The sequence below is a fragment of the Sorghum bicolor genome, chromosome 3 (assembly GCF_000003195.3).
Source record: "Sorghum bicolor cultivar BTx623 chromosome 3, Sorghum_bicolor_NCBIv3, whole genome shotgun sequence".
NCBI lineage: Eukaryota > Viridiplantae > Streptophyta > Magnoliopsida > Poales > Poaceae > Sorghum > Sorghum bicolor.
In genome coordinates, this window is record NC_012872.2 from 55,425,757 (window position 1) to 55,567,963 (window position 142,207).

At 42.9% G+C, this 142,207-nt stretch overlaps 12 protein-coding genes and 1 long non-coding RNA gene across 30 annotated transcripts; 6 read left to right on the plus strand and 7 right to left on the minus strand.

The window, feature by feature from the left end:
- LOC8084820 (GDSL esterase/lipase At1g28600) lies at positions 11,161-17,042 on the plus strand. Its single transcript, XM_002455902.2, has 5 exons — positions 11,161-11,581; positions 12,594-12,803; positions 14,008-14,156; positions 14,237-14,513; positions 16,238-17,042. The coding sequence occupies exons 1-5, from the start codon at positions 11,209-11,211 to the stop codon at positions 16,540-16,542; spliced, it is 1,314 nt and encodes a 437-aa protein (XP_002455947.1). The 5' UTR covers positions 11,161-11,208; the 3' UTR covers positions 16,543-17,042.
- On the plus strand, positions 24,174-26,148 carry LOC8084821. 2 transcript variants are annotated; one of them, XM_021455047.1, is made up of 3 exons: positions 24,174-25,111; positions 25,196-25,695; positions 25,783-26,148. In XM_021455047.1, the coding sequence occupies exons 1-3, from the start codon at positions 24,227-24,229 to the stop codon at positions 25,985-25,987; spliced, it is 1,590 nt and encodes a 529-aa protein (XP_021310722.1). In that variant the 5' UTR covers positions 24,174-24,226; the 3' UTR covers positions 25,988-26,148. The 2 variants fall into 2 exon arrangements, with proteins under 2 accessions (XP_021310722.1, XP_002455948.1); XM_002455903.2 differs by having other exon boundaries at positions 24,174-26,148.
- On the plus strand, positions 27,805-30,401 carry LOC8084822. The gene is made up of 3 exons (XM_002455904.2): positions 27,805-28,206; positions 28,309-28,420; positions 30,119-30,401. Exons 1-3 carry the CDS (start codon positions 27,873-27,875, stop codon positions 30,246-30,248), a joined length of 576 nt encoding a protein of 191 aa, XP_002455949.1. The 5' UTR covers positions 27,805-27,872; the 3' UTR covers positions 30,249-30,401.
- LOC8084823 (uncharacterized protein YNL011C) lies at positions 32,894-39,597 on the minus strand. Its single transcript, XM_002458106.2, has 13 exons — positions 39,278-39,597; positions 38,442-38,558; positions 38,216-38,348; positions 38,004-38,100; positions 37,815-37,858; positions 37,259-37,415; positions 36,719-36,790; positions 35,833-35,916; positions 35,287-35,388; positions 34,633-34,680; positions 34,209-34,334; positions 33,960-34,052; positions 32,894-33,220 (listed from the first exon to the last, which is right to left on the minus strand). The coding sequence occupies exons 1-13, from the start codon at positions 39,525-39,527 to the stop codon at positions 33,068-33,070; spliced, it is 1,476 nt and encodes a 491-aa protein (XP_002458151.1). The 5' UTR covers positions 39,528-39,597; the 3' UTR covers positions 32,894-33,067.
- Positions 40,540-44,686, plus strand: LOC8054377 (protein trichome birefringence-like 28). Its single transcript, XM_002455905.2, has 5 exons — positions 40,540-41,432; positions 41,554-41,734; positions 43,755-43,936; positions 44,014-44,169; positions 44,250-44,686. The coding sequence occupies exons 1-5, from the start codon at positions 40,837-40,839 to the stop codon at positions 44,584-44,586; spliced, it is 1,452 nt and encodes a 483-aa protein (XP_002455950.1). The 5' UTR covers positions 40,540-40,836; the 3' UTR covers positions 44,587-44,686.
- LOC8084824 (UBP1-associated protein 2C) lies at positions 45,984-49,585 on the minus strand. 2 transcript variants are annotated; one of them, XM_002458107.2, is made up of 2 exons: positions 48,130-49,585; positions 45,984-46,338 (listed from the first exon to the last, which is right to left on the minus strand). In XM_002458107.2, exon 1 carries the CDS (start codon positions 49,466-49,468, stop codon positions 48,131-48,133), a length of 1,338 nt encoding a protein of 445 aa, XP_002458152.1. In that variant the 5' UTR covers positions 49,469-49,585; the 3' UTR covers positions 45,984-46,338; position 48,130. The 2 variants fall into 2 exon arrangements, with proteins under 2 accessions (XP_002458152.1, XP_021311365.1); XM_021455690.1 differs by having other exon boundaries at positions 45,984-46,354.
- LOC8054378 (uncharacterized protein At1g03900) lies at positions 53,986-57,592 on the plus strand. Its single transcript, XM_002455906.2, has 8 exons — positions 53,986-54,298; positions 54,486-54,517; positions 54,810-54,910; positions 54,996-55,068; positions 55,216-55,247; positions 55,880-55,970; positions 56,340-56,451; positions 57,069-57,592. The coding sequence occupies exons 1-8, from the start codon at positions 54,206-54,208 to the stop codon at positions 57,399-57,401; spliced, it is 867 nt and encodes a 288-aa protein (XP_002455951.1). The 5' UTR covers positions 53,986-54,205; the 3' UTR covers positions 57,402-57,592.
- On the minus strand, positions 58,378-64,481 carry LOC8084825 (ubiquitin-like modifier-activating enzyme atg7). The gene is made up of 20 exons (XM_021456620.1): positions 64,227-64,481; positions 63,628-63,824; positions 63,360-63,551; positions 63,213-63,267; positions 63,007-63,101; positions 62,683-62,872; positions 62,492-62,609; positions 62,264-62,405; positions 62,007-62,156; positions 61,740-61,928; positions 61,350-61,532; positions 61,185-61,276; positions 60,875-61,022; positions 60,575-60,796; positions 60,338-60,487; positions 60,053-60,241; positions 59,796-59,978; positions 59,593-59,708; positions 59,315-59,462; positions 58,378-58,631 (listed from the first exon to the last, which is right to left on the minus strand). The coding sequence occupies exons 1-20, from the start codon at positions 64,369-64,371 to the stop codon at positions 58,464-58,466; spliced, it is 3,072 nt and encodes a 1,023-aa protein (XP_021312295.1). The 5' UTR covers positions 64,372-64,481; the 3' UTR covers positions 58,378-58,463.
- LOC8054379 (acyl transferase 5) lies at positions 67,796-70,218 on the minus strand. Of its 3 annotated transcripts, none has more exons than XM_021456502.1 (3): positions 69,739-70,070; positions 69,017-69,658; positions 67,796-68,885 (listed from the first exon to the last, which is right to left on the minus strand). In XM_021456502.1, exons 2-3 carry the CDS (start codon positions 69,458-69,460, stop codon positions 68,043-68,045), a joined length of 1,287 nt encoding a protein of 428 aa, XP_021312177.1. In that variant the 5' UTR covers positions 69,461-69,658; positions 69,739-70,070; the 3' UTR covers positions 67,796-68,042. The 3 variants fall into 3 exon arrangements, with proteins under 3 accessions (XP_021312177.1, XP_021312175.1, XP_021312176.1); XM_021456501.1 differs by adding an exon at positions 70,107-70,218 and having other exon boundaries at positions 67,819-68,885; positions 69,017-69,885; XM_021456500.1 differs by having other exon boundaries at positions 69,017-70,070.
- Positions 70,263-73,210, minus strand: LOC8054380 (acyl transferase 9). Its single transcript, XM_002458110.2, has 2 exons — positions 72,648-73,210; positions 70,263-71,295 (listed from the first exon to the last, which is right to left on the minus strand). The coding sequence occupies exons 1-2, from the start codon at positions 73,083-73,085 to the stop codon at positions 70,453-70,455; spliced, it is 1,281 nt and encodes a 426-aa protein (XP_002458155.1). The 5' UTR covers positions 73,086-73,210; the 3' UTR covers positions 70,263-70,452.
- Positions 95,919-98,259, minus strand: LOC8054381 (ABC transporter G family member 10). The gene has a single exon (XM_002458111.2). It carries the CDS (start codon positions 98,056-98,058, stop codon positions 96,220-96,222), a length of 1,839 nt encoding a protein of 612 aa, XP_002458156.1. The 5' UTR covers positions 98,059-98,259; the 3' UTR covers positions 95,919-96,219.
- On the minus strand, positions 106,328-111,728 carry LOC110433633. Of its 13 annotated transcripts, none has more exons than XR_002451087.1 (6): positions 111,277-111,728; positions 110,876-110,952; positions 110,358-110,430; positions 110,074-110,122; positions 108,150-109,871; positions 106,328-107,482 (listed from the first exon to the last, which is right to left on the minus strand). It is a non-coding gene; the product is annotated as an uncharacterized LOC110433633 (long non-coding RNA). The 13 variants fall into 13 exon arrangements; XR_002451086.1 differs by having other exon boundaries at positions 110,358-110,436; XR_002451085.1 differs by lacking the exon at positions 110,358-110,430.
- Positions 112,983-121,560, plus strand: LOC8054382 (SCY1-like protein 2). Of its 2 annotated transcripts, XR_002451226.1 has the most exons (15): positions 112,983-113,636; positions 114,772-114,876; positions 115,053-115,163; positions 115,938-116,120; positions 116,300-116,426; positions 116,591-116,652; positions 116,879-116,965; positions 117,370-117,456; positions 117,778-117,891; positions 118,061-118,189; positions 118,362-118,424; positions 118,899-119,060; positions 119,177-119,295; positions 119,366-120,471; positions 121,166-121,560. XR_002451226.1 is itself a non-coding variant. In XM_002455907.2 (14 exons), exons 1-14 carry the CDS (start codon positions 113,145-113,147, stop codon positions 120,402-120,404), a joined length of 2,880 nt encoding a protein of 959 aa, XP_002455952.1. In that variant the 5' UTR covers positions 112,983-113,144; the 3' UTR covers positions 120,405-121,006. The 2 variants fall into 2 exon arrangements, 1 of the variants encoding a protein (XP_002455952.1); XM_002455907.2 differs by lacking the exon at positions 121,166-121,560 and having other exon boundaries at positions 119,366-121,006.

Consider the following 142,207-nt stretch of genomic DNA (forward strand, 5'->3'; position numbering starts at 1 on the left):
TCTACACAAAATTCAAGACATGAAGTCATATGATTGGCTAAGAATGGAGAGAGAATGAATGTGATTGGATATACATCCATTGGATCATAGTTTCTATATATATAGTGTCTATAAAATTTAATAAGTATAGAAACTATATATAGTTTCTAGCATTGGGAGTGCGTTAAGGACCTGTCATGTTGACGGAAAATGAAAGATGCTGGGCTGTACAACTAACACCGACAGTAACCTTATGTCTTCTTTTCAGACTTACTCTTAGAATTTGTACAGACGAAGTATTCGTCATCGTGCAAGAATAGCTTGAAGGATGATGTCTAGTGTCCACAGAGAATTAATAGAGCCATTCCGTCTGCAAGATGTACAGATATGTAATTAGATGCCCGATGAATATCATGTCTTAAACGTGCCTGCTTGCATGCTAATAGTATATTTTACATGAAGAGCCCCTGAGAGCATATGAACCCATGAATCGACGATACAGACCATGACATGACCTCACACGGCTATGATATGATATTCTCTTTTGTGGTATATGTGATGAAATCAGTAACATGATAAGTAGATTTTGGTGGGCTCAGCAGGATAAGGAAAATAAAATGCATTGGTTATCTTGGGAATTACTATGTTGCAGGAAGGAAAAAGGTGGTTTGGGTTATAGGGACCTGCACCTTTTCAATTTAGCTATGCTCGCAAGACAAGGGTGGCGCCTTCTTCTAAATCCTGATTCTCTATGTGCTCGGGTTCTGAGATCTAAATATTTTTCAGATGGTGATCTCTTGTCAGTAGTGGAGAAGCCGGGAATTTCTTATGCATGGAGAAGCATTGTTCGGGGGGTACAAGCACTAAAAGATGGACTTATTTGGAGGGTTGGTGATGGCACTCAAATCAATATTTGGACAGATCCTTGGATCCCACAGGGTGTTACTAGAAGACCTTGTACGCCTAGGGGACAAACAATTTTAAATAAGGTCTCTGAACTAATTGATCCAATTTCTGGTGAATGGGACAGAAATCTGGTAACTGATATTTTCTGGGAAGCAGATGTAAAAAAACATTCTTTCTATACCGCTGAAAAATGGAATGGATGATACTTTGGCCTGGCATTATGATCCTAAGGGAGACTTCTCAGTCAAATCTGCATATCATGTTCTTACAGATATGAAAGAAGTATCAAAAAGAAGGCAAATTGGAGAAGCTAGTGCTAGCTTGATTTCTCCCTGTAACAACAATTGGCACAAGATCTGGAAGCTTCATTGTCCACCGAAGGTGAAACTTTTTTTCTGGAGGTTTACACATAATAGCTTGCCCCTTCGCATGAATATTTTTCGTCGGAGAATGGATATTGATACACGTTGTCCTGTCTGTTGGAGGCTAAATGAGGATGGTGGACATTGTTTTCTTAGATGCAAATTTGTCAAGAAATGTTGGAGAGCTTTAAACTTAGAGGAGCTTCGTCTAACTTTGATTGATCTTAACTCTGCAAAACAGGTTGCCACCAAAATTCTTTCTCTCGAGGAGGATAAAACATTGTTAGTGATTGGTTTTCTTTGGCTTTGGTGGGATGCTCGTAATAAGGCGAATGCTGGGGATAAAATCATATCTACTGAGGAGATGGTTCACAAGGTGCTTTCTATGAAATATGTTGATACTCTTCATACACAGGACAGACCAATTAAGAGGAAAAGTGGGATTTCTTGTTGGGTTCCCCCTACAACTGATGTTCTAAAGATTAATTTTGATGGAGCCTTTTTAAAGGCTGAGAAGAAAGGTGCTTGGGGTTTTATTGTGAGGGATCACACAGGTGCTTCAGTGGTGGCTGGAGCAGGTAGAATCAATGTGGTACATGATGCATTGAGTGCTGAGTCCGAGGCTTGTCTTGCTGCCTTGTATGTAGCAATAGATCATGGTTTGTCCCAGATCATCTTGGAGACTGATTCGACAACTCTTGTTGATGCTCTACAATCCCGCTCTTATGATTTTTCAGCTTGTGGCGTGTTGTTTAGAGAAGCAAAGTTTCTGATGTCTATGAATTTTATTCGAGCTGATGTTGTTCATGTGCCACGCTCTAGCAATAGGTGTGCACATGAGCTTGCTCGAATTGGGTTGAATTGGGACCCGGATTGGTCGCATGTTTGGATTGATCCCCTCCCAGAGTTTGTACAAGAACTGGTGTCTCATGATGTAAATGTTTCTCTCCAGATATAATAAAGTGCAGACTTTTCAAAAAAAAACAGCATGACGTTAGAACCCTTCCTCTCTCATTTTCTCTGGGCTGTGGTTCATAAAGGGACACTACTTTCGTTTGTTTGTGATAATTATTGTTCAACCATAGACTAACTAGGCTTAAAAGATTCGTCTCATAAATTTCGACTAAACTGTGCAATTAATTTTTATTTTTGTATATATTTAATATTCCATACATACGTATAAAGATATGGAGAATCTTAAAATTTTTTAGGTTTTTAGGGCCCAAATATTGCAGTTGACCTGCATGCCGGTCAGTGACGTGACGTCCAAAAATTATGGATCAGATTGTTCATCGTAACCACCTTTTTTGCAATTTGCTTTGTTTAGTTCGCAAAAATTTTCGCTTTTGCTACTGCAGTACTTTCGTTTTTATTTGACAAATATTGTCCAAACAAGAAGTATCTATGCTCAAAAGATTCATCTCACAAATTACAGATAAATTGTACAATTAGTTTTTATTTTTATTTATATTTAATGTTTCATGCATGCGACCAAAGATTCGATATGACGGAGAATTTTGAAAATTTTTGCGAAAGGCCTCAACTTGGCCTATTTTGCGAGCGCGAATACGATCTCAGGAAATCAAAATCTGTTGGTCAACTGTTCTTGGCATCTGCCAAGTGTGTATGCCTCGAGATCAAATATCTTTCCACCCTCACGTATCATGTGTTCCCCGTGATGATTCAAATTCAAAATTGCAACCAGAAAGATGCCATCCAAATATCCAATGTGCGTCTGAAATATAGTATGTGGTTTGCAATTGCAGAAAGCTCTTGTTTTCTTCTTCATTAAGGTCTACTTGCCATGTGAGCCCAATAAGCTAAAGCATGAAGTGTACCGGTGATCATTTTCCTTGTACACCATTTCTGGAACATTGGTTCGTACATGGTGATGTTGTCTTTAAAAAAATAAATAATAATAACAATAAAAAAACTAGGGACCAGGAGGCTAGTACCACGTACTCAGATATATGTTTCGGGAAGTGCTACAAAATTATGAAACGATAATAGGGCCTTGTTCAGTGGCCGAAACGAAAAGTTTTCGGTGTAGCATTTTCGTTTGTTTCTAGTAAATATTGTCCAATTATGGACTAACTAGACTCAAGATTCATTTCACGATTTACAAGCAAATTGTGTATTAGTTTTTGTTTTTTTACTATATTCAATGCTTCATGCATGTACCGTAAGATTCGATGTGACGGAAAATCTTGAAAAGTTTTTGGTTTTGGGGTGAACTAAACAACGCCGAAACCTGATAAATGAACAAGGAAACCTTACGTATATAATGAAACGAGCGAGAAAAGTTTTTGGTTTTGGAGTGAACTAAACAACGCCGAAACCTGATAAATGAACAAGGAAACCTTACGTATATAATGAAACGGAGCGAGGATGTACATATTATATTACATATATAAATTCGTTATGCACGAATTCAAATATATGTGCCTAGGTCTGGTGCATTTGGTTCCATAAATATTCACTAGAGTGTTTGGTTGGATGGATAAGTTGAACCTAAGATATCCACAATAAAGAATATTCTAGGTAGATGTTGAGATCGTGCCCTCAAAAATCTGACGGATGAGCTTATCCATGCTTTCTATTCTTTATCATTAGCAAATAAATTAAGAATTATTAGTATGTTATATTATTAATTAGTAATTATGATGAAAAGATAACTTTTGATGAGTGTTAATATGTTGATTAGCGCATGTTTTGTGTGACAACTTGAGTAGTATAGTGTTAAATAACATATTTTATTTTTAATCAGTGATTATAATGACAAGATTAGTGTCGGTGCATATTTTTTAGTGTATAATTAGTTATTATTATTTTTAAATAATAGATATAATAAGTTAAGTATTCTCATTGCATCCAACCAAACAGAAAAAATAGCTCACCCCATCCATCTAACCAAACAGACAACATGGATATCTATATCCCGAAATCTCTTGATGGCCATATCCCATCCAGCCTTGTCCTCAAACCAAATGCCTAGGTGAAGAACAAAAGATGAGAAAAATATTGCTTCCCAGCAAGTACTCCCAAACAGTATATTTTGTTTTCAGGATGGGGAAAAACTCCTAAAAAATGATGAGGTCGTTACTCACTCTTCAAGTTGGCATTACTGAGAAGAAATAAGAAAAAAGAAAGTGACGTCTCCTGCTGCTGTCCAAACCTAGAGAGTACTGTAGAGAGGGACACACCAATAATTGCAAGAATAAAATCAGCCCGCCCAAACCCAAGATGCATGCCGTGTGTGTGGATTGTGATGTCTGAGTCGTATCTTGAATTAAATCCAAGCCATAGCTGCCGCTCCTTCGATGCCGATGCCGATGCCGATGTCGTCGGGTCCGGTGATCCACCGGCGGCACTTTTTGAGAGCCGGGAAAGGGAAAGGGAACAACAGGACAGGGAACGGTCCAAGGCTTGAGACACGAGAGATCGGGTGGGCGATCGGAGGCTGCTGCAAGTTACAGTGACAACTCACAAGTGAAGTGATGATGCGTCATGCGTGATGGTTCACGATGGTAGTCCCTGTCAGCTTCATCGGGACGGAGACGGACGGACATATCATCAGGCTCAGATACGGTGTGTAGGATTAGGATTACTCAACTTTACAACATTGACGCCTCGTAACACAGCATGATTAAACTAATAATTACATTATATTAAGGTTCTTTTCCAGCCAAAAAATTGTGTGTGCATACTTGCTACTTAATAAAATATTGTGTGTGTGCATACTATCTCTGCTAAACGACGACTGAAGAAGCCCTGAGCACTTCACTTGTAGCGCTCATATATGGATTTTCAAAAGCAATCGTTTTTAATTATTAATAATTTTTTTTGCCGTCGTACGTCCCCTTTTGGATTTGACCGGAGGAGGAATCGTCGTTGGGTTGGGTGGCGGGGACACCGGCCGGCCGGAATCCCACTCCGGGGGGCCCACCGGGCACCGGCATTTGGAGCATCATCTATTCCTCTGGTGGTTGCCTTGCTCTGCTCCTGCCGCGCGTGGTCAACTCCGCGCTATGGACGGACGGACGGCTATCCTTCCGTCTGTGGGCGGCCAGCGACGGTGGGAGTCGCTGTTAAGCAGTGCGTGGCACTAAAGATGCGGATGCACGCACGCACGCGGCGCACAGCAGCTAAGTTCCCGGAACATAGGGTACGTAGTATGGGAACGTGGTACGCGGTACGACATTCTCATAAACTATAGAACGTAGGGGGTATATAGCTTCGTCTCGTTCCTTTAAGTTGCGGAACGCGTTCCACTTTCTAAAGGACCGTGTTTGGGACGTAGTGGTTGGCTCAGGTAGTTTTACATGTTGTTTTGAACCAAATGAGTTCGATTTCTAACGTGATATAGTTTACTATTATATTTTTGTTTCATTTAGGGCTGTCCAACTCCAACCTTTTGGCTCATTGCATGTGTAGGCGAATGAGTCAATCACCATCTAGATTTTTCGCCGACCGCTCATGGATGGGCACGGCGCAGTATGCACACACCACGAAGTTCTATAGTCGTTTGGGACTGACGTTCCTATGATTGCTCCTATATATGATTCGTGTTCCACCGCATTTGGAAACGATGTTTCATGATGTTCCCGTTCCACGTTTCGGGACGAAGTTCCCGGAACGGGGAACGTACCCATGTTCCCGTACCCCGGCTATGTTCCCGTACCCCGCCTGCTAAGGTCCGCTTCACCAATGCAATGAGCCATCGGCTGATGGTGGCTCGCACCAGTCGTCACGTCGACGGCGAACGGCATGCACAGCATGGGACGTTTCCTGTAGTGTAGTGTAGGTGTGCCGGGGCTGACCCCAAGCGCATGGTAGCTTCGTGCCGGGGCCTACTACTCTTTCTTCCGGCTGTGCACGGTCCACATGCTGACGACTCCCGGGACCTCACACGCGACCGACCGGTCGTGTGCTCCTGATGGGCGGCGCGGCGGTCCACGGGCTTCCATTCCATCGCTAGCTCCAGCTACCAGAACTGCCCACCTGTGCCGATGAAATCTGCCGGCCGGGCTAGGGGCTACTAATCAAAACGAGGACGTACAGTACGTTCTATCCTAATTTTCTAGGACTATCCCTCACAAGATGAGAATCTCGGTGATATGGCCGGCCACCAAGATTTGGCTTCCGCGTGCCTTTCCCCGATCGATCGTTCGCCCCCATTCCTCACATCCCACCACGCCACGCACGCAGTCGCGCAAGGAAAGGAAAGAAAAGAAAAGCTCCAGGAATGGTATATCCTACTCCCCGGCCGGTATCATTCATTCACGGCTGGCCCTGCCTATCACACGACTCGGCTGTGTATCCTGTGATCCGATTCCGACGGCGACGGTGGTCCTAGTCGTGGACCGAGCTCCAGCCACGACCCGTCTGTGAGTTGTCCTTGTCCCATCGCGCGGCGCGCCGGCCGGTGCTTGGGATCGGCGACGGTCCGTCCAGTCCAGCGCCATGTCAACCCACTGCTACCACCACGAGCTTCTCGTGTCCGCAGCAGCAGCAGCAACCGTACCGAGCGAGTTGCGCACCGCGCGGCGCAAGTCCAAGCGTACCTGCCACAAGCTCCTGTCCGTGCCACGAAAAGACAGAGAGAATTCCCTCATCATCTCCTGGCTGTCCGGCCAAATGGCGTCGCCGCCCGTCGGGTCGAGCCACCACCAGAAAAGGATTCTTTTCCGTGTATGTGGCGTGCGGCCGCTCTCGTTTTTCCTCCCTCAGCCGCAGTGCATGCGTCTCTGCAGCACAAGTCCTGGATTCACCTGCTACGGCTAGATCCGGGCCGCGGTTGTAAACTTCTGACCAAGGAATTTGACTCAGCCGTACGCAACAACCATATAGGACTCCAGTCTCCAGAGTCCAGACCATCTTTTTTTTTTACTACTGTACTTCCTAGTCCCTACTATATATACAAGTACGGAGTACTACCGAATTTAAAGCAATGAAACAGAATTCGGGGTTACAGGGAAGAAACCATATTCGACGAAAGCAGTGAGCAATTAAATATTATCTTCTAAAGTCCACTGAAAAATACAATAAAAGGTGACGAAAGCTTAAAAAAGAGAGCAAATGCCTAATTTGGAAACTCCAGTCCCTTTGGGATTTAGGGTTTCCATCCCTGGATTTTGGTCCCTTTGTTTCTAAAGGAGCCTGAAGAGAGATTCATTTTTACCCTTTATTATAGGAAAAATACATTAGGTTTATCAAAACTTACTTCCCATGGTTCCATTACTTCCTTTATATGCATCAATTGATGTCCAGTTTATTTTACACCGAATTTTAAAATGTATCACGCTTTGACATGGAAGTAATATTTAATACTGAGTTTGACCTTATTTAGTTGAGAATTGAGTTTAATCTTACTCAGTTAAGTTTGAGTCCTGTATGTTCAGCATTCAGCGTCACATGCAAGAATTTAGCAATAGAGCACATAAACATCATTGTCGTGTTTTGTCAAATTTTAAGCTCACTACTTAACATATTTTTAACACACTAGGTGTCACACGCTCGAGCCGACACTTGGGCCGACGAAGGTTAGGTCTTTCATGAGCCACTAGGATCTCGAGAGAATAGGACCCATAATAAGTCTGGCGCAAGAGACCCCCTATGTGTCCTCCTCGTCTCGGAGACGCCAAATCTAGAATAGGCGCCGGAGGAGAGGGCTAGCAGCAGTGCGATGCAATCACCACTCGGTATCATCTTGCCCTTGAACAACGCGGGCATAGGATGAAATCATTTCACTGGATTTTTAAGTCTATGATTTATATAGTTGTAGATTTAGAGTGACTTTGGCATTTACAAACATTATGACAATCCTAAGTTGTTTCAGCAAGATGTAGCCATATGAATCCAGATCCCTAGTTCTAAGTGTATTTATCATTATAAGCATTTTAGAACATCTTCAAGAGACTCTCTATATCCTCTAAATGCTAGATATAGAGATTTTGGTAAAAAAAAACATTCCAACAACTTCTCTAAATAATTATCCAAATATAGGCATATTCTATTCTGAGTTTTTCGCTAGCTAAAAATAGAAGACAAGAATGACTCTCTAGAATATGCATGAGATAGAAAAACTATTGCAAAAATATGTAGAAAATGATTTTTATACAGATGACTCTCTAGATAATGATTTAGAGAGTATAATTAGGCTCTTAAAGATGCTCTCATACATATACTTTTTTTTTGCTGCCTACCATTAGGAGTGAAGGATACTCGGATAGCCATTTACTGCCATTCGGCCAGGTTTGAGCCTTTGAGGAGAGGTGAAGGGGGCCGAGCTCAATCACCATTCGACACAAAATTAGGACGACAACGATGTCCTTTTTTTTAAAAAAAAGACGACAACGATCCTGGGAATATCTATAACCCCGGGTTTTCCATATATTTAATTACAGAACTGTACATGACGTGAACGTGTGTGGTTTGCTGGTGATTGTATTGCATAATGCCAATTGTTATATGTGGCTATGCCAAAGTAAAGAGAGAGTTTCCGAGAGTTTCTAATCTTTTCGATCTAACTTTTTTTTTTGGCAAGAATGTCTATTTTTTTATCAAGAATAGAAACAACCTATCTTTAAGAGTTCCTAATCCCATCTCCCAAATCTGTTGGCACTTGAAAAAATCACCGAAAGCACGGATCTTTGCGCATATGCAAGACACGCGTATCGGTCTCCCAATCTAAGGTGCAACGACATGGCAAAAAATAAAGGGCAGAAAAGGGTTCTTGATACAAATATACAAGAAAGAAAGAATCTATAAAAGTGGTTAGGATAATTTAGAAATAGTATATGATTATTGATTAAAATTGTCTTCTATATTTCAGGAGTGAATTATTAGAAACGGTTAGAGACGATCTTATTATTTCTTCCAATAACTTTTAGTAAGTCGGAAAACTCTATGGTTTTGAGAAGAATTTGTTAAGAACTCTTGGAGATGCTCAAGAAAAAGATATACTCCCTTCGTCCTAAAAAAATACAATTATCACTTTTTAAGAAATTATATAATTAAAAGTTTCACCAAAGTTACAAACAATTAGTAACATATACAAAATAAGTACCATTATATTAATTATAAAATGTTTTATAGTAAACTTAGTTGGAGACATAAAATGTTAACAATATTTACTATAAACTTGTTCAAACATAAGCTAGTTTGACGTGTACAGATCCAATGATAGATGAAATGAGTACTTCTATCGTTCTAAAATAAATCAATTTGTTTAAGTTATCTCAAATCAAGTTTTATTGACTTATATTAAATCTTGGCACAGTATATCCACAAATTACACATAAAAAATCTGAAATAAAAAAACATAATAATCTATCCAAATTCTTCCATCGTCTTCTTCCCCAATGGCTTTCCAAGAACACAAGAGTCAAAGTGTAGTCTCATGCTGAATTCAATGACCAACCCTTAAACTTTGGACATACCGCAAGATCTAACATTTTAGAACCAGTCCAAAACGCATCTAAATCGTTAAAAGAATATCAATAGTTGCATCTAACTGAACATGGTTGGATATGATAAAATTAAAGAAGTCATCGTAGGAAACACGATCCCTGTCGGAAATCATTTGATTTCACCAGAATATTTATTTGACTAAAACTTAAGCAATTGTGAGAAAAAATGGATCCCCTCTCCTCCTTATCTCCGCCCGATGCATTGGAGGGAAAGAAGGATAGGGGCCTAGGTGCGGCGGTGGCGATGTGGCGCGAAAACGAGAGCCTCAGTGGCGAAGGCGACGGCTATGTGACCCTACGATGTTTAAGTTTTATAAATTTAACTAAATTTCTAGAAATAATATTAAAGTTTATGATACAATATTAATATGATTAGACACACCACAATTTCTTTTTTACAGAATACTTATTGGTACCATAGATGTTAGTAATTTTCTAATAGTGTAAAACTTTACAAATATTTTGACTTATTATAATTCTAAAAGTTGATTAAAGAGACAGATATGACAGCTCTGGTGGAGTGTGTGTCTGTAACGGCGGCAAGTTGCAGCCACGGTCCACGAAGATGTGACGAAAAAGGCCCGTCTGGAGTAGGAAGCCTCCGGGCGCCGTGGCTCGCAGGAGAACCGAGACGGACAACAGGAACCGGTGCCGGCGAACACGCACGACGTCGCGACGAACGCCAAGTCCTCGAGCGTTCATGTCGTGATCCGGCGGAGTCGCGGCAGATCCAAATCGCCCGTGTCGCAACCCGTGCGCCGCGCGTGACGTCGCCGTGGCCAACAGAAAACGAACTAACAGGCGCAACAAAAATGCCGCCGCGGCAGAAAGCGCCAGCGCGAAGGCTCTCCGAGCCCGACCGAGCCGAGACGAGACGCGGGGCTGGAAATCGTCGGCGTCGTCCGCGCGGCGCCGCTGCCATTCCTGGGTCTTGTTTAAGATTTATTGTCACGTTGAATTTTGAGTATACGTATGAAGCATCAGATAGAGACGAAAACAATGAGATAAATTTTTTAAATTTAGTTAGTCTATAATTAAATAATATTTGTTAAATAAAAATGAAAATGCTACTTCCTGCTCTCCGTCGGGTACGATACTAAATTCTAAAATCTTTTTCAACTAAACTGATGGACGGACGGACGGGGGCCGATCCGCGGCCGCCGAACCGCCGGCCGCCACAGGACACGGGCCACGCGTGAGAGAGAAAAGAAAAGAAGATGGCACCCGATCAAAATCAAATCAAATCCCCAAACCTCCTTTGAAAGAAAGAAAAAAGCGAAGCATGAAATGGAAGTAAATAAATAGATGTATTATATTAAATAAAACTCTATAAAAAAACGAAAAAAATGTTTTCCAGATAGGAGGAGCAAACTGTAAAAAGCGTGCGGACGGATCAATGGACGGCTCCGCCGTCCGTCTCCTCCCTTTAAAACCGCTGCCCCTCCGCCTCCGTCGTCTCGTCCGTTCCCCCTCCCTCCTCCCCCACTCCCATGTCAACGGCCACCTCGCCGTCGTCCCCGTCCCCGTCCCCGTCTCCCTCTTCTGGAACCCGCCCTCTGCTCCGGATCGGCGCGGCGCGTCGTTTCGCCATGGCATTTCCGTCGCGGGCGGCTCTGCTCTTCGCGGGGGTGCTCTTAGTGGTGTTGGCGGCGGCGCCGGCGGCGGAAGCGGGAGCGGGAGGAGGGAGCGTCTGCTTCGACCGGGTGTTCAGTTTCGGGGACTCGCTCACGGATACCGGCAACTTCCTGCTCTCCGTGCCCGACGACTTCCCGGACCCCGCGCGGAACCTCCCCTACGGACAGACCTTCTTCGGCCGCCCCTCCGGCCGCTACTCCGATGGTCGCAACCTGCTCGACTTCTTCGGTAACCTCTTCCCTCGCCGCCCAACCCTCTCTCCTTACCTTACTTACTTGTTTGTTATCAGCGCTTGCTGCTCGTTCTCGCCGTCGTTCGTCCTGATTAATGGGGATGGAATCTCCAGGACTTTTTCCGTGCGAATTCAAACTTTACTACTACTCCATGGATTTTCTCCCTACAGTAATAATAGTAAGATTTCGTAGAAATATACTGTATTTCTGGTGTCAACTCTGCCTAATTAGATTGATTGTTGCCTTCCTCTTCGCTTCCTTCCTTGCCGCGTACTCGTCCACCATATGATGGCAGGGGATGGGAGTCGCTAGTCGTTTGATTTTTCTTCAAGCGAGACTGGTCATCGATCCTTTTTAGGAGGCGCCGCCAGTGCCTTGGTGGTGAGGCAAATATAGTATGGCCAGTTATGCTATTTTTTTGGGCCCCTGTCTCCAGCTAGAACATGTTCCTCCTACTGAGGTTGGGAATTTGTTAACTGTGGGGTTTGCACAAAAATAGGCCTTCTAATTGCAGCTGGAAACGTCCATATGGGGTCAATGAAATGTTTTCTAAGCACATGCGAGAACATGCTCGGTTTCAGAATTCATGAATTATAAGCAGCTCCATCCATCTCTCTGCCTTTTCTAATATTATATATTATAGTCTGCCTTTTCAATATTACATACTAGTCACATATAATAAAATCTGGAGATCTCATGAGCTGGGAAGAAACATTCAAGTGCAAATACCCAGCTTGTACAGGGTGTATCAGCATAAGTTGGTTGCCTTTCCCATTTCTCCCCAACCACTAGACACTGGTGGCATCATCTCCTTGAACTAGCGCACAATTGGTAGCTCCAACTACCAGTTAAATTGGTGACACTCATCACGTGGTCAACACTTATTATATCAGCCTTTCATTTCCCACTCATTTATCATTCTGGGCCTTTTTCATGTTTCCACATCTGATTACTTGTCCTGTCCTAACTGTGTCCTTGACATGTGTTTGTTCTCTTGTTAAATGCAGCGGAGGCATTTGGGATGCCATATGTGCCACCGTACCTTGGCGGCGGTGACTTCCAGAATGGTGCAAACTTTGCAGTCGGCGGGGCAACTGCCCTCAATGGCTCGTTCTTCCGTGAACGTGGCGTGGAGCCTACATGGACACCTCACTCCCTTGATGAGCAGATGCAATGGTTCAAGAAGCTTCTCCCATCCATTGCATCGTCTGAGACAGGTAAGTGACTTCCTGAGTTATCTGTTTGGTCACAGTTCCTTTTTCTGCAAGGCGTTTGATGAAATGGAACCATTACCTGTTAACAGGTTTATTAATGATGTCAATGAAACATGTGATTGGTGGCTTTACATTATGCTAATAAAGATGGCGAAGTAGTGCATTCATGCTGAAAACATGATGGCCATCTCTCAAAAAGTTTGTTTACTGAGAACTACTGTTTGAGTGTTTTCAACTTGTGACTTGTGAGGAAGCACTGTGTGGTTGACAGAGATTGTAGTTGACTTGTAGCAAATGCTCACCTGATAATGGCAAACAAAATTTACTTAGTTGTGCCTTCTATTGGGTGAAACATGTGCTTTAAAGTTTGAAATATGTTCTGGTGGCTTGCTGTGGACTTATGACAGGCATGCGGGTGGGAATTATGGTTGCTTTTTAGCACCAAAACATTTGTTACAATTGCCAAGAGATTCGATAGTAATCATTTGCTGATTTTTCAAGGGAAAGCATAAAATATTTACCAAGTTTTGAAATGAATTTTGTCCCATTTGACTGTTTTAGCTAATACAATCAGCTGTATTTATTAATGATATTATTGCAAACAACAACAACAATTCCTTTCAGTCCCAAGCAAGTTGGGTAGGCTAGAGTTGAAACCCAACATGAGCCCTTAATCATGGTTCAGGCATGTCAATAGGTGTTTTCCAAGCACTCCTACTAAAGCACATGTCTTTAGGTATATCCCAATCTTTCAAGTCTCTTTTTATTGCCTCCCCCCACGTCAATGGTCTTCCCCTATCTCTCCTCACATTATTATCTTGACTTAGGCTTTGTTTAGTTCACGAAAATTTTTGGGTTTGGCTACTATAGCACTTTTGTTTGTATTTGGTAATTATTGTCTAACCATGGAGTAACTAGGCTCAAAAGATTCGTCTCGCAAATTATAGACAAACTGTGCAATTAGTTATTTTTTATCTATATTTAATGGTCCATGCATGCGTTCAAAGATTCGATGTGATGGGGAATCTTGAAAGTTTTTGGGAACTAAACAAGGCCTTAGCATTATCGCAAAAACGTTATCCGAAATTTTAAATTTTTACGAGAATCACTATAGTGCGCCATAGTTGGTTTCATGGAATTAGTTATCAAACACAACACAATTTAGAGTTCTCAAAACTCAATCCACTGAAATTTTAATTGTATGCAGAGCAAAAGGAAATAATGTCCAAGTCACTTTTCTTTGTGGGAGAGGTTGGTGGAAATGATTACAACCATTTAATCGTTAGGCAGAAATCTCTTGATGAGCTACATGAAGTTGTTCCTAATGTTGTTGGTGCCATAAGCTCGGCCATCGTGGTATGTATGTGTGTCCCCCTTTCTAGTGAGGTAATGTTTGGACTGTAAGCATTTGCATTAAGAGTTTGCATGCTTTTCAGGATCTTATAAATCTTGGAGCAAAGAAGTTAGTTGTTCCAGGGAACTTCCCAATAGGGTGTGTCCCATTATATCTTGCAATCTTTCAGAGCCAAAAGGAGGATTACTACGAGGAACAAACAGGCTGCATTAAGTGGCTTAATGAATTTGCTGAGTACCACAATAGGATGCTTCAGGAGGAGTTGGAGAAACTCAGGAATCTTCACCCTGATGTGACCATCATTTATGCTGATTATTATGGCGCTGCACTGAACATATTCCGTGCCCCACTCCAGTTTGGTGAGTACCATTTTCAATCGAAACAACAATATAAAACATATAATACGAGTGATGTTGACTTTCTGTTCTGAGTGGGTGATTGCACCTGTTATATTGTTTGATACATGGAAATGTTTCAAAAATACTGAAAAACTGAAGACACTGTCACATGTTCAAAAGATCTGGCATCACCTAGATTTCTTGATTGCATAGTACATTGTTTGGGACAAACCAAAAGAAGATTCAGCATGTATCTTTTATACACTATTATTGTTCTGCGTCCATTTGGTTTCACATGGTGCCATATGTATCCTTTTGTTAGGTTTTTGGAATTTACAGATGTGCATTTTCTATTATCCCTTACATACATTGTTTTTGTTGAAGGCTTTAGAATTTGCTGTAGGTCAAGTATTGCTTCATTCATTTACATTAGCCTTAGTTCATGAGTCTCCAAGTTGAATTTGAATTACTCCCTCCGACCTGTAATATAGTGCTTTCTAGCATTCAAATTTTGTCCTCAAATATAGTGCATTCTAGAGGACAAACACCAATTTTACATTAAATATTTTCCATTTATGAACCAATCACCATTAATCATGTTGATGATAGCGTCTGATTAATTAAGAAATAAAATGAGGGTACAATGGTACATGCGTCTTTTATGATTTCTCTTAATTTGTCTCAAAATTTCTAGAATGCACTATATTATATGACAGAGGGAGTATGTTATGTTTTGAGAACTGATGCTTAATTGGTTATGCACAAGATATACATGATAGTTTGTGCTAGTCAGAGCATATAGCATTTATTTTTGTTTGGTTAGTGCTATAAGTTGTGGACGAGATATGCAAGTCTTGCTTAATTTTACGGATCTTGCTTTCTATGGAGACAAGATGAGCCTCTAAGTTGGATGTGGACAATATTATTATCACTTTATTGATTAGCTTGTATAACTTGGTAAATAAGCAATGGACACTTCTTATATAATTCATATCCCTCTGGTCCAGTTTATAAAGTATTTACGCATATCAACGTTCATACTTTACAATCTTTATTAAGCAATAATTTGGCTAACAATTTTTAACTATTATTATAACACAAACTTGATACTATTAGATTTGTAACCAAATATACCATCCAAATATACCATCTAACAGTCGTAAGTTTATAATTATAAACAATATAATGTAAAGTGCATGTCAAACTGCACCTTATAAATTGGACCGGAGGGAGTAATAATAGTATTATGTGACTGGACTTATTTTACCTATGCTAGACGTTAACATGGTTCAGTTACTTGTCAATCCAGTCTGCAACCTACAGGCAGAGCTTCTAATCAACTTTGAATTGTTCTACAGCACTTCATTACGAATGCTTAGCTCTTATTAGAGTGGCACCTAAACCAAAATAGTCAGAAATAATCCATGTTTTGTAGCTAATTATTGCTCGAGAAATTTTAGCCTGACTCTGTGTTCTTATTTGACATAAATTTCAGTATCATGCATATATTCCCTCATCCTTAAACCTATGGTTTTCTTTTTGTTGCCTACACCTATGGAGCATTATCTCATCATCTGCATGTTATATAATTGAACAGTGGCACTGAAGCTCAATTATATCCAAATAGGCTGCAGTAAACCAGCACAAGGAACCTAGCTAGAGAAGCTTAGACAAACGAAGCTATTCTATTACCTTCTCTGTTCTTCCATGATTTATTTACTAAGCAACAGGAGATGCTGTTGCAGGCTTCACAGTCCCACTGAATTCGTGTTGTGGAAGTGATGCTCCGTACAACTGTTCCCCTTCAATATTGTGCGGGCGTCCTGGATCTACAGTGTGCCCTGACCCATCAAAATACATCTCATGGGATGGTCTACACTTCACTGAGGCGAGTTACAAAGTTGTCATTCAAGGAGTACTCGGAGGGTATGCCAAACCTCCTCTTTCAGAAACCTGCAGGGGTGCGGAATTCAAAGTTTCTCAACTTCACCAATGTACAGATAATCCAACAAACACTGTATCATACGATGCTTTGAGCTCTTTTATTTGATCTGCTGAGCTCAAAAGCACATTTAGATTTCTGCTGGTAAAGAAGTGCATTTAGAGTTACAACGGGCAGTGTAGATGTTGCAGGCCCTAGCATCTTGGACACTTTCTCAAAGCCGAGAAGAGATCCATCGATCTAGAGTCATGTGTAGTTCTACAATCCACATTCGCTGCTGTGAGGAGGAGGAAAAAAAAAGGGGAGAGGAGTTTGTAGTGCAGAAATTTGCAATTGCTCAGTGCATTAATTTGCTCTGCTTAGCAGCTTACCCGACAGGTTGCAGAAGGGACAATGAAAGTTGACAGTCTCTGCAGGTGGTCATACTATATAGGAACCTAGATCTATAAATTCAGCTCCTGAGGCTGAGGGCAATGTATGCAGTACTTGATATGGGCTCAATTGCCTTCTAACAGATTCAAGCATATACACAATGTAGCTTCACTGATTCACATTGTCTTGCTTGATTCATAAATCATAATGCAACATTATTGTGTTCAAAACCAAAATTCTAGGGTCTCCAGCCTTCATATAGAGATTAACATTTTTCCTTTGTGCCGTTCTAGTTATTATTATCTAACAGTTATACACTATTACTGGTGCACTCGTTATCCGTTTGGTAGTTACATAATTAAAAACTTTGATCCTGTCATCTTGTGGTATTGGCCCTAGCTGCCAAGCAACAGGCGATCCATTGATGAGGATATACAATGTTCACTTCGCAAATTGGTGTCAAATGGTAGGTTCCGTTTGTAGTATATTCTCAAGCGCAGGAGTTCATTGGAATGTTGGATACTTGGATCTGTAAAAAAGGTGGTAACATATATGGACTTGTCTGTTTTGCACCTATACAGTTTTAAATCACTCATTAGCTTTCAGCTTAAGCTGAAAATAACCTGTCCGTCATGTCCTGCTTCTTGAGTAAAATGGCTGATAACATCACAAAATGACGTCAAAATCCGTTTGACCCGGAAGTGGAAATATTCAGTGTAATGGAATACACTAAAGTTTCAAAGTCCATTTGATCCGAGGGTCGAAATATTCAATGTAGTGGAATATACACTCAAGTTTGCTTCCGAATGGCAGATGACATTACAATATGACCTCAAAGTCTGTTCGATCGGAGAGTGGATATATTCAATGTAAATGACTGTCATCAACCACATTACAATATGACCTCAAAGTCTGCTCGACTGAACCTAATCATAACGGAGCGGCAAAGATGGCTTGGTATCTGTCGAATGCTTATTTCAACATATACACATTGGAAATATAATTTTAGCACAAAAAAAATAAGGTACTGAGCACTGAGCCTGAGCTTCATTATTTGGTCTGCTGAGCACTGAGACTGAGCTCAAGTGCATTAGAGTCTTAATGAGAAGTGTAGATGTTGCAGGGCCCAACATCAAAACTAAGAAGAGATCCGCTGATCTGGAAGCAAGTAGCTCTTTAATCCACTTTGACGCTGGTAGAAGGGAAAAAAAAAGAGATTTGTAGTGCAGAAATGTGTTCAGCTCTTCTCTAACTTAGGAGGTGTTTGAGACTGCTCTGTTCTACGTTTTTTTAGCTCCGCTCCACATTTTTTAGCCAAACGGTTTTAGCTCCACACACTTAGTTCGAGAAAAAATGGTGAAGTTGTGAGAGCACCTAAAGAGGTAATCCATAAACTCCAGTTTTTTTTAGAGCTGCTCCACGGTGGAGTTTGTGTAGCAGAGTTTGTGGAGTAGTCTTAAACACTCTCTTACTGTGATAGAAAATGGAAAGGAGCGCGTTAGTGCACTATGGGTCATGCTCCAAGGGACTGCATGACCATAGAATGTTCTTCCTTGGCCATTCTCTAGGCAATAGATATTAATACATTTATAATATAACATAGGAGCCGCATTTCAGTACTACTCAGTATTTTGCGGTGTTGAGTGTAGCACTGAGTGATACTGAAGGTAGATTGATCAACATTCTCTATGGTGTGATTCATCGAACAATGTTCATATTTAAAATCGACAGTCTAGGACCTCCAGACTTGGTTGTCTTTTGCTAGTTGCAAAAATTCAAGCTCGATGCATCTTGTGGCATACTGGCATGGACATGCCGAAGAGGAAATTGCATGTCCCACTATAAAGCAACAAGTGAAACATTATTAAAGTTTAATTTATGTAATCCTTTGCAACTTGGTCGAGTACCCTGTGGAAGTGGAATCACTCAAATCCTTATCCCTGGAATGTCAAGGCATTATCCATGCATTCAGATGTCAAGAAATTAGCTCGTCTGGGTGTGAAATCATCACAGTATTTGCTGAAACGGTCGAATGTGCATGCAAGGAATTACTTCGAAGATTTATCACGCTTATGTAGTTCATTGGAAGGAGGATTGTATAAAATGAAAAAGGCAATCACTGAAGGATTTGCGCCTATATTTTTAAGGCACACATAAACAGCAAAGAGCATGTGTATCAGGTCATGATGCATTGTTTCAAAAAAAAAAAAATCTGGTCGTGAAGCATGAGTAAAATGGCAATTGACATTACACCACGGTGATGTTGAAATCTGTATGATCTGAAAATGGAACAATTCAATGAAACTTGACTTTCACAATGGCACGAGCTCAACTTGTTTGCAGATTCATATGTGCTGTATGTGACAAACCTCCTTGAAAATTTTAGATCAGAGGTTAGACTGTATAGGAACTGTAACCGCATGCGTGTTGAAAACTACCAACGGGGCGAATGACAGCTGTTCATTTCAGTCACATGAATGCGACTCATAGGAACAAGTCCTTACTGACTAGTGTGACCAGATTAGTATACAACTCAGCTACGATTAGTGTACTTTATGTGTGTGTGTGTGGGTGGGGTGGGGGGGGGGGGTTGAAGAGTGGAACATATAGTGTATAGCTGAAATTTCTTCCAGTGTTCTTCTGAAAAAAATTGATTTGTGTGTATCCGTCAAATAACCAATCCATCAACATACTAGGAGGTGATGCAGACTATTTGCACTGTATGAACTGGTATTTCTACAAAGAATATCCTTAGTCAGCAAATGTGAAAGGAGGTTAGCAAGCACCTCTATTTTCCTCTAGTATGTGAACTACTTAAGCGTGGTAAATCTTCGAAGTATTTGAACTGTATGAACTGGTATTTTTTCTACAAAATATTTGCACTGTTTGTTTTATGGATCCAAAATCTGTTGTAAGTTTAGCTGTTTCTTTGATATTTTTTTTTCTGTCTTTCTTTGTCTCTTGAACTCTTTTAGCTCTCTGTATACCTGTTTTTGTTTTAATTATTAATAAAATTTCCTGTAGGGGTGCAATGCAAACCCCTCCAGTTCTATCCAAAAAAAAATTAACTAAATCTAACTAGTTTTACTGGCTAGAAATAACTAGAAACTCATACTCAAAAGTCAAAACTTGAACTTCGAAACATTACTGCCTACTTGATGGGAGTCATGATTCATGGACCATTAGGACTAAGTTCTAACTATTCCGTTGTGTGCCATTTGGCAGTTATAATGTTAAACATGATGAGCAGTTGTCACAAATGAAGTACTGAAAAGCGATTTGGTTTGAATCCCCTTTGAAAGAATGTGTCATTGTGGTGGACAGAAAGCTGATGACTGGTATGGCATGTATACTCCTTTTGCCGGCCGGAGAAGAGATCAAGTACGTCTTGCCATTTTGATTCCAGCATTCATTGTTAAGAGTACGCCGGTTCAAATTCATCGTACTCTCTGGCGTCACTGTAGCAGATATTCGTAGCGAACTGATGACCATCTGGGCTGATCCATTATATCAGAGATTGATACAGTGTATGTGTGCGGTTTGCGGAAAGTCAGAAACCTTGGTCTCAGTCCGAACAGGCACGAGACTTTGCCGATTCTATTCACAAAATCAAGGAGTTTTACAAGTAAGCGACCTTAGAAGCCCGCGTACAAAAACAAAGTGAATTACAGAAGGTTCATCACCTCTCTGAAAGTCTGAATACACATGTAATGATAATGCAACTAGTTGTTGTCATGCTTGCTTGGAGTTTCCATCGTCAACACAGGCTACTACTATACCGTCTCTTGGCAATTCATTGATTTGTAGATTTATTATGATGAAGTTTGGATGCAGCTATGGGGCAATTATAAATTATATGTAGTCGAATGTTTTGTATATTGAACTACTCGTGCTTTTGTATTTGACTGAGACAAAGAAATACTCTATGTACGAACTTGGGAAATTAAAAGCGGAGAGAACGAGAGAAAAGAGTTGTGTACTCATGAGTTTCGCATGATTATCAACTCTCTATTAATCATGAAATTAAATATTTTTAAAATCATAAAATAAAACTTTTTATTGAGAATAGATGTTTCATCCATGTTTCATTGAGAGTCTTGGAAACCACACAATGAAATTCTTAACCATCGATAGTATAATTCTCTCTTACATGTGTCTATTGATAGTATAATTCCTTATAAATCTCATCATATAAAGTTTGTACTATAACAATTAAAAATTATTAGCATAATTATTGATCAAAGTTTTGAAAGTTTAAATTTGATATGCGTGTGCGTCAGAGGTAGTATGTTCTAAAGGTCCCATGCTCATTTGTCATGTGAAGTTCAAAATAAAGTATACTTATATTAGTTTGTTGAGCCTAGCTATCATAATTACAATATTTTAAGAAAATTGTGCATTTATACTAAGCCTCCTAATTTGTTTCAATATGTTAGGTTGAAAGCCCTAGTTTGGTTTTGGATAATAGATGAAACCCAAGCACTAACCTTTATACTAAATGTGTGAATTAGATAAGGTTGGTACATGCCAAGTGGTGGAACAAGAGAAGATCATGGTGATGAATGTGATGACCACAAGATGATCAAGTGCTCAACTTGGAATGAAGAAAGAGAAAAACAAAATCATATGGAGATCAAGGTAAATGTATAAATAGGATTTTTGTTTTCGTGATCAAAACACCATAGAGGGTGTGATCACGTTTAGGATAGTTAGCCGTACTATAAAAAGAGAAATTCTTTGGCTAAGCGGTCTATCGAGTGTCACTAGGTGTTATTAATCATGTACATGCATTTAGAACCTAGTGTGCTAACTTAACCCTTGAAAATATTTATGAAAATATGCTAACACACGTGTACAAGGTGAAACACTTGATGGTTAGCACATTTGAGCAAGGATTGAATAGGTGAAGAGGAGTTGGGTCTCTCTCTCCCTTCCGCCGAGCTTGTGAGTGATCTTAGTAAGCAAAAGCATGACAACAACTACTTGTACAAAAAATTTGAATAAGACGAACGGTATAAGTTTAAAAGTAAAAACCATACTTTCAATGGGACGGAAGTGTTTTTTAAATGGTAGAAAGGAAGACATAGTGTGTCTTGTAGAGGTAGTTTAGTCCATTTCTATGTAAAAAAATGAAAAGGGTAGCTGAAGTGTTTTTTAGGAATCTGAAGTGTTGTTTTCAGCTGTTCATTGGTCTGAAAAGTCATGATTAAAAATACTGTTCGCTGATTTATTATAAGAGAAAAACACTATTAGTTAGCAGAAAAAATACGACTTATAAGACAAGTGAACAGACTGAACCAGTGGTGTTTTGTCAATTCACAAATTTTAAGAGTGCCATTTTCAGAACACCATAAGAAACTAGCTAGTGCTATTTCCCGAATTCTAAAGATGGCTCTTCCATGCTGCTGAGACTGGCCTGCCTTCATTCCATGCTGGGAGGCAATTCTGCATGTTTTCTTTTATAGGAAACAGGAGAGGTAGCCCCCTACTGATTAATATAGATTAATTAATAGCAGAAAAAGATGTGTCCAAGCAATAGAATTCAAGAAACGAAAAAGAACAGAAAAAATATTAAGAAGATCACAATTGGCGCTGTAACCATTTTTCTATAAGAGGGAAATATTTTTTTCTTCGCTCTATGGATAACCAGAGAACTCATTTTGAAAAATGCCCTGCAATTCTGCATGTTATTTCCCAATACGGCTCGATTCCATTTTTTCCCTTTTGCAGAGTACAAACAGATTGACGACCCATATATGATTTGATCTTATCGTTTCATTTTTTCTGTGTCCAAGGTCGTCTGTATTTATTGGTAAAGTAAGTACACATAGTTTTTGAAACAAGAAGTCTCTATATATTCCTGTATATTTTCTGCCTTCTTCAAACAAGAAAGAAAAATAAATCTAAATGCATGTACTCGCACATGCATATGCAGTTGAACGTGAACTTCGGCCCTGTTTAGTTCCTCAAATATTTTTCAAAGTTTTCAAGATTCCCAAACACATACACGAAGCATTAAATATAGATAAAAAAATAACTAATTACATAGTTCATCTGTAATTTATAAGACGAACTTTTTAAACTTAATTAATCTACGATTAGATAATAATTGCAAATACAAACGAAAGTGCGGCTACAATAGCACTTTACAAAAAATTTCACCAACTAAACAGCTCTTGGCAGCAGATGAACGCTAAGAAATTTGGAGTTGGAGGTCAATCAAGTAGAGCTAAGCCGCCAGGCATACGTTCGTTATTAACATTATTACTATCTGTACGTACACGTGTATAATAACAAACGCGCATGCAATTTGCAGTCAAGAGAAAAACGAATAGAAACGGCGAGCCACTTAGCCCCAGCTAGCTTCAAGCTGGACCGATCGATATACCGCCAGTGCACACACGTACGTGCAGCCGTACTCGATCGTTGATCCACTTCTCATATTGTGATCATATATCCTCACGCATGCAATTTCTTCAAACTGCACGCTACGACTACGATAATATATGCACGGTTATAGATGTACAACTGCAAGTTACTGTTTTTTCGAGAATGTGCAGCCACATATATAATTTCACTAAGGCTCGTTTAGATCATTGGAATTGAATTATTTTAATAATATAATTTAGACACATATTAATTAAGCTAATATAGTTTTATATAAATTACATTTGGATATTATTGTTGGTATACTTATGTGTTGTATTTCTACAATAGAGGAGTGAGTTGAAGAGCGTGTTATAAGTTATAAGGTAGAAATAGTACGGTGATCTATAGAAATCAATTTCTATTTTTCACCCTATGAATTTAAGACATACTTATATGTGAATTTTTGGAAAGTAATGGAATGTCACATTCTAAGCCATTCTCAAAGGACTTTTTTTGTTCTTTCTCATTTGTGTGTTAGTCATCAGAAAATCTTGGAGATCTAGTCTAAAATAAGGATGCAATAAGGGTAGTCTCTCAGTGAAAATTTTATCACACTGTTTTCAAGACTACCATTTATTGAAAACAGTGGAGACAAGTTTCATCTCCACAGAACTCATTTCAACACATGGAACATTTATCATATCTCCCTTTGTGAATAGTATGTCACATCAGATGAAAACTTTTATAAAATTCACGCTGAGACTACTGGCCTACAGAATTTGAGGAACTATCCAATTAAATATTTTCTCTACATGCATGCCAAATTGCCAATATGATGAGCTGTGCATTATTCCTCCGTACTGACGGCTTCAGAGCTCAAGCAATTAATTAATCCGTATCAAATAGTCAGAGCCATGCAAAGCTGGCTGTCTATAAATACACACAAACGGAGTACATGATATTTCCAGCACCCAGCAGCACGTCGAAGAAGACAGAAACCTTGCTCATCACTTCACTTGCCCTAGCTCTCTCCCCAAAGAGTCGTGGCGCCATGGATTGGCAAGAGCAAGGCAAGCCCATGATGCAAACCAAGTTCTCGAGCTGTCGTGGCGTCTCTTTCGAGCTCAAGGCGTCGCCGGGCAGCCCGTTCGCCCTCCAAGCCGCCGATCACTGTCCGCCCCAGCCGCCGCCGGACGCCCCGACGAGCGGCGCCGGCCGCTGGGTCTGGCTGCCGCAGTCGTTCAGCCGTGCCTCCTCCAGGATCTTTCCTTCCGCTTTTGGCAGGTCGACGAGCCGCGTGAGCAGCCATTTCTGCGACCTCGATCTCGATGACGAGGACGCGGACGACGACGAGCCGCCCGTCGTCAACGGTGCCGACGAGGAGAAGGCCATCGCCGTGTCAGCTCTGGCTGTCGATGATGTGCGGCCGGGAATGAAGGCGAACGTTCCAGCGCCGGCGAAGCCGGCGGCGTCGTCCGCGCGCTCGAGGAGGCTGGGTGTCATACTGCTCGACCAGGGCCTGTTCACCGTGTACAAGCGCCTCTTCGTCCTGTGCGTCGCGCTGAACGCGGTGGGCCTCGTGCTCGCCGGAACGACGGGACACTTTCCTTACGCCAGGGCGCATGCCGCCGTCTTCGCCATGGGCAACATACTGGCGCTCACGCTGTGCCGCTCCGAGGCGGTGCTCCGGGTCGTGTTCTGGCTCGCCGTCGCGCTCCTCGGCAGGGCGTGGGTGCCGGTCGTCGTCAAGACCGGAGTGACCGCGGTCCTGCAGTCGCTCGGCGGCGTGCACAGTGGCTGCGCCGTGTCGTCGCTGGCGTGGCTGGTGTACGCGCTGGTGCAGGCTCTCCAGCAGCACCGCGACGTCGACGTGACGCCGCCACGAGAGGTCGTCGGCGTGGCGTCGGCCATACTGGGCCTGCTCGCGCTCTCGTGCGTGGCCGCGTTCCCGCTTGTGCGCCACCTGCACCACAACGTGTTCGAGCGCACGCACCGGTTCGCCGGCTGGGCTGCGCTCGCGCTGCTGTGGGTCTTCGTCGTGCTCTCCGCCGGCTACGACCCGGCGACCGCCGCCTCGTACCACCGCCGGCGGCTCACCGTCACCGGCTCCGCCCTCGTGAAGCGGCAGGAGCTCTGGCTCACTGCCGCCATCACCTTCTTCACCTTGCTGCCATGGCTCACCGTGCGGCGCGTGCCGGTCACGGTCACCGCGCGGTCCAGCCACGCTTCCGTCATAACCTTCCAGGGCGGCGTCAATGGCGGCCTGCTCGGCCGCATCAGCCGCTCCCCGCTCTCCGAGTGGCACGCCTTCGGCATCATCTCCGACAACGGGGACACGCACGCGATGCTCGCGGGGGCGGTGGGCGACTTCACACGGGCTCTCATATCGGACCCTCCGACACGCCTCTGGGTGCGCGGGGTCCACTTCGCCGGCCTGCCCTACCTCCTCAACATGTACCGGCGGGCGACCATGGTGGCGACGGGCTCCGGGATATGCGTGTTCATGTCCTTCCTGATGCAGCCCGCCCCGGCCGAGCTGTCGCTGGTGTGGGTGGCCAAGGGCATCGACGCCAACTACGGCGAGGAGATGAAGTCGGCGGCGTACAGCAGCGAGAGGCTCCGCGGGCGGGTGATCATACACGACACGGCGTTGATGGGGCGGCCCAACGTGGCGGCGCTGGCCGTGGACGCGGCGCGGCGCTGGGGCTCGGAGGTGGTGGTGGTGACCAGCAACCCGGAAGGGAGCAGGGACGTCGTCGCGGGGTGTAACAAGGCCGGTATCCCGGCATTCGGGCCTATCTGGGATTCTTGATATATACTCCTGCGTACAAAGGAATCTCGAATACAGGAATTTCCCGTCTGGCTCATCTCTATGGCGGCGTGGTGATGTTAGGGGATGTTTTGTTGCTAGTCATAGTTTACCATAACTAACTTTAGGCAAGTGTGTCTAGCAAATTGGTTGCCATACTTTGTCATGCCTAAAGAAATCTTGCTACACTTTTTAACTCTATGACATGTGGAGCTCAACAGAATTATGACTAAACTTAGTTGTCAACCAAACACTTGCCAACTTGGTCAAACTTGTCTAAGATAAAATGTGGCAAACAGCCCTTTAGACTTTTTAACTTGGAACGTATCCCGTGGAAACTATAATTTTCGTGAAAACCCCATTGTGCAATTGTGATCATATATAGTAGAAGCTATTAAAACTCCCTCCATACTCACAAAGAAAGTTTTGTACAAGGTTTAGGTCAAACATTAGGAATATAAGTCATGAATAACTTTTAAGTTGTTGAGTTTAAAAATATAAAAATCATATAAATAGATTAGTCTTGAAATTTTTTTTCACAAAAATATACATATACCACTTTTTGATAAATATTTTTATAAAAATAAGAAGTCAAAGTTAAGCTTTGAAAACCGTCTCGTTGTCCTAAACAACTTTTTTTGATTAAACTGGAGGGGTTAGAGCACCCCTACAGACATTTATTAAAAAGAATAAAAAGCATTACAAAGTTTTACAATTTTGAGGGAGAAGCAGAGGCAAAAAGGACAATCAAGAGATAAAAAAAGAGAGAAAGAACAGAAGAGAAAACAAGAAGATTACAACAGATTCTGGACCCATAAATCAAAAGTTGCAGAAAATCTAGTCTTAACTCTCAAGGAGAGGATCCTTGTATTCTATAGTTTTTATATTTTCAAACTCAATAACTTAAAAGTTGTTCATGATTTATATTTCATAACAAATCCTGAAGTCAGAGTTATTGTGCTCCCTCCATCCACCAAAGAATGCAATTTTCACATTTCGAGAAGTCAAACAATTTGAATTTTGATTAAACTTATATAAAAATCTACTAACACTCATGAGACAAAAATAAGTATTAAATTTGTTTTATAGTATTATTTTTATGATAAATTTATTTCGAGATATAAATATTAATACTTTTTATTATAAACTTGATTAACTATTTTGATTGACACGCTTCTTATAATTGTTTGTTTTTGACAGAGAGAGTATGTCGGAGCCGACCGTTAGGATTAGGAAGGACCGAAGGAGTGTTGCTGAAGCCAAGCGAAGCCTGCACGGTGCTTTTGTAGGGCACACGCTGTTTTTTTTACAACATAGGCACACGCTGTTGGATCGTCCAAACCTATGTGTGTCAAACCATCAACGGTGTATATGTACATAATTTTTAATTAGACATGTCAGATGGAACGGATAGAATGTCCGGCAGACTGAAATTTTCATCTTTAAATATTAGGAGATAGATTTTTTCATGCGGAGGTAGTGGGTAATAACAATGTAACTCAGGCCTTGTTTAGTTCCGAAAAGTGAAAAGTTTTTGGTACTGTAGCACTTTCGTTTGTTTGTGATAAATATTATCCAATCATTGATTAACTAGGATCAAAAGATTCGTCTCGTGATTTACACCTAAACTGTGTAATTAGTTTTTGTTTTCGTTTATATTAAATGTTTCATGCATGTGACACAAGATTCGATGTGACGGGGAATCTTGAAAACTTTTTGGTTTTTAGGGTGAACTAAACATGGCCTCAACAAGAAAGAATAAAAAAAAGAAAAACTATACCCGGGCCGGTCGCATATTGCGAAGAACCTACACGTCAAAATGTCAATCCGACTGCGTTTAGTTCTGCTGATTTCTGAACCTTGCGACACTACTAGTAGGAAGCCAAAGATGGCGTCAGCAGCAGCGTTCCCCAGCAGCCTCTTCCTCTTCCCGACCAGACCAAGCACGCCACCGCTCCCGTCGTCCTCCTCCCGACCGTCTCACTCTCACTCCCGCCCCCACCTCCGCATCCGATCTCCACCAATCCCTAATTATCCAGCGGCCTTGCCCGCGTCCTCTCGGATGGAGGTCGCCCAGGGAGGGGCGGAGGAGCCGGCCATGAAGCTGCTGTTCGTGGAGATGGGCGTCGGCTACGATCAGCACGGCCAGGACATCACCGCCGCCGCCGTGCGCGCATGCAAGGACGCCATCACCTCCAACTCCATCCCCGCCTTCCGCGGCGGTACGCTGTCCCCTGCTTGTCGGGCATTCCGTCGAACATGTCGCCGGCACGGTAGGAGATGCTGAACTGGGTTGTTTTGGTTGTGGGCTGCGCCTGCTGCAGGGTCCATTCCTGGAGTGAACACCGACCAGATGAAGCTGCAGATCAAGCTCGGGGTGCCGAGGTCCACGCAGCACTTGCTGGATGCTGAGAGAGTCAAGGCCGTCTTCCCCTAGTGAGCATTCCCTCCCTCCCTCGTTTCTTCCGTGGTGCCTGTTAAAACTTTGAAATTTAGCATCCAAGTGCCGGACAGTTGCGGTGCAATGGTGTGATGGGTTCGCAGTTCATAATGAAGTAGATTTTTTTAGTGTCCTGGTTATTTCTGGGATGATGATTTCATGAGCATATATCAGTGATTAGGGGAGCAAATAGGGCTTTGCTACCCTGCTTCATACTTGGCCTCTGATATAATCACAGAAGTCATCAGTTACAGAATGTATTAGCCTAAGACACGGATGTTTTCTTAGCACAATTGCATGAGGACCCCTACTCATTGATCCACATAGAAAAACTTTTCTGGCTACGGTGCTCATAAGTCATGACTGTACGAGTATACGGAAATTTGTTGGTGTCATCCTCATCCATTGAGATTGCATAGACGAGCTGTTTGGTTGCACCGTTGCCCGTTGGTAAGAGAAATGTAAATGAATTAATTAAAGCTGCAGACGCAATGGCAAGAGATACGATCTGTACTAATTTTATTTACATTTGGGTTACTATTGAACGAACCAAACAGCACGAGAATGTGTTGGCACAGAGACCACAGTATGCCCAATTGTTTAGTTTAGGCAGTCATGGTCTTTGATTAGATATTCCATATTCATGTACAACCCTATACTAGCTCCATGACCTATGTGACAGAATTATATCCTCTCTCTGACCTCGTTCCCCCTAGTGACCTGGGTGGAGCTTATCGCTGTTTTTGGTCCATTACCAGATGTTGCCACTCCTCATTTCGCCTAATGTTAGCTGATGTTTGGTTCATGACAGAAGTTGCGGTATGGCACACGCTTCTTAGGCACCGGTACTTCATTTTGCATGTCCTAGCTCGCCTGAAGTGCGGTGCTGTTTTCATGCGCCACACTTATGGCACGGCCAAAGCTCGGCGTGCGGTAGGGAGCCAAACAGGCCCTAGAAACACCTGATTTTCCTGCTTTGGTCAAGCTTGTACAACACGTTCCTTTAAGAGTTCATTGAGTCAGCATCAACGTCACAAATGAGAATACTTAACATTTTAACTTTTAAGGTATCATCATTAGTAAACATCCATTTGAGCCATCACACCACCTAAGACTGGCAAATACTTCAAATAGGACAGCAAAGAATGTGTGGTCAGTATTATAATAAGGATGGTGTTTGAATCTTCAATGCTACAATTTCTCTGGGTCCACAAACAAAGGGTAAGTCTGTCTAGAAAATTCAGGACTAAGTACACCCTTTTTTCAGTAAAAGCAATATCTTGCACATCATTGATACTATAATATTTTTTTTATACCAACTAGTGAGAAGTGACAAGCGTCCTAGCCTTTCATCAGATATCATGGCAGATTAGTTCATTTTACTACTATGCACTTATGGAATGTTCAATAGCCATACCATGTAATTTTATACAAGATGGCTCTCAAGTTTGTAAAATAAATAATTTATGTGAATTCATAATACGTACGTGTATGTTGGTGTTATATCTTAAGAAAAGTTATATTTACTTGAATCATTGTGAAAGAATGTTGTATAAGTTGAAATTGTGTCTTTACTCATGCAGTTTTCTTGTCGAAGACTACACCTTTCAGTACACTAATTATTCAGTAGGCATTCAACAAGATAATCAGCTTTGTTTCTGGATCTCATGTGCCGTTGCCTCGAACTTTTGCAGTGGCAAGATAATCAGCTTTGAGGTCGTTGACGGCGGCATGATCTGTTCAAGCGGCGTGTGCCTGGAAGCAATGGGGGATAAGAACGATGACTGCTACATTGTCAATGCTGCAGTTTATGTCGGCTACTGATGAAATTCCGGAAGAGTTGCTTTCACCTGGTACCTGGAACAGTAGAGATTGGTTATGGCTCCTCAATTTTAGAAAACTGCTCCTACTACAGATGATTTCGTGCCGCAATAATAAGCCAATAAGCATGCAGCTGCTATCAGCATTCCCAATTCATTTCCATGCGCGCTTGGTCACTCTTGCAAATTGCAATCCATCCATCGCGCAGGTTTCCATCGCGCAGATGCGTTGGCTTCATGGCTTGGGTATCAGAACTTCCGAGCCCTGTTGTGCACGCTGCCCGGCGGGCGGGTGCTGGATTGCTTGTCATCGTTTTTTGGGGACGGCAATGCAGGCCTTTGACAGTGCTGCAGGCTGCCGACGGTCGACGGCTGCTGCTGCACCGCCGAGTCCTCAACGAACTCGTTGCCAGATCGTTGCCGGGGCGTGCATCCACGCACGCAGTCCGCTTAGGCGCCGAATCCATCCAATGATCCAACCAACAGTTTCTTTCTTTTTTGGCAATACGCTGAACGTGTTTAGTTGCCTAAGAGGCAATTGGAGTTTGCATTCTTGAAATTTGCCAAAAACCTTAAAAATTGCTCTCCAACAGTTTTGCATTTGACTTATATATATTGGCAAACTTGGCATTTGATGGACCAAATTTTTGCATAGTCACAATGGCTTGGCAATTTTGATATCCTGAGAATCTTGGACTCCTTGTCGTGCCCATACTCCCCACGTCGTGGTAGTTTCCCGCGATACGAGTCCTCGCACACGACTATTCTCTTTCCCCCGCGCGTCGCCTCCTTTCTTGGCGCGGGGACGAAGGAGATCCATCGTCGCCTCCTTTTTTTTGCAGCGACGCGAGGCTAGGAGATCCATCACCGCCTTCTCTCCTTCCTTCATGCGACGATACGCCAGCTAGGAGATCCATCGCCGCGCCATTTTGTTGCAGCGACGTGAGGCTAGGAGATCGATCGCAGCGACGAGATCGGATCTCGACGATCTGGACCAAGCGGCGACGTGGACTTGCGGGACGACACCGCCGCGCGACGCGCGAGACAATTGGCGGCGACGGGCGAAGGAATTACGCGCGACGCGCGAGAAAATTTCCTGCGAAGATGAGATTTCCGGACAAAAATAGTTGGGTCCACTATTTTAGGAAATGTCAAGTCAAAAATGCCAAACACTTGGAGATGAACTTATTTTTTCTTTGGCAAAACGTTTAGGGACTTGGCAAACTCCAACAAATGGCAAATTCCAATTGCATAACTGTTGGAGATCACAAATACAAATATACCCACGCCCACGCCCCATTTTTCACTCCGAGATTTGTCAAAGCAAAACCCAATTCAATTAAAAGTCAATCTTGTGATCACTAAGAGTGAGGTTGCTGCAAAGCTCACCAAAAAAAAAACGCAATCCCGCTAGAGCTAAACGAAGAATCCAACCCTGAAACCGTTTAAATGAAATGTCAATGTCTACTGCTAACATTATCCAATTCTTTTTTTTTCGCGATCGGGCCATTCACCCATATTTCATTAATAAGAGAGAAAAACACTAGAGTTTACAGCGGGCGAAGCCGAGCCGGGCGGCGAGAGTCCACCAAAGCTCGAAGGGAGCCCAAACAGACAGCAAAAGAAGTGAAAGCAAAGAACAACAACAACAACAACAACAACAACAACAACAACAACAACAACAACAACAACAACAACACTTGCTACGCTTATTACAATGAAGCCAATAGCTGCGACAGGGTACTGCTAGGATGGAGACGGAGGTGAAACCCGCTTGAACCCAGTCATCCAGCTCCCTGCAAAGGCAACTCAAGAGCTCCAGAGGCCCGCTGCTGGACCTGTTGAACGTCCTGTTGTTGCGTTCCTTCCACAAGGTCCAGGACACCAGCAACACGATGGAGTCAAGTTGTGGGCGCGAAGTACTATCCAGCTGCTGGCGACTGTCAAGCCACCAAGAGACCAGAACGCTGTCAGCTGAAGGAAGAAGGTGTGCCGCCCCTAGCGAATATAGAACCGAGAACCAAAACTCCCTGGCAAAGACACAGCCAACGAATAGGTGGTCACAAGTCTCCGTTCCTTGGGCACAGAGAACGCAGGTGAAACATAACCACTTTGCATTTATCTATCACCATACATAAATATTCCCTTTTTTTTTAGGTGAAACATAACCATCCTCCTACATTAATGGCTTCTTTTGGTCATAGTAGCAGCAAAAATTGGCAGACTTCAAGTCACACCTGAGATATTGAAGGCTCATGTGCCTAGGATTGCCTTCCAAAGATCTTTATGTTTTACCATTACCATTTATATAATTTTGGTTTTCTTATGTCTTAGTGGAAATTATTCTTGTTGTATTTTGAAACCTACTAGTTTTTTTATTTATCAAACATTTAGTTACTTGTATACAAATGCATGAACTTGCATGGCAAGAGTTTTTGGCAAAATCCGGATGCTTTAGACTTTAAAGCGAGTGAATAAAAAAGGTGCATATATCTTGTTCATCAGCAAGGGAAGCCAATTTAATTGCTTTATATACTAATGTTGAAACTTGCATAGCGAGAATTTTTGGCAAATTCTGGAGGCTTGCTTCATTGCAGGAAAAAGGTAACCATCACTGTTCATCAGCAAAGGATTTGAAATGAATCGAAATTAAAGAAAATTGAAAAATACATGTCCTCATTTTTCATTAATCATGTCAAGTCATGGAGAATTGCAACACTAGTGCTAGCTGAAATACAATTATGAGTTTTAACACTATGGATCGATTGGTAAAACAATAAATTGGTATGGAGGACTATACATTCATTTTTTTTACATGAACGCTCAATTTACAACTTTTACATTTTCAGTTAGATGACCACGTTCTGAGAGACACATATCCATCTGTTCAGATATGAGAATGGTTAGGGCTTGGATCAATGACCGTGCATCAAATATGGCGCCAACTTTCGGGTCATGAATAGACTTCACAGTTACCTGCAATATGGATTGGCATACGAAAACAATCGTTTCAGCAAACCTATAGTGTGGAAACACTAGGATAAGAATAATACGATGTCTTACACAAGATTCTGTAACACCTTTTACGTACAAGACTAATGCTGTTTATCTATAACCCAAATTTTAAAACTAAGCTTGCTTGACTGGACTTTCTAAAACTTTGAGGCAATCAGAGTGTATGCCTTCTGTGATTCAGCATCAAATGTTTTTATTCAGGCAAGCAATAATATGATGTAGAATACCATTTGATTGCATAATGAGAGGGCTGAATAGGAACAGGAGCTTCAAGAGTTACCATCCCAGACAAAACAAGACATAGGGCCAGTTCGGTTAGGGCCCGTTCGTTTGCAGCCCGGAATGGCCTGGAATTGTTCTGGGCCTGGAACCATTCGATAAATTGTATTGGGCTGGAATTGTTCCGAGCCGTTCCAGGCCGGGAAAGCTTAACCGAACGGGCCCTTAGTGTGGAATGAGGCCAGGAATTATTCCCACTGATCAATGTTATACAAATTAAACAATCGTTCCGGCTGGGAATCGTTCCAGGTGTCCATCCCAAGGTAACCGAACAGGCCCTTAGAAAAATAGCTCGTTGTTGTGTGAGGTAGTTAAAACTTAAAATGCAGGACAAAGGAAATAGTAGGAAAAACAAGAACATTTCCTCATCCTCTTTCACATCAATAAGAACAATCAAAGCAAATAAAATAAAGATACTTACGACATGAAAGATTCCTTGAACTGACAAATTTTCAATATCTATGGGAACTTGGCCTCCTTCTGGAACCAATATAGCATTTACATAGTCATTGGGCTGCACACAAAGGCAGATAAATAATTAATAGGGAATCTTAGCAGAAAAATGACACCTGCATTCTCAAAAGTCAAAACTGTAATGTCTGACACTCTGACTCCTCCATAGCTTCATATTCTTCCAGTAAATTGTTAGCGGAACATAGAACAAACTTACATGATTCTTTAATCTTTTGTGAGGATCACCATATGTTCGATTTAGAGAATCAGTAATTGCAGTGACAAAGCCAGAGGCAGACAGCCCAGCAGTCTCTCTGTCATGTGATCCATTCAGAAGAAGTACCTGTTAACAAAAAGTCAAGCAAAGCAATGAGCTCTGCAAGTTTAGAACACTTGTTTCACTTGTCAAATGACCGTTAGATAGTGAAAAGGCCAATAAAGCATTTAATATATAGAGTACATTTAAGCTCGCCACTTCAGAGCATCTTTCTAGCCAACCATCAATTAGACAAATTGCACTTACAGATTGATTTGTAAATAAATAAGAGGGCACCTTCGACCCAAGATGAATGGTATCAAAACATCATTGTATCCAAGCATGGGAAGTTGATACCTAATCTGGTCTAAGCATAGTTAGATACCTTGGGGACAGATCTTGATGCTATAGTCTCACCAATGCCACGTAATACCTGCATAAGCTTTAATATTACGAAGGAGGTACGGATGATACATAACAAGTGCAGAGTGAGAAGCTAAATCCAGTGTTATTCAACAGAATGCGCATTGGGAGAAGCGTGAAGCAAACCCTCTGGGTATTTAAATGAAGAGGAACATTTGTCCAGAAGCAGCCAGGACACCGCAGGCCATGTACACCTCTACAACTGTCACTGGAACAGCAGGGGGCAAGAGCTGTTTTTTAACCCAGACCCAGAGGGAGGGAGGGAGGGAGGGAGGGAGGAGGGGGGGGGGGAGCGAACTCAGGCCACTGGGGTGCCACTAAGACTCTGCGACATGCCCGTTTGCTCAGTGGAGTAACTTAATGCTCCTAATAACAAGTAGCTTAGCCTTTCTTTTTCTACAGCTGGCCCATCTAACGCACTTTATCAAGCCAAGCAAGATATGTTTCTGGAGAAAAATGTACAACATGAACAAAGGCCATGCCAACGAGTCTAGCACTAAGGACAGTATCTCATAGTTTTATCACTTCAGCCATCAGCAAATGTCAAACAACAGTCATAAATGCACTAAAACTTATGAAGACAAAAGTAAATGATATATGTCCTTATGAACATTACCAGTGATGGACAGACTGATGTAAAGAGTGAACCCATAGCATAGACAATGCAGTCCACCTTACTTAGCTGCTCCAAAACTGTATGGTTAACTTCAGGGAAAACCTAAAATGAAAGTGTAGCAGAAAACAATCAGGAATGGTGAAAGAGATGAGATATCAAATATCATTTTCGGATATCATGATAGCTTATCAAGTTTATATGCCAGTAAGCCATTACTGATATTTGGTTAAATATTATATTCGTGCAAGAAGATAAATGAGTTTTGATGATATGGGCATTTTCAAAGGAGCCTTCTTAGATGACACCATACAAGTGACTGGCAGATATGCAAGTGTGAATTTCAAAGATAAGTTCACCATTATGTAAGAATCAAGACATGTGAACCAGCCTGTTGAGTTATATTAAGTGTATTTACAAGATTTGGTAAACCCCAAGGTCAGATATTTAAGCATCTGTTGCCTTAAAGAATAGTTTAGCACTCATAATAGATCTGCATGGCAAGGACAAGTATAAGGCCTGAGAAGTCAAAATAGAATGAGTACCTACCTCATGCAATAGGTTGCTTCCTTCACTTGACATGTAAAACACACGCTTGATCCTTGAAGGAAGTGCAGTGCATGAATTACAATCCTTTCCAGAAAGAAAACAGAAAAATCAATTAGACAAGAATAAACACAGTGAGAAATCAACAAGGATGCATATAGTGACGAAAAGGTTTTTTTTTCCTGGAATGATGAAAAGGAGCATATAAAGGTCAAAAGCAATTGAAATGAATATGGAGGCAAAACATGTCATTAACAAAGAAACTGCAACTAAGTACATAGTAGCAACTAGCAACCGACATCATAGGATAACTTAAAGCCTTAGACTAAGCACACGGTCACTACCAAAGCCACTCAGGAGCAACTCCATTTGTTCCTATGTTTCCAGATTTCACAAGTGACTAATGTGCTCAGAGAATTAAGCCCCCTACTAAGTTGCTTATTGGCCTGCTTTAAGGCCTTGCACCACCAGCTTGAAACGACTCCTCATCTGTATAAGCCTAGCCTGCAGTTATATTTGCTGAAGTGTGATAAAGCAACCTTGCATCTCAACTACTCAGAAAACCAGTAGATCTTGGATAGTATCCTCTTCTTGATCGCATAGTGGGCAAGAAAATGGTGAGGCAAACCCCACTTAATCCAAGACCAATTGAGAATTGCTAGCTACAGGAAGAATTTACATCAAGAACAGGTTGAAAGGCATGTTACGAAAGTATAATGACACAGACGTGATGAGCTAGGTAAGTTTAGATCTACTAATATATTCCCCTTTTGTGGAATAAAAAAAGAGAACTTCAAGATACATGGAAGATGTCAAAAGTGCCTCATTTATCACGCAACCCCAAAAACTCAGGAACTATCACCATTTGATATAGTACTCTTTCAAGTACCTTGTTGACAATTTCTCGGCGTCCATTGCTTGGATGTGATATTTCGTTTTGGCCGCGAATGATAGTCCCATCCTGAAGGTTTTTTCATTAGAGAGAGAGAGAGAGAGCACAAGAATTTGTATAAACAAAGGAATTAAGATGTTTATTTATGGTTTTATGATTAAGAGATGTGCATGCTTATATATAGAAGTAACTTTGCAACACAAACAACCCTGCCACATCTAAGACTCAGAATAATAAAAATGCAAGCTTATTTTATTTAGTAGAAAAAATGGAAGCCTATGAAAAGCCATGGCTAAAAGTACTGTTCACTGATTTGTTGTAAGAGAAAAACACTGCTGATTCGGCTGATAAGCTCAAGCGAAGATTACTTAGTTGCAGTAAATGTAACAAATACATACCAGCATTAAAAGAAAGAAGGATACAAAGTAAATAAAGATGAAGTAAAGTTTCATCCAAAGGGCAAGTAACAAGGAGCAATGCATAAATATATTACAGCAACTTGTACAGCATGAGTAAAACTTTGGCAAGTGAGGTTACCCATAGTTCACATCCCAGAGTAAGTCTGTCATTTGTGGATATAACAGGAAGCACAAGACTTTCTGCTGGGATCTGTGATACGCGTGAAAACAAAAAAATTGCAGCATCCAATGACTGGAAGAATATACGTGCCCCAGCAAAAAAGAAATTTCCAATGCTGCACGGATAGATAAATCTGTAGTAAGGTAAATGAAAGGTACACGAGTTGGGAGTATTAATAACTTGACCTAAAGGGCCGTTCCCTGTACGAAAAGTAACATCACGGACAGCAAGTTATTATGCACATCGTACAGCAAAAAAAAAATTTCCAATGATGCAAGAATAGATAAATATGTAGTAAGGTAAATGAAATGTACACGAGTTGGGAGTATTAATAACTTGATCTAAAGGGTCGTTCCCTGTACAAAAAGTAACATCACAGACAGCAAGTTATTATGCACATCATACCATTTAATACATCAAAATGTTGCAATAGGTCAATAATTGTCTCACAAGGAAAAGCAATGACGATTTGCAAGAATATGATCTGTTGCAAATTTCACCTTAGAAGAATCACCTGCCATGGGTGAAGCAAAACATTTCAGCTGACCGTCGAAGTATCTACACAAAATAAGTAAAAGTCATTATGTGTCACTAAGAGAATAGATGATACATTACTTAATCTTCAGCCTATGGATAACTAGGGCAGGCTTTTTGACACATATTTATGGGAGAAGAGAAAAGACATGTCACATGAGACACACACCTCACTGTGAAAGTAGACCAAGAAGGCACGAATCGTTTCCCTGTATGGACGAGAGACTCCCTCCCATAACGAGTGGTCTCCTTCTACAATCTGGTACCTATGAAATCCAAAATTGACATTGGTTTGTTCATAAAGAAGACATTAATTGGACATTAGGCCAGAAACTGAAAAGAGAAATATAATTGATCTGCAAAAGAGGAACACATTGCTACCATTCCAGCTTTGCCTCCGAAGGATCAATAGGCAAACGATGCCCAAGCAATTTCCGAACAGAAAGAGCTTCTGCAGTACTTTCATCGGACAATCTCAAACATCTTGATCTTATGTCTCCCACAGCAGGTCCACCTAATACAAGGAGGCCAACACTGACCCATCATAGCATATTTGACACACGCAGATACACTAAAGTATTTTATTGTAGGAAACACTGAAACCTACCAAGCACACGCACAATCTCAGCTGTGCTTCCACCATCATCAGAAACAGGGAGCACATGCGCAACTCGAGTAGTGACTTTCTTCAATTCTTCAACAACGCCATTAAATGCTGTCCCACCTGAATCAAACTCAAAAATGCAGCGCAATGTCTTAAAAAGGAAATGAAAAGCATCACAGAATCGGAAAATCCAGATGGCAGATATGCCTAGGAGTTAATAAAAATGCAGGTTGTACTTCATGGGAAAAAAAATTTGACAAGTCGAGTTCTGAGTACTATGCATTTCTCTCCATACTGATTCCGAAGTCCTCATTTAACCATGAATCAACTTCCTGTGGCAGGATGGTGAGGAAAGAAAAACAGAGATGCCACCTGTCTGTTTGCATCTATGAATATTTTCGTTCTCAAGCAATTCATGACATCCATCAACCAGACTATAGCACTATAGCAGATCATGTATCAGGGCATGAAAATTTACCAGCATCTCACCCAGGACAGCACAGAAATGTGCTTTGGAGCTACCTAGTTGTATAGTAAATGAGCATTAGTAATCTATTGGCAACCATAACAAGTTGCACCAATTATAAGGTTCAGCACAGGCCTGAAATCTGATGCATGGCCAGCTCTATTCAACTGCTGCTACGCATTACACAATGATCCAATCGTAAGCACTAGGCAAGCACCGCAATTCGCACGACCCACAGGCGCACGCGCGTTCACATACGGTGATAGGCCGCCCACGCTTCCATTCCACGCAGCGAGCCCGCATCCCCTCGCCCGCCTCAGAACGAAACCACACTCGTGACAGGCACTCAGGCAGGGGGGGAAGGTTTCGTCACCTGAGAAAACGAGCAGCGACGGGGCCGCGTGGGGAGCGGCGGCACCGGCATCAGCGCCGGCGGCAGCAGAGTGCCCGCCTCCGTAGTCGGCCATGGCGCGGCTGCGGCGGAGACGCCGCCCCGGCGGGGGCCTGGGCCTGGGCCTGGACGCTGCTGCAGATCTCGGCGCGCGGAGTAGACCGCGGCTTCGCGAGGCGGAGGCGTGGGTAGGCGGGGTTATGTTGCAGCGCGGGCACGCGACGAGTGCCATCCCGACCGAACTGCGGAAGTGGAACGTGGGGGGGGGGGGGGGCGGGCGTGCGGAGGAAGCAGCAGCAGCAGCAGCAGCAGCAGCCGCGGCCGGCCCGCGCCAAACGAAACGAAACGAGCGGCGCGCGTGCTCCTCCTCGCCTCCTCGTGCTCGCGGCACACTGTGTGTGGGTGACACGGCACGGTGGTGGTCCATGGTTTGGATGGATGGTGGACGCTGTGGGCTGCCTCCGGGACGGGCTGGGACGAGGAAATGGCCTCGTGGGCTACCATCTCGACCGGCCCATGGGAAAACCGCGCCCGGATTGTAGCTCGACTTGAACGGAGAGGGGCATTCAAATCAAATCAAGTCTCCGATCCGACACCCTCAAGCGTGGAAATCATTTCCATGGCTCGGAGCCTCGGATCGCACATCTCATTGCGCGGCATCCTCATTGCGCGCATCATCCATCCTGCGAGCCGAGACGCGGCGGCATGATGCGCAGGCACTCGAGCGAAATCAACCCACCCCCCCCCCCCACCCCCCACAAACAAACGTCTGCACGTTACCGGTTCTTTACGCGACGCGATATATGGCTCCAGGCTCCATAATCATCAATCCAGCACCAGCTTCTTCTTCTTCCAAATGCCCCCATAACCATCATCGCTTCCTCTCCAAGACGCCGGCCGGGGCGTGCACGTGTACAGTGTACTCATCACTGGAGCATGCAAGGCGCCCCACGTTCGCTGCACGCACTGTCTGCGTGGCTACTTGTATTGGCTGGTAAAACAAATTACTCTTGAGCCCATTCAGATCGGCCTAAAGTACGTAGCACCTTTCTCAAACACAACTAGCTAGATAGGCATATGCAGGCCACTTGATGTGTATACGTAGGGGCCGGCACTAGAATATTTGCGTGCCACGCAAAAGCACTACCACTAGCAGTGATTAATTAACAACAACGCTGTAACTGTAAACAACAGTCACTAATTAAGCAAACCTACTACACTATCATTCATTCAGTCACGTGAGTACACAAGAGTATGTACGTACACATACAGACCACAGAGACGCGAATAGTAGTAGTAGATAGCATCAGCGGCGGCGCATATATGCACGGTCGTCGCAAGTCCCAACCAAAACCCCAACCCCTCCTCACCAAAACCGGCCAGGGCGCCCAACCAAAACCTCCCAGTCCCAGCGGCGCAGCAGCTCCTCCACGCCGTCCCTGCCTCTCCTAGTCTCCTGGTCCCCGCCCAGCCAGCCCAGCCCCTCTCGCTATGTAATCACCCTGCCCAGGACGCCAGGACTCCAGTCACTCGATCTCTCGATGAAGCCACCACCAGCTGCCGGCGCCGGCGCGTCCTCGGCCCGCAGATGGGTACTCGCCACCTCCATGTGCTCACTGGCGTGCATCTTCCTCCTCTCCGCCGGCATCCTCCTCGCCGCCGCCGGCTACCGGCCGTTCCAGCCGCGCACGGCGGCGGCGGCGGCGGCGTGGGACCGGTTCTCCAGGGTGCAGCAGAAGGCGGCCCTGGCGCCGTTAATGGCCCGTACTGGCTCGTCGCACCATGCTGCTGCTGCGCCGGCGCCGGCGCCAGACGCGATCTCACCATCAGCAGCAGGCGGCCCTGCTGATTATTGGGGCCCGGAGGACGAGGAGGACGCCGGACCGCCGCCTGCACCGGCCCCGGCGCCGTCGTCTGAGGAAGCAGCAGCAGGGGAGGAGGACGACGAGGACGCGCAGTGCGACCTGTTCGACGGGGAGTGGGTGGAGGAACCGGCGGGGTCGTCGGCGTACCCGCTGTACGACGCGGCGGAGTGCCCGTTCCTGAGCGACCAGGTGGCGTGCCGCCGGAACGGCCGCCCGGACTCCAGCTACGAGCGGTGGCGGTGGCAGCCCAGGGGCTGCGGCGGCCGCACGAGGTCAGTCGATCACAAGCTACCTTTCATTTGGACCGACTGAAGTGATGGTATCCCAGTATCGATCCCTGACTCTGGCATGCATGCCGGCCGGCCGGTGGCCTTGTCACCGTGTGTTGCGCAGGCTGGGCGGCGCGGAGGCGCTGGAGCTGTGCCGGGACAAGCGGCTGGTGCTGGTGGGCGACTCGCTGAACCGCAACATGTGGGAGTCGCTCGCCTGCATCCTCTACGCGGCGGTGCCGGACCGGTCGCGGACGCGCATCGTCGACGACGCTGGCTCCGAGTACAGGATCTTCCGCGCCATGGTAAGTGACTATCGATCTGCTACCACGCTGTATGTACACATGATGATGATATCGTGGCGGGCATTTGGGGTCCGGAGATTGTTACTGTTGACCAAACCTCTTCTATGTTACGCATTCATGAAATCGTGGCGGAATTTTGGTGCGGAGATTGGGATGATTTTCATGTCGTTTAGTTACTGTTGAGAAAACCTTTTTTTATTAAATTAGTACTCCGATCGATCCACCTTTGACAAACACACTTTCCGGTAAAGTTTACAACCTATCACCTCGAATGTTTGATACATGCATAGAGTATTAAATAATATAGATTATTTACAAAACTAAAAACACATCTAGAGAGTAATTTGTGAGACGAATCTTTTAAGCCTAATTAGTCTATGATTTGATACTAATTATTAAATAAAACGAAAATCATACCGTACATGTTAATCTTTAACAACCTCAACCAAACACCCACAGTATTTCAAATAACTTGTTGTTATGATTTTATATCACTCTTTCCTCTGTTCCAAAATAATTATACATCTCAAATTTTATTGATTAAAAAAAACTTATTCAAAAGTGGATCGGTAGAGCGACAGTCTTAAAAAACAACTTTGACCAATAATTATTGTATAAAATATAATTAATATATATATTTATAAAACTATATTTCGAGATGAGTCTACTCACTTTTATATTTTTGAACTCAATTCAAAATAATTTATTTTATAATTAAAGCTTAAAATATTTAACTTAAAACAATCTCAAAATGACATCCTTTAGGGAACAAAATACTCCTTTTAATTTCAAAAGAAGAGGGTGATCATGGAACGTGGTCATCATTATTTATATACTTTCAATATGAATATGATAACGTCAATTTTTGTAGACTATATTAATGCAGTCATTATGCAGACAGATGAAGGACGTACATTCTTGGGAGTACATTTTTATACTCCTTCCGTACCTATAAATAAAATCGCTTTGGACAAAACTTGAATCAAACATTGAGAATATAAACCATATAAATAACTTTTAAATTTTTTAGTTTGAAAAAGTGAAAACCATATGATGTCTTGAAAAATACATTGATAAAAATGTACATATACTACTTTTTAATAAATATTTTTATTCTAATTTCTAAATGACTTTATTTATAGATATAAAGTGAGTATTTACGATATATAAGAGTGAAAACTTCTACGCGAGCTCACTATAACATTTTCGTTTGTTTGTGGTAAACATTGTCCAATCATAGATTAATTTGGCTTAAAAGATTCGTCTTACAAATTATAGATAAACTGTACAATTAGTTATTTTATTTATCTATATTTAATTATTCATGCATGTGTCGCAATATTTGATGTGATAGAAAATTTTAAAAACTTTTTGCATTTTAGGGTGAACTAAACAAGGCCTCATAGCATGTTCACTTGTCTGAAAAGACTAAAAGTAGTGTTCATTAATTTATGTAAGAAAAAAACACTGCTAAACAAATTCGATAAATAATTAAGTTCAAGCGAGCCGGGCATTATAGGCATTGATTTCCAGATGTTCCAAATGTTCTTGTCTTTTTTAGCATGTCAACAAACTAGTAATTATCATTATCAATAATCATACTACTCCGTATGCTAGAACCAGGGACGAAGCCAAAAAAAAATTTAGGGGGGCTGAACAAAAATTCTACATCGACTTAGCTCTACTATTATCCCTCGTAATAAAAAAATATGTTAGTTTAAAGTAGTCTTAGACTAAAAATATAGACCAATAATGAAATTCACAAAATATATCTAAAAAATAAAGTTCTCAGCCCACCATACTTTATAAATTTATGTCTAAAATTAGAAGAAAAACACTAAAAATTTCACTAGGCCAGCAGCGGTAGGGGGGGGCTGGAGCCCCCCTAGCCCCACCGCTGGCTACGTGCCTGGCTAGAACCCTAATGCTCTCTATTTCTCTTTGATTGACTGTAAGCTGATATCTAAAATGAATGTTAACACATTTTGTTCTTACACCACCCAAATTTCCATTAAAAAAGGATTATAATTGCTCTGTGGAGTTCTTCTGGAGCCCCTTCCTCGTGAAGCTTGAAACAAAAGACGACCGGACCAAGGCGCTCATGCTGGACCAGCTGCCGCCCATGTTGCAGCGGACGCTTGGTGCTGACGTCCTCATCTTCAACACTGGCCACTGGTGGACTCACACCGGCAAACTCAGGGCGTGAGTACACAAGCTCGCAGCGCCAAACTTTCAGAATGTCAGATTTCATTTGCCTCAGCTCATCCATCTGTATGCAGGTGGGATCATCTCGAGTGGGACGGAAAGATGGTGCAGATGGCAGGAGAGGAAGCCTTCGATGGAGCATTGAGGACCTGGGCTAGGTGGGTCGACTACAATATAGACCCTAGCAGAACCAGAGTATTCTTCCGGAGTGTCTCACCTGAACACAAGAGGTGCATATTTCGAACAACAATTGAAAAGGCACATCCAACTACATTATCACTTACTACATCCCTTTCCTTCTACCATGCAGTGTAAATTGGTGCTACAACCAAACGGCTCCTATCTCCAAGGGAAACGGAAACATCGCTCCATCGTTTCCAAAAAGTTTGATGACCATTGTGGAGAAAAACATCAAGAAGATGAAAACGCCTATCATATATATGAACATCACTCGCCTCTCCGAGCTCCGAATTGACGCACACCCATCAATTTACACAATTACTCGCGAAGGAAAACCACTTAGCAAGGAGCAGCAGCAACAACCACTGACATATAGTGACTGCAGCCACTGGTGCCTACCAGGGCTACCTGATACATGGAACGTGCTTCTGTTTAACTTCTTGATTAGACCTCTCCCAAGTATATAATTATTTGGTGAAAAACATTTTCCAATAGTTCAACCCTCCTGTATATTTGCTAGAGTTAAAAACATTTTTGGGCAGTCGTTTATATCAAGTTATTACACAATGAATGGCAAATCAATCAAAACAGAATACGTACAAACAGAAACCCAAAAAAATCTGAATATATAGACATTGCAACATAGGTAAAATTTACATTGAACGACATACACTACTGGATCAAATACAGCACAATTCTAATCGCAGGGGAAAAACGCCTGAATGGCTCTTATAAACAGACTAAACAATCAAATAAATAACCAACCAATTAAGAACAAAATACTCCATTCCAAATTGTAGTTTGTTCTGGCTTTTCTAAATTCATAGCTATCTACTATGTATCTAGACATAATGTATATCTAGATGCATAGTAAAATCTATATCTAGAAGACTTACAACTTCGTTCCAAATTGTGAGCCATTTCCATTCCAAATTGCTAGTTACTATACTCCCTCCGTTGCAAACTACCCCTTGTAGCTAGCTTTTCTATATACATTACGCCTTGTATCTAGGCATAATCTATATCTAGAGGCGGTGCAAATATTATATCTAGAAAAGAAAGAACAAATTACAATTTGGAATGGAGGAATACTATATAACAAAACATCACCATTGTCGTTGACATTGACAACGCAGTGAACAGAATCATAAACACTCCATAATACAATCCAGTCATTGCACCTTTTAAAGCAAAACTACACAAAACTAAAAACTCGACCAGCCCCTCCACAACACAAACTAAAAATTTCATAGCAAGAAATGCCAAACCTAGCTTCAAACAAAAAAAAAAATTGAACTTGTAACAATGGAGCAGATCAGATTAGACCTATCTATAATCTATAAATACAAAATAGTAACAAAAAGTTATTGAACTAACAATGACAGAACCTTGTTGAACTAACAATGACAAAACCTTAAACTTTCAATATGAGCTGGAATCTTCAGTTAGCACACAAAATCTAAGTCACATTTGACTCGAGAAAAGTACAAACGAAAATCAAAGTCACTTGACTTGAGAAAAGTACAAAAGATTAACAGTAACAAAGTGTAGTTCATGTTTCCAATCCGATATTAATATTAACTGTAATGAGATATTTGCAGTCTCAGGAAGGGATATAACTATAGATTGGAACTTAATAACTTATTGTGAAATGGATATACCACTGTTTGCTTGCAAATAGACAAGGCTGAAAAGCCATGAGCTGATTTATTGTGAGAGAAAAATACTGCTGAATGGCTGGCAGATTCAGCAGATAAGCTCAAGCGAACAGGCTAAATATATAAATTCTAAAGGAAAAGAAGAAGTGCATTACAGTCACCAATCATACATATAACCTGCACTCGGCTCACCAAAAGCATAGACAAATAGAAAGCCATATACGATTAAACACATCATCAGACCATGAAAATAAAGGAATTCATATGATAATACGACAATAACCAACACAACATACACTTAATGCAACGTCGCTTATCTATATAGAAAAATCAAACTGCAAAGCAGTCATAAGAAAGTACATGTGAAGCATTATCACAGCTAGGCATTATCACAACTATCTATCTTCATGTATCCCTTAACATCGAAAATTGAGAGTGCAAACTCATTCCACATTCCACATCAGAAGTAGCCAGAATATGCAAGCATCCATGTAAGCAGACAACACTTCTGAATTCAGCACAACCATTTCAAAGGATATGCTCCCAACAGTTGTCACACACCTGAGTCACACATTCACTAGAATTCAATCAATAATTCAGCAGAGTATACATATATAAATACAAAATATATACAATATAACATTAGAAAATAGATATATGAATACATTAAGCATATAAACTAACTTGGAGACTATTCTTTTTCAGAGTATGCAATATCAAACTGCACACTGATCTTGCAAAGTGCAAATATATCGCATGATTATTTAGTTCAGCACAAAGATTGCAAAATATTATTATTGTAGCACAATTAAATAAATGTAGGCAGTAAAAATTGGGTCAAACCATATTTCTGATGATATAAAAAAATATCCAAAAAAACTCAAAATATTTCAATGTTAATAGAAGAAATAGACATAACTTTATAAAAGCTTATTAAGTCATCATCCGTAACATTGCAGCAAAACTTAGATCAAGCAGACCATCTCTAGCATTCTAAGACACGTTTGAGGGCTGTAGGTGTATGCTTTATAGTATGATGAAACGAGGAAAGAAAATATTTGGGATCAATGCCTCAAGCACTAAATGCAATATGAGATAGGGAAACAACTTGAGTTCTACAAAAGGGGTTCTTTTTACAAAAATGTGACAATGCTCATGCTCAAGCACCAAATAGGAGTGAAGGTACTTGTATCAATGACATGAATACTGAAAAACATGCATGGATAAATAAAGGTTATCCGTGACATGAATACTGAAAACACACCACTAATGACAATGAAGACTCAATGATAATAAGAATGAGTAAAAAAGATTCAAATAAAAAAGACCAACCAACTAGCGAAGAAGATCCAAATGCATCTGTTGACAAAGTAAACCAAGGCTTCTAACAAAAAACAATAAATATAGGTACACATTTTACCAGATGCCATATTTACTGCAACAATTCGAATATGCATCGTAAATCCTAAACAAGGGATCATACCAATCTCAAATCTCAGATGTCAACAAACATCTAGCATCAAGTGCAAACCAGCAAGGTGAGATACTAAGATCTAGTAAATAACCAAGACAGATACACATTATCAGTCGTCATCATGATAAAAATTATCAGGAATACCAAATCTTGGTGATCCCAAGCATCAGGATAAGACAACAAATTGAATCCAACAAGCACATGCTCAAGAAACTAACAAGGGCAAAGCAATGAACTCTTGCCACATCAACAACCAAAGAAATTCCATGGTAAAATGATGGGTTGTGCTGTGCCTCAGACTGACCACCCAAAGCATTATGCTATGCTCTGAGAGTACCTACCAAGGCAAGTCCAAGGATAGACCCATACACCCAAGGGAAGTTTCAGAACAGGAAAACACATTACGAAATGATGTCAACTAAAGTGTGGAAATTAAGGTTTACTGCGCTGACACATTCACAGTTATCATCCATGACGCTATGCCCACCAATCAACTTCATAAGTACTACAATTATATCAAGTCTTTTACAAAGCACCATCAGAACTTCAGTCACCAAGAAAACCAATAAAATCAGGACAAATAAACAATACTCAGCCAATCACTACTTGTTAGTGCGGCAATGGCCTTCAATCTCTTACAAATCATTGGAACCTAATCAATGAAAATATTTGATTTCCCAGCCATTCAACAAAAGCAAAGAAAAACACTGCCAATATAATTTCCAAACACATTAGTCAAGTATACTCAAATTCATCCAAGAGAAGCTAAAGAAAACCATCTACCAATCAATGCATGTTTCACTACACATCAAGCAACATAATGGAACAGTAACTAAGCTATAAATAAAATTAAGAACATATGGAAGCAGTGTTTATACCTTAGAAATAAGGCGGTACGTTGGGATACATAGGAGGAGCCCTGGCACCTGGACCAGGAGGAGATATTCCACCTTGAGGATCCTGGCCCCGGAAACCAGAACCTGGAAGAGGGTAGTTGCCTCCTTCTCCAAATGCACCTGCAGGCAGTGCTCCCTGTTGCATGCGGTACATGGAGCCTCCACCCATTCCAAGGCCACCATATGCCCCCATCCCAGCGGCACCAAACTGAGATGATCCCCCAAATGAGCCACCACCCAATCCCCCAGGCCCGAATGCACCAGCCCCAGCACCAGCCAACCCAGTGGGCACCTGGCCTCCCATCGACCCTAAACCACCTGCGCCTCCTCCACCCATGGAAGATGGCATGTTACCATAAGGGTTTGGACCCCCAAACCCACCGCCAACACCACCAAAACCAAACGAAGGCATACCACTCCCAGGGCCACCATACTGTGCACCCATCTGTGACCCAAGCCCAAGCCCTCCCTGCATATCTTGCGGACCACCCTGCAGCATCTGCTGCTGCTGCTGGTTGCCAGGGCCAGATTGCTGTGATTGCCCCTGCTTCGCCTTCTTCCCCTCTATGGCAAGCTTGCATACAAGCTGGTGGCCGTCAATTACCTTCACCGTGTCCACTAGGGAGGCCTGCGCACCCTCAGGTGTCTTGTATACGAAAAGTGCAAAGCCCCGGAACTTGCCCGTCTGCTTGTCAAATCCCAGCGGCCCCTCCTCAATCTCGCCATAGGAGGCAAAGTGCGCAAGGAGACGCTCGGACGGCATGTCTGCCGGGACGTTCCCAACGAAGATCTTCCGGAGCGCCACATCAGCCACAGGAGCACCGCCACTACCAGCGGCCCCACCAGACGGCCCGCCTGCCGAGCCGGCGGCGGCGAGCTGCGTGACAGTCATGCGACCGTCGATCTTCTTTGATGGCTCCTTGAGTGCGAGGACGGCGGAATCGGCGTGGCGGAAGGTGACGAACCCGTAACCCTTGGACCGCCCCGTGGTTTTGTCGGTGATGACGACGGCCTCCTCGAGGTCCCCGTAGGCGGAGAAGATGGCGCGGAGCGAGTCGGATGTGGTCTCCCACCCGAGCCCCCGAACGAAGAGCTTGCGGAGGGCCGGGTCGCGGTCGGCGGCTGCGCGCACGGCGTCGAGCGCGTGCGCCGAGACGAGCGCGGCGGCGGCCGCGATGTCCGCAAGCTGGTCCCGGGAGAGCGGCTCGAGGAGGCGGAGGACGTCGTCGCGGGTGAGGCCCAGCGTGGCAGCCCCACCGGCGGGAGAGGCGGTGACGGCGCCGTTCTCGTCGGGCTTGCGCTTCTTGGAAAAGGGATCCATGGGGGCGAGGGAAGGGGAGGGCTTGGCAAAACCCTAGATAGGGTTTGGCGATGTAGCGGCGGCCGGGGTTGGAATTTGGGGCGAGGAGGGAGGGAGGGAGGGAGGACGGGAAGCAAGAGGGATCGGCGAGCTTTTATTGACCTCGCAGAAACAGGATTTCTTGATTGGGGAGGAATCTAAAAATAGACATGGGCCGGGCTCCGACCAGAATTTCACGAACAAAAGCCTCTGGGAGTAAATTTTCCTTTTGAAAGGGCCCAAACTCCTACCTTCCCAATATGAAGTCCCGGAAATCAGAATTACAAATTCGTATAGAACTACAATTCTTTCTGTAGAGAACATATACTGTTCAATCAAGTAGAAAAAAATATCGCATTAATCTTATTTTGAAAATATATAGGACTGTTAATCAATATTCCATAATATTAGGGATCAATATGGGAAAGAAATTACTTTGTTTCTCGAAAAAGGAAAAAAAAAACAGATCAGATCTAGGGTTTACCGACTCCAATGCCTTGCGCCTGCGGCTCCCATCCCCCTAACCGCAGCCATCTTCTCCAGCTCCGGTGAGCCTCCCCCGCCCTGACATGGCCTGACCGTCCCTACCGCCGCCAACTCCCCTAAGCCACCCATCGGCCATCGCTGCCGCCTGGCCTACTTACCTCCCCCTGGCCGACCATTTCTATAGTGCGCTGAAGTTGGAGAAAAAGGGGATTAGCACGCTAGAACCCTAACATGAATGAGGAGGAGGCCTACTTGGCGCAAATCCACCATGGGCAGGGGCAGATCTGCCATGGCCGACGAGCTCCGTGTGGGTGGCGGTGCGGGATGGCCGCTGGGATGCAACTGAGTTAGGCTCGAGACGACCGCCGGGGAGATCGCCGAAGAGAGAGAGAGGGCGTGTGGTGGGAAGGACGAAGAAGTTGAGAAGAGAGAGACGGGGGAGAGGAAAGACTGCGTCAGTGCGTGACAACATGATGATATGGTGTGCGGGCGGAGCACGCACGCTTTTTATTAAGCATTTTTGTAATATTAAAAGCTAAGGATTCAATTATTTTTGTCCATTAGAGTGCCATTGCCATCCCTGACATGTGAGCCCTGCTTGGATGCTGGCTTACCATCCACTCTACGAAGTCTAACATTGTGTCCAGCACTAAGCTAGGATGGATTCGGAGTAGATTCCTATGGAATCAAATCAAGATAGCATTATTTATTGTATTTTAATTCTACCTCCATGTGTTGGAAGTTGGAACAAAAGAATTTGCAATCCATGAATCACCTGCAAAGCGGCACAGTTTTAGGCTGATTGTCACGTGACTAGAGAGATCATTCCATCTGCACCGCGCGGTGATCGGGTGCACCGTTGCACAACATGTGCACGCCTAATGGCGTCTAGGGTCACTCTTGACAATCCGATGTACTTGACCTTCCCCTCTTTCACCAATTTCTTGAGCTTGCCAATTTACAATTATTTCAAACAAAGAATTCACGTGAGCATACACACCAACGGTACTCCAGCCAATCGCACACGTCGCTCACGTTGTCGTGTCGTAGCTCGAACTTCGTGGCCACCTGCACCTGCTCCTGCGAATGCTCTCACGTCTTCTCTTTATGCCGATGATGCAGCCATCTTGAACCAGTCCGAGTGGAAGAAGACATCTTCTTGAACCAGTCCGAGCGAAAAGAAGACACCTTCTTGAATCTGGTCCGAGCTGAAGCCATTTTCTTGAACCCAGTCTTGGCTACTGAACTGGAGCGCTACTACGCATGCCCGAGCGTCTTCAATTTTGTCAAGAGCATTGTCCAATCGATAAGATGTAACATGTGAGAACTTAGACCATGACTATATTTTTGTTTCCTTTCCAATAAGAAGGAAAAAAACCCTTGCTAGTAAATATCTTCGATTCCAACTATGCAATTGTAAGCTTCAAAGAGTCCATGTGTCTTTTCATTGAAAAGATTGATAAGAGTGTTGCGTGGCAAAAGGTCACCTTTAAAGTTTGTTCTCCGTACCTACTTATGTTTTCATTATTTTCCATCTATTAGCATGTGGGCACTAGATTCACAGGTCGTTCATTTGAAAAGAAAGAAAGAGTGAAAACGAGGCCAATGCCTCGTCAACTAGGGAAACGCAACCAAGCTAGAGAAACATGCGTTAGATGTCTAGGATGGAGTTAAAAATTTTGGACGACCACTAAGATGCTTTACCTACAATGGTTAGTGACTCAAAACCTTAGGTTGATATGGACCTTCCTTGTGATGCCATAAACTGAAAGCTTTCCAATACATCATCCGTCACGGTGAGCCAAGAATGGATAAAGGGCTAAATTTGGTATAAGAGTTGGCAAGTTGCTCCAAGAACTCTAGATCCAAACTTAAGGGTGTGTTTGGCTATGAGAATCGGTTTCATTTCTTGTAAGAATCATCAAAAACTATGTCAAATGAGCGTATCTAGTGATGTCATTCAACGAAGAAATGTTTCTTATTTTTGTACTATGAATGTGAACCACCCAAGTAGGTGTTTCACGGTGATTCTAATTTATTTTAGTGAGAATCTAGATCGGTAGCCAAATGTTTCATCGATTCTCGTTGTTTCAGTGGAGAAACATTTCTATGAAAAAATTGGATAAACATTTCTTGGAGAATCTAAAGTCCTACCAAACATACAAGTACTTCTGTCCTAAAATACCCTATAATAGCTGATCTTATGTGATTCAAAATTTACACTAAAATACTATCCCTTCTTACTTTCTAATGCACCTTCATCCTTTCTCGCACATATTTTATTTTCCTAATGCATATCTATCTCTTGTTTTTTTGTGTGTCACACTTTTGGGTTGCTTGGTTCCTTTGTTGTACCACCTTGCAGAGTCAGAATACGCAACAAATATGTGTGTTTGATTGACTTGCCTCAGTGCCTCAAAGTCTATGTGAGCTAGTTTTTCCTTGCTCAAATGAAAGAGCCAATTTGGCTCGCTTGGCTTAACAAGTTTTATTGTTTCGTGTGCCAGCGAAGCAAAGGTAATGCATATTTAGAACCAAGCCGTCCTTTTTCACTTTTCCTTAATTTTCATTTCTAAACCTATAAGTTAATCTATTTTGCGACAAAGAAAGTATAATTTAGTGAAACGCAAGAATAAAACACACAATAGTTGGCTTCATGCGAGGGGTATTAGGAGTGGAGGGACTTCCCATTTCTTTGAGGGTTAAGAGGCAGGTTATGTGCGGCTTTGATTTTTCTTATTGGAGTTGCAATAGTGAAATCACTAATCCTTAAATACTATGGCTTCCATTCCAAAATGTAAGTCATCATGGTTTTTCTAAGTATATTGATTTGCTACGTACCTCGATATATATTATATCTAGATATATATTGAAGAAATGTCTCTAGAAAAGTCAGGACAGAATTTTGGTAAATCCTTAGAGCACTAATGTGTTTATCGAACTCTTAGTACTCAATTCGACCTCCTCTTTAAATCTGGCGTCATCCCCTCTTCTTCTTCAATTTTGGTGGGCCTATAGGGGGTCAGGGGGAGGGGAGGCTGGCCAGGCGGTTAGGGGCACTAGCGACGGTAGAGGTGACTAGAGTACTAGACCAAGTCGAGGTAGGGACGTCCATGGTCGGAGCTCGTCATGAAAACTGAAGATCGAGCAGAGAAAGAAGGAGGACACCATGACTATGCTAGGGTTTCGTTGGAGCTCTGTTAGTGTGGTCGTGGACAAATAATGGACGGTGGCAGAGGCGAGGTGCGAAATGAACAATGAAAGAAGAAAAATCTAGTGTTGTGTCAAGGGAGGCATAGATGGTCTCTGTAATTTTTGGATCTAAACAATGCCTTTAATCGTTGGAGCTCTTGTTTAGATCAGAAAAGATTTTGAATGTTGATACTGTAGCACTTTTATTTTTATTTGACAAATATTGTTCAATCATGAACTAACTAGATCTAAAAAATTTGTTTCGTGATTTGCAGGCAAACTGTATAATTATTTTTTATTTTTATCTATATTTAATGATCTATGTATGTGCCACAAAATTTGATGTAACGAGGAATCTTAAAAAAATTTTAGTTTTTGAGTGTCCTAAACAAGGCCTTAGAATGATAGAGGGAACAGTTTTTTTTTCCATTGGGGATTGAAATTGAACTGCACAATCTACAATTCCAAAGTACTAGTCTCCGCTGCACACTATACCGAACTTAGGCCTTGTTTAGTTCTTAAGAATTTTACAAAATTTTTCAGATTCTCCGTCACATCGAATCTTTAGACGTATATATGAAGTATTAAATATAGATAAAAATAAAAATTAATTGCACAATTTGGTCAGAATTAACAAGACGAATCTTTTAAGTCTAGTTAGTCAATAATTAGACAATATTTATCAAATATAAACGAAAGTACTACTACTTATATTTTGCAAAAAAAATTTGAAAATAAACAACGCCAAGCACGAGCACGACTGCACGAGTGACCCGGCCCGGGCCCCGCATCTGACTAACCAAACCGCTTTGCCGTCGCGAGCCCCGACCCCGCACCAGAATCCTACCCCGCACCGTTTCTTCTCCGCTGCTCCGTCTCCTCTGGTTCGACGACCCGACTCACTGCTCCGCCACGCCGCGTTCGGATCCGGCCCTGAGCCTTTCCCGATCCCGCCCGTGTCCCCTGCATCGCTCGGCACGATCCGCCCCCGCTCCACGACTGGTCCGCCGCTGAGCTCCCGGCGCTTCCGCGGCCGGCGCCATGGCGACCGGCGGCGGCAACGAGCAGGCGCCGGCGGAGGCCGAGCCGCTGGAGCTCGTGCTGTTCCAGGTCGCCGAGTGCTACGTCTACCTGGTTCGCCCCCCCTTGCCCTGCCTCCGACACTTCGTGTTCTTTCTATTCCTATTCCATTCACGCATAGTAGTTGTGTACAGTAGTGGAGTAGTAGTATCCTGTGCTCTGCCCATGCCAGCGCTTCTCTGCAGGTTTGGGCCGCGAAGTTCGTCTGAAGCGTGCTAATTAGGTTGTGGTTTATGCGCAGATACCTCCAAGGATGACGGCTGCCTCCTACAGGTGCACTTCTTGTCTCGTCAAGGAACAAGAATGTGGTAGTTGACTTGGTAGGATCTGGAATGCAATTCTTTATGCCTGGGTCCTGGGTGGATAAAGCAGACACAGTTAGGAGTGGCTGTCAGTGCTATGAGCTAATCGATCTTTTCACCTATGCTTAGTTCCTTCCCCACATTTGCTCAGAGACCATTGGAGTGGTTCATTTCATGATTGTGCTCATTCCTTCCTGATTCAGTACAAGTTGGGTTTAATTTGTTCCATGGAAATAACTGATTAGACTCATGGTAAAATCCAGGGCGGATGAGTGGAACGTCAACAAATGGGCATGGGAAGGGGCGCTCAAGGTTGTCAGCAAGGGAGAGGAATGCATCATTAAACTGGAAGATAAGAACACAGGTATTATAGTCATTTTAGTGGTTTTGGTCAATTTCGTTTTTCTTCATTACAGTATTGAATTATTGATTCAGTGAATGTGTTTCAGGGGAGCTTTATGCTAGGGCATTTCTCAGAGAGGGTGAACCACATCCGGTGGAACCTGTAATTGATAGCAGCAGGTCTATATCTGGCGCTGCCACAAATATAATCCAATCCTACAATTAAATACGTGGCTTTGTATTTTCCACTATCCATGAGAAAACTACTCGAAGATTATAAGCAGAGAGCCTGACATGATTCTTGCTGCTTGAATATTTTTCTTGCAGATATTTTGTACTACGCGTTGAAGAGAATATAGGTGATGACTGATGACTGTCTTTCTATTGTTCTCTCGAACACACAGAGAGCTGTGTGCCATTTCATTAATATAGAAGAAAAAAATTTGTTAGGTCACAGGCCATTACTGTCCATTAACATTAACACAGCATATGCACCACGGGCATAGTACAAAGTACAAACGGCCCACTTAGGTACTACCCAAAGAAAACTGAGCTCAAGACTCAGAGATTCATTGCTTCAGCTGCACACCATAATGATCCTTCATTTGCCACAGCTTGTAAAACCTTGTTTGGTTCAGGAGACACTCCATTGATAAAACTAGAACAATTCTAAAAGGAATAGATGGCTTTATTATTTTAATATTAATTAAGAAGAAAATAAGCACTCAAATTCGCCTCAACGAGGACTTGAACCTAGGTTTTGTGGGTGTACATCCAATCCACACCCTCAACCAGCTGAGCTAGGCTAAGTTTCCTTGTCTTTTACGTGGGCTCTATGATATTCCTTGTGCCTTAATGTTCTACTTAGTGGTTAGTGTTGAGTTAAGGTCTTGAGGATTCATAACTTGATACTTATTTTTGAATTGGCGTGGCCACTTCAGTCTCATGTTGGGTAATATATTGGCATAACAAATCTTATTGTGAACTTCAGATGGGCGTCAGCGTCATGCTTTCATAGGTTTAGGCTTCCGGGAAAGGCCTGAAGCATATGACTTCCAAGCTGCTCTACATGATCATATGAAGTATCCTTTTGATCATTCAAACATGTTATGAATCTCATAATTTGCAAAATCACGTGATTTTCTTTTCCTGTGCGATTCATCAATGACTAGGAGTTCTATATGTGGAATTCTATTTGATATGGCCGTTGACTATTGATTTTCGATTAGCAACTGTACGTTATAGATTGTTGGCTGGTACCTTTCAACATCTGATTATTTGATCTTTTACCCGTGCAGTCAGATCTTAGTTTATTTAGCAATCATGTTTTAATGTGAGTTCTTTGAAATATTTCTATATTTTCCACAAGGAACACAGTCATTTTCTGCGATCATCTTCTTTATATGATGCACTAGTTTCTCTCTATGATTTGCTCTCTTACATTATCAAAGATATTTAAACAAGAAGAAGGCTGCTGAAGAGATGGTTCAGCATTATGAGAAGCAATCATCAGTGGATTACAGCCTCAAAGAAGGGGAGACATTGGTTCTTCAGATTAAAAATGTAAGTTTTCATCTTAAAGTTTTCTGGAAGAAAATGAAATCAGAGAGCCCGTTGATGAGAGTTTGTTTTCCAAGGTGTGCAAAACTAGAATATTGGATTTTTTTCTCTCTTCATAGTACCCTAGGTTGCTCAAGCAATGGCATGTGGTGCTGCATTAGGTGGATATGTTCATTGGACAGGTACCAATAAACCGTGGAATCATTGAATCCTTGCCAATCTATAAGTGCATAAAAAACATGGTCAATCTATGCCGTGTTTATCTAGAATATTTTCATGTAAATGTACAGCCACTTCTAAACTGAATCTCAGTTCTGTTTACGCATAGTTCCCATCTAGATTTCTGTTATGGCATTTGAGCAGCACATCCTTGCATATCGATAGATATTTAAATTGAGGCTTTGAGCTACTCTTGCATAAAAACCTGAACAAAAATTGAGCGCTCCTGTAGTGCATTGAAGGGTATTTGCCGTGAGATGTGCCAAATTTTGTGTAAATGAAGTGTTTATTCATAATTTTTGTAACATGTGCATGCATCTCTTTTCATTCAACTTTTATATCTACATTTATCTTTGTGTAATTGTTTCCTGAGTGTTTAGCTTTGCTTTTATTCTGTGCAGAAAGAAACTGGCACCAAGACAAAATCTGCATTTTTTGAGCAAGGCCTAAACAAGCTCTCATTGAACGAAAAGACAAACACCAAGGAGGTCCCCGTCTCCCTTAAACTCCCACCACCACCACCTTCACCTGTCTCTCCAACGGATCCTGGAGTCGCTGCTTCGCCTTTCAAAGCAGAATTTCCGCCCCAAGAGCAACCAGCTGCTGAACCCATCAGCAGAACCAGCGCTCTCCCTTCCAAAGGTGAACCTACTCCGGAGCTACCAGCTGCTGCAGAGAAATCAGAGCACGAAACCGTGGATGACGACTTCGGGGACTTCCAGGCTGCTGGGTGATATCATGTATCTTGTACATACAGAATGTTACTGAGACTGCATTTTCATTGTTTGGTTTATCTTTTTTCAATCAGTTGTGACTTCTGCCGGCACTCTGTGTTCCTGTATAGAGCTTCCATCTCATAACCTATATACAAATACATGGAGAAACGTTGTACCTTTTCTTTTGACGTAGCATGTCAGATTTTGTATTCGGGTCATGGAGATACAAAAAATCGCAAATCAACAATGTCTCAACTATTCTTGGAGATCGACGAAGACAGTGCTGGGGGCAGCAAGGAGGAAGAGAGAAGGCAAGAGGGGCTACCGCCCAGAGAAAGCAAGAGGATGCCTCTTGTCTCCGTAGACAAGGAGGAAGGAGGAGAGAAAAGAAAAAGGATGCCCCATGTCTCCGTGGACAAAGAGGAAGGAGGAGATGTCTCCGAAGACAAGGAAGGAGGAGGCAAGGGAGCAATCTCCAATCCTGTACTATAAGCAAGGCGGGCGCGTTACACTTTCAGTTATCAATACATCTCCAGCTCTCAAATTTAACACCGAGCCAAGCAGAAACAAACATTGAACCAACTGAACTAAACATCGAGCCAAGCAGAAAATAAGCAGTATTTTTTGCTAGACTTGTTTTTGTGCGTTAAAAGTATATAACAGATAGCAACGTGGCTAGATGTCAGAGGTGTTTATAGGGTGGTTGCTTGATTGCTTCGTATTGTTGAGACGAGTCATTCGACGACAATGTCATTTCACATCTTTTGTACTCCCTCCGTCCCAAATTATAAGTCATTCCAAGAATCTTGGAGAGTCAAAGTTTTTCAAGTTTGACCAAATTTATATAGCAAAATAATATCATTTTTGGTACCAACCAAGTATCATTAGATTCTTTGTTAGTTATATTTTCATAGTGTAACTATTTTATGACATAAATCTTTATATTTTTCTCTATATTTTTTGTCAAACTTGAAAATGCTTTGACTTTCCAAGATTCTTGGAATGACTTATAATTTGGAACAGAGGGAGTATCAAATTGTAGGAATTTGTATTTGCAGTTGTCAGAACCATTGTAATATATCAGACCTCGACAAATTCGTCTTCATCAGTTTCATCTACCCACTCGACCTGCGAGTAAGATGTGGATTTCATCAAGTCCGTGAGGCCGGTTAGGTCTTCCAAATAAGTTGGTTCATTGATCACTTGCATCACAAAGTCCATTCCTCTCCTCCGATATTCAGACAATACCTGTGATGTTTTGCATGTAATCAAATAAGAGATCGGTAGCATAGCTGCCAGCAAACTTTAGTATCGATTCCATTGTTGGAACCGGAAAAGGATGAAACTCACATGACAACAAACCCGAGCACTCTCAGAACTAAAACAGAAGCTATGCCAACAAGACACGAGAGTAGAGGTATTTGTGGCAACGCACGCCTTTTCTTACATTTCTGTATTCTCAGTTAAAAAGCAACAACCATGCAGTACAGCGTACTTGGCTCATTTGCTAGCTTACTTGCGCAAGGGAGCATGTATCAATTGCCCCCATGAACGCACATTCGGCACCAGCGAACACCGCAATGACACGGTCCACTCACGTCCCCTGATCAAGCCACGCCTCATAACATACCCAACCAACCATGCAAGCAGCTAACTACTTGCTGCCAACAAAGCATGCAAGCAGCTAAATACTTGCTACACTAGGCTTCTGACTAGCAACAGCTATTAGCTAGACGAGCTGCAACACACACGCTTCTGACTAGCACCAGCTAACAAGCTAACTTGTACATGCAATAGACATGAAGAGACTCTAAACTTAAAGACACATATCCACTACTAACTCATATTTACTCATGCAGAGACTCTAAAACTTGTACAAGTCGCTGCAAGTGCTAACATGCATGTTGTGCAAGAATAGAAAGTTTACATACCGCATTGGAACATGCCGTGCAATTACTCGAGGAATAGCCCAACAGGGTTAGTAAGTTGTACTGCGATAGTGATCCACGCATCTGGTGAGGTAATATACCATGCTGATGACCACTGCTTGTACCAGCAATCTCTCCTGGAGCATGTATGCTGCAACAGGTAGAAGTATTTATCAGACTTCCTTGTTTTTTTTTCACTGGATGCAGTTAGCATCTTACTTGGAAATGATTACACATGAAGTCATAGTATCATTCCAGATTCCTGGTGCCCAGTTGCTTACCCATCTGGATGATGTAACATTCTTGTGAAAAGGTCTGCGGCACGTCCAGATGCAATAGAGGCCAACCCAGGTCGTGTCACTGTACATTGTTGATCCAGTGTCCGATTGGAAACTGACTGCATCAAACATAATGCCATGATTGTAGTAGGTAACATATATATTAAAAGCAAAACAGGTATGATTTCCAAAGCATGGAACATTACATCAACAGGAGCAATGACGTCATTGCAGAAATAACACCCCAGCCTTTGACGCCCAAGGGCATCCTCTGTGGATAGCTTATCTGTGGCAGTGGCCACACTGGAAGCATCACAGCTTATGCCAGGACCAGCCCCATGTCGCATGACAAGGTAACTATCATACCCTAATGCTGCAGTAATAGCAATCTGCAGTGCAGAGGGGCATTAGCATATAACACATTCCAAGATTTACATTAGTCAAGGATGCCTAGAGGGTTCACCTTGTTTTCATTAGTGCAGAGGAGAGTTGGAAGCCACCTACTTTCTCTTGTGTCAGTCAACAAGAAGACAGCATCATGGGAAGCCACTAATTCCTTAAGGCGCTCACAATCTTGGAGCACACCAGCTGCTTCACCAGGAGACACAGGATGCCCAGGCATAGGTATTTCCATTCTAATGCCTTGTGCATCCTACATGAGCGCATGGCACAAATTCATTAAGATGAGAAAGCACTAAACAAAAAAATGAAGTAATACAGTTTTAAGGGCAACAAAGTGAAGACTCACCACTGAAGGACATCTCTCCACTAGATGCCTAAGTATTGCAGTTGCTTTTGGAGCACCACGGTCATCAGAAGTATAGAGTGACTGTCTCGCTAAATTTGACACAACTACACAACCACTATCAACTATTGTTAGCTTCCGTACACCACAGTCCTGCAAAGTTGGTTTCCACCAGAATGTATGAGTAGATGTTGTATTTTAACATAAAAGTAACATCATTCCCAATATTGTGTCACTGACCATAAGAATGCGTGCAACATCACATCCAAGAGTTCCAGCACCCAATAGTAGACATCGGACATCAGAAACCTTGTCTGAATTTACAGAGATGCTAGCTGGTATTTTAGGACAAGTATCTGGCATTTTTAAATCAGAAACGCCTGTAAAATCTTTCAGATATGTTGGATAGTTGATGGCCTGCATGACAAAATCCAATCCTCTTCTTCTATACTCTGACAATACCTGGAATGTTTAGCACGGAGTAACATTAGAAACCATAAAATTGTGAGAATGTAATGTCATGTGGTGGAATTTACTTACAGCAATAGAACATGCCATACAATTGACTGAGGAATTGCTCAGTTCCATAGATAAACCACACTTTGGGAGTGACCCTCGTAGCTGATGCGGCAATAGACCAAGCTGATGTTCTGTTTCCATACCAGCAGTATCGCCTGGGGCATGTATCCTGCAAAAGGGTATGATACTTATGGCACCACATAGTGGACTGAATATTTTTTTCAAATTTCCCTACTACTTAGCTTACTCAGGTCGAGAAAAAAACTAATATTCACTATCAATGCTACACAAACATAAGTTGGACTCAGCAATAATCTTTAAGGCATCTTACTCATCAGGGTGATGTAACATCCTGGCAAAGAGCTCCACTGCTTTGCCAGATGCAACTGAGGTAAGTCCAGGTAGTGTTTCATAAGGAATTGGCTGCAAAAGAATAAAACTGAACATTAAGGGCCAATGATAGAGTATAAAACAGAAACAACAGAAGAACATGTACCTTAATAAGGGAAGAGGCATCATTGCAGAAACAACAGCCCAATCTTTGATGACCAGGAGCATCTTCTGTGGACAAATTTTCTATCTGAGTAATCACTTCATCTGTACCCCCACTTGTTCCTGGTCCAGCACCATGTCGCATGACAAGGTAACTGTCACATCCTAATACTGCACTAATAGCAATCTGCAGTGGAAATATAGCATATCATTAGTAAATAGCAGCACTATACACAATGAAAAAGTAGAGGTTAAGAATAATTTTTGTAACTAAGACATGTGTGGTTAATCTATCTGGATTCCATCCTCCAGCTATAGGCTAAGTACTTAGACATTGCTGTACAAGAACAGCTGAAAAGGTCCTTAGCCAATGGATACTGTATTCAAGATTTACCTTGTTTTCACTTGCACAGAGAAGAGTTGGAAGCCACCTGCTCTCCCATGTGTCAGTTAACAAGAAGACTGCATCATTGGCAGCCACTAATGTTTGCAGATGCTTGAAGTCATCAAGCACACTTGCCATTTTGCTGGAAGAAACAGGATGCCCAGGCACCGGTATTTCCATTTGGATGCCTTCAACCTCCTGCATGACAGCAATCACCATCATTTATCCACAGCAGAAATTCGAAAGCATATGTTTCAAGGAAAAGACTGCCCTCACCACTGCAGGACATCTTTCTTTTAGATGTGTAACTATTGCAGTTACTCTTGGAACTCCACAGTCCTTATCTATGTAGAGTGATTGCTTGACAAGGTCAGACGTTGCAACACAATTACTATCAACAACCGTTAGTTTCCGTACACCCCAGGTCTGAAAAAAGAAATGTTTACCACCATAAATTAGAAGCAGGATATACAGACATATGATCTGTTAGATTTATTACGAATAGGAATCTAGTACCAGCTCAAAGCACTAACCGTAAGAAGACGAGCAACTTCACATCCAAGAGTTCCAGCACCCAAGAGAAGAACTCGAACATGAGATAACTTGTCTATATTCACAGGAAAGTGGCGCCACCCCATAAGCTTTAAGTGCATCAATTGTTTTTCTTCATCCTGACTGTGCATGAAATAAACAATCAAGATAGTTTTTTATGCACTGTTGATTATATCGAAACCCGAAGGCAAAATATACAATAAAACCACCTTGCCGGGTTCATTGATTGAAGATCTATCTCTTTTGGTTTCATTTCTTTTGTTCCCTTCCTTGGGTTTATTCCTTCCCATCCAATAGCATCAGGTAGAAAATCAGGGTCATCCACACCTGTAGTAACAGCCAGTGTTACAAATGGACAAATCATAGATGAAAGTGCAGACTGAATCCACCATATTTATACCACAAGGTGATGGAAATGATGCTTCACCAATGAGGGACTGTTCTAGATCAGGGTTCCCTTTATATTCACGGTAGCAGAAAAACTGGACTTTCTCAATCTTCCATCGGATGCTCAGAAAGGTAACATAGTTTCTAATTACCCAGCCAGGGCAATCTGAGCGGCATCCATGATCATAAAATCCAAATAGTAGCTGCAACAGCAAAAGCAATGAATTTACTTCACGCAAAGATACACATGAAGAATGGTAAACAAAACAGATATTCTTCTAAAGGATTTATCAAACTTCATCTAGTCTAGATGATCAAATGGATGACACAAACATACCTTTTTATAGTTCCCCTGGCAAGCTTTCCAGTCCTTAAGTTGCCTTATAGAGGCAGAGGAATCTGAGGATATACTAACCAGAAAGAATGGAACAACTGCAGAGATGTTAATCCATTGGAACAATGAATTATAAAATCAGATCAACATAACAAATTAATAATATGAGGCCAAACATATGCATTTGCTGTTAGGCATGGTTCTCAAACCTGTTGTTTCACTAGAAGCGCGCCACTTTTGCAATGATGTATATATGGATGCTGCCTGCAGGAACAAGTCAACAGATATCAGAACCAACTGAGAGCATCAAACAAGGAAACTAGTGTTGTTCAATACTAGGTGCACATGAAAATGACCTCTTCTTTAGTGAGCACTTTTGAGGCAGGTTGCAGGTTGAGCAGGGTCATTCTTGAGTTGAAAACCAATGAGGGGAATGCAACATTGTAATAGACCTTCCAATTCTTTAAATCGGCAAATGATGTCACAAGGAACCTAAGTAGAACAGAAGGATCCTCTTCTACTTTACCAGACACAATGTCATCCAAGATCTGGGCCCACATGCAAATTAGAACCAGACAATTGAAAGAAATGCATAAACAATAGCAAATTCCACGTCAACCATACCTTCTTTGCTTCTGCTTTCAGAAGCTGTTCTATATCTAGGTTTTGGAATCCCCTCATGTTATTAGTGTTTATGAGGGTCCCTGGGACTGGACAATTATTTCTGTCGCCAACAGAATTGAGAGATGGCGGCACCAATGATCCTGACCGTAGGTTGAAGAAGCTTGCCATCGGGCGACGCTGGCGGGGAGTATAATAACCTGATATTTCAAAAGAAACTGTCTAGCTCATCCATAGATCTCTAGTCTAGCTCACTGTCAATAAAATTAAGGAAAAACACAAAACTGAAATTCTCTGTTGGGAATTTCTTCCGATGAAACTCAACAGTTCATCATCGGAGTCAAAATTTGCATGCTAAGAGTAAACACAGTAGAGCGTAAAGCGTAATTAGCAACCACACTCCGGCGAACAGCCAACTCCGGCGAATCCACCCAACAACCAAACAAACTTGGATCGTGACCGGCAAGCAACTAAGGCGGGTTGGGCTCTACGGAAGTCCAGAAGCGGGGCGCGGAAATGCATGGGATCAGCGTTCGTTCCCCGCCCTAAATCGCGAATTCTACGAACAAACAGCGAAGAGATGGGGTTGTGGGCGAGCGGACCGGTGATTGGGATGGGCGAGTCGTCGGTGCCGAGGACGTCGAGCTTGAGGCGGCGGAGCGCGTCCCAGAACCCCTCCTCCACTAAGCTCTGGATGCGCTGAACCATCAGCTCCCTTGGGATGCCCACCGCACCGGCACCCGCCATACCTCTCGCCTTCCGTCTTCCCTCCGCCGGCACGGCGAGCGGCGGAACGGCACTTTGTTTTTACTTTTTTTTTTCTAGTTTGCCCCCTGGTTCCGAGGAAGAATATCCTTTTGGAGTTTGGACGTTGCTTTGGCGTGCATACAACTTGAAAACGTTCCGTGGAGTCGTAAAAGACCACGAAGACAGCCGTGGTACTCTGGCAATTTTAGGCAATGAAAACTATTTTAACTATTTTTTTAGTGACTAGCGAGACTAAATTATTTTATTTTTTTTTAGTCAGTGTGTTTGAAAGTTTAGCGAGCATCACCAACGGTTTGCCATTTCAGTTTTGCATTTGTGTTATTTGGCAAAATGGTAAAAATTACTCCTCCAACGATTTTGCAAACGGGTTTGCCATTTTAGTAAATTTGGCATTTGAGAGACTCCTCTTGACATATTTGGGAGTTGGCTTTTGGATTGGCAAACGCTTGCGGCCGGTTTTCCTGCGTCAATTCCGTGCGCGGCCTGGTCTGTTTGGCGCCGTTTCCTTCGTCGGAGGGAGTCCTCGCGCCAAATAGAGTCCGCGCCGCCATTGGTTTGCCGCGACTCAAAGACGCAGATCGAGTCTGCTACGTCGTCCCTCCCTGAACGCGATTGAAATACGCCGATCGAGTCTGCTACTTCCACCAGAAACGGTATGCATCACGAGGAAGATGAAGGCGATGACGGACACGAACCTGCGACTGCGAGCGGCGGCGCCTCCGTTCGCGCGAAGGGAAACATGCGCGAAGAAACACGCGCGTGTGACAGAAAGACGCGCGCAAAGATTTGGTTGAGTCTACTAGGTAATTGCCAAGTCCAAAATGCCAAACCATTGGGGATGACCATATTTTTTCCTTTGCATTTGCAATTGGGAGTTGGCAAACAACAACAAATGCCAAACCAAAATTGCCAAACCATTGGAGGTGATGACTAAAGTTTAACTAGCTAAAATTTAGTAAGGAAAACCAAATAAGCCCTCCTACAAATCATTGCGACAGAAATCATTACTGCGCCACTAAGGAAATTGATAAATAAACTTCACCTATAAAAAATGATCTTTACTTCAACGGTTTAATGGGCAATGGGCAAAGACTGCAACGGCGTGATGATCAACGGGACCAGCTCATTCTTGTTGGACATCATCTTGAGTCATCAGCCTTGCATTTCTTTAGCTCAATTGGTTGGTTGTCAAATAGGTTTATTGGTCTCTCTTAGTCAGATTTTTACTTCATGTTTCATTTTTTCTCCAAAGTAAACTGTGTAAACTTTGAAAATAGTGCGCTAAACAGGTGTTCAAACTCTGTAATAATTGGCGTGATTCTACTTGTAGGTAAATAAAGCCGGATATAAATTATCCTTTATTTAAAAAAAAACTATAAAAAATGATCACCATTTCACCAACACCTAAATTACTCTAGCCATAGCGAGTATACGAAATTCAAAATATTTTTTAGATGAGGCTAGTTCAATTGGTTGAGTTGGGATGTTTATTAGCTATACGATAGAGGTGTAAACTGATTGAAGACGGTTACCTACAAATACTAAAATAGATAACTATAGTAGATTTGGTTATCTATATTTCGGCTAAGATATGCAACATTATATATATTAAATTGGAGTATCCATATATAGATAGGGCGCTGATACTAAATCTTTGAATTCGCTACATTTATTTTGGATATTGAAGCCCTTCAATTAGTCTGTTGTCATTGTACATTTCAAATTTATTAGGTATTCAAATATGGATAAAGTATGGATAGTAAGTCTTCAAATTCGGATAAGGTATATTTCTTTCAGATATTGAAGCTCTTTGGTTGGTCGGTTGGAACATACTCGTACCTTTTGGACTACCCAAGGCTACTATAAGTTGGAGCAAGTATTTCTATACTCTGTCCACCCCATCAAGACATTCAAGATCAAATTTTATGCTAAGATAGGTTTAGACCGTAGAGGTTGAGATCTTTGAGAGTCATGTTGTCCCTGTATGTCGGCGATCCGGAGCACTCGAGGTTTTTGTGAACTTCTGGTGAAGGCATGTGGCCTTTGCGGCAACAATCCTCTATTCTTGGTGTGGAGCAGCATTGCATATTTCATCACATGTGATTATTGCCCGCCCTCGTGTGTTTAAATCTTAGCTCCATTTTAATTTTTGTTATGTATCTAGATATACATTATATTTAGATATATAGTAGAAATTATTTGTCTTGAAAGATAAAATAATTTAGAGTAAATTACACTCACCATACGATAAGTATCTAAGTGGGTGCATGTTAGTCCAACATCTTGTAATTTGTCCAATTTAATACAACAACAATATAGGTGGGTGCATATTGATCCACAATCTTCTCATAAGTTTAATTTGATACAAGAACTTGCTTATTCGTGCATATACGGTCCAAGTATTGTAACAATGCATCTTTGTACACTATGAATCACTGTCATTGCAAGCTATAAACCCTAGCATGCTCATCTCATCCATCAATCAGCTTGAATTGTTTACTATACGATATCATTTATGAATTTGGCCAAATATAAAAGCTGTCATTGATTTCATAAATATAAAAAATTCCAAACCGATCATTTTTTTCTATACCATAATATTATTTTAATCCCAACCTATTGTCATTCATGGCTGACTTGAACTGATACGTGGGTTGTCCATCTCATAAGAAACAAGAACCAAGAGTTTTTTTTCAAAAACAAGAATCAACAAAATTTGGTTTTGGTTTTTTTTGTTTGGTTCTACCTATAACCGAACTAACCAAGTTCTTATATTGGTTTACCAAGCTAAAAAAAAGAAAATAAAAAGCAGTTGCCACCGTTTAAAGGATGTAGTAGACAGAAAAAGATAAGATGATGTAGTAGACACAAAAAAGAAGACGATGCATTGTCCAAAGGATAGGAAAGGCCTAGAGAGGGAGAGGTTAATTGGCTTTTAAAAACTTAAAACTCGATTCAATGGATTAGCATAATGCGGAGGTTTTACAAATTCTCGCGGAAGTTTGAGAAGGATAGGTAGTGAACATTTGATTCCTAATAAGCTTACCACTTTATGTCTGTCTTAATGGTATGACTTTTCCTATACTCAAATTTAAAATAGAAATTAAATGTAAGCTTTTATTTTGCCAAAGTCAGAGAAATGATATCATAATATAGTAAATAATTCAAGTTGAGTGATGGACGAGATGAGCGTGCTAGGGTGTGTAGCTGCTGATGGCAGGGATTCAGACTTCATGCATCAATGAACTAAGTTCTTATTTCAAATTAAACAGATTAGAAGATGTTGGACCAATAAGCACCCACCTAGATAGTTGTCATATTAAATTGAACAAATTAGAAGATGTTGGACTAACATGCACCTACTTAATTAGTTGTTGTATGGTGAGTGCAATTTACTCAATAATTTATAATTTAGAATGGGGAAAGTACAAGTTAATACGATCACTTGTATGTACTTCTAAGAGATGGGATATTGGTAATCCGTTGGAGATTCTCTTAGCAAGCAAGTTCGCCGGCACGATGCAAGTACCGCCGTTTGCATCCAACAATGCCGTTGACGATGAACGTATGACACCAGTGAAGTATAGATAAGCCACACACACACACACACATGGCCATAGCTAAGCCAATAGCCCAATAACAACCATGATCTACGCGAACTTGGCGAGCTCGTCGGCGAACGCCGCAGCGTGAGGTTCCTCGACGCAGCGGAGCATGAGCCGGATGCCGCGCTTGGGCGCGGGCGGTTTGAGGTAGATCGCCGACGCGACGATGTTGACGTCGTCGTTGAGCGTGAAGACGTACCCCGGCTCGCCGAAGCCGTAGTCCACCTCGTTGAACCCGACGCGGCTCCAGTCCGACACCGTCACCGTGCCGTAGTCCAGCGGCACGTTGTAGTGGTCGTCCTTGGCGCCGCCGCGCATCCAGTCCGTGAAGCGCGTGGTGAGCGCCTCCTTGGCCTCCCGCATCACGCCGACCACCTCCGGAAGCGACGCCTCACGGATGGCCTTGCTGGACCGGGTGATGCCCACGGGGTACACGCAGTTGCCGTAGTAGCCGTCCACCGACGGCAGCACGCCGTGGAGGAGGTGCCGCGTGCTGGCGGCGAAGCCGAGCCGGACCTCGGCGTCGTCGGGGAGCGCCATCGCCAGCGCGCGGCACCTGAACACCACCGCCGTGACGGCGTCGAAGGTGGAGCAGGCCTGCCCCGTCGCGTCCTTGAACTCGTCCTTGATGCGCGCGATGCTCTCCGGCGAGATCTCCACCACCTGGGTCACGAAGTTGAACGCCGTGAACGACGGCGGGGGCCCGCGCGGCAGCTTAGGCGGGTCCGGGATCGCGTCGCGGTCCCAGACCGGCGCGACCGACGGCGCCGGCAGCCCCCGCGCCATCTCGCCAGCCGCCTTGAGGAACTGCGCCGCGCCCTGCCCGTCGAACACCAGGTGGCTGAAGCAGATCCCGACCGAGAACCCGCCGCAGGTGAACTTGGTCACCTGTAGAGCTCAAATTCTCAGCACCCGAAGACGATCTCTTCCCGGATCCGGCTATATCGAGCGTATGAATGTTCCTACTAGTTGTCGGATAGTAGGATAAGACGGGGTAATCTGGAAGCGATCGATCGAACCTGAGCCATGAGGACGAGGTCCTCGAGCTTCTCCTCGGGGGGAGGGCGCGGGAGGAGCTCCTCCTTGGGGATGAGCAGAGGGCGCTCGAGGTAGTTGACGTCGGCGAGCGCGCAGCTCGCGGCGGCCTCCACGAACCAGACGCCCTGCCCGGTGCAGTCCACGACGGGCTCCCCGGGGCTCGCGTCTGCGATGCGGCCGGCCACCGGGTAGTACGGCACCAGCGCTTTCGCGAAGCCGTCGCGCATCGCGGCCACGGCGGCGTCTTGGTCCCCGCCGGCTCCTGCGGCCGGGGGGAAAACCTGGATGAAGTCCACCGAGACGCGGACCGCCGCGGTCTTGTCGATGGAGGACAGTGGGAGGGTGCCGCCGGGCGTTGGCTCCGCTGGCGCGACGAGCTCCGGAGCCGATTTCAGGACGGTGGGGGCGGCGGCGGCGGCAGACATGACGGCGTCGGCTGGTGGAGCGGAGCGGTGGGTGCAAGTAGAAGTAGTAGCAAGAAGCGGAGTTGGTGCTTGCGGTGCTCACCAGCAGTAAGTAGTGCGGAGGTTGTTGCCGGCTGCGGCCTCGCTTGAGTTCGTTTGGCACGAGCTTAACGCTGGATTGGAGTTTGGAAGTCGCCGGGTTCGGCCGGCGATGCTGATCTGCAAGACTGCAACCTGATTACCTGAAGGCAAGTGGGTTGGTGGCTTTGCACATTGCAGTTGTGGAATAGTGACCTTACATGACCAGTTGTTTTCTATAGATAATTTCTGAACTTTGCAGCTCAAAAATCTGACACTCCAGCTCATGTTCTTCGCTAAATGCTTGTTTGGTCACGCCTATTCTTTATAGTTCAGAGATTGATCGCACAAGAAGCTTCTTTCTGCTGCTGATCAATCATCAAACAGTGCCAATTCAATCAATGTTCATATGGAGCCTGGCTTCTTACGGCATATATATAGGCACATTTGAAACAAAAGGATTCATGAAGAAATTTTGTAGAATTGTGAACCTGCAAATATTACTCTTTGAAACAAAGGATTGGCTATCCTAAAATCCTATGGAATGGCTCAATCTATAGGAATTTAGAAGAATAACATGAAGTCCAACCTCTTGAAAACATTCCTTTGTGTCTCTCTTTTATTTTGATTCTTGTGTTTCTCCTGTGCTGAATCGAAATGCTCCATTAGAGAATTTACTACGTTTTCAATTCCTGTAGGATTGCAGGTGACATGCAACTTCAGCAGGCCAACAAGTCTGAAATAATTTGTTTCAAATGGAACACTATTATTCTTTCATTACTGTCAATGCTCAATACATGTATAATGTAACGTGCTGATAATAGTACAAAGTATAAACATGACCAACCCTGTCTTATTGCAAGCAAATTCCGGGAGCAGCAATTTGACACAACAAAATACAACAAATTCCCACTGTAGAATGGAATACACTCACTCTATGCATGCTTCTGCAACTCCTCGCTGAACACGGCAGAGTGCTGCCCTTCCACGCACTGCAGCACCAGCCTGATGCCCTGCTTTGGCTTGGGCGGCTTCAGGTACACAACGGAGGGAACAATGTTCACATCGTCGTTCAGGGTGAACACATAGCTTGGCTCACCGAACCCATAGTCAACCTCGTTGAAGCCCACATGACTCCAGTCAGTCACGACGAGGGTGCCATAGTCTAGCGATACGTTGTAGTGGTTCTCCTTGGCACCGCCGCTCAACCAGTCAAGGAACCTCGACGACAGAGCTTCCTTGGCTTCCCTGATCGCGGTCACGATCTCCACAAGTGAAGCCTCCTTCACCTCCTGGCTGGTCTTGGTGAGGCCACCTGGGTACACACAGTTCCCATAGTAGCCTTCGACCGAGGGCAGTGCATTGCTCAGCAGGTGGCGAGTGCTGGCTGCAAAGCCCAGGCGAACCTCAGCATCGGGTGCAAAGTCGACTGCCAAGGCGCGACATTTGAAGATTATGGCAGTGACCACGTCGAAAGTGGAGCACTTCTGGTTGGTTTCACTTGCAACCTGGTCCTTCACACGCTTGATGCTGTCCAGAGAGATCTCAACGACCGACTTCTCAAAGTTGAATGCGGTGAATGATGGTGGCGGACCTAGGGGTGGCTTAGGTGGGTTGGGGATGGCATCCCGAGCCCAGATTGGCTTGATCGATGGCTCAGGGAGGCCCCTAGCCATCTCACCAACTGCTTTCAGAAATTGTGCAGCACCCTGCCCATCAAATACCAAGTGACTGAAGCAAATGCCCACAGCAAATCCACCACATGTGAACTTTGTAACCTGAACACAGAGAAAATAGCAGTGGGTTAATCAACTAAATAAAATGTAATTCCGTAACTAGTCATGTAGCAGATACAAATACCTAACTTGAACACTAGGTGGTGACGAGAAGAGTAAGTACTAAGTGCTCAAACTAAGGATGTGCGACTAAATTTCGAGAACATGCACAAAGCATGGTAGTAAGACCTCTAGGTGTGTGTCTGCCAACCAGGGCTCAAACCCTGGTTATCACAATGAAAGCTCCCTTGTTGTATGCTCCCGTGGTCATGGGGCAGTTTCCAAAGCGAAAACATGTGCGTAGTAGCCAGCTTTCAGGGGCTTTTCTCAACATTAAGTGCAATGCCTTCACGATGTCTCTCTACTTGGGTATCTCTACTTAGGTTGAGTGTATTTTTCCGAGCGAAATTCTACTCTGTTGTCTGAGTATAGGACACATGCCGAAACCTATCTTTCTTAAGCATATAAGCTCCAACAATAACAGGTACTCAGGTAGTTCCCCTCCAATAGCATGTTCTTCCATCTAAATGAACTTTGGGACTAAATAATTGGAAAATAAATATTCAAAGCAAGGTTAGACCACATAAACATTCCTAGATTCAGGGATCATCATCCAGCTTTTAGATACCTGAATAAAGGTTTTGCTCTAATGCAAAAGGAAACAACAGTTGTTTCATCACTTTGTTATGTGGTTTGCTACCAGGAAAAAAAAACTGTAGTGAATACTAAAAATTTGGCTGAATGCACTGCTAGTCAACAAGGTAGGTAGCAAATATAGAATACCAATCAATACCGGCTTCCATCCATGGAGGAACCATCCTGCCTACTTCTGATGAAAACATTAGCACTGCAGCAGCATTCTCTACCAGGCTACCACTAATTATAAGCAGCTACCTAATTATGAGGTGCTGCGGCTGCAACCCTTTCAACACATCCCTGTATCCGCAGCATCAGCAGCTGGTTGCAGCAACACCCACTTCAGCTAAAGTGGACGCACCCAGAAGCATGCTAATGTTTTCTGAGATGGTTGCTATTGATGGCTGTTAGCTTAGATCACTAGATCAGCTCAAACAATTTGTGGCCAATTGTCCATGATACAGTCACTCACAGTTGCATCGATCTATTTTGAGTCAGACGTGGATAACACATTGTGCTTCACACCTTCTATTTACGGCTGTAAGCCATTCACAGATTTACTAGTCAACGTTAGTCAGCACCCTGCTTCCGCCTCAGATCCACATACCCAACACTAAACCCCCTCAGATCCAGACCAAAACTTGCGTCCCAAAATTTACTAGCCGAAATGATCAGAAGTGAGGGGTACTAAAGCAGCAGGCAATGGGAATCGGACTGACCTGCGCGAGCAGCAGTGTGTCCTCCACGCGCACCTCGGCCGGCGGACGCGGCAGCAGCTCCTCCTTGGGGATGCACAGCGGGCGCTCGAGGTTCCGCGCCTCCTCGAGGGAGCAGCTAGCCTCGGCCTCCACGAACCACACCCCTTCCCCCGTGCACTCGATCTCGGGCTCCCCAGGCACGGGCTCGGCGATGCGGCCGGCGACGGGGTAGTACAGCACGAGCGCCTTGGCGAAACCCTCGCGCATGACCGCGATCGCGGAGGAGGGGCTCCGGTCCGACGTAGGGGCGGGGAAGACCTGGATGAAGTCGACGGAGACACGGACGGCGGCGGTCTTGTCGATGGAGGAGAGCGGGAGGGAGCCGCCCGGGGTGGGCCCCGCCGGCGGGACCAGGGACGGCGGGGACTTGGTCACGGTGGGCGGCGGCGCGGCGGCCATTGCCGAGGCAGGCGGTGGTGGGTCGTGGGTGGTGGATCTCCGGAGTTACGCCGTGGAGGAGGTCGCGGGAAGAGGTGATTAGTTTGGTTTGGTGCGGGAGTGGTGTCCAGCTTAATTTCAGACTTTGACGAAGTAGGACGTTACTAGTAGCTGACAACAACCGACGACTTTCGGTAGTTGGGCTTTGCCGCTTTTTTGTTTGGCCACAGAACACTACTGTTTTATATAAAACATTTTTTTCAAGAAAAATATTTACTGTTTATTTACTGGCGCTCAGGCTCTATTCTAGAAAAATGGTTTTTTTCAGAGTTAAAACTTTTGAAAAATATTTTTAGCAGAATGGCTTCTTCTCTATTTTTAGCTAGAGGACGTTACTGTTTTATTAGGGTCTATTTACTGGCGCTCTAGTTCTATTCAAGGGAAATGGCTTTTTTAGAGTTAAAGCTTTTGAAAAATATTAAGCAGAATAACTTTTTTTTGTCCACGGGACATTATTGGTTTATAGGGTCTGTACTGGTGCTCCAGCTCTATTCAAGAGAAATGTTTTTTTAAGTTAAAACTTTTGATACTTACTCCCTCCTAAATTATAAGGCGCTTTAACTTTTTTACATCTATTTTATTATACATCTAGATATAATATATATCTAAATGCATACAAATTTGTACTAGAAAAATTAAAGCGATTTGTAATTTAGAATGAGAGTAGTAGAATGGCTTTTTCTATATTTATTTATTTGTTTTGCCACAGGACATTCCTTCTGTTTTGTTAGGATTTGTTTCTTGGCACTCTAGCTCTATTCAAGAGAAGTGGCTTTTTTTTTCTTAGTTTCAAAAGAGACAAGGTGGTTCTTCATTTGACTCTCTTAGTTTCAAATTATAAGTGGTTCTGGTTTATAGATACATAGTTTTATTATATATTGAAACATATTATTTTTCTTAGTATATAGATTTCTGCTGGCATCGGCATCGGCTGCTGCAATGGCAGGAGCGGTGCTCGAAATTTCTCTGTCCATTTGAAGCACCACTCAAACGATACACTGTGTGGAGGGTCATAGTATATTATCACATACAAAATGAATAACAAAAGAGGCAACAAAAATCATGATCTTTTTTTCCTTGGAGAACTACAAAGTTTAATGTTCCCACTTGATATTTACATATTCATCCATGAAAGGATTCTTTTCGGGACTATTTTAAACCCAGATTGTATCATGGAATTTCTTATGCTAAATAAATGGCACTTACAGATTGAAAGTATTGCCGGACCAGTGTTGCCACGACATATTGATTGTTTGTAGTGCACGTATCTGAACTTCTCAACTAAGGGTGTGTTTAGTTCCCCATAAAATACAAAATACCAAGTATTTAAAATGATAAAATGTAAAATATTAAAATTTTTGTGGGTGTGTTTAGTTTCATCTAGAATACCAAAATTTTCAAGGTCCATAATACATGAAGCTGCTATTTTAGGCTTTTTTTTAACTCTTGAGACTAAAATCCAGAATGCAAAATAACAATCATTTTGCTAAAAAATTTGGATAATATTTAGTTTCATTCTGCAGAATGGCAGACTAAAACCTAAAAATATTTGGCCCAAACGGGAAAGTAAACAGGCCATCTGGAAGAATAGTTAGGTGCCATCTGGAGTATAAATGCCACAGTACCTACGGTGAAAGTTTTATATCGACACTGCTGATTCACGAATCATCCAAACGAACTACATGATGGACCGAAATAAGCTCAAAAATATGTAAGTGCTGGATAGATGCATGCCCTGCACATTAATTAGGAAGATTCAGATACCATATTCTCCAACATATTAGGAGCTTCTTGTTTGTACCCAAGTTGAATCTACTACTTGTTTGTAGAATGCTTTTTTGCTGCCTTCCCATATCTCAAATGGCCTAAAACTTTCCATGATATGAGTAACACTAAATATTTTTTGAACGGGGAGTAACACTGAATATATATTCTTCAGAGAATTTGGAGAGTGGTGAGGGCACGCCACTTTACAAATAACACACTAGCAGCTACTTGCATGACTCGTTTAGGCACCTTTCCATGCAACAAAAATCTGACAGAACAGTTCTAACAAAATGCACTGCACTGCAAAGAAAAATAGAGACGCCTCTGAATTGCTGGTGTGTGTGCTCATCTGGAATAGTATGTGTTAGAGTATTACAGCTTTCTCTTTCTATTCGTTTGAGTTTATAAGCCAAATCTGTTAGTCATTCAATAATATTTTCTCTCACAATAAATCAGCAAATAATATTTTCTGCCATGCTTTTCAGCCAAACAAAAACATGACAACGCCATGACCTTGAGGTGTGCTTGGCACCCATCAACAACGCACAAAGTAATTTTAATTTACAACACTTATGTCATCTTCGTTTAAATGAAATATCTCTCTTCAGTAATCACACTACAAACCCATGGATCATAACTTCATAAGCCAAGATCCCAGCCTGACATGGCACTATCCAAACCAACCAGACCACGAGGCCAGCATGGACCGGAACTAGTCCATGCCAATCACGAGCCTACATCGATCGATCTGCTCCATGAGCATGGAGCTTGTGCTCATGTACTCCCTTCGTATAGGATTTAGATGTCAATTTAGAATAGTAACACGGTCTCTAAAATATAACTTTAACCTTTTATTTTTATAAAAATATTTAGAAAAAATGATATATGTATATTTTTATGAAAGTATTTTTCAAAACAAATCTATTCATATAATGTTCATATTTGCAAACTTAATAATTTAAAAGTTGTTAGTGATTTATCACTACACCACAACACCACAATTAGCGTCAGCTGTCTGACCCTAAAAAATACTTTTGACGTTGGACGATCTGACGCTAAAGAAAATTAACAGACCATCCGACGCTAAATCTGTATTTGCCGATGTAGTATCTGACGCTGTAGGTATCTAGATTTAGCGTTGAACTATCTGACGCTAAAACCTTGTATAGTGTCAAGTCGTCTGACACTGAAATTATGTGGGTCCGAGTTAGCCACATTCCGCGCCCAGAGCTCGTGTCACGCGCGAACTTTAGAAGAGGCCCGCGAAAATTTTGGCCTGGCCCGGTCACAAAGAAAACCCTAGAGGTTCTACCAAAGGGCACCGGCCGGCCGCCGCCCTCTCCACCAAATCGCACTCGGCTCCGACCCCTCCCACTCCGCGCGCCGCCACCCCTGCTCGTCCTCAACACCGACCCCTCCCACTCCGCGCCGCCACCCCTGCGCGACCCGCCCGTGCGGCGCTCGCGACCCGCCATTGCGACGCTCGCGACCTCTCTGTGTCGCGTCATCGTCTGCACGAGAGGCGGACCGAGCAGAGCCGCCGTCGGCCGCCGTGCTGGTGTCCTCGTCTCGCCTGCCGTCACCCCTGCTCATCTCGTCCGCCGTCATCCGTGCTTGTGCCCCTACTCCCTGCTCGACGGAGGAAGTGCCGCCTGCCTCTGCTGCGTTTCTGCCTGGCTGTACCTGCTGCCTCGAGGAAGCCCTGCCCAGAACCTGAGATGGAGCGGCTGTAGCGCCCCCATGTCCCTGCACAGCTTGCTACTTCAGGGTTGCCCGACCCATTAAAGATCGAGATTAAGGGGCAGCAACAAGGAATCCGTACATGAGGTGAGATAATTTTTCCCCTCCAAGCTATTTGTTCTGTGGAATTCATGCTAGTTTGGCTTCTGTACTTGTTCCCTATGGCTATCAGTGTGTGTATTTGTTCATAGTAGTAAGAATAAGAATAGAGATGACATTCAATCTCGATCTTTAGTCAGGGATCCATTTTATTTATGTTGTATTAGAGTGTGTGTTTGGACACTGCTGCTGCTATTGTGAATTTGTCTTATAAATTCAGTTATAAATTCAGTTCTTGTACTAAAGGGAAAATAAGAAAAAAAAGTAGCCAAAACTGCTTCATCATGTTCTATGTTTGTTTGTTGCCGCAGAGAATCAATTTGTTAAATAAATGTTAGTTGGCTTCTCTGATTTATCAATCCAGGGTCTGGGTTCATACTTGATATCACTATGTTTCACACCATTATTACTATCTCACTGTCCTGTTTGATACATGCATGCTTAAGTTGTGTACTTGGTGCATCAAATTCAACAGGGCTTGCCAAAGTGTGACTGCTGCACTGACCCAACATGTATTGTGGTGCACCATGAAGATGGCATAAGACCTTCAACAATACAAGACAAGTCTGCCCGAGGTGCTCCTCCACAGTCCACAGACACCAACAAGTTGCAAACCTGCTCCACAGACATCGTCCATTGTTGGCAGATTGAAGTATTTTAGGTATGCACTTAACACTTGTGGGTTCTATGTTTAGAAATAATTCATGTGTCACTGTCTTCCTGCTCTATCACACTTGGCTTCCACATTTTTTCTTAGTATATGTGTAGCTGCTGTTTTTTCCTTGTGTTGCTTGCTGTTAGTTATTTATCTAATTTCTAATTCATCTCCACTATTCAATTTTGTAATCTGAACAAATATAATCTTTCAGCTGAGCTCCCCATAAAGATTCATGGATAAATCTTGGATCTATAGTGATGCTAGGCACACAACGGAATACTTGCAAGGGGTCAATAGTTTCCTAGCTTTTGCATTTAGAAATTCAGCGGTAGGGGACAAGATACTATGCCCTTGTAGAAAGTGTGTTAACTCATTTTGGAGAGACTCAAGTGATATAAGAGAGCACTTGATATGTGATGGGTTTCTACAAGGGTACACAACTTGGAACTTACATGGGGAAGCTAGTTCCTCTTATGTGAATACCGACAATGGTGATGGTGCTGATCCAGTGGAAGAGTCTAGTGAAGAGGATGACATATCTGCATTGCTTAGAGACCTAGCTTGTGGTTTAGATGATCGAGGGGATTTTGAAGACAACAGTTCCACTAAGCTTCCTAAAGAACTAGTTGACCTGCAAAAGTTGGTAGAAGCCAATAGTCAAGAATTATTTCCTAATTTCAAGAAGTATACTAAGTTGTGTTTCCTGATTAGGCTTCTTCACATCAAGCTCCTTGGAGGATGGACTGACAGAAGTTTTGACCTTATGCTAGATCTATTTAATGATGTCTTACCTGAAGGTTCAACACTACCCAGAAACTACTATGAAACTAAGAAATTAATTAAGTCCATAGGACTTGGGTACACTAGTATTCATGCATGTGACAATAATTGCATTTTATACTGGAAGGACCATGAAAAATCTCAATCATGTCCAAAGTGTAAGCTTTCACGTTAGAAATCAGTTGGGAAGAGTTTAGATGGGAAACATGTGTACAAGGTTTCTATGAAGGTTCTTCGGTACTTTCCGATAAAGAAAAGCCTCCAAAGATTGTTTCTGTGTTCTAAAATAGCAGCTCTAACAAGATGGCATGACGAGGAGAGAACAAAAGATGATATTCTTAGGCATCCTGCAGATTCTCTTCTGTGGAAAGACTTTGATGTGAAACTGTGGGGTATAAACCCCTATACCCTCATGGGCCTATATGGGCCGCACCATCAGAGGTGGCTCGGCCCACAAGATGAAGACGTGCGGCGCACGACTGGTCGGCGTGCACCGCAAGGCTACAAGATTTTGTACCAAATAGGATACTTTGCTTGTAACTCTGTCCCTTCAGGATATATAAGGAGGGGCAGGGGTCCCCTAGAGGACAAGTCATACATTATATTCTCTCAGCACAAATCAATACAACCAGACGCAGGACGTAGGTATTACGCCAACTCGGCGGCCGAACCTGGATAAAAAGCTTGTCCGTGTCTTGCGTCACCATCGAGTTCGTAGTTTGCGCACCGTCTACCGATAAACTACTACCGTGGGTATACCCCAAGGTAGACTGCCGACTAGCTTTCGTCGACAGTGGCGCGCCAGGTAGGGGGTGTGCGTACAGCTCTTCCGACGAACAAGATGGCCATCATCCCTGACTTCGCGGCCATGGCGGGCGACTTCACGTTCACCGTCAGCTTCAACAACTTCACCGCCATGACCACGGAGGAGGTGTAGATCCGATCTGCGCCAACCACTTCTTCATCGACGTCGGCGGCGGCTTCAACCACGCTGGCTACGACTCCGACTACTCCAGCAACGTCTCCGACCACGCCGACAATGCGTCACCTGCTTCCCTACTACAAAGAGAGGCAGATCGACGACATCGATCTGCTCGGGCTAACGACCAAGTTGTTTGGCCTACTTGCTCTGACCACCAGTCGCAATAATAATCGCCGCGAAGAACGGCGCTACGACAACCGCGACCACCGTCACGATAACAAGTCCAAAAGCTCGAGGGCCAGACAATTTTGTCGTCACCGACCAGACTTTCATCCAAAGATAAGTACACTTCTAATATCTTATTTATTTTTGGCATAATATTTTTATTATCCTTCAAAAACAACTTTTTGTTTAGCCACACTAGTTTTTTCTCCTACACGAGCTTTCCAGAGCCGGTACTGTCTCCGACTCCTCCCTACACGTGCACGAGATCCGCCCTCTGCGTTCCGGGTGGTCGGCAGTAGCTCTCTGGCGAGGCTGGCAATCCCACGCGTGTCTAGGTTCCGCACCTCATGCTGATTGTTGGCTAGACCAGAGCTGGTACAAGCTCTAGGATGAATTAACTACTCGTGCTAATTTTATAATAAAAAGTCTAAAACTTATCTCAGTGCTGATTTTTTATCTAGAGTTTATTTATACATCATGTACTACCTATTTTCTCTATATTTATTTTTCAGGAGTTTGGCCCAGTCGACAAGCTACGCTCAGGGACTCGTCGACTATTCCCTACGCTGTGCCCGGGGACTGCTCCGACCACCGAGCACGTTTACGTTCCCAACCACGCTCGGGGACTTGTCGACTACTCTCTATGCTATGCTCGAAGACTGTGCCGACCACCGAGCACGTTTACGTTCCCAACCACGCTCGGGGACTTGTCCACCGGTCCCTACGCCGTGCTCGGGGACTGTGCCGACCACCGAGCACTATACGCTCGGGGACTGGTCGACCAGCTCACCAATTTAAGAGCTTGGGGACTGCACCGACCACCGAGCACTATACGCTCGGGGACTGGTCGACCAGCCCACCAATTTGAGAATTCGGAGACTGTACCGACCACCGAGCGTTCTATGCTCGGGGACTGGTCGATTAGTCTATTCAATTGCATACGAGCATGATATGCTCGGGGACTGGTAAATTCAATTTTTTAGACCTTGCTACAAGGCTCATACTTCGCCTTCCAGCAAGCTCGGGGACTACATCGGTACGATGCATCTGGCGATGCATCTCAGTTTCAGAATTTCTTTGAGGACTTTTCTTTTGACCCTGGCACCACGTGCCTACGTCACCTACTACCAGGCTCGGGGACTAAGTGGGCACACTTCACCTTGCGGTGAATGTGCTTGCTTTTTGAAAGACTATACTTTTCAGAAAAGTAAAGTGGGCACACTTCACCAGGAAAGAAATCTTTTTTAATTTGGAGCACCATGCATTCTTCGAACAACCTGCTTCTTTGATGTCAATGTTGATCAACTGTCTTTTGAGTTGGTCAAAATACCGTTGCAACTGTTTGGGCGACTTTCCTGTTTATTGAAGACGTCAAGCCTCGCTGATCGAAGAAGCTCAAGACGGCGTGTTACATCACAATACATGGTGCTCGGGGACTAGCTGTGGGGGTATAAACCCCTATACCCTCATGGGCCTATATGGGCCGCACCATCAGAGGTGGCTCGGCCCACAAGATGAAGACGTGCGGCGCACGACTGGTCGGCGTGCACCGCAAGGCTACAAGATTTTGTACCAAATAGGATACTTTGCTTGTAACTCTGTCCCTTCAGGATATATAAGGAGGGGCAGGGGTCCCCTAGAGGACAAGTCATACATTATATTCTCTCAGCACAAATCAATACAACCAGACGCAGGACGTAGGTATTACGCCAACTCGGCGGCCGAACCTGGATAAAAAGCTTGTCCGTGTCTTGCGTCACCATCGAGTTCGTAGTTTGCGCACCGTCTACCGATAAACTACTACCGTGGGTATACCCCAAGGTAGACTGCCGACTAGCTTTCGTCGACAGAAACATCCTGAGTTTGCTAAGGACAGTAGAAATATACGTCTTGCATTTGCCACCGATGGTTTTAATCCTTATAGAACCCAGAGTATTAGTTATAGCATTTGGCCTGGTATATGTATTCCATACAATTTTCCACCATCAATGTGCATGAAGCAATCAAATTTCATATTGTCTTTGCTAATTCCTAGAAAACATGCTCCTGGTAGTGATATGGATGTTTTTCTCCAGCCATTTGTGGATGATATGTTAGATATGTTTGTCAAGAGGGTTAGAACTTATGATGCATCAAAGGGCGAGTACTTCCAATTAAAGGCAGCAGTGTTGTGGACTATTACAGACTTCCCTGATCTAGGCTATGCATCTAGTTGTGTCACTGCTGGTGAAGCAGCATGTCCTCATTGCCACTCTTATACTTGTTCACATAGACTTGGTAAGGGCAGCAAGACTTGCTATATGGGCCATCGTAGGTTTTTGGATGAAAACCACCCATTTAGGTTCGATGTTGATAAGTTTGGTTCAACTGAGTTTAGGAAGGCACCTACTCCACTCTCTGGGGTGGAAGTGTTAGAGTGTACTAAAGATATTGTTACAGTTTTTGGTAAGGATCCATCTGGAAAGAAACCAGCAAGGAAGAAGCGCAAGGAAGGAGAGCCAGTAGTCATTTTTAAAAGGAGGTCTATTTGGTTTAAACTTCCCTATTGGAAAGATTTGATGTTGCGACATAATTTTGATGTCATGCACATAGGGAAAAATGTGTATGAGAACTTCGTTAATACATTCTTGGGTACTGATGGGAAATCTAAGGATAATCTAAATTCTCGCTTGGACCTTCAAACTTTAGGTATTAGAAGTGATCTCCACCCTATTGATGTTGAAGACCAATATTATTTACCACCAGCACCATATACAATGAGTCCTAATGAGAAGACATTATTTTGTCAAGTACTGAAAGGGGTAAAGTTTCCTGCTGGTTATGCATCTGATATACGTCACAATGTTCATGTCAATGAGAGAAAGGTGTTTGGGCTTAAGAGTCATGAATGCCACATCATTCTACAAGATTTACTACCGCTGGCTGTGAGGAAAGTATTGCCGGAAGTAGTTAGTGCTGCAGTGATACGTGTAAGTCATTTCTTCAAGAAAATTTGTGCTCCTGTGTTCCGCAAAAGTGATATGGATAGTTTGGAGACTGAAATAGCAGAAACCTTAAGTCTTCAAGAGACTATATTCCTTCCCTCCTTTTTTGACATGATGGTACATCTAATGGTCCATCTTCCTGCCCAAGCAAGACTGGCTGGTCCAGTACATTTCCGTAGCATGTGGCCTGTTGAGAGGTAATTTCTGTGAGCGTATTGCAACATACATATAAAAAATACATACTATTTTTGCAACATAATGGGCCTATTATATATATGTGTATAGGTATTTGATGAGATTGAAAGGTGATGTTCGTACAAAAAGCTATCCAGAAGGATCGATTATGGAGGGTTCTATGTTTTATGAGAGCCTTACACTATGTGGACACTATTTACACAACCAAGTGCTTAGAAATGTTGAAGAGCTGCAATCTGAAAATTGCACAACCCCTTTCTTTGATAGCATTGGTCGGGGTTTAGCTGGAAAATGCACAGTGAGTTTGGACCATAAGACTTGGCTGCAAGCACATAGATATGTTTTGTTCAACTATGCAAATATAGGGCCTTACTTGGAGTAAGTAATCTGTTTCACTTGACACCATATGTTTAGATCATCTTGTACAGTAAGATGATAAATTCACCTTTGCAGAAAGTATGCTCTATATCTATCCTCAATTGGTGTTCGAAACCAACGAGCTATCAACCGAATGCAGCATGAATGCTTCCATGAGTGGTTTAGATTGCATGTAAGTAGGAAGAGAACTCACAAATGCTATCTAAGTTGGACTTCTGATTTACCTTAATAATAATATTTCTTACTAATCATAGGTGGAAGAAATGTGTGAGGAAGTACCAGATGAGATACAAATCTTAGCAAAGGCGTCAATCATGAGTGCACAAAAATATAGTAGCTACAGAATAAATGGATTTGATTTTCACACTGAATCATATGATTTAGGTAGGTCTGTCCAGAATAGTGGAGTTGCTCTAGTTGCAGAATCCACATGCTTTGAGAGGGGCGATAATGATAATGTCATAATAGGAAGCAAGACTTATTATGGTATTATAAAGGAGATAGTTGAATTGAACTACAACCACAAAGGAAATGTTGTTCTTTTCAAGTGTGATTGGGTTGACAATCGTGTGCGGGGCAAATGGGTTCAAACTGATCAGTTTGGGGTCACCACTGTCAATTTTAAACATTTATTCAATACTGGTGAAAAAGTATCAGATGAGCCTTTCATACTAGCATCACAAGCGGTGCAAGTCTTCTATGTTCCTGAACATTCTGGTTCTGAATGGGTTTCTGTTCATCAGTCCAAACCAAGAGACTTCTATGATATGGATAATTTGGAGAGTGAGCACCTTAATAATTGCAATGGACTAGTTCTGCCATTGCCTGACCTAAATGGCAAGGTGACTGTTGATATTATTAATGGGGTTGTCCCCACTACTAGGAGAGACATAGATGGTATAATTGTTGAGCCTAAAAAGTAAGTGTTATTTATGCAGTATGTGATTGCCTCATTGATTACTAAATTTTCTTGTTCCCATCAGTTTGTATTATTTCTAAGATAAGGAAAAATTGCTAATTCCTCTGTACCTTTTTAGGAGACAAAATGCCAAGCGCAAGAGGAATAGCTAGTGGAGATGATGACATGACTGAGTACGAGAGGCTCAAATGGGAACATGTAGCAAGAAACCAGGAGAAGATGGATTCCCTTTGTCTTCGTAAGCTGAGCGCGGATTGCCAGCGTCCTCAAGCAAATAAAAGAAAAAAGGTTAGTACAAATACTTATGGGCTGCTTGGAGTTTCTTCACATGATGTGTGTGCTTGCCTTTCACTATAAACCAGAATGAACAATATTTTTGAACTAGTAAAAAACACTAGTTGACATTGTCATGTCCATTTTCATGTAGGTAACTCATGAACCAAGTGATGCAGCCATTGGTCATCATAATTTGCGACCAAGACCACAAAGAGATAATGTTGTGACTGCAAATGAGCATATTGTTGATGATCCTGATTATGAACTAGTTGGAGAGTTCTTATGTCACAATAAAGGTATTGTATTTCTGAAAATTTCTAAGAAGATCTGCTGCAATTTCTGATATTATGTTCTCATCTATATAGATTTGCACATTGGTACTCAAAAGAGAAATGGATGGAAAATCACCACAATGAATGACATATTCTCAAGGAAACCTGACATGCCCAAAATCAAAATAAGAGCCAATGAACTTGGACAGCATATAAGAGAAAACTATAGGAAATTTGTTAGTGCCATTGGTTGTCAAGTGAGAAAGACATTACCAGTTCGATTTAATGATTGGAGGGTTGTTCCGATTGGAATGAAGGATCAAGTTTGGACTAACTTGCAGGTATAGCTTTGTCTGCCCTTGTGCAAGTTATCCAATTCATAGCAGTCTATGCATAAATAGCTACTTATTGCAATCTGTAGAATTTATGTACATCAATAATCAGTTTTTTTAGCAAGCTAATACCGATATACCAATTATTGTCAGCTTAGTGCAATTTTAACATGATCTGATGGCTACTTTTAAATGACAAATTAGGCGTACTATGATATGGATGAGGCTTTGAAGAAATGGTTTATTGATACAATTGCAAAGAAGTGGAGGGACTACAAGACACACTTAAAAGAGAAGTATTTTGATGAAACATTAACAGATGAGCAAATGAAGGAAAGACTTATAAATATATTAAATGTTGATGACATCAATGGTCTTATTGAGTTTTGGAGGTCTGCTGAATGTCAAGTAAGTAGTAGCTCATATGGATCTCTATTTTCGACTACTTTCCTATGAATGTGCAATCTCAATGTTTTTTATCATAGGCTCGCAGTGAAAGAGGAAAAGCAAATCGTGCGAAGTTGAGGGTTCACCATACATGTGGAAGCGTGAGCTATGCTTGTCGTGGTTATAATCTGGTACAGAATCCTGCCATGTTACTCAACATGTAATTTTTTGGGGGCAATTTCATTGGTATATAGTTATAAAACTTGTAGGGTAAAACACTTGGACGCCCCCCTCGAAGAGATGAAGTGTACATCAATACACATACAAAAAAAATGGAGTACCTTTAAGGGAGGCAGCAGGAACGATTGTAAGTTTCCCTCCAAAAAAGAAACATGGATGTGTTGTATACGATTTACTTATTCATATTTTGTAGGAGGAGCTTAAAGCCATTGTTGAAGCTCAACCAGAGTTGATGGATAGAACAATTCAAGAAGGCGATGCGTATGCTGCTGTTTGTGGAGTAAAGGAGCCAAGAGGACGTGTTCGTGTTTTCGGTCTAGGACCAACTCCCCAAGAGATTGGTACCCCAGGTCTCAAAGGACTCATGTCAACAAGGATGCAAATGGAAATTTTGGCTCGACAAAAAGCTGAAAGCAAGAACAGAACTCTTGAGCAACGCATTCGGGAAATGGAAGAGGAAAGGATAGAACAAGGAAGGACAAATGTTGATGTCTTATCACAGCATGGCTCTAATTCACGACAATATGCGGTATTGCAATCTGAATAAATTATCTGAATATTCCTTGTTACTGTTAGGCATACATTACTAGTTGGATAATGATATTATCAAAACTTACCAGCTGTGTTGTATCCTAATATTTCTCGTGTAGAGTCCGACACCTGAAGGACGTACAGATGAGGCATGTAATGCTCCTCAGCTTGAACAATATGATAATTATGTAGAGAATGAAGACTATGACCAGCACGAGGAGGATGAGAACTTGCTCCCCCATAGGCATGCTGCAGCCCGATCAACTTTGAACTTTACAACAGTAATAAATGTTCGCCCTTGCTTTCCAAATGATACACATGTAATTTTCCTATGCCTTGCAAAGTATTTGTTTGTGATTTCGAAAATGCTCCCAGCGCTGCAATTCTAATGAGTTAATTATTTATTTCAGGCTGAAATGTAAGAGCGCTTGCCCCCGTCTAGGCTTGCTGTAGCCCGATCAGCTAGGAACATAACTATTGCACCAACAAGAGATATCGACCCTAACTTTGCAAATGATACACATGTAATCTTGCTGCTGCAATATTTATCTTTGGGATTTTAAATAAGTTCCATGCTTTGTAGTTTTAATGAATACATCATTTATTTCAGCTTACAACGGAAGATAGTTTGGTGCCCCCTAGGCCTGTTGTAGCCCGATCAGCTAGGAACATGACTACTGCACCAACAAATGATATCCTCCCTCGCTTTGCAAATGATACACATGTAATCTTGCCATGAAGCTGCAATGATTATCTTTGTGATTTCAAATATGTTCCATGCTTTGTAGTTATAATAAGTGCATCGTTTATTTCAGGTTGCAACAGAAGAGAGCTTGCTGCCCCCTAGGCCTGTTGCTGCCCGATCAACTGGAAACATGACCAATGCACCAACAAATGATATCCTTCCTCGCTTTGCAAATGATACACATGTAATTTTGCAATGCTGCAACAATGCTTTTGTGATTTGAAATATGTTCTATCTTTTCGGTCTCTTATGATTGTTTCTTTACTTTAGGATGGAACTGATAAGAGCTTGCTTCCCCATAGACATGATGCGGCCCCTTCACCTATAAACAAGACAACTACAGCAAAAAATGATGTCCCTCGCCTTCATGATGATCTTGTAATCTTCTTGTCTTCTTGCATTCTTTGGTGGTTTCATATACATGCCTTGCTCTAACATTTTTATGGATGCATCATTTCTTTTAGGTTGGAAAGGATGTGATATTATATGTTGTATTCAGATCTGAGTTACCTGTGGCAAGGGGGACAGTCGTTTCAACAAATCCAAAGACCTTGGTAGGAGGTCAGCCTCTTGGTAATGAATACTGTGAAGTAGTAGTTAATGTTGTGATGAAAAGGGATGCTATGGTGCCTCGGGCTTATGGCAAGATACAGTCTATGGCTACTGCTCTCAACATGAACATTGCATGGCCATTCAATAAAGTAATGAACTAGACATGACATATTTTGACTTTGGTATGATCTGTGATGCATAGTCCTAACTAAACCTCTCTATGATATGTAAGGGAATGTCGGAAGAAGGAATGCAAGAAGGCTTCTAGTACACCTCTCAAGGGCACTGTAGGTATGTCTCTAAATTTAAATTCATCAGACTATGTACAAACCTAGTGACCATCTATAAAGCACTATCTTGAGCTGGCCTATGTGCATGCTTCCATTATAACTATACATCTATAATTGTTACTTGCACATGTATCCAACTACTATGAACTGAAATTTCTAGCCAATGGATGTGTTCACTTGATTATATGAACTCTCAGCCCAATCTTGTTTATATATGTTCTATACTGCTGTGATTAGCAATCATATAAACTAGACATGAACTATTTTTGTTTGCTCTTGATATGGAAGGGTGGAAACTTGGTGACCATGCCTGAATCCGTACAATTTAAATACAATAAGGTGGTTCTAGTTGCTTCCTACCTTTTTTAACTGAGATACATGACTGTCTAAGTAGTTGCTAAGTCTTTAGATACATGACTATTCTACATGCTATCTTGAGGGTCTTTACCATTTAGGAGCAAACATGACTATTCTGCATTCTACATGACTATTCTTCAGGAAGCGCTGGGCATAAGTCTTTGGCTTGAGTTTATGGAAAATGGTGGACTTGCTTTTGGTTTTTCAACAAGCACCTGGTGGATGTGCTTTTGGTTACAACTTAGTGGATGTGCTTTTGGTTTTTCAATTCTATGCACAAACTAAATATTGCTTGCTGATGTGCATTCATGTAAGCTTTTGGTGGCTGACTTTATTGGATGATGTACTTTGTAAGACAAGATTATATGCTTGACTTTGTTGGATGATGAAGTGTACAAGACATGATTCTATCGTATATGTATTGACTTTCATGTGATCTATGTGCTTCTATATCAGTATGTGATGAACATTAAGCCTAATGTGAGTTTGATATGTGCTAAATGTATTGTATGGTATTTATATTTTTTTTATATTTAAATTGTCCTGTTGAACGATCTGATGCTATAAATATAATGGCCAATGGATGATCTGACGGTATATAATTGGCAATAGAGCATCTGACGCTAAACATTTGCAATGGAGGATCTGACGCTAAAAAGATTCATGCCAATAGACTGTCTGACGCTAAAAATCATGTCTGACGCTATATGTTTTTAGCGTCAGGACTTACAGCGTCAGCAGAAGTCTGACGCTATATGTTTTTAGCGGCAGATCGTTTGCCGCTGTATCCACTTTTGGCGTCAGCTCGTCCGGTGCCAATTGTGGTGTTGTGTTGTAGTGTATATTCCTAATGTTTGATCCAAAATTTGTTCATAACGACGTCTAAATCCTATATAAAGGGAGTACTAATATGGATTAGACCACAAAACATGGGCCGAATGTTGCATTGGGCTTAGGGATCACATGCAGCAATAGTACAGCAGAGGGGGTATGGATTGAGACACAAAACATGGCCAAAGGTTCCACTGGGCTTCGGTATCACATAATAATAAGCACTAAAAAAACAGCAGAAACTTCAAAAAAATGCAGCAGTAGATGTGGATCGAAGCATCAGACAGAACTGAAGTTGTCTTACTCCTGTAATGTAACCAAGAGCTCTATGCCTACTGTTCTTACTGCAGAGATTGTATCTCCAAACTATCTCTGTTACTCATGATCGATACTACTTGTTAAGTTTTGTAGGTAAGATAGCTCCTGCTTATGGTTTTTTTCTCTACGAGCTAGAGTCCTGGGAGTGGTAGACACCCGACTCTGAGGCATAGGTCTATGGTGGTTGCACGCCCAAGACATGTATCAAATCTTTATGTTATGCTAAGATTTCCGTGCTAGACTATGAGATGTGTGATGTGCTATGACTAAGTGATGAACAATGCGTTGAAACTCAAATATTCCTTCTAAATGTCATGTGAACTTGACATGAATCACATGGTGTTATCTATTTGCAATGATCCTGAATGAAAGTCAGACAACTATATTATATATGGGTAGCATACTAGAACAACCATACAGATTGCAGGTTTATAGCTAAGTGTCATCATTGAAAGACAACTTAGTCTAATCATCAGCTCGAATATATATAACGGATTAAGGCGTCATTGTCCTTAATCTTAACCCCCAGCTATATAAGGTGGGTAGGGAGCCCCTTGATCCACATCTGATCATACCACATCTCATGTACTGAACACAAGCAATACAACCACAAACATAGAACATAGAGAATTTTACTTCATGAGAGTTGGAACCTATATAAAATCTCTATTCCTTGTACTCTCATCTAGTTTCATCTACTGCACAACGCCCTATACATATTACCAATGATAAAAAAACACTAATAACTTTTCCTCATAGAGTGGAGGAGGGGAGGAAATATGATATTGAAGGGCTGTCTAAGAGAGGGAGCGCAGCGGGATGATGGGGGAGAAGGTAAACATTATAATTTAACTTTGACATCTAGCAAGAAGGCCTACTGTGTGGTGGTTTGCCTTTAAGCCTTTTTTTCCTTGAACACGCAAGAAAGTTACATTATTTTATTAAGAGAGAAGAAATGAAAGAAAAGTACAAAGGAGGAAGAAGAAGAAGCTATTGGAGTTTTTTTTTACCAAATAAAATCTCTATTCCTATAAATATGGAAGAATATGAAGAGGGTTTTGGAGTTGATCTAAGAGAGTACTTGCATGTAATAAATGCCATGGTGACGATTGTTTATTTATTTTTATCTCAGACAATATATCCTCATAAGTCATGGCAACAACCAATTAAGCATCATCAAATCTCAGCTGGGCTGAGCGGATATAGCCAACCAAATTAGAGTATATATCAGTTGGGCTGAGCAGATATAGGCAACCAAACTACTCCATTCATTGTGAAATAGAGTGCACCGTAACTTTTGAAATCTGTATTATTTTAAAATACCATGCATTTTATATCATGACTATGTTTCGATTTGGCAAGATTTGTTAAAAATATAGCCATGATTTAAGAAGAAACTCTATAATTAGAATAATCTATAGATACATGTGTCATTTAAGTATTCCTTTAAATTGTCTTAAAATTTATAGTACGCACAAGACGAAGGAGTAGAGCATATAGTCAACCAGGCTGTGCTGGTAGCTGGTATCCAGTTCATCCTCCTCTTTCCCTGCTATATATGGTCAGGCGTTTAGGGCCCCATTATATCATTTTCTGGACAAACAGTGATATTGCTGTTGTCAGTCGACCCGACAAAAATTGTAAATCGTTTTTTTATAAATTAGTACTAAAAAAATGTTGTGATGCAAATGAAGTTGACCCGATGAATCTGATGATAATCTTGGTTGGATGGCCCCTGCACCTGCGGTCAGATGCATATGGTGGCTAGCTCTAAGTTGATTGATTTTATGGACTTGTAACTATAGATACTGCATCAGATATAAATAGAGTTATGTTGATGTACCCATAATATATATGTTTGGCGAAGATTCTAGTACAGATCGAAGGATTTTTGAAGGATGAACTACCATTTTCTTCTTTTGATTTCTAATGACATCTTAGTTTAAAGATAGTAGTTGCTAACCTGCTCTGCGAACGTCATTTAGAAACGTGCCTTTCTTCTTCTCAACCGATCTAGTAAGTCATAACAACTACTGGTACGGAAGACAGAACATCAACAAATATGATAAGACTATATGACAATATATGCTAGCTAGCATCTTCTTCTCCTCCTCCTTTGCATTTTAGAATAAGGATTAAGTCCACTTTTAGCCCCTCAACTATTGGCCGAGTTTAATTTTAGCCCTCAACTATAAAATCGTCTGTTTTTCACCCTCAACTATCAAAACCGGTCACTTTTAGCACTCGCAGAGAGGACAGGACGGTTTTGAGCCACTTTGAGCGGTTTTTCCTTTTTCTTTTCTATGGTTAAACCTATGAATTTATAGTGAATTGTTTGAGCATGGTAAATTCATCATTTTTTTGGGTAGCCTTGTCATGATGTTCTCTATGCAGAAAAAATGTGAAACTATGAAAGTAAGTATTTTTTGGATGCTAAAAAATTAGCTCTTTTAATTAATAAATACATGTTCTATGATTTTTGTAGGAGAATATATATATTCTATGATCATGCAACATTTTGCATGTTCACTGTCAGTAGCGCGCAGGTAGTGTGCTCTCCATTGTTGCATGCACTGGCCGCCGGGCAAAACAAAACCGGCACAGCTTTTGACCTCCATGATGTCTGCACTGCACTCATGCATCGCACTAGTATGTGCTGATGAGAAGCATGCTCATTGGACCGGACGGACGTGATCGAAGGAAGGATATATATATACGGCCAATCAAATCAGCAGACGCATATGGTCCATGGATGTCGTGATCAAACGAAGGATCTTGGCCAACCAAATTTACCGCGCGCGAGGCTGCTGCACTTTGCCACTACCCCGTCCCGATTATGAGATTATTATCCCATCAAATCTGCCCTCCATCTTGCTCATCATTGAATTCGTAACGCACCGCAGAGGGTGATCCCGCAGGCCTTGTTTCCTTCTAAATTTTTTTACAAAATAGAAATAGTAGCACTTTCGTTTGTATTTGACAAATATTGTCCAATTATGGACTAACTAGGCTCAAAAGATTCGTCTCGTCAATTTCGACCAAACTGTGCAATTAGTTTTTATTTGCATCTATATTTAATACTCCATGTATACGTCTAGAGATTCGATGTGACATGAAATCTGAAAAATTTTACAAAATTTTCGGGGAACTAAACGAGGCCTAGCTAGCCAACGCGAAAAGCGGCCGCGACACACTGGCCAATAATCAGCTATGTACTACATGGATCGCCGCACAGTCCTCACGTAGTGCTACGGCGAGCCGGCCGTCGTCGCGCGCGTAGTGCGTCCACTCCGATCCCGCACCGCATCATCGTCCTCCCCTGCCCGGCGAGCACGCCGGTCGTGCCGCGCAGCGTGCGTGCATATGCATGCATGGCGACCGGACGGGTGTATGCAAGTGGCGGACACGTACGTGCGGGGGCGGGGCACCGCCGCAAAAGCGCGCCAAAAGCGTCTCGCTCCCTTCTCTTTTTATCCCCAATTTCGTTTCCTGTCCAGATCGCCGACTAGAAATATCTCCCCGATGCGATCGAGCGATCCGTCCGTCCGGCGTCCGGATGGGTGGGCGCGGCGGCGGCGGCGGTGGTGCCGCATGCACGAACGGAACGTCGACGGCGGCGTTCCAGCCGGCGACCAGTGGGGAGTTGGAGTGGAGCGCGACTGCTGCGTCGCGTCGCGTCCGCGCGCCTGCGAGATGGTGGAGCATGCACACTGCACACCGGGCGAGCCGACGACGGCGCGACGACGGCCTACGCGCGCGATCAGTAGAGTGGAGCCGGGCACGCGAGTGTTCAGAGGAGTGCGAGTGTGTGACCACGCACTGCCCACTGGCCAGGCCAGTCATCAGCTCAGCTGGAGGTCATGCCAGGAAGGCAGGAACGAACCAGGCCATCTGCCGACTTGGGTTGGCAGGTTCCTTTGCAGCAAAAGCGACCGGCACTTGCGGTGATTGTGCCGCTTTCCTTTGGGAGGCACGCGCAGATCGACTGCTGCCCAATCCTGCAATCCTGCCGGTGCCGGAGTGCCGGACCCGGACCCGGACCCGGACTGATGATGAAACCTAAGGTTTCAGGCTCGGCGGCCAGGACTAGATAGATAGCTAGGGTCTTGACTCTTGTGAGACTCATGACGCCATTGGTGGAAAAATGTTACAACCTGGACTCCCTTTTTTATTTTGCGGTAACAACCGTACTCTAAAAAACGGCCTTACTTTACCTCATCATCAGGCCATAATCCACTTCGGTATTATAGACTAATATACACGAATTACTTTCTCATACACAATCAGCTAGTCCTGTCGATCTCTCCAAGAAACGGCCACGATGGGCGTTTTCTTAATTGCGGAGCATGTCTATGTTTTTTTTCCATGTCGTTGGCAACCGACAGAGAAATGGTTGCCCATTTCGTCCCAAAATGCCAATGTCTCTCGTAGGAAAGTTTTGGACATGAAATTCCCTCTTTCTTTGGCCAGTCTCAGTGTACAATTTTATCTCCCAGTTTTCAAGATATGAAACCTAACAATTGAAATGAGGATCTCTCTCGATGCAAAGTTTCATATATTATTTTAGTTTTTTTTGGTCCCACCAGAGTCTCATCTTCTCTCTTGCCCACCACCGTGCCCGACAGGATCTTCTCCACCACGACCGGCAAAGCCACGTGCCCGGCGGCCGAAGGATCCCATGGCATGGCGGCTTGCGCTCGCCCACGGTAGAGCTCGTACACGCTGCGTGCCAGAGCTCACGCCCGCCCGCGCAGCCGACTCGCGCCTGCCCACGGCGGAGCTCGCGGTGTGCCAGACTCAGGACGGCGTGGTGGACTCGCGACGGGGCATCTCGTGATCGAGCAGTGGACTTGCGACGGCGGAGGTCGCGGCCGGTGGCATGGCGGCTCACGCCCCTCGCGGTGTAGCTCGCGCCCACCCGCGACGGAGCTCGCGCCTGCGGCATGGCGGAGCTCGCGCTTGCCCGCGCAATCGACTCATGCCCGCCCATGGCGGAGCTCGTGGCGTGGCGGACTCAGGACGGCGCGGTGGACTCGCGACGGGGCATCTCGTGACCGAGCGGTGGACTCGCGACGGCGGAGGTCGCGCCCGACGGCATGGCGGCTCGCGTCCACTCGCGGTGAAGCTCGCGCCCGCCTGCGACCGAGCTCGTGCCTGCGGCATGGCGGAGCTCACGCTTGCCCGCGTGGCCGACTTGCGCCAGCCTGGTGGTGACGGATCTGCTTGCCCCTACGCCGGAGCTCGCGATGGATGGTGGAGAAGCTCGCGATGGGATCTTGCCCCTACGCTAGAGGAGAATCACGACGATGGATGATGGAGAATCACGACAACGCTGGATGAAACGCGAAAACCAGTCTCAATGTTGTTTCGTTGCTGTTTCCAACCTTTTGGAAATGAAACGTATCCCTTCTCTCTCTTCTCAGTTTCATGCAAAAATTTGATGTGGCACCCTATTTAATGTGCATGAAATCCTCTATGAAACACCATTGAGACTGGCCTTATGTAAATGCATTTGGTCCCTGTCCTACTACCCCTTGTGTCCAAATGAAAATCAAGTGCATGCTCCCGTCGAACATTGGATGGGAAGGACAATGCTCATGCGCAAGTAGTTATAGTCCTGCACAAAACTGCTTACAAAAATATTCCTTTCGTCGTGAAATATAGAGCATTGTGACTTCTAAAATTTATACTAAAATATAATATATTTTACATAATAATTATGTTTAGATTTGGTAAAGTTTGTTAAAAAGAAAACCATGATTCAAGAAGAAACTCTATAATTAGAATAATTTGTGGGTACATGCATCATTTGAGTATTTCCTTAAGTGCATCTGTGTCGAACATAGGATGGAAGGGTAATGCTCATGCGCAAGTAGCTACAGTGGCGCACAAAAATGTTTACAAGAATAAATTGGTTTTCTGACATAGGAGGATAACATGAGCATAGTTGAGGAGATCGCAGCGATTTATATTTATTACTTGCATAAAGGGATATACTATCATAAATCAATGTTAGTGTATAACGTGGTACACTGACCTTGACAACTAAATTTATATTAGTAGATGATATGACTTGCTAACGTAAAAATTTTGTATGGTGAGCTACTGATGCAAACAATTGCATGTAGATATAGGCATTACAGTAGGTTTGTTTTTATAAGAAATATATAGATTATAGATGTAGTCATTCTTCATCGCTCTAAAAGCATAAATGCAGTCATTGCTATGCTATGTACTTAATCTAGTCATAATAATTGGCGCTTTGCAATATAGCTTTGGTCCCTACTTTTTATTAACATATTTGCAAATTATAACAATATAATGATAAAAACTATTTTTGATATAGAGCTACAGGTACAATTTCCAATATCCTAAGTTCCAAACTCAACACAAAGACGTACTGATATCTATGTACTCTATCTGTTTCAAATTATAAGATGTTTTATTTTTTAGATATATTTATTTTGTATATCTAAATATAATGTTAAGTGTATAGTAAAAACTATGTATCTAAAAAGTTAAAACGTCTTACATTTTAAATGAAGGGGGTAATAAAAGTTAGGAATGATCCAGTGCAGAGTCCAGACAACCGAATTAGGAGCAGTTGAACAGGTGTTTCACTAGGTTTCCAGATTATCCAAGCAAACGGTTTCATTACTCAACCTTTTAATGATCTTGACCATGCATTGTCGTGATCTGTTGAACTAATGGTCCTATACCAATGAACAAAATGAAAAAAAAAACAGAAAAAAGGGGGCGGGGGTGTCAATTTACAGTTGGATTTGTGAGGAAAACTGAGTTTTTTTTCTCGCCTAAACTGGTGCCGATTAGGCAAGTTTCCGAGCTGCTGCTTGTACCTTTTGTCTCACCTCAGACATGATTGGCAACTTAAACCTGTCTTTCTCAACTACCTCTTTCCCACATTGGCGAGGGCTACCAAATATCAAATCTAACACGAATGTGACACTTTCCCAAGAACTGGGAGCAGAAACCTCCTGAAGATCAAATCTTTTATTCTCCCATTAGCATCATCCATCAACCCCACTATTGATACATAAGAACATCATCATCCACTGACCACTACAAGCACTCGATCTCGATCAGTAGTGTCTCCCAAACATATACATATATTCGTATCCAACCTAATTCGAATCCATGTCTCGTGCAGAAAAATCACGAAAAAAAAAGAGAGAAGAAGAAGATGATGAGGTGAAATTTAAACGAGCGTGTACTATTTGCAGTTGCTTGCATGCCAATGGCCAAATGGGCGGCGCCACTGGCATGGTTTCCCGCGCATTCACCTCCTCGTGCGGTGGCACCTGATGCAGAGGAAGACGAAGCAGAGCAGCCTGTAGCCGACCACGAAGCCGAGCATGACGCCCAGGTTGCTCCACCTCATGCCCTCCCGCATCCCCTGCTGCCGCAGCAGCCCCGCGCCGTCGAGCACGCAGATTCCCCCCGCGCCGCCGGCCGAGGCGAGGCACTCCCTGGCGCCGCGCGCGCCGCCGTACTCGTTCACCACCAGCGCCTCGAACGGGTACTTGAACAGGCTGGCGTAGTGCATGAACACCCAGTAGCGCGGGATGTTCTTGCTGGCCACGAAGTAGCCGGAGAAGAGGAAGAAGCAGCCGATGAGCCCCGCGACGACGGAGTTCCCCACGATGTAGTTGGGCGCCACCGCGCTGAGGCAGGCGACGAAGGAGTTGGCGGTGAGCATGACGAGCCAGACGACGAGCGCGAAGTAGGCGAAGGCGGCGGGCTCCCGCGCCAGGCCCACGAGCCAGTACACGGGCGCCGCGTAGAGCAGCGCCGCGGCGAGGAGGAACGGGAGGAAGACGGCGGCGTTGGAGGCGACGTAGGAGGAGACGCGGTAGGCGCCGCGGGAGGTCTCCCGCTCCAGGATGCGGCGCTCGTGGAGGAACACGGGCAGCGCCTCGGTGGTGGAGGAGAGCAGGTAGGTGAGGTTGAAGGCGAAGAAGCCCAGGCGGGACTGCAGGTCGGTGGTGCCCAGGAAGATGCTGCCGAGGAACGCGCCGGCGAGCACCGACTGCGCCATCCGCGCCGCGAACAGCTGCGGCGTCCGCAGCACCGTCTTGGCGAACCGCCCCGCCAGGATGCGCACCTCCGCCGCCGGCGAGTTGGCGTACCCGGTTCGCCGCGCGGACGCGGGCACTGGGTTCGCCGAAGCGGCGGCGGCGGCGGCGGCGGCGGTGATCGTGGTGACCGCAGTGACGTCGGGCTTGAGGGAGTCGATGGTCTCCATTGCGTACTCGAGGACGTTGACGTGGGCGGGGATGGCGTGTCCTGTGGCGATGAGGCGTGACTGGAGGAAGTCGAGGGAGCCGTGGTGTCGGACGGCGCCGTCGGCGAGGAGCACGACGCGGTCGATGAGCTCGAGGATGCGGAACCCGGGCTGGTGGATGGTGAGCACGACGGTCTTGGCGTGCTTGGCGGCCATGTCCCTGAGCATCTTGACAATGTGGAGCGCGGAGCCGGAGTCGAGTCCGGACGTGGGCTCGTCAAGCAGCAGCACGGCCGGGTCGTGCACGAGGTCCATCCCGATGGACACCCGCCTGCGCTCGCCGCCGGACACGTCGGCGACCCTGGACGCCGCGACGTGCGCCAGCCCGAGCTCCGCCATGAGCTCCCGTGCCCGGTCCGACGCCGACGACCCCACGCCACCGCCACCGCCAACGCGGAGCCGGAGGCGCGCGCTGTACACGAGCGACTCCTCGACGGTGAGCGCCGGGAACAGCGCGTCGTCCTGCGGGACGTAGCCGGACACGCGGCGGAACCTGGCGGCGTCCATGGGCAACCCGTCCACCAGCACCTCCCCGCCCACCACCCTCGCCGGGTCCGCCGACCCAGCCAGCACCGACAGCAGCGTGGTCTTGCCCGCCCCACTCGGCCCCACGATCGCCACCAGCTCCCCCGGCGGCGCCTCGCACGTGACGCCGCGCAGCAGCAGCCTCTCCTCGGCCTCCTCCTTTCCCCCCGCCGCGGACAAGGACCACGGCAGGAAGCAGCGCGCGCCCCGCGGCGGGAGCACGTACGACAGCGCCCTCGTCTCGATGCGGTACCGCTGCCTCCGGCGCCCCCCGCCGCCGCCCTGCGACATCACCGTCGTCGCCTCCATCGGAGAGACGGCCGCGGGCGCCGATCGAAAGGTATAAAGGGCGGACGCACAGGTGGTGGTGGTGGTACGTGGTCGGGGAGACGAAGGTGCTCGGCTCGGCACGCGGCTGCGCTCGCTCGCAGAGGAGAGGAAGGTGAGTGAGGTGGTGAGGAGGGTTGAGCTACCGGCACCAACCTCGGCGCGGCTTATGTACTGGCGCTCGCGCGGGTGTTCTTGTTGGCGCGGGGGCGCGCACGCTCTTAACACCGGGGTGGGCGGGGCGTGCGGGGCGGTGCGACGGTGTCGGGTCGGGGACTCGGGGTGGGCTGGCTGGTCGCTGGGTGCCACCGCACGGGCGTTGTTTAGGGTTGCTTGTGTCCCGGGTGGACGTGCCGGTTTGCATTGAGCCGGGGCCAAAAATGAACGAAACGACCATGCTTGTGAGATGGGTGTACCGGGACGCTTCAACTCGCGTGCGTTTTAATTTGTGACAGGAATTGGGGGTGATCGCCTGGGTTACGAAACTGGCTGGACTGCTTTGCGCGATTAAGGCCTTGTTTAGATCTGAATTTTTTTTTTTGATTTCGCCACTGTAGTATTTTCGTTTTTATTTGACAAATATTATCCAATCATGGACTAACTAGACTCAAAAGATTCGTCTTACAAATTACAGACAAACTGTGTAATTAGTTACTTTTTTTCATCTATATTTAATGCTTCATGCATGTATCGTAAGATTCGATGGTTTTTGGATTTTAGGTGAAACTAAACAATGCCTAAGTTTGTTGGGGGTTGACTCTGTTGTTTATCATCTTATTCTATTCTACCAATCAAACATATATAACTATCTACTAGAAGAGAAGGGGGGGGGGGGGGGGGGTCATGAAACAAAACTTCATCATGGGTTAGTTTGCTCCGCGCATTTGAAAAACCGCCGCAACTGACCCGTGCCTGACCGTGGTCGTGATCCAAGGCGAGGACTAGCGGACCAGGTGAGGGCACCCGGTGGACCGGACCCGGCGGATCATCCATAGGTGACCTAACTCGCAGCAGTAACCTGCTGTAGAACCGTGCCTGTTTTTCCTAGGGCGGTTGGTGCGTTCTTGGCTTCCCTTGCGAGGCAGGCAAAGCTAGCAAACCATCATCACGCGGTGCCTGTTTTGCCGCTCGGTCATCAGTAACGGTAACAGCAGCAGGCTATCTGTATCTGGCTATGGAAGCCAACGAGCCGAGAGCAAGCAGGGGATCGCAGGTGAAGTGAGGTGTGCGGTGAAGGGCGCGAGCGTTTTCTGATGACCTGCACTTTGACCAGGCCGCGCACCCGGTGGTTGGTTGGGGTTGGCCTCACTGCTCACTGGTCTATCCCTGCCGTACGAGATCAGAGCCAAACTCGATCACCAAAAGGACACGGAGATGTAGACTGTACGTACAGCTAGCACAGATTTCCTCTTCTCCTACTATCTCTGCAAACCAGTTTTTCGACCTATCTGAAGAACACTGAGGACTTGAGACTGTCTTAGTTAAGCCTCGTTCAACTTAATTTTAACCTTACCAACTAATATCTAAATTAACCAAGCATTTTAGCAAGAACTCTTCATTATTAATTGTACTCTAAACCGCTTCACTGTGAGATCAGATCGGCTGAGCCTCCAGAGGCCACAGGGCACTCACTACACAACAGTCTGCACTGTGTTTTGCTCATCAGTTCATGCGTGCATGCATGTGACATAAAAAAAAAGTAGCTGACCAGCTGTGTTTTTTTTCTTCAGGAGAATAGAGACCAGAGCAGTCGCTCGCGATCGAGTCGAGTGGCTTCTGGGCTTGTTTAGTTTCGAAAAGTGAAAATTTTTCGGTACTGTAGCACTTTCGTTTGTTTGTGACAGATATTATCTAATCATAGACTAACTAGGATCAAAAGATTCGTCTCGTGATTTACAGCTAAACTGTGTAATTAGTTTTTATTTTCGTTTATATTTAATATTTCATGCATGTGCCACAAGATTCGATGTGACGGAAAATTTTAAAAACTTTTTGGTTTTCATGGTGAACTAAACAAGCCCCTTGGCCACTTCACCCTGCACTGCCACTGCGTGATGATCGATGAAGACCGCGCGCGGCGGCAGCACAAAGCACGTACGTACATGGTCCCGATCTGCAGAAATTGGCATGGCTTTAGATGGCCTGCCTTGTTTCCCAAAACATACACCTGGTCAAGCACCAACCACACCCTGCTGCCGTGCAGGTGCAGTGCAGGCCGCGGATCCTGGCCAACGTACAGCACAAAGAATCTCTTTTGCTCCAGTGAGAGATCGGAGATCGTAGGCACAGCAGTTGTGGATTGTATTGAGGGATCGATCGAAAGTTTCAAGATAACTGAGGGCGTGTTTAGATTTTTTTTTTATTTTGACGCTGTGGTTTGTATTTGACAAACATTATTCAATCATAGACTAACTAGATTTAAAAAATTTATCTCACGATTTACAAATAAACTGTGTAATTAGTTATTTTTTATTTATATTTAATGTTCTATGCATGTGATCTGATATTCGATGTGATGAAAAATATTATAAATTTTTGAGTTTTTTAGTGTATCTAAACAGATCCTAAGTGTAACTTATTTGCTTATATTTTTTGCACGAAGATAAGCTCTTATTTTGTGAATTTATCTATTATTTGACGATTTGACTATGCAAGGACCGTGTCCATAGACAACAGAGCCACGAACTATTCATAATAAAAGGTCCGTCCAAAGATAAAATGTAAATTTGTGTGATTTTGTTATCCAGAAGTCATAAAAATATATAACAATATTTTTTATTATATCTTTCAAATATAGATTATTAAATTATATATTACATAGAAAAAGTTTGTTGTGATATTAGGGTAGGGGGTGGGGGGCAATGGCCCCTTGGCTCCGCTAGTGACAGCAGATGAACTAGTGTATTTCATTGCGGGTGCATCGATCAACCGTGGTATACGTATCTCAGGATCAGCAAGTACTCAACAAACACACTGCTCGGAAGAGGAGCTCCTTCTTGGAGAAGAGTGGCGTCCTGCCGTCCCTTTCGCGAAGCACCGGGAGGAGCCCATCTGGCCCCCTCCCTCCTGCCTCCGGTGACCTCGCCAGAGCGGGTTGGGTGCGGGCCCCCCTCTAGTTATATAGTAGTACCTAGTTTCCATACGCAGCAGCTGAGAGTTGAGTTCTCGATGTGGAAGTCTTTTTCTAGAGCTGTCGTCGTCGTCGTGCTTGCCATGGCCGTCATGGTCCACTTCACTGACGCCGCCGCTTCTCAGGTCAGTCGAAATAAAATAAATCAATTCCCACATGCAACTCCATCTCCACTCGTTCTCCGTGGCTGCTCGAGCTTCCATGCCACCGTCCCCGATTCATCCGAGATTGAGGCTATTTTAAGGGCTATGCTGACGGATCGAGTCCCTTTTTGGGTGGATCTGATCCGTGGTGTTGCTGCTCTGCTCCTCCCCGCCATGATTGTGCCGTTTGTGCTCTCCGACTCCACCCAGCCGCACACTTCTTCCTCTCCACAGCAGCCTCCGATCTTGATGTGCTCTTCGTCAACAAGGTAGCCCCCCTCCTCGTATTCGTACGACATTGCTGCCTCCCCTGAGATCCCGATTGAAGCCTGTTCTTCAACCTCCGACGATTTTTTCAAATGAATCTTTCGGTCGCCGGTGTGCTCGTGATTCGACGGTTTGACCAAACCGCCTTCAATCGACGCTCTGCGCGGTCAATCCACCCGGGTGTATGCGTCTTTGACGCCCCTGCGACCCTCCGCCAGCGGCTTCATCACCACCGGCGCCATGGAAAACGCTGCCTTTTTCCTCTCCAAATCCATGGCTATCATAAAATGGTCTCCTTTTAGGATCTCTATGTAATTTGGCTGCTGTGATAATATAATATATGTGTTTCTAGTCAAAAAAAAAAAAATTGGTGCTGCATGCTAACAACTGCGTCTGAAGCCAACTGGCTCTGAAGCGTTTGCCCCGAAGAGGATTTAGTTAGTTTCTCAGAAGCGTGAGCTTTTGGAGATCAGCGTGCAAGACCAATCGAGAAGGAGAAGGATGCAGTGCACGGCGCCGCAAGCAACTACTGCACCTTGTTAAAAACGCATGCTGGTTTGCCGACTGTCTGTTCCAGCGAGCCACTGTGTGTGTGTGTGTGTCCCTCCACATTTTCACCTGCAACTGCAAAGGCAGAAGAGGGTCGGGTCGCCGGGCCGTGCCAGCCCATGCATGCGTGTTTAAAATGCGCGGCGGGTGTGTGCGTTAGTTGTGTGGCTCTCAGTCTCAGGCAGGTTAAGCTACACGGCATCGACATCTTGTGTGCTGCTGCTGCCTGCTGCTGCCGCGCATGCTCAGACTTGCAGGCAATCTCTCGTGGCCGGCCGGCCTTCAAATGCAGATGCAGAGAGGAGAGTATAATGTGAGCAGGTGGTGACTGTGCTATCGTGCACCGTACCGGGTTTCCGTTTCCCCGAAACGGCTCTACCGGGTTTCATTTCGTCCAAGAAAAGAAACTCGCGGTTTCTTCTTGGGGCTCTCGATCAGGCATGGATTAACTGACGTTTTAATCGCCTGCGGTTGCACTTTCAGCTGATGGGAGCAAGCAAAGACCCATCGATCAGGCGGCTGCCGCCCATGCTTAAACTTGCATTGGGTTTATTTGGACGATGCGCAACGATATGGAAAAAGATCGATCGGTTGATAAAGGTGGCTCTAAACTCCAAAGGGTGGTTTAAGCATGATTGGTGTTAGAAAAACACACCAGCAGCAGGCAGCGCACTACACTGCACGCGTTTTTGGTGGACGCAATGAAAGAGGTGGTGATTAGAGATTGTGCAGCACCGCGCCGTGTTCGGAATTGGGCAATAACCGTGCTGTCTAACCATGAAAATAAGTAACAAAGCTCTGTAGTGTCTTGCACATGTATACACAAATACAATTACATGATGTTATTTTATTTTGATGAAAAAGTAAAGCAGCGCAAAAGTAACTTTACTACTTTTTTTTGTTACAAATATATAATGTGATTTGTAACAGGTGAACTTTGAAAACCGGCCTCCTCTGCATACGTCCCTCCAGTATGTTGGTTTGGGAGGCATTCATTTTTGGAACAATTTGGAAGGGAATAGATCGAGAAATAATATAGGAACCGATTTAACATCCATAATATATATAGTACGTAAATAACAATATTAATTTACATATATAATTTGGATATTGCAGAATCAAAGGCATGCAGTCTCCAGGTATAAATAGTCGTAGGCATCCAAAGACGAACTATGACATCATCAATCGAGATCGAAATATTTTCTGCTAGCTCGTAAAGAAATTCTTATACAGAGGATCATGGAGCGTTCAGGTGTGGTAGTTGTGCTCATCGTGCTCGCTTTGTCGCCTCGGCGGGTAATTTGACGATGGCTAGGACACGTTGCATTCTCTCAACAGCTGCAGCTCTATAATGCCATCATTTGTAATTGTATGTTTTGTTTAGAACTAATAGCTGACGAATGCATGCTTTTGTTTCTTGACCATGTAATATACTCCATTTGTTCTTGGAAGCTTCAATTCTTAGAATCCGTACTAGTCAATTTTTTAAGTTTAACTAACTTTATAAAAAAAAGAGTATCAATATCTATGACATAAAATAAGTATCTTGTAAAAATATATTCCATGATAAATCTAATGGTACTAATTTGATATTATAAATTTAATATTAATTAAGAAATTTGGTCCAAATTTAAATTTTTTGACTTAAAATAACTCTAAAAATTGAAACTCAGCGAGAGGAGTATGTGTGTTGTCGTAGCCTCGTCCAACCCTATGTGCTGCAACGACCATCTTTCATGGGGGCGTAGAACCAGATAAACATGTGCTCTTCAGATCATAACAGTGAATATTGTAGCACTTTCGTTTGTATTTGACATTGTCTAATCATAGACTAACTAGGCTTAAAAGATTTGTCTCGTGATTTACAGCTGTACAATTAATTATTTTTATCTATATTTAATGCTTCATGCATGTGCTGCAAGATTCGATGTGATGGGGAATCTTGTGAACTTTTTGATTTTTGGGTGCATCTAAACAAGGCCAAAGTGCCACCGTTACTATTGATCTCGAGTTTGTTGTTGGTTTATATTATACATAGATTCAACAAAGATCTATGGCAGTATAAGGCCAGTCTCACTAGAATTTTATTAGAGTTTTATAAACATTAAATATATTGATGCGGCCAGTAGCGGAGTGTGAATCTAATCAAAGGGAGGGCCAACTACAACTCTCACGTAGTGCTTGAACTATGATATCGCTAGCTTGTTACTTCTGCATGTTAGAGATAGGACCTGCAGAGGCCAGCGCATGGAAAAAGGGGGGCAAGCGCCCAGCTTCGCCTCCACTGCCAGTGCATGTGGCACTATGTTAATGATGAAGAGAGAGGTGGTAAGAATTTTATGGAAGCAGAGAGAATTTTATAGGGATAAATTTTTTTGTTTCTAAAATATTGGTATGTTAGAAAGTGAGTCATAAAACTTACAAGAACTTACAAGGATGACCTAAACACACTATTTGAGATGGCCCCCGTGAGTTTTTCTTTGGCATTAAGTTGTTCGATCATGCACTGGTCGTCATGCAGAATAAGATTACAACACGGTTAATTTAGAGTGACTTTTGAACAATTCTTGAACCTATACTCCTTTAGATGACACTAGTGATTTTGCGCCCGCTCATGCGCACATCCTTGTAAATGATTTATTCATTCATCTGTACAGTAAAAGTTGGATTAAAAATGCAAAATCATTGCAAGGAAAACAGCACAATAGAAACCTAGATGATTGTCGATTTGAGAAAAAGATCAGGGTCAGGGAGAAATCTGCATGTTTGGCTGTGTGGCGTTGAGTATAACAGGCTCTACACAAGCAAAATTTGCATGTTTGCCTCGTCGATACATGCAAAATTTGCATGTTTGTTAGATTTCATTAAAAAAAATCGATGGTCATGACTAAATGGCGTGCCTTCTGTATTCTGGCAAGATGAACGGTGTGGAGGCTTGTTCACCTTCACCGACAGCTAAGCGTATTATAGCACTTCTGCACTTGTTCACACGTAGAGGATAGACGGAGGGCATAGGCATTGGTGGACTAGGCTAGTGTCAATGCAAATTTTATGGACGGTTTATGTACATTAAATAGAGTATCACATTATTAGAAATAGAGCTTTTGCATATATTGAGGAGGAGAGACAAGGAAAACATTTCATGAGGACGAAATGAGTGAGCGTAGTTTCCAAAATATATGTTGGAAATTACATGAAACTTCCACTGAGAACCTTTAGTTCGTTTCATCTTGTGCTCGTAAGAGATACATGTGAGATCCATAAAGACTAAAAATAATCATATGAAATTGCAAAAGGCTAAAACTAACCTCATAAAATTGTATCTATAAAATTATGCATTGAGAGAGACCAGTTTTATGTTAAGTTTCACATCTTGAAAATTGAAAGGTGAAACTTTCCGTTGAAACTGACGTTATGAACACACCTAACAAGTAGAGGCTAGATGGAGGGCATAGGCGTTGACTGAGGCGCAACAATTGTTTTTTCCTCTTTAAATAGCATAATAACAGGAAATATTCTTAGGAAAAAATAAGGTATTCAATAAAATTTGGACGTAGAGCCCTTTCAACTCCATAAGGCCTCCTTGAGATGGTAGGATAGAAAAAGAATAGGAAAAGGGACAAACACAGAAATTGAGATGACATACACCTTTATTCCTATGAAAATTGAAAACAATGGGTGGTTTTTGGCATAACCTTACGTCAAACAAAGGAATCAACTGTCCCTAGGAATTTTCCATGAAGTCCGAGCTCATGTTTTCTTTTTTCTCTGGAATGAAGTTATAGGATTCTATTCCTTTGGAACACTTTCTTTGTTTTTGCCAAGCACCGAAGGGCAGGAAAGGAAAATTTCCTACGACATTCCTATCCTCCAAAATTCCTTTGTTTCACGAAAGATGAGCAACGGGTTGGCCCGGTCCGACCCAGCATGGGCCCGTGCTAGGCACGGCCCGATAGAGCACGAGCTCGTATGGCCTGCGTGCCACCGAGCCATGCCATGCCTCCACAGGCCACCGTGCCTGCCTGACGGTCCAGGTACGGCATGTGGGACGATTTTCGAGTCGGGCCAGCCCAAAAAGCACGAGGCCTGATAGTGCTTCGGGCCGGCTCATGGTCCGTTATAAAAAACACCAAATTTAATACAAAAATCAACAAAACATAAGTAAATCACATTCAAAGACATTGATACTTCACAATTCACATAATACAATATACCACAGATCATATTTCACTTGCCAAAAGTCACAAGTTTCACAAGTCATAGAACTTGATACTTCAAGTTTCATAAGTTCCCTAATACCGGGCCGACACCGTGCCTGCTGTTAAAAGCAGGCCGGGCCGTGCCGCCTAGCGGACCGAGGAGTCGGTCGAAGCACGACACACTATGTGCTTCGGGGCGGCATGGGCATGGGTAGGATCTGGCCATGCCGTGCTCGGGCGGAGCCAAATCACCGTGCCTTGGGCCATGCCTTTGGCCCGCGGGCTGCATGCTCAACTTTAGTTTCACCTGCAATCTAAAGGGCTCCAAAAATGGTTTTCTCATGTAGTACTAATATAATAAATGCGGTAAAGACGTAAAGTATATCCACGGTATAAATGGTCTATTGGTTTCTATGAGGCCATACAAGATACTAACATATACAAGATATTGTTCAATCACGAAATAACAGTTAGAATAAAGGGTAGATCTATATATTTCAAGCTGATGCATATCTTGATTGAGAAGATCATATATATCAAGAGTAAAATCATGTATGTATTATCATATGCCAAATGAAAGAAAATTTGGAAGATGCTTACATGCCACGCTGTGGCTAAGACATACTTAGACTAAGGTATTTTTATGACTTTTAGATGCACTAGTATAAACCGCGCGCCCTTGCGCGCGAGCACAAGCAAGTACCTTTAGGTTTATACAGGTAAGATACACATGTTATATAGAGTGTGTATTCATAAATACAGGCAATTTTGTCTGGTTGTAGAAGATATATGTTAACCTATGGGCTCAAAAGCATCTAACCGTTACATAAACATACAAAGTGCAGGGTATATGAACTACAGATAGTGTGTACCACTTGGAGAATCCAAAAGTTGAGTACATATATGATACCAACACCTACATTTACTGATGCAGCAGGGTATAAAGCACAATATCTGGTGGGTATGTAAGCATACATATTTACAGTCGTGGAGCTCATCATACAACAACTTTTGGTAAAGTGAGACATCTTACATACGCATACATTCCACAGTTCACGAGACTAAGATAGAATCCAATAGTTCCTCCACATGAATTTGGTGTGCACATCTCTCTATGCCTGTGACAAAAAAGACATAATTAAGGACAACCTGTAGAATTAAGAGGAGTACCAATACAACTAAATTTATTTGACATCTCTGATCTTGAACGAAAGTAGATAAGTAGTATTTTTCTTATTAGAACATTATATGTTGAATGGTTATGTGAAAATAAATCTATGTTCGTGTGTGTTCCCTAAACTCATAACACCTAGTTATGACAAAATATAATAATTTGAGCCACTAATATATCCGCGAATTTACTTGTGCAATCCTACGTCAAATAGGAATAGGAAAAAAAATAAAATAGCACCAGTTATGATGAAATAGACATTAATTAGATAAGCTATTGTAAAGTATAAAAAAATATGAACCTATAGGAGGTTAAGGTCAGTGTCATAGGGATAATCAAATGCTGCAAGTTGACAGTAATTTGTGTATGACATACATTTGCTTGAAATCATACATATGAATCTACAAGGGATTTCTATGTCATCACACATGTGTATGTTTAGAGCTACAACTATTAAGATTTTCTATTTTTTTCATAGGAGATCAATCTAGAAATAGCTAACAATTAAAAAGAAGGGTAAAATGATATTAGTAAGGGACTAAGGAATTTAGCGGAACCAGTTAAGTAAAGCCTAAGGTGTGATCACACAATGGGTGGAGGAAGAGGATATGTACCTTGGGCAATAAGCCCTACAAAAGTTGATGATGATGCCATTTGATTGGAGCGCGGTCCTCAGCAAGTAGTTGCTGCTGCTCTTGGAATTTAATCAGGGGATGTAACAAAGTGTATGGTGAGATGTACTACGCGTAGTGTACGAAGAAGAAATCGGTGAATATGAGAATAGCTGTTAGTCACATAGTAGTTTCCAGGTAAGTAGCAACTGGTAAATGTAGTGCTTGACATGTATGAAAAATATATATAAGAATTGTTCTTGACAGGTATGTACTTATTCATTCAGCACAAATTTTTTAAGGACATAGATCGGTTGCTTTTGAAGCATGCGTCTCTATAATGGTCATGGAACATCCACATAAGCACTCAGATAGTTCACTGGTTCTGAGCTAAGGTGAACAGATGAGGGGTCAGACTGTCCAAAGTGGATTCAAGTTTTGCAGAACCGCCTACCTAGCACACAAGGGTCATCATAGGAATGTTTATACCAAAATGAGCAAGGGATATGCACAGAGAAAATATAGTATCTTTTGTAGAGCGACTAAATTTCTATATTGTTGCTCAAATTGTCAAATGATCTATTGCTTATTACTCTGAAACTTCAATTTATATGAAAGAAACGATGCCTATGCGTGCTGCAAGCAGTGTGGTACAGCCATCAGTAACAGCAAAAGAAGGCACATTATAACATTTTATTCTACAATCAGGAAGTAATTAGGAATTGAGACTATTGCAGAAGAACCATAAATTAAACTGAGGAACACATTACTTAAAAAAGGGAACATTAGGGCCACATACGTCATCACATAATCATCTATGCGAAGTTGTTGATCAGGAAGCACACTTTTGAGTGTCCATTGTTATATTTACAAGATTCATATTATAGCAGAGGCATAATTTTCAAAACCTCTATGCTACCCCAAAGCGTACATGAAAATTTCGCATCAAAACCTCTATGGTATCCCAACATTCTTCTTTCAACAGGGGCACATATTATGATATATCAAATTTGCAAAACTATGAGCCGTATATATTAAATAAATGCAGTGACAACAATTACTCAATCCAAGATGCTTTAAGAAGAAAAGGAAAACACACATAGAATTTTTCCCATGACTTAAATGGACTGATACTTTTTTATCCATCCAAAAATGGCAAACACCTTACTTTTGAGGATGACAGCTGTAGCTTCCCTCGTTAGGATAGTAGTTGCTTTGATTTTTTTTTCTTTAATTAGCATGATCTCTCCGTCAATGCAGAGAATTATAACTCGACCATGACCTGCAACAAAGAAACTGTAACAAAGACACATGGTGGGGTAGAACAACAGGCAAATATGATATAAAAAATAGATCCTGTTAAGCAGGTATGAGTATTCCTCGTAAGCCCAAAACACAAAGCAAAGGTCAAAGAAGAGAAGCGAAGAAGAGGGAGTAAAGAACGGGAACGAAAACAATTTGATATAGGTAAAGGTGCTCAAGAAACCAGAGCACCGAAGCATTGGAAATAAAATCCTAACACATAAGAAATGGGCAAGCCTCGTGACCTTTTTTGATACAAACACAGAGGAGGCTTCCTAAAAATATTATTAATATTTTCCTCCTCATAGCAGAAAACACAATTTAACCCAACTATTCTTTGGCTCTGTCCAGCATATTGACATAAGCATGCTCTTTTCAATTCCATATATTGAGATGAAATCAATGCCTGCCTGATGGATATCCCTGTGAAAATGGTGGGTCATGATTAGATTACGTGACATCAAAATTAATAGCATAACTTTACTTTAAAAAACAATATAGCATAAAATCTGGCAGTGCATAAATCCAACCAGGCGCAGAGGTCTGAATTGAGTACACTTGCTAATGAACTATGTGTTCCTTTTGAGAATGCAAGTACTGTAAAGGAGAAAGATTAAAAAATTACCTAGCCATTGAATAGGCAATAAATATTGACTCTCATCGGTGCCTCCAAACTACAAAAAAATAGAATAGGTAACAAGAGATGAAAAAAACAAGAGTAATTAACTAACCATTGCTTGGAGCTATTGCAACTGAGTTCCAAAAACAGCAGCATGCGTAATAATTGTACTTAAAAAAATCAAAGAATCAGGAGAATGAAAAGCGGACGGAAACAATAAAAGCGTTTGACAATATATATATTCTAAAGGTTTCTTACTGGTTTAGCCTCATGTTGTCAATAGGTATTACCTTGTTGCATCTTTTTTGATTTTTTTACTGCCATGTCCTTGACCTGTTGCTTGTAAAGCACACTTCTATTGTTCTGAAGCTATATAACAAACCCATCAGTATGAAGGAGGAAGGCACGACACTGTCTTCTCTATAGCAGTAACACTATATTTACAGTTTTTTTTTCATTCCTAGTTCATGTCTATAGGCATATGATCCATGGTAAAGGTGATAGATTTTTTAAAGCAAACCATGCAGATTTAACCGTAAAGACTTTCATTCCACCACTAAAGAATCCTCCATTATCATCCTATATTCGAAAAGCTAGAACTTGGATTTGTTTAAGCCCCAAATAACATATGGAACTGATAGAGCAACCAACCAATTTCAGAACAGTAACAAAAACTGTACCATATAGCTACAATATATCCCTTCCATGTATATTGGCATGACTAATTCCATTAGGAAAAAATAATCTCATCATCCGCATATAATATATTAGACTTAGAATGTGAACAATGTAAATCAATCAAGTTTACCTTTGGAAAAGCAATACATGGAAGAAGATAAAAGAGTTGTCCCATGGCTTCCAGCATATCGACAGGTAGAAGACGATCTGCAAATAAATATTTTTTTTGAGTAATTTAGAGTTCAGATTTGAAGAACTATACACCTTTGCTGGTTGCAACTACCTCTGCAGATGAAATGCAGGTTATAAAAATGATAGTATGCATTAACCACGTCTCATATAGGCATTCCATCAAGCATATGGGATGTGAAGTCGTTCACATCTTACTGGAGAAACAAAATCGCAGCCATGAATCATAAAACTGAAACCCATATATATGCAAATTTGGAGAAATTAGAACCCTACAAGCCTCCTACTGCAGCACGCACATGCAGGGAGAAGAGGTGCGAGGGAGAGTAGGCGATGACGCACCATGTTGTACATTGCGGATGGGTGGCGGCCGAGCACAGCTAGGTGGCCATACATGGAGGCACCTGATCCGGTGATGGGCCGATGCGGGGAGGCGAAACCCTAGGTCATCGTCGTTGCCGCCGCCGCCGCCGCTGCGCCGGGTGCCGGCCGGCCAAGTCGACGTGCCGCTTCAGGGGGCCCACGCCGGGGCGGCCGAGCTGGGCCTGCCTGATGCGAGCTCCACCAGGAGGCATGGAGAGGTCGCGAAAGGGAGGGACAGCGGAGGCTAGGAGGAGACGAGGAATCGAGGAAGCTAGACGAGGTGAGGATTGAAGGGGGGAGCTCGGCATGGAGGCTGAGCTGCGTGGGGTGGCGGAGGTGGAGGGGCTGGCGGCGCGCCGCCCGCAGAGGGCGCCGGCGTCTCTGGAGAGAGAGAGAGAGATCGAGGAAGAGAGAGAGGAGGGGGGGGACGGTGATTTTTTTTACTGAACGCATGGCCACCATTTCACGGGAGATTTTCTGGCGACGTGGCCAGCTGCTGTCCACGAGACAATTCGGGACGACGTGGCTGAACGTGGGATTTTGGGGTGACGTAGCCAGGGGGAGCACGCAGGGTTCAACATGCGTTTGATATAGTTAATTAATTAATTCAGATAAAACCGTCTATATTGATTTAGAACTAAGAATGGCTAGAATTTATTCAGGAAAAAGTCTATATAATCCCCCAACCTATGCAGGGTGGACTACCTTAACTCTAAACTATAAAACTAAATATTTTTTTATCCTTTGAACTTTTCAAAACCAGCCAAATAACCGTCCAAGCAGTTTTGAACGGTGGTTTTGCTACAGTAAAGCAATTCTGTCTTTTTCTTTCTTTATTTATTTCGGTTGAATCTTTGAAAAATCATAATAAATCATATAAATCCAAAAAATAGAGAATCTAATTTTATTTGACTTCACATGAGTAAATCTACACAATAAACATGTTATACGGTAATCCTTTAGTGCACAATTTTTATGGTAGTTTTAGATCTATAATTCTATGTAATTAATTGGAATAATTTAGTTTTCGTAGTCCAATTATAGTGAAATTTTTGTTCGCAAAAAAATTATAGTGAAATTTTTATGACAAACTAATTATTACATACTTAAACTATAGTAAAAGTTACTCATCAAATTATATATAAAACGTGTCAGGTCATTCAATTCTATACTAGTAGAAAGTACTTCCTCCATCCTAAACTATAAGTTATTCCAAAAATATTGAAGAATCAAATGATCTCAAGTTTAACCAAATTTATATAATAAGATAATAATATTTATGGCGTCAAAGTATCATTACATTGTTCATTAATTATATTTTTATATTATATCTATCTGATGTTATAATTATAGTTTTTTCTATAATTTTGGTCAAAATTAAGATGCATTGACTTTCTAGCATTCTTATAATAATGAAGGGACTTAGAAACGACCAGAGCAACCGCGTCGTGACTGCCCCTTGGTTTTTCGATAAATAACAACTTGCTCGTTGTCTCATGACAAGACCACGACGCCACGCCTACCAAAATGCCGCATCCCAGCCGATCCCGGCCTAAACCACGTAGAACCAACGGTCCAGATCGAAGCAAAAATCCCCTTCTCGTCGTCCCCTTGGCGACGAAGCATCATCCTCCCGCGGTCTCACATGGCACGAGCTGCTTCTCCCCTAGACTAGAAAAACCGACTTAAAAAACAAAAAATAAAAACACACCCGTAAAGTAATTAAACCAAACACGCGCTTCCACCGACCGATCAGGCGACTCCCCTCCAAGAGGAAAATCCACCACCGCGGCCGGGGCCTCCCAGATCTCGCCGGAGGCAGCGGCAGCGGCGGCGGTTGGGGGGCGATGGCGCTCAACATGAAGACCCTGACGCAGGCGCTGGCGAAGGCGTCGGCGGTGATCGAGAAGACGGTGTCCACGACGGTGCAGGAGGTGACGGGCCCGCGCCCGCTGCAGGACTACGAGCTGCTGGACCAGGCCGGGTCCGGCGGGCCGGGGCTCGCGTGGCGGATCTACACGGCGCGGCCGCGGGACGGCGCCCCCTCGGCGCCCTACCCCGTCGTCTCCGTCTGGGTGCTCGACAAGCGCGCCCTCGCCGAGGCGCGGGCGCGGGCGGGGCTGTCGAAGGCGGCCGAGGACGCCTTCCTCGACCTCGTCCGCGCCGACGCGGCGCGGCTTGTGCGCTTGCGCCACCCGGGCGTGCTCCACGTCGTGCAGGCGCTCGACGAGACCAAGGCCGCCATGGCCATGGCCACTGAGCCTGTCTTCGCCTCCGTAGCCAACGCGCTAGGGTGCCTTGACAACGTCGGCAAGGTTCCCAAGGAGCTCAAGGGCATGGTACGACTTTGACATCTCGTGTTTTTGTTTAACTCTGCTTGTCTGTGTATGTTCTACCTAGCATCGACCTTAAGCAATTACTATTTACTGCTAGGAGAGCTGCAAGACTAAAGAATACAAGTTTGGTCGTGTTTTCTTACTTGTTGTTGGTACTGCATTCGAGACTGTTTAGCAAGTTAAGGCTATTAGTGTTGGTATGGGAGTGGAAAACTGGCGATTGTTTCTAGTTTTAGTTGTTCATGCCATTATTGATTAGCAAATGTCATAGAATTACAGAGGCATGATCTAAGGTGCTGTTTGGTTTATACAATGGCAACCTAACGTAAAAGGAAGGGTTCCCAAGGGGCACGGGAAATCATTAATTTACTTATTCTGTTTGGTTCACGCGAGGCCATCGAAAGGCAGTTTTCTTTCCACGCTGACGCGAGTGGGAATGCTTACCGCCTGATCGTGGGCGTAATCGGCGCTCTGCACGGCCGTATTTATTCCTGTGGCATCGGATTACATAGTGCTTGAAACAAACAATAACTTACGTGATCTGTTGGCGGTGTGAACTGATGATGCTGCAAAATGAGTCAACCAAACAGCACCTAAGAAGATATCGTTTACGTTTCTAATGCAGCATTTGTCAGTGTCACATCCAGAAAACCTGCAAAATTAGTATATTTTTTCTACTTCTAAAATTTTGCAACAAACCTTCCTTAAAAAATGGCATCCTTGTTGGACCCATGTATCAAAATTCTTATTTTTTCCTGGGAGTCTACATGATTATTTTACTTCCTAAGTTATACACCACTGATTTGTAAAAATCCTCCGAAATTATCTGACCTCACTTGTTACACTGTCCCTGCCGTTGGTGTTTCGTATGACTTTAGATAATCAGAATTGTATTCAAACATGAGATTTGACTGAGATTCTTGCGATTTTCTACTGTAAAACTTTTAGTTTACAATATGGTATCCTGTGGAGTTGGAACTTCTCTGGTCATGTAAGTGGTGATTGGTGCCTGTAGATTCTATGTTCCTTGCATTTCTGTGTATCGAGTGGTGCCTTAGTCATGACAATTGTTTGGATAGCCAAAGCATGATCACATTTTTCAATTCAGCAATTTGCTATTTTCTTTCTTGTGTTTTAGGAAATGGGGCTACTTGAGATTAAACATGGACTGCTACAAGTTGCAGAGACGTTGGATTTTCTTCATAACAATGCTCATCTTGCCCATCGAGCTATATCGCCTGAGGTTACTATTATCACCATTCTTCTGCCTTATAATTTTCTGTGTCACTTAGTTGCTGAAAAACTCACATGGTATCTAATATCTGCAAATGGATCTGCAGAATACCTAATGAGTTATCCACTATGCCAACAAACAGAGTTGTACACTAGTGTACTTTACTGATCTTACTTCTTTTACAGACAGTCTTTATAACTTCTAATGGATCTTGGAAGCTTGGTGGGTTTGGTTTTGCTCTTTCGGTTGATCAAGCCACAGGTGGTTTGACTTCGTCACAGCTATTCCATTATTCGGTTAGTAAGTAATCTACATTTAGTTTGTCATTTTGGTGGCTTTAATTTGCAGATTCTTTTACCAAATTTTGGGTACATTGACTAATCTATATTGTCCCTTTGAAGCTTGCTGTAGCAGAAAATATTCCACCAAACTTAGGCCTTGTTCAGTTTCCAAAAAATTTCAAGATTCCCCGTCACATCGAATCTTTGGACGCATGCATGAAGCATTAAATATAGATAAAAGAAATAACTAATTGCACAGTTTACCTATAATTTGCGAGATGAATCTTTTGAGCCTAGTTAGTCCATGATTGGATAATAATTACCAAATACAAACGGAAGTGCTACTGTACCTAAAGCTAAAATTTTTCCTCAACTGAACAAGGCCTTATATTGTTCAATTGATTTCTAAATTTTCATGTAGTTCTGCATGATGCATATTTTTTCTGGCATAGAGTTTGTTCTAGACATGAGCTGATCTTTTCGCATCAACTTTAAAATATAGCACTACTGTCATGTGGCGATTGCCAGCAATTGCTACTGCTGGGATTTGTAACGGCATATGCAATGTGCACCACAGACCTATGTTAGTCATTATTAGACCGCTCCATGTTTAAGTTATTAATTAATCGACAACTAAGCATATTTAGCGCTTCATTATACCCATTACTCAGTACTTGTAGTGAAATATTCTGTGATTGGTTACTTTATGATATGTTTTGTGAATCCTGCTTGTTTCTGCATTCCAATGATCTGAACTGTTGCGAATTTATCTGCTTGGTTTCTTTCTAGGACTATGATGTCGAGGATACAGCTTTGCCTCTTCAACCATCATTGAACTATACTGCACCAGAATTGGTCCGAAGTGGAGATTCTAAAGTTGGCTCTGCTTGCGACATGTTTAGCTTTGGATGTCTAGCTTACCATCTGGTTGCTCGTAGACCACTTCTGGACTGCCATAACAATGTTAAAATGGTATGTTTTAAAATATGATCGATTGCATTTACCCAATATAGATTTGTTATTTTAGCATCAATGGTCTGAACTGTATATTTTACACTTTCTCTGCTTTGGTCTTGCATGTAGACCATCTCGTTTGGCCTGTATCCACATTCTACAGCACCCTATTCTGATGTTTCCCCCTATTCTTGCAGTACATGAATGCCTTGACATATTTAACCAGTGAAGCCTTTTCTAATATTCCTTCTGATTTGGTATCGGATTTGCAAAGGATGCTATCGATGGATGCAGTATCGCGTCCCAGTGCTATGGCCTTTACAGGTGTGTGACCCCTTTCTTTCCCTCATTTAAGGGAAATCAACGGAGATTTTGTTGCCCACTCCCACTGGCCACTGTGTGTGTCGGGGTGGGGGTGGGGTGGGTGGATCATGACCACCACTGATAGCTTCATGAAATGACTTCTAAAATGCAACCTTTTTCTGCAGGTTCTTCTTTCTTCCGGGATGATACGAGGTTGCGCGCTCTTCGTTTCCTTGACCATTTGCTTGTATGTATTTGTTATTCCCCTTTAGTTTATTTTTCTGGATAAGTTCAAAGGTTCAAAGGTTGCAATCTGGTGTGCTGCTTTGCTGTCTGAAAATCACCTTTGGCTAGATTGTTGAGTTATACCTGTCAGCACAGCAGCAAGAGTCTTTTCTGCTTAACTAGAGAATGAAACAACACAATTTGGTACCTAAAAATGGTCCTAATTTTTAAGATACCATTGCTTTCAGGAGAGAGATAATATGCAGAAGACAGAGTTTTTGAAGGCATTATCAGATATGTGGAAGGATTTCGATTCCCGAGTTCTTCGATATAAAGTATGTTCAATACTGCAATCCATTCTGTCTTCTTCCGATCAATGCTACCCTCATGTATCTACTCTCTGTGAGCATGATTTTGTTATGTATCACTTCATTGAAGCTACTGAGACCTGCATATGTTAAATTAAACTGATACATCTAAGCAGATCCTGTAAGTTGCTATCAGCCTGTGGCACTCCCTGTATGGAGAGTTGGAAATAAATAAAAGAATATCTAAACCTCAACTTCTAGATCTTAAACTTGTCACAATATGAATCAATTCTCTGGTTGACCCATTCTGACATTGTGATTCTGTTTTTTCCTGTTTGTGCCTTTCAAACAGTTTTATCCAGCAAAAAGAACAGCCTTATATTTATTTGATCCATTGGTTATTTCAAAGCTAACTCACACTTTGCAACCAGGTTCTTCCTCCTCTTTGTGCTGAGTTACGCAACATGGTTATGCAGCCAATGATTTTGCCTATGGTTCTAACGATAGCAGAATCTCAGGTTATTTCTGCTGTTTCTCATCTGTATCCATTTTAATGCATCAATAGAGTTTCTATCCATTCAAAGAATATTATGGAATCCCATTTCCATGCCAGTATCTATTTTTAACGCTAGTGCTTTCCATGTAAAATATGCATATCACTGTAGTAAAGTCCTAGCTACATGTGGTTTATGTCATTCTATGTGCAAGATCCACAACTAGAATTGAATACTGTAGTCTCTTGTCTGTAGGTTTTTTGAAGCAAAATGCATTTCAGGATATGTTATTTACTGACCTTTTTGGCATGACTATTCTGAACGGTCCTTTTGGCTCTCTTACAGGATAAAGGGGATTTTGAACTCGCAACACTGCCTGCGCTTGTTCCAGTGTTTACTTCAGCATCAGGTGAAACTCTACTTTTGCTTGTGAAGCATGCAGATCTCATCATTAACAAGGTAATCAGGGTTACTTGTGAAACATCGATAAATTATATTATTCCTTTGTGTCTATGTGACTAAATGAAATGGTGCCCTTAGTCCACAAAAAATTGTTATTAACATGTAGTTTAATTAGTAGTTTTTTTGCATGATGATGCTTTGTAACCAGGATATTTCATTTGTGCAGGCCACACAGGAACATTTGATATCACATGTTCTTCCAATGCTGGTCCGAGCTTATGATGACAATGATCCCCGGTTACAGGAAGAAGTTCTGCGTCGAACAGTACCACTGTCTCGTCAACTTGACACCAAGGTTACTGTTTTTCTATACTAAAGAATGAAGATTAATCATTTGATTAACCAGTACAAAAACGATAACCCTTTTTTTAAGACTGTTTGAACTCATTTGACCAATGGGTTACAGTGTATGTGCAAGGCTTGCATGTATTGTGTTCATGTAATATATACATTTTTTTCTTGTGCAGCTAGTCCAACAGGCTGTGCTTCCTCGTGTACATGGATTAGCTCTAAAGACAACAGTTGCTGCGGTATGCACAGTATATACTTTAGTCTATTATATTTGGCAATGTACTTATTATTTGTAATCATATGAACACACATTAAAGAATACCGTGAACTTTTATAAAACAGAAGAGAAGTTTAGTAATGCTGCATAATAGGTGTTTATTGAAGTAGTTGTGCTTTACATTTTGTTTTTTCTCAAGTAATATTAGCAATGTGTAGTTTACTAGTTTTACCAATGTATAGTGATGTTTCAGTTGACCTTAATTGTAATTAATTCTTGTTGAACAAGATTGACATTTTAGAATTCCATTGTTGCATTGCTCTCTCTATCTCTCACATTTTCTCTATCTACTAATTGTTTTGTGAATATTTGCTGCTTTTTCTTATGTAGTGCTGTACTTGTGCGCTCCTGCCTCACTGTTAGGAATACATCATTCTGTACTTTGTACTGTAACTTATGTTGCTTTCTAATGTTCTTAACTGTTCATGCAATATAGGTGCGTGTGAATGCGTTGCGCTGTTTAGGAGATCTTGTGCCATCCCTGGACAAAGAAGGTATACTGGGCACCTTGGAGACTATTCGGCGTTGCACTGCTGTTGACCATACTGCGCCAACTCTTATGTGCACACTTGGTGTTGCTAATGCAATCTATAAACAAGTTAGTTCTTGTCTTCTTGGCATGTTCTTTTTACTATAGCTGAATTATGAGCGTTTTTTTCCCATGCCATGATTTACCTCAGTAATACTCAATTTACTCTCTTGTCATTGATCCAGTGCGGTGTTGAGTTTGCTGCGGAATACGTGATTCCTCTCATCTTCCCATTGCTCACAGCACATCAACTGAATGTACAGCAATTTGCCAAGTATATGCTATTTGTCAAGGACATTACAAGGTATCATTATCCTGCATTGCTCTCCACGTATCCATCAATATGTCAACTAAACTACTACCTATTTCTACAGCAAGATTGAAGAGAAGCGTGGTGTGACAGTTACAGATAATGGGAACACAGAGGTAAAAGCATCGCCTTCATTGGCAAATGGGATCCATTCTGAACCTATGTCAGGACAAATACCAGCTGCAAAGAGCAGCCCTGCATGGGATGAAGACTGGGGTCCTAAGAAAACTAGTGTTCCATCTCTCTCAGCTGATTCTAGTGCACAAACAAAGCAACCCTCAGTAGACCCTTTTGACTTCAGTACTCAAACAAAGCAACCCACAGCACTCCCCTTTGATTTGAGCACCCGAGCAAAGCAGCCATCATTAGTTTCTCAGGTTACAGCAGCTACAATCCCACCTGCGCAACCACAACCATCACTACAATCTCTTGTGCCCAGCTCAGGTCCTCAAACTTCTGGCTCATGTGTTCCTGTTGACGTTGAGTGGCCTCCTCGAAGAACGTCGTCATCCGACTTCAATGCGCCCTTGTCTATTAGCAAGGAGAATGATTCTGGAAGGCTGTCTAGCGATGGACTTGATGATATTGATCCTTTTGCTGATTGGCCCCCAAAACCTAGCAATGTTACTAGCATTTCAGCAACCGAGCATCGACCTAGCATAAATCAAAATATTTCTGGATTTAGCTCAGGTAACATAGGGTTTGGTGGCAGCAGGAATTCTATAGGGCAAACAAAAAGCAACCAAATGTGCTGGTCAAACACGTCTAATCTAATGGGCATGAACTCAACTGGCAGCTATTTGAATCAGGGCAGTGCAGCTCTAGGTTTTGGAAATTCAATTGGAGGATTGAGCACAGGTCTCTCCAATCCAAGTAGTTCTGGTACAGGCCTGAGCATGATGCAACCAAAATCTGATTTTGGATCACTGTCCATGTCGGCCAACAATGCCGCACATGGCCCACCCAGACTTGCCCCTCCTCCATCCACTTCAGTTGGAAGAGGGCGTGGTAGAAATCAGGGACAGTCAGCACTCTCTCGAGCATCAAGGCCGCCTCATTCCAACTCGTCATCAGGACAACAACCTATCCTGGATTTACTTTAGTAAGAGAGGCTCGCTGCTGTTCTTCCTGTTCCGATTGTCAATGTGTACATCTTCAAACCTTTGTAAGGTGAGCGTCATACTGTTCTTTTGGACATGCATGTGGCGAAATATTTTTTTTGTTCATTTTGAAGCTGGATGGTCCTGGTTTATAGTCTGAAGGAATTCTACTTTTGGGAAATCGGGATCTTGCAGAGGTTACCTTTTCTCATGCTTCCATGTTTAGGGTTTTGATTTGGGCATTGAGGCCATCTTCACATTGTTGACAGAAGAAATGTTGTTGTGTATAGTTCTGTCCAAACTCGGCTGTAGCTTGTAGAGTTGATGAATATAGTTGACATGTTTATCTGGGCTGTGAAGTTTTGAATGTTTACATTGTACAACAATGTTTAATGGGCCTTATAGGTGCACCTTGCTCATGTACTCTATGCTCCCCCCCCAACATCATGTAATTCATCAGTCAAGGCCCGTGTTGTGTACGTAGTCTGTTGAATTAAGGCCTATGGGCAATTCCGCTTCTATGTTGTTTGGAGAAACCGTTGCTGGTACAAGCACATCTGTTATGAATGATATCCCACAACTGTGTAAAGTCGATCTTTATGTTTTGCCTTTTCCCTTTACCATGTCTAGCTGGTTAAACAAACTTGGTCCCAGTTGTCTTTATCCGGCCTGATATATTTGGTATTGCAGATAATAAAATCCATATGTATCCCTATCCTTGGTTGGATTCTTGTGTCCAAATCTCTGTTGTTGACCTTGTACAGAGCTGGGGTAAACTGCAGTGGTGTTATGACCCGTGCATGAGCTGGACAACATCGATCGACCATTTTGAATTCGCGACAGTCCTACAGCCCTGTGTGTACCACTAGCTCGCATGCAGGGTTAAATGAATGGAGGATGCATTTCTGGCTGGATGGCGCATGCATAGCAGGAATATTTGCAGTTGATGAGCGCCAGGAGATCAGTGGCTCAGGGAAAATTGAATGGCGACCTGGACTTCACTCACCGGAGTACGTATACGACGTATCCTCAGACGAAGTCAGAAGCGTGCAGGTAGTGTCTCTGTTTTGTCTACCCTTCTCTCATCAACATGGGATGGCCATGCATGCATGCATATATGCTCTTAATTAGAGCTAGGCCTTGTTTAGTTCTGAAAAAATTTCGGATTTCGCTACTGTAGTACTTTCGTTTTTATTTGTCAAATATTGTCCAATCATAAACTAACTAGGATCAAAAGATTCGTCTCGCGATTTATAGACAAACTGTGTAATTAGTTTTTATTTTCGTCTCTATTTAATGCTTCATGCATGTGCCACAATATTCGATGTGACGGGGAATCTTGAAAACTTTTTGGATTTCGGGGTGAACTAAACAAGGCCCTATCCTCTCTCATCTCGCTCCTCATGAGTTATGATCTGTCCCTTGCAAGCCTTAGGCTTTTGCAGGGAGACAAGTGGATGTGGGTTTATGCATGATGTGGCCGTCGATTGATTGGGAAAGGAACACTGTGGGAGCGTACACGCAACGGCTACCTGTAGGCTCCGGATCAGGAACGCAGGGCTACAAATGCGACGGAGGAATGGATGAATGGGGTGCCATGTGATCACATTCACGATGGCAGTGGCAGGCATGTAGAGAGAGAGGTTGGATGAGGGACACATCTCGCTATGGATGGCATGCTATACTGCTGGGACCTCACATCCGCAACCTCCTCCTCTCTCGCTCTCTCTGCAATACTGAAACATCATTACGACTCTCTGTATCAATGTTTGTTCTCTTGGCCCAGATCGGGAGCAGTGCAAACACAATACTCCTACTACTGAGCTCATCAATCACTTGTCTCACAGCAGGATGCATGCGAATATGCGATGCAAGTCACGAGAGAGAGGGCCACCGGGCGGGCGGGCCTGCAGAGACGACGACGTACGCTGCTGCGGCCGGGAGCGAGTCTCGCTATAGTGCCGCCGCCGCCGCAGCTCAGCATGCGCGTCGGGCGTCCCCTTGCGCAGGCGCGCAGCTGAGGGACATCCCATATGCATCCACCCAAAGCGCACCAGAGAGACGACACGACGAGGAGAAAGGCGCGAGCGTACTGTTGACTGATTTATTATGAAAGAAAAATACTGCTGAATGGCTAAGTAGATTCGACTGATAAATCCAAATAAATAAGTGTGGATGCCTGGGCGGCAGCGCGGGCCGGGACTTGTACAATGTACAGCACAGGGGCACATGGCATACTACGTCACGTGTACTGCTGTGTGCCATGTACTACTACTACCAATGGATGCAAGTACTGGTACGTCGTCGTCGTCGTCGTCGCACAGTAGATTTGGGGGTATATTTTTTGTGAGCCCGGCCCGGGTGTGTGCACTGTGCACACGTCAAATTCCAAGGCACTGTGCAGGCGTTGCCTACAGCAGCTACTCCGTGTGCTACGTGAGGCAAGTAATTTTAATTAGTTACCGGCTGGAGCGGTGGTGAATTAAGTTTGTACAGGACCACCACAGCATATGTGCCATGAACGGATAACTCCAGGCTGACGTGGCGCTGGAACTTTCTCGTGCAGTCGTGCATGCTCCACAGCTCTAGGGCCGGGAATCCATCCATCCATCCAGCTGTGAAGTCACTGCAGAGAGAGAGAGATAGAGAGAGAACGCCACAACGGTCACCATTCAAGTTGCATTGCATTATTATTCCTGTATGTACGTACACGGATAGACGCATCGATGCATGCACCTCTAGTAGCAGCGTGTTGTACCCTCACTTACCTGTACACAAGAAATGCCATGCATGTTGTACCCTCCCTAGTGCGGCTATTGCCATTGCCATGCATGCATAGTTGTGTGTGTGCGCGTGCGTGGTGTGAGAGAGAGAACCGAGAGAGCAGGACGTACACAAAGAGAGATTATAGTTTATTCACTCGTCCGAAAAGTCGTGTCTAAAACTATTGTTGGCTGATTTATTATAAGAGAAAAATACTGCTGACGAAAACGAACACACACTATTTTTAGAGGAACGAAAGAAGAGTGAGTAGTAGATAAGAAGTGCATAGGGTCCACCGGTGCTTGCTACTAGGTAGAGAATCCAATGCAAGCAAGGGATCCTGATCCAAACTCCCAAATCCATGTGTCACTGTTAGGCCAGTCTCAATATATGTTTCATAAGAGTGTCATGCACATTAAATAGGGTGCCATATAAGCAAAATTGCTGACTTGGACAGAGTCATTAAATGAAGGAGTTTCATCAGATGAGAGAGGAGTTTCATCTCTATGAAACTCTTGTGGCTCGGTTATCTAGTTTATAGTCTTGCTAACTGTGTCATGAAACTATGTATTGAGACTGACCTTACGCGTCATCTTCCTCGCCCTAATCATAGATGTGTAGTACTATTAGTTAGTTATTAATAGTTATTACTGGATCAAACGGTCCTAACAACAAGCAAGCAAATGCAAATGCAAAGCAAAGCGCAGATCACCGCAGTCGATGACCATCGGCGGCATCGAGGAGGTGAAATTCCAAAAGCTCACGTCACCATGTGGCGCCGCACGTGCCGCGACGCCACACTTCACGTGGCGACTGGCGATGCGGGAGGGGGACTGGAGGGAGGGGACCCCGCGATCGCCTAGGGGCGTCATGGTGCGGGCTACTGCGGCCTTTTCAGCGCCGGGGCCGTAGGTGGTGACGTCACTCGCACCCGCTCAAGCAAAGCAACCTCGGCCCGCGTGCCCAACTGCCCATCAGGCCGTCATGCACAGACTCCTCCAGCATAACCCTTTGATTACACTATGCCACTGCCTGCTGTTATGTGCTGTGCTGGAGTACTACTATCTTTACGGCTGCTTCTGAGATGCTCAACACTTGTCACGGAAAAAAAGTAGGTACAGTAGGAGTATTGTTTTAAGAATGTATGAAAATTTTAGATAATATAAGGTGCTCCCTCTGTCATAAAAAAATATAATTCTCACTTTTCGAAAAATCGAATGATTTGAACTTCGACCAAAGTTATAAAAAAATACCATTAGGTCAATTACACAATATATTTTTTTCTATATTTATCTGAAAACATAAATGGTAATATTATTCATGGTAAATTTAGTTAAACTTAAGCTTGTATGACTGACATTTTTTTATTGAGAGAGAGAGAGCACATCATATCCAACTTGATCCCTCCTTGGCTTCTCTCTAGGGAGTGAGACTACCTAGAGGGACAGAGATATATGGTCATATTAATTATTATATGTAGTGGTTCTCCTTGTATTCCATTTGCATGTCTCGTTTGGATCCATCAACTAATTATTAGTTGTGTTAGCTAAAAGAAACTAGCCAATAACTAATTATTAGCTGGACGATAGGTAAAATATTAGTTGGCTTAGACCATATTTGGATCAAGAAGATAGTTGATAGCTGCTATTCTGCTAATAATTAGTTTCTTGGATCCAAACAGGTTTTAGCTGATAGCATAGGTAATTGTTAGCTGAATACTCAACTAATAACTATTTCATTAGTTGAACCAAAGTAACTAATTAATAGTAGATAATAATAGATGTGGCCTATTAGCTAGCTAACTATTAGCAGCATCCAAACTTTAGCTATATAAAAATGCCCTAACCGCTAACTAACCTGGGATTCCCTGCTGCACTCGTGCTGTTTAAAAAATCAGAAGCAAGAAAGCGAGAAACTCCAGTCACAAACTACCGGACATGCAGCAGCAAGTTGTCTCCTTTTTCGCAGTAAAGGAGGGGGGTTTTTTATTTTTGGACAACAGCAGTAAAGGAGTTGTCTTGCAGGCGCAGGTGCCAGCAAGTTGCCAATTTAGTTTCATCATCATAAATCAGTAACAAAAGAAAAAAATAGTAGGCAATAAACACATTATACGGCCATTTCCATGCCCCACCCGGTGGGCTTCTCTCTTGGGCCCCAAGCACGGAGACGGCGTGGGCCTCGCTTGGGCTTTGTTCATTGGCTCATTGCGCTGCCAAATGTTGGCAGCCAACAACGTGCCATGGCGATTCTCAAAAAAAAAAAAAAAAAAAAACAACGTGCCATGGCATCCCATATTGTATCCTCGGCCACACATTGCCATTGGTACCCCCCAGCCGCTTTGTACTCTTGCTCACTGCTCATCACATTATTAGCTAGGCATGTAAAATAAAAAAAATCCTTCACAATTATATGCACTGGCTTCTCTGATTGATAGCATCAGCTAAGTACTGCTGCCACAAGCCCTACCATGCATGACGAATGGGATGTTGTCAAGCAGGACCCAGTGCTCTTGTGCTGTGATGTCACCTTTCAGATGAGATCTACCAGAAACATATACCAGCTTTGACACACAAGCCATCTCTGTCACATTACATGCGTGGCTCACATATGTCAAGCACAAGGCACCAAGGCCGTAGTTGCCACGAGCTAGCAAAAGCCTTCAGCTTTATTTTGCATTGTTTGGTTTGGTTGGAGTGGGGTTCTGGAGATATCATGTGCAAGCCCAATACAGAGAGAATCTGCCTCTGTGCAGACACAAAGGAAAGCCATGTTTCCCCATGATGGATCCTTCCCTGGGAGGCTGAGATGCTCTGTCTCTCTAGTCTCTAGCTGTGTGACGCCATGACCTACCTGAAAAGTTGCAATAAGGGGGTGTGTGTGTGTGTGTCTCTGTGACGGTGTGTGTGCGCTCAACCCTTTTTATAAAAAGGATGCAGCCTTTTTGCCCAGATGGAGATGGAGCGCATCATGGTACAGCTGCTCCAGTCATTAGTGGCGCCATTATAACCAAATAGTTAGATTGGGGGCAGGGAAATAATGTGCATGCCTGCCTAATGCAACTTGCAATTGTCAGTCTTTCAGATCAGAGGAGGAGCCAATTGAAAGCGCCATGAATTAGGATCATGGTAGATGGTACAAGGAAAAAAATCCAGGCATGATGCTCCTGTCTTGTTTTGCTTGTTCTAATCCTTTTGTTTCTATGACAAGGTTCTTTTGGTTATGAGTCTTAATGAGTTTTAGTCCCCCACTCTCCTGAATTTAGTTTGTCTGACCAGCTGCCCCTCCCTAAACACAATCTAAAACATTTTGATGTAAAAAAAACTAATGGTTCAGTGATATGGGATCTTTTGCTGGCAATGAATTCTCCCCAACAGTCCACTTCTCAGTCTCAGTCAAAGGACACAATCGAAGCAAACTAGTTCAGCATCTTTGAGATGGATTCAACATCTCGAACTAGATTCAACATCTTGACCTTCATCCTTTAATAATGCTAGACAAAATTTATGTCTCTTCTTGTAATATATTCCCTCCGTTTCAAATTATAGTTCACCTTACCTTTTTCTAAGCCAAACTTCTTTAATTTTGATAGAGTTTATAGAAAACGTACCAACATCTACAAAAACTGATTTTAACAAAATATTTCATTTGAACCTATAAGGTTAGTAGATTTTCCGAAAAATTTGACAAAAGTTACACAAGTTTCACTTAGGGTAAAATCGAAATGAAATAAAATTTGGAATGGATAGAGTAGCGCTCTCCATTCGATGCCTGACAAAACTATGTTTCTTCTTATTGAGCATAGAGATAGATCCCTTCAGCGTCACACACACATAACTGAGCTGTTGCTTGCATTCAACTACAGGCCTTGCACATCTCAAGGCAAATTAAGGCTCTGATCAAAACCAAAGATAAACAAACTACTGCTGCCACTACAATGGGAAGACAGCCGGGGTCCATGGCTCATATAATAAAAAATTTCCAAATAGCATTAACTAACTCAACTCCGATCCAACATAGACCAATCACACTTCCTCAACCGGTCATATACCACTTTTTAGCCAAGATCTGCATGCACAACTCTTCTTCTTCAAATCTGCATGGTTTTCATCAGTAGTAACATACTACTGATGAAGTGTCAAAGTAGTACGGTCAAACAATTTTAACTGCACATGCCCTGTTTTCATTAGCGATGTAATGGTATTTAGTACTAGTATTTACTGTGCTTCCTCCCTTGGATCCTTGCGGGCCTTGGTCCTCATTGGACCTAATTGGGTTAGTTACATATTGTCATAGTACACTGTACTGGATAAGCTACAGCAACGACTCTTGTTTTGTAATCTTGAGGCATTGCTACATTTGACCCATCTTGGTCATGAAGCAACTGCACAGCTTTGAACAGGCAAAGCTAACAAAGTGTACTAGTTATATGTAGAAATTAAATTAATTACCAGGGAAGTTTGGTCAAGTTTAATTTATTACAGCTTCACGAATTGTCAACTTGATTCGATAGGTTTACTCTTAAAAACTCATCTAGCATAACACGGCAGCCAGGGGAGGAGGTTATTGGAGAGCAAGTATCACAGTTCACAAAAAGTACAGCTAACCCCAGTCCTTATGCTAGAAGGTCATATCACATAAATAAAAAGCAAAATGTACTACTATAACTTATCCATTGTGCCATTCCTGAACTTTTTTTCTCCATCCCTCCCTGGCCCCAAAGGTACCATTCATTAGCTTATGACTCCCAACAAAACAAAGATGTGACTTGTGACTGGACCAAGCATCTGATCATGCATCATCTATCAGGATTCAGGAGAAGAAAAGGTAAAACAAGAACAAAGTGTGGCACCATCACATTCACAGGTGGAGGGTGTGATCTGCATTAACTTGGACAGGTGTGCACCCATCTACCTTTTCTCCAGTCTTTAGTTGCATGGTTCACAGGAAGGTGTTACATTTGGCTCCTCCCTTCTCACCCTCAACATTTATGCCTAGGCCACTCACCTCACATGCATGCTTGGCTTCTTGCTTGCTCATGCCTTGCAACCACCACCACCACCACCACCATGGCCATAAACACCCTTGCATTGCACTGCACTACATTGCATATGACACCTTTTATTGGCATGCATGGGATGGATGGGTGAATGTGTGCAAGTGTTTGTTATGATTATTATGCCCTAATGGGTTGGAAGAAATTCAACTAACAGGTTCAATTGTTTCACTTTCACCATGGCCTGGATCTGGGACAGGCAGATCTGCCCCCTTGCAGGATGCTTGCTGTTACCATGCTCCAACTGATTCACCATTTGTGCCACCATGCCCAAAACCCAGCGGCTGCTGAGTTCCCCTCTGCAGGGCCAGAAACTGCAATGGATTCAAGCTTCACACACACTGCCTGCTGCTGCAGCTCCCCTTTTATAATAATGGGAAGCAATGATTAACAATGTGAGGGCAAGCTTGCTTTATCTTTCCATCTATGCAGTGCAGGCCACAGTGAAGTATAAATATGCCCCTGCTCTAGCCAATGGGACACAAAAGGAGAGCTTCTTCAGCTGAATACACTGAACCTTCACATGAAAAGGCCTGAAATCTTTTTCCATGACACGCACAGATCTTGTCGTCCTCTAAAACCACACTTATCCAACTAAACCACACTTTATATGTGTATAATCACATGCTTTTTACATAGTTTATTATCACTTCAATTCGCTCCAGCCAATGGTTGCAAAGAGACAGCTCTGTTTCTTTGCTAAGACAATGATGTCTTTGTTGTTAATCAAGCTCCTTTTTTTCCCCCTTGGTACAGTGCAATGGAATCTATGGAGAGCTCAGTTCTGGTAAGTGCACAGAATGAGGGGGCAGACCAGTTATCCCCTCCCCTCACTCTGGGCCTGCCTGCTGACAGCCTGCACATGGCCTCATGGGATCAAATCTCATTGTTAAAGGCTTGCAAATCTTGCAAACATGGCTTGGCACACACTACTATAGTGGTTTCCCTTATTCCACTCCCAGCTGTTCCTAGAACTAATCTGGGTTAACTGCTTGGAGGGCTTTTCAAATGCTCACAGATCAGGGAAAGGTTAGAGGCTATGAGGACACAACCATTGCTGCTTGTTCCTACCATTTGATCTGCAAAATTTTCAGAAGTAACAAATCTAAGATGGATGCCCTCCTCTACACTACATCTACTGCAGTTTCCTTCATCTCCAGCTCATAGAAATAGTTTCTTTCATATGACATATGAGTAAGCTAAGCAGTTGGCAATTGGCATGCATGAACCTAATCTCTCATGCCTCTAATTTAAAAGGCAGACCTTGGGACCATGCATTGGATGTTGTGAACTGTATCAGTATTCTCTTGCTCTCCATCAGAGAAGGTGATTAACAAAACAGCATGAGTTTCTCGCAGGGTAAACTATTCAACTGGTGTAGTAATTAAGTAGTAATTTGCTTGGATTTAACAACCAGAATGAGGTGAGTGACATGCACAGAGAGTAAGCAGCAGACCAGACATCTCTGGGTGCATCACAAACAGCAGCACCCTCTGCTCCCAGATTTGGTAGTATATCACCACTTGTGCTATCCACTGAATAAGCTGTGGAGGCAAACTGAAGCGCGCACACCCATCTATACATGATTCCCCTGTGTGCACCTCTGTTGCCATGAACTGCAGGCCCTGCTGCATACGTATATACAGCAGCCACACACATCTCGATGCACGATGGACGGTTCCGGATCGCCGACGTGGCTGATTACTGATTAGCATGGCCGCCAGCCGCCAGGCCTTCGTCTTCCCTGATCAACTAACCAATCCAATCACACATGCATGCACCTTGTGCACGATTAAACAACAGCATGCAGTGGCAGCTGGACGGCACATGATCAGCTAGCTGCTGATCCTGCCTTGTAATATTCCATTGTAGATCATGTCCAGCTTTGGGCTTGGAAGTAGATTTGTCTTGGAGGGAGAGAATTGGGAGCAGGAGCAGGACGGAGCCACGGCTACCTCTTGCACTGCTAACCCAGGGATTAGGGCGCTAAGCATATTTTATAACTACCGACCAAGCCGAAAGGAGTAGTAGGGCCTTGGGCTTTGAAAATAATCTGTCTCCCCTAAGCAAAACACATGCACGGCCAAGGATGAGACAGCCCTGTGTGTTGTGTGCTGCCAATGAGCTTAGTTATGCCTGCATCTGGACTGAATTAAATAGAGCTGATGCTAGTGTAGTTTTCTCTTGTGGACAACTGATGCATCCTATCCTAGTTAATTCGTTCTAGGATCCCATGCACAGTCAAACTACCCTACATAAACTTATATGCCTAGACGACTGGCCATTTTCAAATCTAGCTCGGCTAGACCTAGACTTATTTATATTTGTCCTAGTAGCTTAATTACTAATGCATATTTCTGCAAATTTCTTTTTTTGTAACGGTCAACTACTTAACATGGATGCCATGTATCATCTCAAGGTCTAAAACGATGCACACACTGGTTATTGCTGTTAGCTGAATGATGAGTGCCTGCAAAACAAAAGTGCCATTTGTACTAGTTGAACTTTTTTAGGGCATCACTTTCAGCTCTTGGACCTTTTGGGCAGCAGCAGTTTAGCTAGCTAGCTAGGCCTAACGACAGCCCACAGAATCACACAGGTAGACAAAAGGCTGGAAAACCGGCAACTAACGCGAGATGATGATTAGTTTATTAGTGACTTTAATTTGTTCGTACTAAACACGCGTGTTCGGGCGTGCAGTGCGTAACAAGAAAAAGCCTTTGCTCGTGCCCTTCTTTTCATGTGAGACGCGAGTACCAGCTGTAGTTAGTACTCCGTACTCCCTTTGTTAAAAAGAAAATTCTAGTACCCTACAAAAGCATGAGTTTACTTAAGCTTTCATGTATAAAAGAATATCAAAATCCAGGATATTAAGTAAATACTATTAGTTTCTTAAGTATATGTTAATAATATAATTATTTAGACATCATAAATATTAATATTTTTCTAAAAATAGTTAAAATTTAGATAGTTTGATCAAATAGAAAGCTAGAATTATATTGCATCTGTTTGAAATTATAAGGGCATGTTTGGTTGGAGATGTTAAAGTTTAACATGTACTGTAGTATTTTATTTTAGTTAGCAATTAATGTCCAATTATGAACTAATTAGATTCAAAAGATTCATCTCGCAAATTACTCTCTAGCTATTTTTTTTTAGTTTTGTAAATAGTCTATATTTAGTAGACTATGCATGTGTCCAAACATTCGATGTGATGGGAGTTAAAGTTTAACAAAAATAACCTAATAACGGGTCTAAGATGTTTTGGCGCTGTATATCTAGAAAAGTCAAATCTCATCTAGTGATTTACAATGGAGTAAGTATTTTTTTTAGACAGTAGTACTCTCTTGACGAGTGAGACGTGTCGTGCAGTGAGTGGCCTCGTTTCTATCCCCTTTTATTAAAATATTACTACCTGTGTGCACGAGGACAGCCACACAGGTGCGGCGGCACACATCACACGTTGAAAAACGCCTTTGTTTGGTTAGCGCTCCGTCCCTGAGCAAAAAAAAAAAAACCGTCGTCGTGTCCACACTTACAATACGATGCGTTGTCGTGCCCACACAGTAATATAAGAAACAGAAAAAAGATGGCGGTCTCAATTTTTTCCAGACCCATGCTTGAATCTTTGCTGGGTTACTCGTACAAAATATTTCTCTGAAAAAAAGCGTGAGAAATGCACCAAACAAGCTAAGCTAGCTAGTTCATGTAACAAAACTTGATGGTCATGCAATCAATCATATGTGTAGAGAGGTACGATCACTGCATAGTTTAGTACTAGTACTTATAATATAGCAACGACGAATCTAGGTCGTCCAGGCGGATGAATGAATATATAACAAGCAATTATTAACACCAAATGTATATATGTCGCGATCGATCGGTCATAAGTATAGCGCAGCAGATCGAAGCACATATATAGAGAGTATGGTATGGCGTAGTAGTACGTGCAGAAGAAGCTTTATGGTCATCACAGCGGTGCTTAGCGCAAGACGGCACGCACGAGCCCGGCAAGTGCGTCCCCGGTGAGGTGACCGCGCCTCTGTGTCCAGGTCCAGTCCTCGGATCCGACCGGTCAGCCGGTCTCGTCGTCCTGCTCCTGCTGCGTCGATCCTCTCGATCATCCGGCCATGGATCGGATCCGCCACCACCATGCATGTCGATCGTGCGTGCAACAATGTGCATGCGCGCGCGCGCAGGCGGTACCTGCAGGGCCGTCGTCCGGCGTCCGCGCTGCTCTCGCGCTCGTTCGGCGAGCGGCGACAAGGCACCTTCGGCGGCACGGCACCGGTCCACGCCGCGGAACACACAGCTACAAATAGATCGATCGATCGGCGCCGCGCGGCCGTCTCGGGGCCGCATGCAGGGCGCGCAGGCAGCTGGGATCGGAGGACTGCGTGGCTGCTGGGCGCGCGCGCGGGGCAATGAATGATATGATGTGCAGCATGCGCGCGCGGCGTGCCCGCTGGCTGACGGACGGGGGACGACACGATGCATGCATGCATGCATGCATGTGTACGTGATGCACGGTGCACCCACACTACGTACCCCCACCTGCGCCAAACTGCCAGGGTATCGATCGAGATCGTCGGCGCAAGCACTCTCTTTCGCCTTCGTTTGCGCGCGCCTGCTTAGTTCACATCCGTAACAAATCTCAATAATTAGTTAGCGTATTAGTGGGACGTGAAGTTTACTGGATCGCTCAATGACCTACGTATTAAAACACGTTGTGTATATTATTTCCCCATGTTCTAGAATCTACTAGGATAGACCACACGGCATACCAAGAGGTACGGTGAAGTTAAAAAGATCGAACACCTGATAGTTAACTAAACAAAAAATTAAAAAAAAAATGGTGGCTTTGTAACGTGGCAATATAGAGCAATAACCGTACGTGTTGGTGGATTGTTAAAATTTACTCAAATTCATTCACGAACTCGGTGGAGAAAACAATGGACAATTTTTATATATATATATATATATATATATATATATATATATATATATATATATATATATATATATATATATATATATATATATATATATATATATATATATATATATATATATATATATATATATATATATATATATATATATATATATATATGGCCATCTATCATTAGAAAAGACTGTTTGGCTGATAAATCATGACAAAAAGTATTATTGACTGATTTATTGTGAGAGAAAAATATTATTGAATGGCTGACAAATTCGGCTGATAAGCTCAAGCGAACAGGCTATAGAATGTGACAAAACGGCACCAAAAATCCTACTAGTACACAATCATCATTCGCGTTGCAACAACGTCACCACCGTGATTTCACTCGCTTATATTAGGATGACAGGGACGGTGTGCCCGACCTCAACTGTCATGCTAAGTGATACGTACGTACCTACTACTACTACTACTTCTGCCACGTCAACGTCTCGCTACCAGGTACCAGCAGCTCCATCGTCATCAAAAACAATACAAAAAAATCGGTTAGATGACCCCCCAGAGGAAAATAGTGCAGTTTTTGTCATGCCCCATCGAAACAAAGGAAAACTCCAACAGAAAAAAATAGAAATGTGTCGTTAACCGAAACCGGCCCATGCAAGGGGTGGCCCACATCCTAGCTGGCGAATCTTTTTCCTCCTCCGGTCGTCCGCAACCGGGGCCACCACACGATCCCACCTTCCCAAGCCCCGCGCGCGACGCCAGCCGTCCGTGGCCGAGCGGACGGGCACGATCTCACCGGCGCCCCCGCGGCCGTCGCCGTCGCGGTCTGTCCTCGCGGTCGCACGCGCCAGTTGGGAGGAATGAGTAGGCTGCCCGTTCTGGGAAGGGCGGGCCCGCGTGTCAGACGGCGATGTGGGTCCCACGCCCCTCTCCTCCCGCGGGGGGTGGAAGTGGAAAGCGCGCCACCACCGGTCATCATTGGATTTGGACGAGGGAATTTCCGTGCGGGGCCCGGCGCTCTGTCAGCGTCGTAAAAGCGGGGGTGGTACGGAGCTCGGTGAGAAAACAAAAGCCGAGACCCGTTCGGTCTCGTTTGGGCCACGTGGCCCATGTAGCCCATCCTCTCTTTTTTTTAAAGAAAAAGAAAAATAAAACTTGCAAAATCTGGACGATGCCAGATGCTGCTTTGAAGAGTGCCACAGGATGTCTCGCTAGTTTGTGGGGGTTCCAATGCACGCCGTTCTCATTGCAAATGGCATGCATGAGTGCATGACCACCGTACCCACATTTTACCCATCTTATTTGTTTGTGGCGTAATCAGTCAGGAATATAGTATGAAATGTCCCGTTACATATACTTTCTCCTTTCATAAATTATGAAACGCTTTAGCGTTTTTAGATATATTAATTTTACTATACATATAGACATATTGTAAATTTAAGTGCATAGCAAAATCTATATATTAAAAAACTAAAATATTTTATAATTTAAAAATAGAAGAAATAATAATTAGTGTTTTTAATGATCACTATCTTTGGGTTGCATGTGCCTGAACCATTTATTATAGGCGACGCACTATAACTAGCAGGCATATACAAAAGAAGGTAAGCAAGCTAAGAGCATCTTCAACAGTGCCCTAATCTTATCCCTCATCGTCATAAACCGTCATATCGTGAGAGATGGGGTCACTTTTTCTTCTCCAGCCGTCTCCCAATAACCCTCTCGCTCTTTGTTTTTTGGTGGACACCAAAAAAACATCCCATCTCCGCTCCAATAGAGGGGGAGTTGCATCTCCCCCGAAAGCTAGGGCCTACCCCCAACCGTTGCTTCTCTTTCTCTACTCATCGACGGGGATGGGAATGGCGTCAGTGTCGCAGCTGAGGACGAGGATGCCACACTCTAACCCGTGTGAAGTGGTTAACACACGAGGTGGCAGAGGCCGCCACCTTGGATCTCCAGGTCGTGCACTTGTTGATTTGCGCTCCAGGTCACCGTGGTCGTCATCGATCAGAGTGTCAGGAAGCTGTCGATGCCGAAGCTTGTCGCCGCCGACACCGACGGTCATGGTCTTCGGCAATCTAGGTGGAGGAGAGAAGGAGCCACACCATGGTTGGGCTGGACTGGAAAAGAAAGAGGGCACTGGGAAGGGCAACAGAGGTTTTGAGGCAAGCGGGCGACGATGATTCAATGGAAGAAAGGGAGAAACAACGGAGGATGCAGAGGATACGGTCACGAGAGCAGTGGGTGGCGGAGGATATAGTGAAGGAGCAGAGAAGTTGAAATTAAAACAACAATGGAGAAAAAGAGAAAAAAACTCTTATATAACGTCTAGGTCCCATGTATTGGGGAAGAGTTTTGGTTATTTGTTGAAGCATCTCTCTCAATAATCTGAAAAGGTGGTATTGGTGGCCACCAATACCATGCTATTGGAGATGGAGTATGGGGACTGCTGAAGATGCTCTAAGGTAGTGGAAAACCTATCGTCACACCAATAATCTGAAAAGGTGGTATTGTTGAAGCATCTCCCTCCTGTTTTATTATATAAATATAAAAGAAAAAAATGATGAGGACTCCCATTCTGTCATGCCTTGTTGCGTCTTATTTTCTACTTATGTTACGATTACGTATTTGTATATGTAAAAATACTGGAAATGAAATAGGGGTTCCTATCGTTCTTGCATAATCCTGTTGTTTTCTGTCTCGTTCTTGTATCTATTATCCCATTTTTAATCTATGAAGGATATGTCTAACAATTATATGTCCACCAATTATGCTTAGGCCTTGTTTAGTTCACCCCAAAAATCAAAAAGTTTTCAAGATTCTCCATCACGTCAAATCTTGCGGCACATGCATGAAGCATTAAATATAGACAAAAATAAAAACTGATTACACAGTGTAAACCGCGAGACGAATCTTTTGATTCTAGTTAGTCCATAATTAGATGACATTTGTCACAAACAAACGAAAATGATACAGTAGCGAAATTCAAAAAAATTTCGCATCTAAACAAGGCCTTAATACGTTGACACACATGGCATGCAAGTGAGAAATATGTGCATATTGTCGTGTGACTTCATAATGCATAATTTCCATCCATTTCTGTCTTCTTCTTTTATCCGTACTACCGTACATCATCGGACGGTTTGGATAAGGATCGCACTCGCCAGCACGGTCTCGATCTGGTCCCATGCGGTGTACCGCCTCATCAGCTCGTACGTACCTTGTGAGAAATGAACATGAACCGTGGTGGAACAGTACAATCGCCAACCGGCTGCCCAAGTCAAGTACTCCTACAACCACGACCCTAGCTAGGAGACGCCATGGTGAAGAACAAGCTGAAGAAACCATGGCGTTTCCCGTGCCCGTGTGCAAGCTGAAGCTGCCAATCCAGAGGGAGCGGGAGAATGCATGCCAGAGTGGGGAATCTCATCTACGGTCTCCTGTCACATGCATCACCGGTGTGATCTCCTTGAATTCTCACATTCCCCTCGACGTCGTCTCTGTCCTTGTTGCTTTTTTCCTCACCTTCAGCTGCTCGCTCACAGAGTCACACGCAATTTCAATCGATCAGCATTCTTTTTCACAGTCAAAAAAATTACATGTTTTTTTTTTTGCCTTTTTGGTACCGAGTACAGGTGCCAAGTGCGACCAGCAAAGACTATAGCACAGCCTAGGATTTTGCTGCCTTTTTGTGGGGCCGGGCCAGTGGCCTAGAATCCTTCTCGGTCACCAACCTGCAATGCAAGATTTCAAGGGCCGCGCCACTAGCAGCCACTTTTACTACAAAGGATCATAAAAACCTTTCGGCTGTCTTAAGATGCTTATTGTGACTCTCATGCGCTAGATAGTCATGCATGTTCTCTTTGTCTTGATGACTGCTTGGATCGGCAGATAGTTGGTGAGCTTCAACGCACATCAATGAACATAAGTGGCTAGCTTGTAGTTGTAGCAAGACTTTTATTTGTCACCTCTAAACTACACGTACTGTCATCAGAGAAAAGCCTTTGCATCTTAATGTTTATCTATCGTACAAACCTTGTAAAATATCTTGTCTAAACTTAAACTCGTTTGTGAGATATAAAAATAATAAATTTCTAACAAATTATGTGGACAATTTTCTGGTTTGAAAATTGTTATTTTTATATCTCACAAACAAAGTCGAGTTTGGACAAGATATTTTAAAGGTTGTGTATCATCATATCATCTATATGTGTGATTTTTTTGTTGAATTTAGACGACTTTTTGTCGTGGTTTATACGAGTTTTCACGAAGGTTGTGGTTTCCACCAGACGTATAAATGACTAAGTCTAACTTCTATAGATATTAATAGGCATATTTATGGTAAATCTAGCTACAACCTTTTGTGTTGTAAATGAGCTAGTAAGGAATGTGCAATTTCTTTGCGTAAACAATTACAGAAATATAGATACACTCCACAACGCATCTTCTGGAAATTTGGCCTTGTACAACTTTCCTCTAAATTAAAATTAAAAGTAGAAACAACTCAAACAGAAATAGTTCACTGTAACAACTCTTACAAACTACTATTTGAGCATTTCTGAATGATATGCGGTTAAGCTTGCAATATTCGCTTTGTATCGTGAGCTTTTGGTTCAGCTCTGGACGGCATTATTATCTTGGGACAAAACCTATCTTTATGTGCATGGATATCAGGATATGTATGTATCCTAATTGTGTGATTGTGTCTAGCTAAGACAAAGTGTACGTGTACGGCTAGAAACAGCTTATGTTTAGTGAAATAAAAGGTATTTTATCGTAGCATAATACGAATAATAATGTCCTAATAACTTACAGTTAATTACAAATGTTCACTGTGCATTTTGTTTCGCAGCAAGAAAAAACTCCATTGTATGATTACACTTTTTGCTTAGGCACGGACGCTTAAAAAAAAATTCTCACTTTGAGATAGAGATAAAACAAAAAGGATATATATAGAAGAGCATCTCCAACAACTTGGTAAAATTCGCTTGTCAAATCTTGAGTTATAGCAAGTTGCTAATTTTTTAGCAAAAGAAAAAAAGATGTGTCTCTAACTATTCTCACTTGGTAAAAATAAAGGATGACAGATGGGACCCGCTCACTTGGTAAAAGAATATGTGTCTCCAATAAGTTGCGCTCGGGATAGCAACTTGACAAATCTCGGCAGTAGAAACCTCTGGATAGCAACTTGAAAAATTTAGCAAGTTGAGATAAGGAGTTGTTGGAGGAGGATTTTTATGCTTTTAGCAAATTTGGTAGGATAGCATGTTGAAATATCAAGTTATTGGAGATGCTGAGAGACTTATAGCCGTGCAAAGGTGTCGTGAAATTTAGGGCGTAGATGAGATTTGCACAAACATATCTAGAAGGATATCGGTATATTTTTATAGGTTATTGATGTTGAGTTGTGATATTAGAAACAACCAGAGGATGTGAATATTCAATCGCATTAATAAGAAAAAGATAGTATATATCTCATGCAGTAAAAGACTCAGAACTCGAGTAAATATCCCTATCAAGTGAAGTAAAGCATTAACACTCTAGATTTTGTAGATTAGGCATATGTGTGGTATATGTGCTAGAACCTTTATGTTGCATGATAAGGTGCGCGTAACTACAACACATCATCTAAAAGTTTGCCCACATACAACTATACTCTTATTAAAAAAATATAAATAATGCCTTGTACAAAATGATAAAATAAATAAATAAAAAATCATTCACCACAGCACATACCTTCTTAAAAACTACTAGTTGAGTTTAGCGTAGTGATATGTGGTTAACGGATTAAGCTAACAATCTTGGCTTTAATTTGTATCATGAGCTTAATTGGTTCAGCTCTACACATGGCACTATCGTCTTAGGGCAACTTCATGAGCATGCATGGTCTGGACATGTATCCTTCCTAGCTGTGTCACCGTGTGACGATTGTGTCTAGCTAAGCCAATGTGTGTGTCCAGCTAAAAAAAGAAGCTTTGGCTTGATTTGGAGAGAGCTTGTCCTCTTTGTACTCTTGTTGTCTGGATTACTAAAACAGCCCTAGTGCAGATAACCACAGTTTTGTGCTTGATACCTCCTGCCCCCCTTTTCTTTGGCTCTAATATATGCTGCGTTTTAGACAAGCCACTGAATGAATATATGTATGTGGCCAGGACGCCACAGATTAAAAATAACAGAACCTTTGCTATGTCCTTGGGAGAGGGATGCATTTAGTATGCAAAGTAGGCCATCCTGCTCATTCTTAATTAGGTTTACTTAAGCTGGTCACAACTCTCATTCAGCAACAATAATACAGCATCGATCAGTTGCAGCTGCAGCTGCACGGCACGGTACCACAGCATAAACATTTTTCAGATCAGATGCGTGTGAGATTCTTCTGCTAGCTATATGCAACTTCCGGTGCACGCCCTAGCTCCGCATTTGTTTTTGCCATGGCCATGCAATGCATGTCTCGGTCACCATCACCCTACTGGCTCTCTGACAGATCACTTGGACACCCTGCCCCTGCATGCTGCCACCACTATATCTTTGCATGGCCTTTGGGGGGCTTTTTAATTAGGATCCAATGGTTGTTGGTCAGTGACCAGTCTATGTGCAATGCAAGCATCATATCAGGCCATGCCCATGCATGCATGAGGAGGCTGGAGGCTGGGGGCTGGCCTCTCTTGGCAATAGGGTGGTCCGGCCGGCCGTGTCCTTGTTGGAGGGATCAAAGCGAGCCATGGGAGAGAAGACAAGTGCTTGAGGCTTTTGCTTGTTTCTGGGTCACAGTGGATTCCTTCAAGGGAAAGAAAGTGGAGTCGAAGCAAAGGGTGCTAGGAGCTACCGCTATTAAAATGCACATTGAACATCCTAGCAAGAATAATAATTAGACCCTATTCGCTTGAGCTTATCTATTAAATCTGTCAGTCATTCAACAATGTCTTTACTTTTACTGCTCTATGTATATTGTGTGTCTTTGGAATTGCTATGGTAATCCTATGATTATTATTGAGTCCTTGCACTGTTTCAAATTTGACTTCTGCTTAATGAAAACCATACCTCAATAGTATAGTCGAGAAAAATATTAATTACTGTACTGCAGCAAATCATTTTTTTCCCCTAATTCTCTATTGAGAAAGCTTCTCGTCGTGTCTAGGATTGGAATGTATCAATACCATTCGACCAATAGCATATATATTCTGCTATTGTCCATTTTGTGTCTGGCTTATTTTGAGCAACTTTATGCTCTAACGACACTGAAACAGCCAATGCGTCGCTCAAAATCACATGTACCTCACGTAAATGAAAGTTTGCGTTTCAAGTGGAAGTTTACTACTAGTAATCTTATTGTTTTTATTGATTAGAGGTCAACAATAGAGCCATCACATTAATTCTTCTCACAAAAATAGATACAAAAAAATATTTAGCCATCAAAATTTGCTACTCCTCTATTTCAAATTGCAAGTCGTTTTGTTTTTTTGGGTAAACTCTAAAGTCAAACTTGTCCAACATTTTACCAAGTTTATAGAACAACAATAAATCAGCATGTACAATATTAAATAAATGCACTATATAAAATATATTTCATAGTGCATATAATCAATTTTGTTTGATATTGAAGATGCATGTTAATTTTTCTATAAACTTAGTCAAAAGAGGAGCAAGTTGACTTAGAAAAACAAAAAGGACTTATAATACTTTAGACCGGAGGGACTAGACTATAATCATCATTGATTATAATAGGTATTGTATTCAATGTGTTTTCTAAGAAATTACTACTCACATATGCTATTATAAAGAATGGTATAAAGTAACCCCTAATTTGCATCCAAATCTTCTCTAGATTTGCGTCAAAATTTAATTTGAGGTTTGCTATGATAAACACAATTTGATGTAACCTCCGATTGACATCAAAACTACCCAACCTACCACTACGATATATAGGTAATCTATGTAACCGCTTACTTTTGCATCTAAAAATTATAACCCACTTGTACTATTAAAAATAAACTAAAACATTCCCTCAAGTATAGATTTAAATTTCTGACATTTGTTATTAAAAAAACTAAGAGGATTTCCCGCACGTTGCCACGGTATGAAGAAGGAATATAAATAGGTTAGAGTGTTAATCACTAAGAATTAGGGGATGTATATGTATGGTGTTGATAATGTGGCAATATATGTTAATAAATGACATAGTTTGCTAATGCGAATAGCTTGAATGAAGACATAATGGTATGTGTTAGTTGGATGTGTTAGTGGATGTTGATGTGGACACTTTGCATGGCGAGATAGTTGAATGTGTTGTGCTATGTGGGATGCCTAGTGGATGTTGATGTGGACACTTTGTATGTCAAGAAAAATAGCTAGTGGGATTTATCTTTATAAGAGATATAGATTAACTAACAATAAATTATACCTACATATATTTCTAAATTACTCGCTTCTATTTACTCTTAATATATATTAAAAAAATAACTTAAAGTAAACATACGGGTTACTAATATATTATGCCATCATGCAGATCAAGTATGTTCTGTATGCATGTATACATGAGCGATAAAAAATATATTTATATGTTTCGGCAACAATGAAAAATGTTCTCTTAACGACTCATATACCAATTATATTAACAATTGAATTAAAAATATATTAGTATCCATTATGATAGTTTATGTAAGTTGTTACTTTAAATAAATCTATGCATTTTAATTGAAAACTATGAGATGTCCATATTGATAGTTAATTCTAATCATCATTTTTTTTAAAAAAAATATTACTATGGTTTTATCACTTCATTGACCTTAGAGCCTGTTTGGTTGCACCCATTTTTTTAACACCTAGCACATGGAATGTTTGGACATATGCATAGAGTACAGAGTACTAGATATAGACTATTTGCAAAACTGAAAACACGGGTAGAGAGTAATTTGTGAGACAAATATTTTAAGCTTAATTAGTCCATGATTGGACACTAATTACTAAATAAAACTAAAATGTTACAGTACATGTTAAACTTTAATACCCCAACCAAACACCCCCTTATTCACCACTCTATGCAAC

Excerpts from the sequence above, each read along its gene's own strand:
- LOC8084822 (XM_002455904.2), top strand. The coding sequence starts at position 27,873 with ATGGCGTCAGCAGCAGCGTTCCCCAGCAGCCTCTTCCTCTTCCCGACC. Across the intron at positions 28,207-28,308 it reads CATCCCCGCCTTCCGCGGCG|GGTCCATTCCTGGAGTGAAC; the intron begins GTACGCTGTCCC and ends CGCCTGCTGCAG. Across the intron at positions 28,421-30,118 it reads GTCAAGGCCGTCTTCCCCTA|TGGCAAGATAATCAGCTTTG; the intron begins GTGAGCATTCCC and ends GAACTTTTGCAG.
- LOC8054382 (XM_002455907.2), top strand. The coding sequence starts at position 113,145 with ATGGCGCTCAACATGAAGACCCTGACGCAGGCGCTGGCGAAGGCGTCG. Across the intron at positions 116,121-116,299 it reads GCCATAACAATGTTAAAATG|TACATGAATGCCTTGACATA; the intron begins GTATGTTTTAAA and ends CTATTCTTGCAG. Across the intron at positions 118,190-118,361 it reads CTCGTCAACTTGACACCAAG|CTAGTCCAACAGGCTGTGCT; the intron begins GTTACTGTTTTT and ends TTTCTTGTGCAG.
- LOC8084825 (XM_021456620.1), bottom strand. The coding sequence starts at position 64,371 with ATGGCGGGTGCCGGTGCGGTGGGCATCCCAAGGGAGCTGATGGTTCAG. Across the intron at positions 62,406-62,491 it reads CAATCAATGAACCCGGCAAG|TCAGGATGAAGAAAAACAAT; the intron begins GTGGTTTTATTG and ends TTTCATGCACAG. Across the intron at positions 61,277-61,349 it reads ATGCCTCTTCCCTTATTAAG|CCAATTCCTTATGAAACACT; the intron begins GTACATGTTCTT and ends ATTCTTTTGCAG.
- LOC8084821 (XM_002455903.2), top strand. The coding sequence starts at position 24,227 with ATGGATTGGCAAGAGCAAGGCAAGCCCATGATGCAAACCAAGTTCTCG.
- LOC8054379 (XM_021456502.1), bottom strand. The coding sequence starts at position 69,460 with ATGTCTGCCGCCGCCGCCGCCCCCACCGTCCTGAAATCGGCTCCGGAG. Across the intron at positions 68,886-69,016 it reads ACCTCGTCCTCATGGCTCAG|GTGACCAAGTTCACCTGCGG; the intron begins GTTCGATCGATC and ends TGAGCTCTACAG.
- LOC8084824 (XM_002458107.2), bottom strand. The coding sequence starts at position 49,468 with ATGGATCCCTTTTCCAAGAAGCGCAAGCCCGACGAGAACGGCGCCGTC.
- LOC8084820 (XM_002455902.2), top strand. The coding sequence starts at position 11,209 with ATGTCAACGGCCACCTCGCCGTCGTCCCCGTCCCCGTCCCCGTCTCCC. Across the intron at positions 11,582-12,593 it reads CAACCTGCTCGACTTCTTCG|CGGAGGCATTTGGGATGCCA; the intron begins GTAACCTCTTCC and ends TGTTAAATGCAG. Across the intron at positions 14,157-14,236 it reads CCATAAGCTCGGCCATCGTG|GATCTTATAAATCTTGGAGC; the intron begins GTATGTATGTGT and ends CATGCTTTTCAG.
- LOC8054377 (XM_002455905.2), top strand. The coding sequence starts at position 40,837 with ATGAAGCCACCACCAGCTGCCGGCGCCGGCGCGTCCTCGGCCCGCAGA. Across the intron at positions 41,433-41,553 it reads GGCTGCGGCGGCCGCACGAG|GCTGGGCGGCGCGGAGGCGC; the intron begins GTCAGTCGATCA and ends TGTGTTGCGCAG. Across the intron at positions 43,937-44,013 it reads CACACCGGCAAACTCAGGGC|GTGGGATCATCTCGAGTGGG; the intron begins GTGAGTACACAA and ends ATCTGTATGCAG.
- LOC8084823 (XM_002458106.2), bottom strand. The coding sequence starts at position 39,527 with ATGGCACTCGTCGCGTGCCCGCGCTGCAACATAACCCCGCCTACCCAC. Across the intron at positions 34,053-34,208 it reads ACAAAAGATTAAAGAATCAT|CCCAATGACTATGTAAATGC; the intron begins GTAAGTTTGTTC and ends CTTTGTGTGCAG. Across the intron at positions 33,221-33,959 it reads TTCAAGGAATCTTTCATGTC|GTAACTGTGAAGTCTATTCA; the intron begins GTAAGTATCTTT and ends TCCATATTGCAG.
- LOC8054378 (XM_002455906.2), top strand. The coding sequence starts at position 54,206 with ATGGCGACCGGCGGCGGCAACGAGCAGGCGCCGGCGGAGGCCGAGCCG. Across the intron at positions 54,299-54,485 it reads CCGAGTGCTACGTCTACCTG|ATACCTCCAAGGATGACGGC; the intron begins GTTCGCCCCCCC and ends GTTTATGCGCAG. Across the intron at positions 55,971-56,339 it reads GCTCTACATGATCATATGAA|ATATTTAAACAAGAAGAAGG; the intron begins GTATCCTTTTGA and ends ACATTATCAAAG.
- LOC8054380 (XM_002458110.2), bottom strand. The coding sequence starts at position 73,085 with ATGGCCGCCGCGCCGCCGCCCACCGTGACCAAGTCCCCGCCGTCCCTG. Across the intron at positions 71,296-72,647 it reads ACACACTGCTGCTCGCGCAG|GTTACAAAGTTCACATGTGG; the intron begins GTCAGTCCGATT and ends CTCTGTGTTCAG.
- LOC8054381 (XM_002458111.2), bottom strand. The coding sequence starts at position 98,058 with ATGGAGGCGACGACGGTGATGTCGCAGGGCGGCGGCGGGGGGCGCCGG.